The sequence below is a fragment of the Rhopalosiphum padi genome, chromosome 3, assembly GCF_020882245.1.
Source record: "Rhopalosiphum padi isolate XX-2018 chromosome 3, ASM2088224v1, whole genome shotgun sequence".
NCBI lineage: Eukaryota > Metazoa > Arthropoda > Insecta > Hemiptera > Aphididae > Rhopalosiphum > Rhopalosiphum padi.
The window spans coordinates 43,515,801-43,659,979 of NC_083599.1; the positions used below are offsets into that span (position 1 = coordinate 43,515,801).

A 144,179-nucleotide genomic window follows, 5' to 3' on the forward strand; every position below is an offset into this window, starting at 1 on the left:
ATTATTATTCTATTATATATTTATTTATATCTATTATATATGTTTATTAAAAATGTAAGATGTGTTTTTATTACAAAATAAGTACCTACGTAATTTATAATGCTTACATTAAAATTAATATAGCAGCTGTTTAATATGCTTCGTTGTTTTCCCTTTTCAGCCATTATTTTTTTTTTAAATTTTAAACCTTTATTTTAAAGCCTGTATGTTCTATATATTTTGATTGTAAGTTTAAAGGTAACCGAGACTTGGGCGAGACTCGCGGAGTTATATACTTTATAATAAAAAAGGGCAGAATGATTTTTTCCTACTAATGTACTACCTAATAAATAATACTAATTACGTTAAACCGCAGACAATTTGCAGCTACTTATTATTGACGTACAAGAAAACATAATTTCCGATAACAATTTGATATGCAATATTGCGATAACGATTACGATTTACGATAATGATTACGTCTATCTACTCGATGGTGCGGAAGGAAGCGGTACCCGCATGAACCACACGCACAATAATATTCATTTACGATTTTTTTTATAACACATAGATCCCGGGCGGCGACGCAGAGATTGAAAATTGCCTAAACGTTGCTCCTTAAATATATGCTATATCGACGTTGTACCAGCTAGCGTTCATTTGTTCCATAGATAACGGCGTCGTTTCCAGTCCTGTATATCTTAGTCCGTGATTAAAATATTATGTTAAATTTGTTAATAGTTAGTCGCTATCGGGCCGTACCGTTAAACGCAAATATAAATACATTTACATTTTATTATCGATAGGCGATAGGCCTAATTGAAATAATTTATATTGTCAATTACATAGTATTTGACACTAATATGCCGTTAACAACGAAAAATTTGAAAAATATACGAATAAATAAAATCCTTGAAAAATTTAATTATGTACAAAATAAAATGTTGTATTCGAGTTTGTATAGGTACCAATCAATAATTCTTAAATATAGCTATAGGCGTGCACAGACTCTAAAAGCGGGTAGTGTCCATATTTATCATCGGCCTTCTGATGTCTATCAACCATTTTATAACGCCCTTTCTTACATAGTTCAATATAATTTTAAGTATATTATTTTACATACTTTATACTAAACAGGTACTAGTTAATTAAAATAAAGTATAATTATCCAACAAATATAATAATTATGAATTACATAACTAGAAATCATAAATGTATTTTATGTACTTGGAGACATTCATATATTACTGCATTTAAATCTTACCTTTGATGCCATATCTTGTTCTATGAAAAGCAATAATAACTCAAAATGTTCATTACCCATTATACTGCATAATTTATTTTTTATTATGGTTAATTTTGAAAAAACGCGTTCATACATACAGCTAGTTACAGGTATGATTGTAAACGTTTTTAAAGTTTTAAAAACACAGGTATTATAGAACTGTGGAATTTTTAGTTTCTTCAACCAATGAATCCATTCATAAACAAATTCACTAGTAGCACCATTTAGCAGCATAACATTTTGATAATTTTTTAGATTTTCAGTTCAGTAAATAGATCTTCCTCTGAAACCTTGGAAAATGTTAACATTTTTGTAGTATTTTGAGTTGTATTCAAATATATTTAACATGCATGCCATAGTATCAACTAAGACAAATTTATCCTGCTTAAATCTAAATTAATTATAATGGAATATTCAATTTTTTTTTTTAAATTCGCTTTTAAAAAATTATCTAAAATTGAATGTATTTAATTATTTAGGTAGACTGAGGCATAGGAACCATAAAAAATCACAGGATGGCCCTGTGCACACACATAGCCAATCATCTCACAATTATTTGTTCCATTCAATAAAAACATGCAAATGCATAAACTTAGGGAAGCTACTAATGCTTATAACAAATTTTGCATTGCTTAAATTCATTACTTCAAGTAATATTATTCATATTCATCATTTTTATTTAATTTATGTTTGTCATACAACCATACATACAAGCTAGACAATACAAACTTACAGGAGTTACACTATGCTATAGGACATAGGTACAATGTATATCTAATACACAAATATATGACTATTTAAAATTTGTTCATTCCAGAAATTTAAAACTAGTTAGTTTAATTCTTAATTTGAATAAATCATATATTTAGCTATATTATTTTAAATTAATAAAAAGTACCTTGTTAAGCGTGAAAAAGTAAATTAAAAAAATTATTGATATACTGTAGTAGTACAGTATTGACCAAATAATGCAGTATAAGTTATAGGTACTTGCCTATAATCACAATAATCACAGGATTATGAATTAAATTAGAATATAATTACATGATATAATATAATATGTGATTAATATTAATAATTTAATTTTGATAGCACATAAAATGATTTATATTATAGTGTTAAATACTCTAAAATCAACAGAAACTTAAATATATACTAGGTATTGCTAACTTGAAATTTTATAAAATTCAAATGTCAAAAGCTTCATTAACTATTAACCTATAAATGACCCGTCAAAATTCATTAAAAAATAAAACTGTGCATATTTTAAAAATATAATTTTCCGATTAAATTTTAAAAACCCTTTAATTAATAAATGAAAAAAATATATTACAATTACTATAATTTATTTATAAATAAAAAATTCATCTAAATAATACAATTTAAAATCATTTTCACATAAGTCATTTTTTCCTAATTGAAATATTTTATAGTGAAATTTATCATCATATAAAGTTTGGAAGACTAAAGAATAAAAAAAAAATGGTTGGAGAAAATATAAAACATGTTATGATTGATCAACTTTTAAATGTAAAAATAAGAATTGAAATTAGTGTAGTTTTTAAATTGATTTAAAGTGACCAATTAGGTGGATTAAACCTTAAAAAGAGCTTAGGGTACTGGATATAAAATTCAAATGTTACTTTATATAATTTTATTTTAGCAATCACAATAATAATAAAATAAATAAATCATTTCAATAAAATAAAATTTAAAAAAAACGTATAAACAATAAAATACCAAAAAATTAAAGAAAATTAACCTTAGCATTTTAAGTACACATTTATTTATGTTAGTAATAATTAATAAACTATAAAATATAAAAATAAATTAAATTAAAATAATAATTTTAAGTTGTAATACAAAATAAATACATATTATGACAATAATATTTGAATTTTGAAGTAATTATTATTAACCACCCATTAAAAATATTTTTTATTGTTATGTACTTATTTGCAAATATATAAATATTAATTGGTAAGTCAGTCTTCTACAACTAATTTCAGCTTTAATAAACTTGTTTTAATATTTAATAGCCGAAATAAGAATGATTGAAGACTAAAAGTTATTATCTTATGTTATATTAGTAATCAAAATATAAAAAGTTGGTAACAAATGTTGCCAAGTGTTCGTTTTTAGCAAATATACAAAATATTTGGAAAATAAAAGTTGATTTAAACATACTTAATACCTATTACAAAAATTTAAATATATTTATAAAAATTGTATTGTACATCAAACTTATCGACAGCCAACATATTATGTTTAAATGCTGTCAATTTCCAAAATTAAAAAAAATATTTTTCAATATAAAATAATTTACAAATATTTATGTATAAATAAATAAAGTATATAGAACTGTAAATGTTGATAATTTCTAAGAATAATATTAATACATAATTTGGTTACGAGTCTGATTTTCCAGTAACGTCCATGTAAGGAACATAATCAATAGCCATAAGACACGCAAAGAGTGTCATTACCATTTTAGGTTTTACTTCCGTAATATCTTCTGGTAAAGCATACACTCTAGCACCTGTCTTTCTTGCCATTGATATTGCATACTTAGCATTTGCTAAATTATCCTAAAATAATAATTTAATTTAGTAATAATCAGATATTGAAATGTCCAAGAAGCAATTGTTTGATAATTATTTTTATTAGAAATATTACCTCAGCATCGCCACCTTCTTTAACTATATCATAATTAATAGTGCCTGGTTTTATTGCATCAATTAAATCAATAACAATTCGGCCATCAGATAATGCATGATCTTGAAATCCTTTCAAAGTTGAAGATTTATTGGCATTTTGTAACTTATTGTTAACCCAGGTAACAATTTCTTTTTCAATCATAGGACTTCCAGTTTTGGCAAGTTGAGTTAAGACAGATAAAGTATATGCTCTCATTAGTTGCCAAATTAAAGCTATAATAAAAAACAAATGTAATTTTCTATCATAATATATCATAGTATATCATTTTACTAAACTATTACAATTTAATACTTTTTACTTATAATACAACAGAAATCAAAAATAGACAACAATCAAATTTGGTTTCTAATTGTATTGTCCTTGGCAGATATGATTATTGAACTAAAAATTTTAAATTATGACATATTGGCTAAAGTAATTAAATAAGTCATAATATTGATGACATTGGCTCATTTCTACTATACCAAAATTAATTGATTGATTTAACTAACCTAATGTAAGAGTTGCATTTCCATCATTTAAATCTTGTCCTGCAATGCCAACTAACGAAAACTTAAGTTGACGACCCAACTCAACAGCATAATTGCAATTTTCCAACTTTTCCATGAATTTTCGTAGCTTAGAAAATTTCCTATAATGTAAACATAATATAAAAGATTTTAATTTTTATATTATATTCTAATTATACAAAAATAAATTAAAAGGATTTTATAGTGCATTATTTATTTTAGAATCAACCTTGTACTGTTAGCATTAGAATTAGAGTAAATTGATTTATCATCAAATGATTAATACACATTGATTTATTCATTGATTTTATAAAATATTAAAATTTTTCAGCAATATATGAACATTTTTTTATAATCTTTTGTAAATTAAAACTTGCATCAAAATTGGAATATCATAAAATAACCAATGTTCTAATACAAACTATGTTCTAAACTTAAAGTTGAATAATAGATGAATAACATTAATTTTATTTTAAGATTTAAAGATAAGTTTTACCTGTGTACTTTAGACCAATTTACAATTCCTGGTTTAATAATATCATACAATTGAAAAATGATGAGACCATCTGCTAAATCTGAATAAAGCCAATTAACATGAGGTGCAACGCCCATAGAATTCATCCAATTTCTGTAAGCTATAATAAAAATTAGAAAAATCAATACATAATATTAAAATGAAATATAAAAACTAACTTTTTTCTTCTCTTGTTTCTTCAATTGATTCTAATCCTGCTATTTCTCCTTCAGGTTTATCTAATCCTGGATGATTGTTAAACAAATTAGCAACAAATGCAAGATTTAATTTGTATACACCATTCACGACATCAACGGGTGTTACAAAACTACGACACCCTAACTTAGCTGCTTGCTGTAACATTATATCTGCTCTTTTGTTCAAATCCGGTTCCTTAATAGACAATACATTTAATTAAATTATGTTTATCAACAAATCCAAATAGTCAATAAAAATGTTAGTAAATTAATTAAAAATAAAACATGGTTAAAAACACATTTATAAAGCCAAAATAAATATTTATTGAACAAAGGGCTAATTACTTAAATTAATAAGAAATATTCTAATTAAAATTATATTTAATTAGTCAGAACTATGACATAATGACATAACTGCACTCAATTTTGATTTTAAAAACTTATGGTTAGTATTTTTTCATTTTAAATGTTGTTCAATAAAAAAACATATTTCTTAAACACTTTTATTCATTCCTAAATTCTCAGGAGATGAAATAATTATATTATTGGTAATTACCATAAGTGCAGACATATCAACATCAGAATCAAGTGGTGCAATTTGCTTCATAAGGTATGTGTATATTTCTGAATCAGTTATATCATTTTGGAAGTTATGGCATTGTCTAGAATTAACAGAACATTTCAAAATAATTAATTCTTCACAAAACTAAATATTATATTATACCTTGAAACTCCAGCACGATTCAAGTGGTAGTTAACCCATCGGAGAAGTATAGCTTCTGGTGATAGTTTAATAAGCTCTTCAATTTTTTCTCCATCTTGTAACAGTGTAGCTAACCCAGGACAGTTTTCAAGAGTAATTTGATTAAACAATCCTATCTAAATAATTTAAATAGAATTATTAAATTACATTTATTGTTTTAAATTGTTATATTGCCAAAAATATATTTACCCTAATAATTTGCCAAAGTAAACCAAGGACTAAATGTGGTTTTCCTTTAGCAAGATCATGAGCATCAATATTGACAATATTACAGCCAATAGATTGACTGGAAACTAGTGCTAATGTTAAATTTTCTAATTTTTTGTAAACAGTAAGGTTGCTTTTGGTTGTTTCTTTATTAATTGCTCTTTCGTCAATTGTATCAGGACAAGAATGATTGATAACTTTGCTAAAAAAAACGAAATATTAAATAATTATTTATATAATATTTTTATAAAATTTATCGTAATATATGTATAGAACCATTATTAAAAATGATATAATATTATTAGTATTAAGTCTAAGATAAACATATGCTTACCAGAGTAATATTCCATCTATGACTTTTTCATACAAATTTTTCCCTTCACATTCTATCGGAAGCAAATGCTTCAAGTCAGGATCATTACTCAAGTTACTATTGATCCAATCAGAAAATGCAAGCTGTTCTTCTAATCGTACAGAATGTGTTGTTCCTTCACTTGATGCATCAGACATTCCACCTAATGTTTCTAAGTTTTCCTTTTTAGAAACAACTTGTTTAAATGAGCTAGCAACTTCTCCTGCTTTTAAGTCTGAACATAACTAAAAAAATATATATATGTCTAATGTTAATAAATTATTTTATTTAATAATTAAATTCGTAAGTAATATACTCAACCTTTTTAAATTCTGAAAACACAAGTTTTCCTTTTGTTTCCGTTCTTTTGCCATCATAATCTTCAATCATTTTTCGAACTTTCCATGCAGGTAGCTTAAAACCACATAAATCTAAAGCCTCTTGTAATTCTGAAAGATCAATTGTACCATCTCCATTTTTATCAATCTAAAAAAAAAAAAAAAAAAATGTTTTATTTATTCAAGATAAATTTTTTTTTTAATTAAAAAGTTAAGAATTTTATAATACTTAATTTTCCTAGAAATTTTAAAATTATAAATAATAAATTTAGAATGATTATAAAATTGTTCCAATATTTAAAATTAATATAAAATGTAATCTTAAATGTAATACTTGTACTACTTGGTTCTAACAATATCTATATTTTTTTTCAAACAAAACCAGAATTTAAATAAAAATATTTTTGTTTAAATTTGTATTGTATTTCAAAACAGATTCTAGATTTGTAATAAGTTATTATAATTCTAAAATCCTAAAAATCACTTAATATTGTGCAATGCAAAGATGTATGTACAAAGTGGCGGTCCAAGACAAGCGTGAACCAGGCGGTTGAAACAAATTCGAAGGTGCTCAAAAAATTATAAAAACTCGTGACTTTTTGTATAATTAAAATTTTTTTTAAATAATAACAGTGTGTAATAATAATACATTTATCAACAATCATAAATTGTATAGAATAATAAAAATATTAAATAAGCTATATTTGTAAGGGTGCTTTTTAAAAATTTGCAATGGCATTATAATATCTTCGGCCAGCACTGTGTGTAAAAGTAAGAAAAAAATAAATCCCATATTTTTCAATCAATTATTCTTAACTTAGGTCTATCCTAAGAAGTTTTTGGGAATTGAATGCACCACTCAAAGCAGCAACTCAAATTTTAATAGATTTTTTTTATTATTTAATACTTTAAACACATTTTTATCTATGTTTATATAAATAATTATAATTAAAATTTTGAATATCAAATATAAAAAAAGTACTGTTAAAAGATTCTTTGATGTTTTGTTGAAATATTACAGTATAATTTTATAATAAAAGAAAAATGTTTATTTATAATTTTCAAAATATATCTGACCTTGGCAATAAAATAATTAAAATGATTATTGTTGGTTTGATCATTTTTTAAATGGTTATATAAAATATATGTATCAGATTATTAATTAAACTTAACAATTAAATTACTATTGTATTATTCTTAATTTTAAATAAGTATATCCCTAGTAATTAATTATTTTTACCATGTAAAAAAAAAATACTAGCTTAATGTTAAAAATTGTGGAAAATATTATAAATGATTTAGTAAATTAAGTCTTAAATTTGTAAAAATAAAAATCAGTATTCTTAAAGACAGATTAACAGATGCTAGGATTTCAAGATTAAGCCGATTATATGGGTTATACCAGTTCGTAACAAGTACGAAACACTAACTAATTTTATACTTGTATATGATTTTTAAATTTCAAAATAAAACATTACAATTGTTTAAACAATTAATGACTGCTATCAAACCAGTTGGCTACTTTCTTAGGCTTCTAAGGTTCTCATACATGCCATTGGTAAATAGAATGGCATTGACATACTATACAATTTAAAGGTTAGACATTTACAAAAATGTTCAATCATTATTTACTTTAAAATTAAAATACCAAAAAAAATTAAAATACTGAATAGGGACCTGGGTAATATTTTTATATTTAAATTTGAATATAGTTTAATTAACTCTAATGATTAAAAATATAGTAAAATAAATTCTTTTAAACATAAAATTTTAATAAAATGGTAATAAACACATGTGAGGAACATTTCAATAATTAAAGAATATAAATTTATAATACCCATGACAAGGTATTAATAATAAGTTTTATGAATATCAGTAATTGAGTTATTTTTTAATTTAATGTTAAATACTAGCAGTTTAGTAGTATAATATAACATACGATAAAAAATGTATTTTTTCAAACTCTAAAAAATTCAATTGCTAGGGGTTAAAATTCCCTTAAAACAACCAACAACTGCATTAAAAATAGCCAAAAAAATGTTTTGGCTAAATTAATGTACATAAAAAATAATAACGAAAAAATTAGAAATAACTTATTGACAAAAAATATAAATTTCACTATTGTAGTAACTATTGAGGTAATAAATAAAAAAGATGTGAAAAGTCTACAAATGAAAAAAAATCCCAAATAATTAAATACACCCTGGTAAAAAAAGTCTCATGCAGGAAATATAGAATAATATAATACTGTACTATAGTCTATAACAGGGATGGGCAACTGAAAGTTATTAGAGGGCCAATTTTTAGAAAATTAAAATTTTAGAGCAAAAAAAAAAAAGGTCATTCAAAATATGCATTTTAATTTAGCATAGACGTAGCATAAAGTATAGACGATTGACTTTGAAATTGTATGATATATTTGAAAATGTAGTGCAGGCCGCCAGTTGCCCACCCCTGGTCTATAATATAATGCTAAATAAATTATAAATTTTGTAATTGTTTTCATTTATGAACTCTATTATCACTATATTATCTATTGATTATTGTTATCTCTCTTACCATAATTTAATGTAATCAAATTCTCTATTTAATACAATCATGGCTTTTAAAGAAGGAAAACAAAAACATTTAATATTTAAAGTTAAAAAGTTTTTCATAAGTTAATATGTACAAATAACCACTATAACATAATGGACCATCACATTTATTTAAAATCTCTTATACTATGATTAATTAAATAATATTAAGAGGACATTATGCCCGCATGTGTTGGTTCTGTCTTACTAACGTATATCATAGCAAATTTGCATTCAGCAGAACACATTTTGTGATGTTAGCTTTAATATTAAAGTAAATTTACCTATCATTAAATTTAAATGTAATAATATTGTAAATTATCATATACTTTTATTGCTAATATAATTTTAAAGTTATGGCTATGTAAAATATTACAACTTTAAAATGATAATATTAATAAAAACATATGCCATTTCCTAGATAATATTCTTACCTTTAAATTTAATAATACCTAGGTAAATATACTGTAATATTAAAACTAACGTCACAAAATGAATTCTGCTGAATGAAAATGGTCAATATTGTATGTATGTAAGATAGAGGCACATGTGTAGGGATAGTGTCCTCTTAAATAAATATTTAAAAAGTAAAAAAATGGTTATACAAACTTTTAAAACTTCATAATTTAAATAAAACACTAAGTACCGGAGTACACTAATATATAGACTATAGAACCTAGAATTATATGAAGTTGTGTATTTGTTATAAATTATAATGTATTATGTACGTGATTCAAAAATGTCAACTATTTTTTTTTTCTAAAGTAGAATTTATTTATCATAAGAAGAGGGCTGTAAGTGCTCTATTTTTTCTCTACAACCCACACATGACATAATAGTTTTGTGTTTACCAGAACCAATCTTTCCTATGTGTATTTTATTCTTTGGGTTTTTGCTATGATTTATATATCATAATAATTAAATTGTATTATTAGAATGCATTGTCTTAGAGCAAGAGCACCCATAAAAATTGCATTTTGCATTGAAATGAAAGCTCTAGTTCATTAGTCATTTTTATAATAGGACAAGAATGTTTTACTTTGGCTCATAAATCAATTATTAATACTTATTTCATGTGTTGATGTACTATTTATTTGAATGACTCATACAAAAGAAAGATAACATATACTATTATGATAATTCTACAGTGAGCACTTACATATATACTATATATTAAATAATTATTCTTAATAGAACTTAATTAAATTTTATTTTATCAATTTATAGCTTATATAATTAAATATGAATACCCCATTAATCTTGAGTAATGTAATTTAAACAAAATTAATTTATATCTACATGTAAATATAAAGCAAGTCATAATTAATTGCAAATTACATTTCACAAAATAATAATATTCATGTCAACTTTACCATTACAATATTTTAAATTTGAGTGTCAATATTGTAGCATAATATGAAATATTATATGGTGCCTAATCTATCCTTGTGTATAAAATATATATTTAGGGGTCACTAAAAATTTTTATTTGAGCAATTGTTATTGTAAAAATGTTAAGAAACACTGGTAAACAATATATATCAATTAATACCTATTATCAATTTATAAAACTATAAAATTATTCTTTATCAGAAACACAAAAAATACTTATCAGCATATTATTGACTAATGGTCAGTGTACTGCCCACTCAGTTGTAACATTTGCATTTAGACCTACCATTAGCATATAATGTCAAATAGAACCATAAAAGTATTAATATTTATTGCTATTGATAGTATTTAATAGTAAAACACCAATGAATATATAGCGCCAAATGAAATATTAAACAAAATTATAATCAATAATTACTTGACAATTATAATAATCAGAAACCAGAAGCAAGTAGTAACCAATAACAATATACCACCTAAAATAAAATGCACATAATAAACTGTCGATAAATGTGGAGCCCCCACGGATAATATATCAGTAGGTGCATCAACGGGTGACAAATAAAATTATTATAGTTTGAGCACCACATCGTCGGGCGCAATATAAATAATGATATTGAATAAAATATAATGTATGGGATTCGAGCAGAGAAACAAGTATAATAGGTAGATAGATATAGGTCGTTTGCCAGTTACCTTGGAAAATTGTTCCTTAAGCTCATCGTCGGCGGCGGTGACGTTCGCACCGCCGTTGAGCGCCTTGACGTAGTTGGAGACCTTAGACATTTTTCGGCACTAACCGTACACACGGGGGCGGGTGGAGGACGTCCAACACGGATTTACTGCGGTCAAAAACGACTGACGATTTCGGCAATAACGACGATGATGATGGTGCGACGGTTCACGATTAGAGCCCGAACGGCATAACGATTTTTCGCTAATTGGTACTGCACGTCGAACCAGCCAAGACGATAACTGTTATGGTAGTTACCGCGCAGTTGTTGACGACGATCGAGTGACGACAAGGCGGAAATGAGGCGCGCCTCCGTACTGCTGGTGACGAGTGACGACGTGTACTAGGCGCGACGGCGGTCAGAGTGCTCACTGCTCGACTGTGCGGGTCCGACGTCCGTGGTATGTGATCGTGTGTGCGTGCGTGTACCGCCAGTCGGGAGAGACGGACACGATTCCGGTGCGGTGCGGCGGGGCAGAGGAGTAGTCGCCGCCGCCGCCTTGTGGACTATGCGCACACTTTAACGTCGCGACTAAAGCGATGTATGCCGAGATGATGATGATATGCCGTCTCCGTCTAATGCATATGATGCGTAATACGACGTATAATAATAATATTATAATACGAATTTATTGTGGTTGGACGTGTTCTATTTCCAACACGCCGACGACCGAACGATCTATCGGCCGATAATGATTCTGAAAACACGTTTTGGATTTGTCGTGAAGTTTACCTGCACATGAGGTTGACTAACTCACGTTTTCGATTTTATCGCCTCGAGCTTACCAAAAATAATTGCATATGACAAATTGTTACGTTCCGATTTTTCCAATTCTCTTCGACGGTGTTCAAAGAGATCGACGACGTAGGCGAGTCGATCAGAAACAGACTTTGCTACGTATTCAAATCTGTTTTCAGAAATCAGAATATTATCTCAAAAAATGAGCCAGGTTTAAACGGTATTGGTATAATATTGCCTGCCACGCGTGTGACCGACAGAGACGGAAAATCACCGCTTCCAATCCCCTTAATATTAATAATAATAATAATAATAATACTAATAGTATGTGCATGAGTCATCACGTGTCTGATTCATGGTGAACCACACGGCACACACGTTTTATCGTGCTCGACGGCGGCGGGCGCTACGTCATCTCGATGGTTTTCAAAACCCGGCATGGCCTGAATACACGGCACGGATGACGATACGAAAATATCGTCATTGCAATGTTATACCTACCTGCCTACGCGTATGCTGTTTTATAAGAAATAATAAATAATATGATAATCATCGCGGTGATGTGTGCGTGATTCCCGGAGTTTCACCGTATTACACTGTAGCCCGTAGGTCTCCGGTATTTATTATTTAATTATTAATAATATAGTACCTATAACATCTTGCTAAGCTCATTTCCGTGTAGGTTTGCCACATTTCATTTTACTCAAACGTTTTTTGTACAATTTTTATGAGACAAATCATAGCATTCTTTCACGGTCAACCACCACAGTTTTAACGCAATACGTATTTTTTTACCATACTAAAAAAACAATGGTCACTGGTCAGCATTCTACGACATACGTTTTTAAGGCAAACACTAACTAATAAATTTTATAATTCGAAATGAGTGACCGACAAAATTATCAATTAGAGATAAATGATATCAAATTTTGTTGCAAGGGAACAATAAACGTATTAGTCAATTAATAATAAATTATCGTCATCGGGCCGGAAAAACAATTTTAAAATAAATTTCGTTAGAAAATCAAATAATCATCTTGATTATTTTATTATTTATTAAAACAATATTGTTTTTTCACGAGAAATGTAAAAAAGACAAAATGTTAACAATGACGTATATGGCAAGTCTAGTCATCGGCCGTTACATTATTGTCGACCACATCCCGTTTAGGCCGGATTAATAGGATGCCGTACACGCACTTCGTTTTCTCTCTCTAACATATTAAATCTACGCACATAATACATTTGCGGATATGGAAATCTAGTACAATTATTGATGGAGGGTTAGGTAATATTTTAAAATACCCAAGTGGCGAGTAAAAAAAATCTCTACTTTGAAATAACAACAATAATTTCATAATAGATAAGATATAACATTACGAATGTACCTACATTTTTGATTTCAATCCCAAACCAAAATCTCTCAGTTTCAGCACCTTTGCTGTATGGCATATTTCGAATTACCGCTACTGCTGATAAATGATAATGGATGTGTTAAAATTAAATTCAATGATTTCAGGCCAGAAACTAGATGGCATTCTGATTCTATATTTCTAAGAATAATTTATAAATTCTTTATATTATTATCACTAGTCTATCAGACATTTATTTCTCTAATACATGTAGGTAAAGTAGGTATATTAAAATCATTTTTGCATAAAACGGTAATCATTCAAAAAGTCCGTTTTATAAAAAATTGGACAAAAAGTACAAAATATTCTGTATCTATATAATTAATATTTATTTTAAAAATTTGAAAATTTAAAAATGTTTGTAGGTAAGTGAAGTATGTATTGATTTTAGTGATTTTACAATGATGTATGTTTTTTTACAGCTTAGTAAAATAATAACAATAACTAGATCATTGCTAGACATGATATAGGTAATGTCAAATAATTTTAGCTCTTTTTGACTTTTTGTAATATTTATGAATAATTGACATTTTTTTTTTTATAGATACATTTCATCATACATGAATATTTTTGTTCGTGAGTAAAAAAAGTATTATAATTTAATACTACGTTCCATTATAATTATCTTGCAATAATCAAAGAACATTGAAAATATACACTCCCAATTTTTTTAAATTTACAATATTTGTCCAAATCATAAAAAATTATATATTTTTTTAGTAATTGAGAATTTATACATTTTAAATTTCAATTTAATTTTTAATTCTTTTTGGGTTATTTCTGGTTTCAATTCGTGCTTTTTAATGTTTGTATGTACAACAAATTTTATCATTTTTTGCAATTATCGTTATTGTAATATGAGTACGATAATTATATTTTCGGAATATTTATACTCAAAACAAATCAAAATTACAAATTTTTTTCATAAATAATAAATACATCATACATCTTTTATAATTTTTTATTAATATGTAATTACATTTTTTTTCCCACTTCGCCTATAAGATTTATTCGGTTATAAGACTCACTATGTGCCGGTCCCAAAGTAAGTCTTATAAGCGGCGTCCACTGTAATAGAATAAAAATAAGTTTCCCAACTGCGGTCCCAATTAACCAAATCATGCATACATGATAATTCGGCATTAAATAGCTATATATCGTGTTGATATGTATTACCTACCTATTATATTTTACTGTTATATTGGTGTATTGGAAATTTGACGATGCCACGATAACAGTCATCATTGTGGAATTCGTGTTTCGGCGGTAGCGCTTGATATATCTATTAGGTATATATATGACTACATAAATAACGTATTATATTACTTGTACAGTTGTACAAGTACATTTTACACATGAAGCGTGCGTGTCTCATTCACTTGTCTGTTTTCGTTTGTTTCTCTATTAGGTAGGTAAGTATATCGTATATAGTATGTTTTGTTCATATAATATTAAACAATTATTTAAAGGTACATCCCGGTATTGAGACCACATGGCCGCTGGCGTTTTATGACTGCTTTCTGTCTGTATAATTTATAAACGCTCTCATAATATAATGTAGGCATATTCTCGGAAGCGTCTTGAAGACTTTCGCATTCTTAAGTCTAGTCATTTTTCGTTATTGTGTTACCCACGACGATTTTTTTTTACGTTAGCGTCGAAACGTACGTGCAATGCGCACGTGGCCCGTGGATACCTATACTATACAGCATGCGTTATGAGTTATGACTATATATTATATTATACGCACTAAGAAACTAAGGCTAGTTAAAAAAAAGTATGAACTACTCTAGCTACAACTGTATTTTTAATAATCTCGACTTAACTAGCTTAATTATTTTTTTATAATAATACGTTTAAAGTCTGAGACGTTAGACAGAAAAGTGATGTATTATTAAAAATAATTTAAAGTTATTTCTTTAAAGGAAGTAGACTTCAATATTGTATGCTATTTGTTTACTATTATTATTAACATTCTTAAGATTTATAGTTGACTTTATTTAAGTAACTCTAGTAAATTATTTTCCATTACCCGTGTAATAATATACATTCAGCATGTAGATAGGTACGTTAAGATAATATGATATACCATTAGAAAACATGATATTATTATAGCAATATAATTAACATTTTTTTTTTAGCACGAAACTAACCGACAGCAAATATGGAGTTAAAAAATATGGAGCCAATGAGTTATTTAAACTCGTGTAGGTACCTATGTCCTATACTCCTATATGCTTGCATACCGTTTGACTATTTTATTATTATATTGTGTATAAATAAAAATTATAACAGCGTTACAAGAACCCTGACAGAGTGAGATTTGTTTTTAAATAACAATCTATTTACTAAACACTAGCAATTATATTTATAAACAAGTAAAGGATCCTTTTATAAGTTACATGTTTACGCCATGTGTTTATTTATTGTTGTTTCGTTTCTCCTGGAGTGTATATAGTATATAGCTTCCAAGTGTCCTGACCACTGCAGGAGGGACAAAATATTTCATTGCATGTGATGACCTCCCGCTGCAGTGGTCCATACACTCGTAATCAAGACCAGGCTTCATCCATATAGTAGTAAACGGGTTTTACTTTCGAAATCTGAAAGTGGTTTGACATCGACAAATTTGGTATTGTTCATTTTATAATAGGTAATAAAACCAGCAAAATAATAATTTCCAACATTTCAAAAAATATAAAACTATAATATTATATTATCAATTAACTAACGATTTTTTAAGACATTATTAATAATTATGTCACTAAATTATTTTACTCTAGAGTCAAGACAGTAGACACTAACCCAGGAGTTACCAAATGTCGGACTTGAAACAAAGTTTATCTGATCCACCAACACGAAATTTATTTTTTTAATTATTTTTGTTTCTCGTGGTAAGTTAAATGAGGTTTTCACTTTTTCAGTTATATTTATTTTATTGTTTTGATTACACTTTTACTTTTTTGGATAAGTGTGTACTTATATTAAATTTCGATGCTCCTGAAAACTTCCTGACTCCTGTATTTTAAAGTGGTACTTTAAATATGATTCCAGATCCCTGTACTTCCCCGATATCGGTTAGTTTATAGAAATATAAATTTTTAAATAAACGAAATCATCAAAATTATTGAAAATTATTTTTGCAATACATTTCTTTATAAAAGAAAAAATAAGGTACATATAGCTTATAACTACTACCAATAATGTACTATCAGTTCAACCTGATCACCAGTGTAACTCTATATAATGGTACTAATACGCTATTCACGTAATATTTTAAGTATCTATATGATATATTATATATCTATCGCATGTATAGTATATTAAAACGAAGAGGTAAATTACGTTGGAATAATAAATTGAATAGTTTACAATTTAGAATTTAGAATTAAACAATGATATATTTCTATTATGTGTAATATTAAAATAATAAGCATAAAAAAAAAGCAATTAGTAAACACAAATTATGATATTGTTTTTTTTTATTATTGAATTCGGTTTACCTCTGGGCTCTGGGTAAAAATTACCTCAGACAAACAACATTCAGCAAAAGTATAACAATAAATAGTTTATAGCTTATTAGTTATATTGTTGTCATGACTAATAGCTAGTATTCAATATGCATTAACTGAGACTTGGTTAACGTCATTCACATGATTATAAATAAAATAGAAGTATACAAAATAGCTTTTTCATTTATTAATATTTATTTTTAATACATATATTATCAATATTCTATTAATTTGGATGTTATAACATATATAATATATAATATATTCTTCTAGATAATTTTTTAATTATTTATAATTAGCCAAATGCTTAAGTGTATTATTTGTCACTGTCATATATTTTCATTCAATAGTAAAATAATAATTTGAATAGCAAGCAGCAAGCTGATAATGTTTATTGATACTTGATACTATGTTTTAATTATACATAATAATTAAAAAGTGAGACATAAAAGTTATATTACATATATCATATATGTCTAAAAGATTCAGTTTTTATAAAATAATTTCTAGTACTATTTTGTATTTTATATTATACTAGCTGAATAACCCAGCTTCGCTCGTGTATTAAATAACCGATTCGTATATAAATTGGTTTTTTATTATAATTAAACTTTATAAAGCCTAGTCAGTAGTCACGTAATACATAATATTTTTTATAATTTAACTTAATTCATAATATTTATAACTGAAATGACAAATAAAATTAATAAGAGTGATTTACTCATAGATTCATTTAGTACACACCCTTGTGAAAAAATCGTTAAATTATTTAAATAACACTCTAAAAAACCGTAACCTTTAAATATAAACCCCCTATCCCCTCGGACAAAAAGAAAAATGAAAAATCGAGCGATATGGTGACACTCAGAAGAGTATTTTAAACATCTCTGTGAAAAAAAAATTGGAAAAAAGTTAAATATTGTCGTCACAAAATTGGAACATAAAGAACGCCAGTTCTTCTTACATATTATATAATACAAGGATTTAATAACCAAAAATACAGATTTGAGATTTCATTAAATGATGTCAAAAATTGTACTACAATTAAATTAAAATGATCAAAATAAAAATTAATCATTCCAATTTATAGATATTGATTGTGAGTGATTTGAGAGTAGAAATAATGTTTTCTAAGTTCATATAACTAATCAAATTTATGAACTAATTATATAGAACCTTTAATCAATCAATAAATAAAAACATTAACAAATCCAAAACTTAAATAATAACGATAAAACAATGATTAAATATTTATTATTACAATATTAATATTTAAAGGAAAATATAATTGACCTTTTTATTTTTGAGGTCAGAAACCTTCTAGAGAAATGACCATGATTTATATGAGTCACAAATCATAAACTCTGAATATCTATAAATTATAATAATGTTATAACTTATATTATCTAAATTACAGTACGTTCTTTTATTTTAATTTAAATGATTTTAAATTTATAATATATTGTTTTTGCATTTTGCACACAAATTAGAATAACAAAAAAAAAATATATTAAAATAATGCTTTTGAAATAAAATTGCTTATTTAAAATTAATTTCGCATCGTGCAAAAGTAATATCTAGGCAATTCATACCTTTTTATGGGATTTTTAAGGACGAATTCGAATCCAGTTCAATATTAGCGAATTGTTATAGACATCATCATAATATATAATGGTATTATAGGTTAATAACTAATAAGTAATAACTCTTACATTTTATTGATTCTAAAGATATTATATTGGTTTATAGTCGGTACTAGGTAGTTTAGTAGTTCTACCGTGACCTAAAACCCCATATCCAAATGTTTAGGATTCTAAGCGGAGTTATGATTTTATTCATTTTTCAATGCAGTTTACAAAGAAAAACAAAAATGTTTTACGATCATTACTAGGGAACAGATTTATATGCAAGTGGTATTAATATTTTAAAATAATAAGCTTTTTGAAATCTGATGAAAATGATCTCAGATTTAGATCATTCTTATTAAAATAATACTAATTGTATTTTGCATATTTCAAAGTCTTTACCTTATTTAGAATATTTAATGCGTATTAATAGTTTTATAGTGCATATTTTTATCTATAACACATATAAATATTTGATTCATCTTACATTTTCACATCCACAGCCACATAATATCGATACAATTACAATCGGTTCACGGTTGTAAATGTATATATAAATTAAAGAGAAAGAATGTTATTGATAAAAAAAAAAAACTTAGTGAAGACGACAATCGCGAAATATCTTTTTAAAATTAATTTAATATAATATTTTATGATAAAATTTTAATTGCATATTTTGAGGATTTTTCGTGCATATAAATACATTCTTTGGTTATCGCCTTTTAAAACAGAAAAATTCCTGAATTTTCAACATTGAAGGTGGTTCCTGGTACAACATTTTGATACTGCGAAGAATCAAAAGTAAAAAAAAATATAAACTTAAAAATACTAGTAAAAATAAAATGAATTGTCAACAATTCAAAAAAAAAATAACCAAAAAGATTTGAAATTTAATTTATATAAACATATATTTTTAATATTTTTATTTATGAGTAGAAATACGAGTACCAAGCTCGTATTTTTTTTTTTGGATGGGGGGCACGGGTAGACAGATGCCCGGGGGCGGCAAAATATTTTAGCGAAATTAATTTTAAAAATATAATAGAAAAAAAATAATCGCATTTTATTGAATAATCGGTAAAAATTAGATTAAAAAAAGAAGAAATTTGTATGTTTTATTATATATTATAATTTGTTAATTAAAAAAAGATTTAAATTTTTTTTTAATTGTTAAACAATTTTCATTTATTAATTAATAAGTTAGATTTTAATATTAAAGAATCCTGATCGTGGACGAAATATAAAAAATATTGTAAATATATAGTTTCTTTTAGTAAAATTTATAGAAATTTAACAAATTCAACTCTTTTAGTTATTTTCAGATATGTGTGATCAATTGATAATATTTTTAATTGTAAATAAAAAAATTAAACATTTAGCATAATAAGGATACTCATAACTCATAAGTGTCATTTAAAGCAATTTAAAAAAATCGAAAGTCCTTTATGAATTTTTTAAATTGTTTAAACTTTAAATTTTAATGAAATTTTCCAAACTATAACACATTTAAAGTCACATCAAGTACCTTCATGAACGTTTGTAGTTCAAATTTTGATGACGATGTGTAATAAAATAAGTAATAACAATGTATCTTCAAACCATTTTTACGATTTAATTTTTATTCAAAAAATACTATTACTTGAATATTATAATTCTTTACGTATTACAAATTTTCAAAATATTAAATAGACTAGGTAGTTTTAAGTTATATAAAGATATTTTAAAATTTTGAATTTTGTTTCTATAACTGTTGATAAAAAAGCTTAAAAATTTGTTAAAAAAATAAATGTAATACAAAATATTTATGCAAAATTTTAATTGATAGACATTTAAACTTTAAATTTAAAATGAAAATGAAAATTTAAACAAAACATAACGATTGTTATTTTGTTGCCATTTAACAAAAAGTATTAATCATCATCTCGAACCTTTTTTTTTTTTTGTATTATATTCTATGTATAGTGTAGTCTATACACAATACATAATGTAATTTTCAAAATATTTAGACTAATTTTATGTTATTTATATACCACTAATTTATTCCTGTTGTTCTATAACTCTTTGTACGCAGTATCAACTTTGACTTAAGCTAATACAATTAATATATGCATATAATTATAATATTAAAATAATTAACAATGTAGGTAGGTAGTTAAAAGTTAAAACATAATAAAATTAGTATAACATTCCGTATAATATACTAATAAATTAATTAATTGTAATAGTAATATAAATAAATTATAAAATATCCTTAAAATGGATTTCGTATGCAGTGGTTTATCATTGAGTTCAAATTAATAAATTGTATATTATAATAATATTATAATATATTTATAACAGTGACCTACACAATGGCGTGGGCACTTAATATCTTTTATTTATCCAAGAATGACTTGCTATATATTTTTTTCATATAATCATGTTATACATATACTGATATACTATAATCAGCTTTCACTAAATACTATAATGAGTATAATCATTGTAGTCGGATAAATATTGTTTTTTTTTTATTTATTCAGAATTTTAAAATTGTATTGATATTTATTTTATTATTTTAATATTGAATTAAAAAAATACAATAGAAACTTCATGACAAGATAAAATATATTTTTAGAAATTTTATCGGATAATTATGTTATAATATAATTGGCAATATATTGATACTTTTAGACAAAATAAAAAGCAACAGTATCTAGGTAAAATTAATATTCCTGAAGCGTATTTATTTATTAACAAGTATAAATACGTATGAATTACATGGATGCATTTTGTATAGGCAACAAAGTACACGCGGCGTTAGCTAGTACTACTTTAAATGATCACTTACTACAACGCATACTTTTACACCACCCATTCGTAAGAACTTAGAAAAATTGCCTATATTAAACTCCTTAAAACGGTCATTATTGAACCCAATGAGATTTCTGAAATTATACATTTTTATAATATAATATAGTACAACTAGCTGGCCTATTGAATTTTTTTCGTGAAGAACCGATAGCGCGTGATGGAATTTACTGTTATTATACTTTGAGAATACTTAGTCACCTGCTAATACAAATCAAGATAATAAAACATGTTTATGAAAATTGACACAGTGTAAGAAGTTTCGGAATGCCGCCGACACCACGATCGACTAAGATAATGTCGACTGTCAATCCATCTGGATGTACGTATCCAAATATCGAATTATAAACTTTATATGTACCTATACTATACATGATATAATATATGCATACCATGTGTATACTGCTGTTTATGTTTACGTAAAATAATAGATAATACTAATAATTTAAATTGAAGATCGATGAACAATCATCCATGAATACTAAGCACTGATCAGTCACGAACTGCAGAGGACTGTTGTTTGTATATCTATAATATCTTAACATTTTCATTAAGTCTTGTTTGTTCTATTTTTGCATATTTCGTACATTAAAGTTTATGTTAAGTGAAGAAAATAAAAACAAGTTGCTGCTTATTGAAAATTAAAAGTTGGCCCTCCAAAAGGACCTTGCAAAATAATGAAGGTACATAGACTGATAGGTAATAAAGGTATGTTCGAATAACTTAACTATAATTTATAAAGCATATACGTAAAACTAAGTAAAAAATTATTTACTTTATTACTTATGTGAGTTAAGAAGTTTCAACACATATTAATGATATTATAATCACTTTGGGGTGGTTATGGTACTTTTATGCGACAATAATTGACGAATTTTTAAAAAGGAAATGTGATGAACTTATCTCAGACTCAGAGCATGTGAGAGTTCAACTAAAATTATATTCAAGGAGATAGGTTCTTTGTCGATAAAAGTGAGTCAGTTATATTAGTTAAATTAAAATTTAATTCTGCTAAATTAAGAACAATTCTTAAATAACTTACTAAATTATTCTAATCTTTTAAAACTATAAAAAAATACAATGACTTTATATATAAATAATATCATTACAAATACATTATATATAAAGGATTACTCTAGGCCCTAGGCCACCAGGCCACCGGGATATTTCTCAGTAGGCCGCTATGAAAATTAGCCTATGGGAGCTGCAGTAGACTATTTGGGGCCGGTAATAAGCAGTGCAGGGGCCTTTGTTTATGTAAAACTATAATAATAATAAGAGCAGGGGCTGGCCAAAAAATTATTTCCCGAACCATTTGTATGAGCTAGTCCAATCCTGCATAGATACATGCACGCAGTGCTTAGAACTCAAGAAAGCTAATATCATTTTTTATTTTTCGAACATTCAAGTTTTCCAAAACAATTCTATCAATAATTTTTTATGAAGATAAATCAAGATACAAAAATTGTACGTTTTTATTGTAGAAAATAAACGATACTTGGAAAATTGTATGACTAATACATTTATGGGGCACATACACAAAAAAACAATTTGAAGAAAGTTTGTTTCAAATTTATACCGACAATTAAATTCTAAGTTTTAACTTTCTAATGATATTTGACCGGTTGCCTTCCATTTCAACTATAATATATATGTAACACTAAAATATTTAATTACCTAATGGTTTATTAATAGACAAATGTTTTATTTTCCCAATATTTTGATTTGGAACAATTTTTTGAATATATATACATATGACTACTTACGGTAACAGTAAAACAGTAAAAATAAGTTCATAGTATAAAATAGATATTAAATATTTAAATGATTATTTATATATTAAATATTTTAAAATGAATTAAAAATGTCGTGCATACAGTAAAATTCGTAATAATTACACACAATTTTAAGTCACCATGAATAATTTTTTTCATATACAAATAAACATTGATATATCATATTGAAATCAAATTTCAATTTACCTAAAACCTCTATAATTATTAATTGCTTATAACAATTATTGTAATTATTGCGTAATACAGTTGAAATTCACATCTCGGCAAAAATAAATTTAAAGTACAGAACTTGTTATACAATTTGTTCAAATTAGAATATAACTGAAGACAATTTTAGAAAACATGGCATCAGTATACAGGTACGTTATACAGGAGGGTTTGAGTCTAGTACCTAATTTATTTAACTTTCAGACTTCAGTATTACCTACTTATACCTACAGTAACAGTAAAAAGTAAAACAGTATATAAATAGCTTGAAAGTATAAAATAGATATAAAATATTTTAAAATGAATTAAAAATGTCATTTCGTATAGTAAAATTCATAATAATATAATACACACAATTTTAAGTCGTCATGAATAATTTTTTTCATACCATACAAATAATACATAATGATAAATATTGTCTTTTATAAAATCACTTAATTCATAGAAAATGTATGAGGCACTTTGTATTACATTTTTAACACAAACAATAATTGTATAAAAGAATAAAAAAAAATTTACGAGAAAAAAATAAAATTGGTCACCCATCCAATTGCGTAGCAAAAAACCACTGGCTGACATCTTTAGTCACAATTTTTGTTTATAAGCATTAAAAGTTCAAATGTTATCAAAATATATTAAAATCACGAATATTTGCAAAGAATTTTGAAGTTGAAAATTCATAAAATTTTTGTGATTTATACTTAAGGTTCAAAAATTCAATACAAGGTTATCCATAAGTTTTACTTTAAGTAATTGTAAAAAAAAATTCCAGCGTCAATATAGAAAACATTTTATGAGCGTATGAAATTTTATTTTTTACGAAATCGCGTAAAATAACGATATATTACAATTTAAATATAAGTAATAATAATATAATATATATTATAACTAATATATTTTAACTAATTATCATTGACTGACAAATCATCTCCGTTCAGAATCGTTTTTCGTATACAATGATACCCGCGGTCATTGCATTCAAATTTAACACATCCACACGACCAGTGACCTACTCTCCATCTCTACTATACAGCAGAGCGATACCCACTTGCCCACTTATTATAATTTTGACATATTTTTTTATACTGATTTTGCTTATTTTTACGATTAATAATAACATTTTCAAAGTAGGTATGTTGATTCATTTTAAGATATTAACTGTGGCAACTGTGCAAAGTTTGTTACTATTATACTATTAATTATCGCCGTTATATAAAAATTAGGTTGCAAATGAAATATTGCAAAACTATGTAAATAAAACATTAACGTACCTATTATTACTTAAAAAAAAAATTTACGAGTAAAAAATAAAATTGGTCACCCATCCAATTGCGTAGACCAAAGGAAACTTGATAGAATCCCACGACCGCCAGAGGTTATCCGAAAGGTGATGACAATAAGAAGAAATGTGTTATTTAAATAAATACATTTTATATTGGTGTAATAATTTGTATATTTTTATAATTTTAACATATTTTATATTATATTTTTTGATACCGTTTTTGTTTATTTTTACGATGAATAATAACATTTTCAAAATGGGTTTGTTGATTTATTTTAAGATATTATGTAATTATAATATAAATATTGTTTTACAGTTGTAGGCACTTACAGTAAGGTGTATTAATCCAGAAGTTAAAAACAATAATAGTTTATTTTTATTACTTTGTTTATATCGTTTCAAAAGCCATTTGGCGCTTAATCTAATAAAATAAATAAATAATATATTAAGGTATAAATATTAATATATGTATCATTATAATAACTAAATACCAATAATATAACAAAATTAATGTTTTGGCAAAAAATTACATCAACCTATCTATTCGTAATAAAATCAATATTCAATAATAATATGAAAAAATATAAAATTCCCTTTAATAATATTAATATAAATATAACTTGATAAACTTGATAGAATCCCACGACCGCCAGAGGTTGTCCAAAAGGTATATTTTAATAACTATGTCATCAGTGTAAGAGTAAATCTTACCGTTGATCTTGAGGTTACTTAATGCAGCTACATACATTATATATAAAATCGGTGATAGAACTGTACCTTGAAGGACTCCATTATTAATTACACCTATTTAACTTACTGTGTTATATATTTTATCTTTGTGTTATTTGTTCTAAGTATGATTTAAAAATTTGAAAAGCTGTCCCAATAATGCCAAATGATTGTAAACTATTTAGTAAAATAGAATGAGATATATTGTCAAAGGCTTTACTTGGGTCCAAAATAATTCCAATAGTCTTTTTAGTTTAAGTTATTATATATTTCACATTTTCACTATTCACTAGCAAAATGTGCCAATACATCAGTATTACCTCCTAATCTCTTCCTGAAACCATATTGTGAAGCAGGTAGTGCCTAGTGCCTAAGTTGGTTTTTTCTAAGTAATTTAAAAGTTTGGGTTTGATTGCATTTTCAAATATCTTGGAAAATACATTTAGTAAGCTGATTGGTCTGTAGTTAATTAAATTTGTTTTTAACCCATTACCTTTATAATATTTTGTAAATTATCACCATAAGTAATCACTACACAGCTGTATCACATAACAATTCATATTAGAATTTTTCACTCGAATTTTTGGTGAAAATAATTTTTATTTATCATCAAAACTTGTTCAATAATAAATTATAATTTATAATCAAATTAATTTTTAAAATCAATCAATTATTTGATGTAAAGCAAACATAATTTTTAAAATAGAATTTACAAAGCATGTATATTGACTATCTTACTGTGAATAGCGGAAACCAACATGACCAGAGTAGCATTTCAAATTCAAGCGCGCTAACCAAATCAATAAAATATCTAATTCTATACAGTATACGAGAACCAATATGGAAACAGTACTATCTCAGTCTAACATTTAGTAGTACTGAATTACTGAAACAGAGGTTAGTATAGTAGGTACTATAATACATTTAAGTAAATAGTAAATACTAAATAGGTAATTAAAATATAAACAAAAAAACATTTAAATTGATTTTAATTGAAAAATCCTTCTTCCTTGAATCATATAAATACTTTTATTACCTAATAGATATCTGAAGTTGTGACAAAATTATTAAAATTAGTAAATAAAAAATGATAATACAAAAAAAAAAATGATGATAATGACATTTGGTTGAATAAAAACAAAATCAACTTTGTAAAAAATTAGTTTTCCGTGAAAATTCCCGTTTTTCCTTAATGTTAATTATTTTAAAGCTATTTAAAGGTATGAGGCCTTTTTAATGCTATCAGCGTATATGTATTATACGTAATGTGTTTGCCATCAACCGAGAGGCGTTTCAAATAGTGCATCAGAATTACAGAAAATAATAAATTTTGAAAAGTTAGCAAGGGACTACCATAATATTTGAAAAATGTAAATCAAACTCTAGTCTAAAAAATTTTGACTATAACCATTTAATGGTTAATCATTTTGAACATTTCGTGAATCCTGTAAATAAGGCTAATACATAATCAATAGAGTGTTTATGGCCAATAATAAAATTTAAGATCTTAAGAAAAATGTATTGGATTAAAACCACTAAATAAAAAATCACAACAATTCGTGCATATATATTTTAGACGATAAAAAAAAAGTTTATGTTTAATAAGTGTAATAAGGTATTATAGATAATTAATAATTATAATTTTATTTTGTAGTTTTGCACACAATTTTTTTTTTAAATTTCATTTAATAAATTTTAGAGTGTTTTTTGTTTATTTAATTACAATTATATTATAATATTTTAATACCTAATATTGAATTATGTTTTAATTGTTTTGTTTATAAAAAAAATTGTGATCAATATTAATGTTATAGATAATTATTTATTTATAAATTTAAATTATAGTTTTTTTTATCTATACTTAACTATAATTATTATTTATTATTAATATTTTCCGGTAGGTTACTCATTAAATAGTAAATTACATATTTTATCAATGCCTAATTTTCATCTGGATACACAGGACTTATTCTAGTGACATTATTTTATTATATGTACTTACTACTTAGAATATTTTATTTGATCATTAGAACTAAATTTTATTTTATGCCTACTGAAGTGATTTTTTATTTTTAAATATAATTATTAATAATAAACTATTTGTTTACTGCAATATACAATATGCTCTTCCAACTTGTTATTAAGTATTTTTTAATAAGTACTATTTAATTGATTGAGTACTAAGCGGCTTGCAACAATGGTACTGCAAATACAATAGACTAAAATAAATAAAATACATATATAGTAGCCCAATTTATTGAAAAATTGAACAATACATAAATTCTTTATTAAAAATATAATAAATAAAAGTATGAGATTACAATGTTGGACGGGATGTACATAATACAAAATATAGTAAACTAATTAAATTTGTTTTATTCCATAAATAGTACTTTTTTAACAATATATAAAGGTACGTTACTACATAAATTAATAGGTGGGTATGCCTTATGGTTGCAGTTATTACCCACCTATCATAATACTTATAATGGTATGATATGTCATAAAACTATAGTCTACAATATTATTACATATTAAATCAGTGAAGATAATGTCTAATGCAAATAATACATAAAAATATTTAATATTTTATTGCTACACTTGAAGATTGCACAATATTTATATTACACTATTTAAATTGATATAATGCGTGTAAGTTTATGAGTAAAACATTACACTAGTGAAAAAAAATATAGAAATCATTACATTTATAACACTCAATAAGAAATAGCAATAGTGCAAAACTGAGTTAAATGGCAAATTTTCAATGTACATGTACATGTGTTTGTTAATATAAAAAAAATAATTTAATTACTAAATAAAATTGATGGAATATATACACATTATCATAACAATACAATATACAAATATTATTAGTAATTATACTTTTTAATGAACACAATATTCAGTTCTAATATTTTCTTTAAAAAATAATAATAATAATAATAAAAATAATAAAATAATAAATTGTTTTAATTATTTGCAACCTACAAGAAAAAATAAATAGGTTTATTGGTAATATAATTAATCCTTAAATTATAATTTAGTTTGATATGAAAAATAAAAAAATTGAATTCTTTTCTATTAAATAGGTCATCAGATGTTTATTTTTGATTTATACTGATATCTATTACCAGAAATACCTAATTGCTATTAAGACATCACAAAATTAGAAATAATTCCATGTTTAAACTATAAGAAATCACTAACTAAATTTAGAATTATTGAACTGAAAAAGTTATCATGAAACATTTTTTTTCTATCCTAATCATTATCCACTTTATACTTCCTAACTTATAAGCTTATACAATTTTAAAAAAAATGATAACCAATTTTTTTTTACTAAATCAGATATGTGCATAATTTAAAATGTATAGTAAATTAAATATATTATTTTAAACTAATATTGGCTTTTAAATTAAACTTATAAGATATTTTGTAAATAGTGAAATATAATATTTTATATATTGCTAATTAGTTACCAATTTAATTATTATAATAACCATGCAAAAGTGAATTGTACAATTGATTAAATTAAAATATATGATGAATTTAACTTATTGCATGTGTATGTTATTAATTTATTATAAATATTCTCAAGATATATATAAAAAAAAAATTGTCAACAATAATAAGTAAAAAAAAAAAGGACGGAGTACATATTCACAATAATAATAAATTTATGTTATTTATGTTATTATTATTTGCAGGAACTGAAAAATAACCAAGTAAGCAAATTAATTGGTAAATCCAATTTTATACATAGTTTATAATAAAAACTTAATTAACATAGATCCTATTATAATCTTTATATTATAGTCTAAAAGTTATATATTTTTTAAAACTTATAATTGTATGGTGTTTTGTGATAAAAGTATGAAAAAGGCTAATTATTTAAGATGTATTCTACCAACTAGTTTAAAAGTAACGGGGATTAAATCTTTTTTAATCTTAATATACCCAATTTACAGGTACCCATTGATGTTCGTTAGATATAATTTCCAAGGCTTCAACAACTTTACGGAATGTCATATCAAAATCTTCGTTAACTATAACTAGGTCTATGTATTTTTCATACATACGTTGTAAACAAGCACTTTCTTCCAATGATTTCTTTACGTCATCCTCCTAAAAATTTTTAAAAAAAATTAATTTTTTATTTAATAAATATTTTTTTTAACACTAATGTTTATTATTTTTTCAGTGAATTTGTTTTAAATATTTAATTATTTCAACACATGTCCCAAGCAAGTACTTTGGTGAATCATTGGGAGTTTCATAGACTAAATATAACACTAGGAATAAGGTATTCAAATTTTAGCTAACAATGAAGCAAAATACGTTTTAGTATTGAATGTATAAAATGTATAGTACATATTTAATTATATCAATATTTGTCTATGATTTAAACTATATACTATCAAGCTATTTAAATTAATGAGGTTATGGTAATATTCAGTTGATAAATCAAATAATTGACCAATAAAATGTATTACTGTATTAGTACCTCCAAATATGATAAAATATAATATTACATAAATGTACCTATGAAAGTTCAAAAGTTTGGCGCACACAATTATTTAAATAATAAACAGTACTATAATTGGATAGCTTAAGTCTGTAGGAATAATTATATTATTAAATTATTAAATTTTTATTTATGGATAGTGTTCAGATAATCCAAATATCATAGAAAAAGACAAAAGTGAATTTTAAAATATATAAATAATACTATTATTGTTATTATTATTATTATTATCTGTATTTAACAAATTGTATTAGAATTTACAATCAACAATATTAAGTGTTTAATTTTAGATCATGGGGTAGTGTTACACTAACAATGCCGGGTGTCCGGATCTAGCATATTTTTTACCCATGGCAAAGTATAAAATTAGCACCTTCTCGTAATTTAGCCCCCCTCTAATATGCCACTGTTATTTGGTAATTTGACTTCCCCGTCCAAGACTTCCGAGGTAAGTGCTCCAGTTTACCACCTAAATCTGGCCCTGTATAGTGTATACTAAAACTAAATATAATTCAGTTCATTTCAAACTAAAGTATAAAATAGTTTTTTTTTAAATGCTACACTTTAGCATAACTACAAAATAATAAAACATTAAAAACAACTTTATTAAAAGAAGATTTGACTAGTTTACCTTAAAATTATTCTTTAATCTAATTTAATTCTGGTTGTTTATTGATTTAAATAATAGTTACCTCATAAATCGATGCAAGCGATTCTAATGTACGGGCTCTTCTAGAACTATATCTAATGGAACTTTGGCGATCAAACTAAATTAATAAAATAAAAATAATATATAGGTACTACATACAATATTGATGTATTCTAATTTTCTACTTACTGTCAATGTACGACTAGAATACCCCAAGTTCCTCGAATAATCATACAAGCTTTTCATTACTTCAACACCAGGTGCTGCTATGAAAATTACGTAAGGCATAAATTCTGAAGAATTGTGAAGCATTTTTAAAGCCTATAACATTGTTTCAATAAAAATTAAGTATAATTAAAACTATAAATTACTTAAATTTCATTAATTTTAAGTTACATTAAGTAAATTAAGAATATATTATACTATGCATACCACTGGACTGCAGTCCAAAACACACATTTTCCCTTGATTGATGACATCACGGATAGAATCCAAGTTTGTGCCATATAAATTGCCACCATTTTCACCATATTCCAGAAATTTATGCTCTCTAATATCATGTTCCATCTGATCACGATCAATAAACCAATAATTTTGACCATTTTCTTCCAATTCTCTTTGAGGCCGTGTTGTATCTACAAATATGATAAAAATATAGACATACAACTAATATGAAACCATTTCAACAACTTTTATAGTTAAATGATACTAAATTGATCAAATCATAGGTAGAGGATAAATTTGTTTAAAAACTGTATTTACATGGTATAACTCCTGCAAATCTTTGAGGATCACTGTTTATTAGTCGACCTTTAAGTGTCCGTCTTCCCACACCAGTTGTACCGATTATTGCCAAAGTACGTCTCTTAAAAGGAGGCATTTTTGTAACTTCTTCATACAATATCAATTCTGCTTTATCAAATTCACCATTCCATTTTGATTGATACATTTTCTTACACTTTTTTTTTGAAATCTAAAATAATTTTTTTAATTTTAATTACAAGACAAATTATTATTATTATTTGAACATAACTATGATGAACCTATTATGAAAATTCAAAAACCATATTATGCAATAATAGATATCTATTAAAACGTAGATTACAGTTTGGCATTTTGTTGATTTTTGTATTGTCTTGAATCAGACATAGGTAAGTATATAGACCAAAAAAATATAATATACTTTATACTTTATCTCTACACTATTGAAATTAAAATGTATGTACCCTAGTTCCACAAATACTAGTTTTATGAACATAGTCTGCTTCCGGAGCTACAAAAGCTTTTCTTCTTTCCTCCAATTCTTGGGATGGTATTAACCCAGGAAGTTCATTATCGCCCACTTTTTTTGCTTGCCACCAGTTGGGATCTTTCTGATCCAGAACCTGTATGTATGCATAAAAAATATAACAACCATTTAGATTTCTAAAAAGAATTATTACATAACATATATTAAATATTATAGAGTTTTTATAAATATACATGTTAAGAACTAACCTGGAGAATATCTCCATGTTTAAATGTTAAACCAATTTCTTTGCAAGGAATTAAAGTGTCTTCCATAGGGTCATAATCAAACAATGCTCGCATATAACACTGAACAGTTATACAAAACAATTAGTAATCAGTACAAACAAATAATGTGAATCATTATTAAACTCACTTGTTGTGTTTGAATTGTATTTTTATGGAAAAATCCTGGAGCGATTCGAAATTGCAACGTATCTTTGCTACGGCTAACTTCATTTAATAAATCTTCAGGGCTTTCAACTCTTTCACCATTTACTTCTAGTATGACATCTCCTTTTTTCAACAACCCTTGTTTATCAATTGTACCTCCAGCTAATATTCTTGCTACTATGAGATTTCCATTTTCGTCTTGTTCAACAGTTAAACCCTGTACAAAGAGATTTGCATTTTTTTTTTTTCTATTGTATAAAATGTATAAATTATTTTTAATAACATTTGTCAATATAAAATAAGTTTATAACTAAGAAGAAGTAACAAATTAAGTTACAAATTTGCTCCTCCTACTTGTATCTCACTTATTCGATTATAAACATAAAATGTAAAACCAAAACTGTGGGCTTTAGAGGTATATATTAGTACCTTATTCTTATTCTTAACTCCTATTAAAGCTATAATGAGAATTGCATAGTTATATTTTTTTATCTGTGTGGTATATAGGTAATAAAGAATATTAAAAACATCTATTTATTTACAGGATTTACATGGATTGAAGTGAAAACATTTAGGCATATAAGTATCTATTTTAAGCCAATAATTAATAAATAACAAACAATAATATTTTTAAATTTGACTAAGTGAATCAAATTAAATTTAACATTTTCAATTTATTACTATGAATGTTGAATTTGTTAATCTACTTATACATTTTGTATATGACACACTGATAAAACAATTACATGTGGCTTAAGGCTTAATACTTACCAATGGTTCGTCTGGTTTTTTTCGCAATCCAATTACTTTGTATGTTTGGGTAGACATTTTAGTTCCGTTCTGTTGTTGTGGCGGTGAGGGAGGAGTTGGAGGTAAATCAGAGGTATCTAATGTTTTCTTCAGTCTCTTTATTGCTATTTTATCATGTACTTCTAAAAGGGCCTAAACATAAAATTAAATTACCTATTAAAAAAAAAAAATTGACACAAATTTTTGTTACAAACAAAACTGACCTTAAAATGTAATTTGGTAATTATTGATAGTAAATCTTTGGCCACTGGATGTTTTGATGACGTACAGTGATGGCACAATTCGATCAAAGTTTGCTTTGAATTGTTGGCTACTGGTACACACGTTTCGTATTCCTCCAAAGAGTTATGAACCTGTACAACAAAACGAGTAGTGACATTAATTTTCCACATGGTTTTCAAGAATAATAATTATTATGTTTTATATTTCAACAATAATGAAATAATTTGAAGAAAGAACGATAATATTTTTTATTATCTTATTATAGTAGATAGATAAGTATTTTATATAGTATTTTCTTCGAAGTAAATTATCAATTATACAATAATATGACGTTAGTGTTTCCATGGTAATATGAATGGAATTTATATATCCACAAAACATGTAAAAGAAGTTTTTGGCATACTTTATATAATATTCACATTAGGTATATGAAATCAATACAACGAAATTAAATAGCACATAAACAACTCAAAAATTGTAAACATAGAATACTATACGAGCATACTGTACTGACTGCACGCATGACGAATGACTATATGAGTCATAAGCTATAATTCATAACATATTGTCATGTTGATATAATCACTGCAAGTAGAACAACAACATACAATTATAATTATTAATTAGCGGCCAGAGATGATATGGTCTGTTCTCATTTATCATCAATTTTCAAATTATCAATAGGTAACTGCAATTATTATATACGCTAAATACCAAACATATATACCGTATAAACGGTATAGAAGTACCTACTGTAGTTATTAGTTGTAATAATAGGTAGTTCAAATTTCAAAACACAATTTTTCATATTGTATCAAATATAAATATATATTATATTAGTACGTGCTTAGCTAGTATTTATTTCTATAGACTTATTTGTATAGGCTGTGATTCAAACTATATTTGCTTGTAGTTCCATATAATTTGTTCCGAACATCCAAACATTCCAAACACAATATTGTATAATTTGTTTTTAGAATATTGACAAAGAATCGATACTGAATTTGTAATTGCAACTTTGTAATCATTGTATAGTTTTTCATACGACCTTTAAGAGTAATAATTATTGTCTATTGATATAAATGGGTGTTTACGAAAAAGTGGCCTAGTAAAATTAATGTACATTATTATTTATTAACCTATGTCTGGTAAGTAACGGTGGACCGCGATCTCGGAGTTAATATATTATTATATAGACGACACACCCATGTACATAATGAACAAAATAATTCGATGAGTTAATTTCGATCCATGAAACAAGTGGGAGGCAAAATGGAACGCAACTGCGTGACAATTTCGCAGAACCTTGTAAAACGTCGTGTTTGAAGAAAACATATCAAACTGAGACTATATAAATGTCATAATAATAGATGTATAAATTGTATCACTAATTCACTTTATTATAATATACATGATGGTATATGATCGAATGACTCACGTGTATTCATATTAATATGAAAAACATAAAATTAATTCGTTAAAAAAAAGATAACAAGGACTATTATGTTTAAGAACACGAGCACACGAATATACTGTCTTGTTAATAATACATTGAAATAATAACATTTAAATGTACGAGCCTTTAAAATATTGTTGTCTTGAGATCGTTAGTTTATAATATAATGATTAGTCATCGAATAATCACATACGAGTAACAGGTGACATTGAATAATAAACGTATACCTGTATCAGTAGTAAAAAACCTAGAATTTACTCTTAAATTATAATAATTTTTAGTCGGTTTTTATTACCAAAAATACAAGATCAAATTTGTATTATTCTTATCTTAAATTAGACTACCATTACAATCAATAATCTATTATAGAAATTACTAGTAAGAAGTCTTTTTTTCTCCAAAAATTTGTGATTTGTTGCTTGTTAATATAATTTTACTCCACGTTTCATTTTATATTTCACATTATTTTACACTAAGAAGACGTCGTATTCATAGGTGTTAATTGCTATTATATACTAAAGCATAAAATAGAAAATTTTACTAAAAAGAATCTATTTTATTCTGTTATTTTACTAGAGTGATTTCTCGGATTTAAAGGTAAGAGTATTATCTAGGGCATTTATATATTTAAAAATGCTATAATTTGCTTAAAAAAATGTGTTCAATAGAACACTTACTTGATTACTACTACAAGTACCTACTACTAACTATACTTGATTTAAATTTGATAATAGATTAGGTCAATTCACTTTAGTATCAAAAACAATAGAGTATAATTGATATTTTATTTATTATTTTATATATATTATGAGTTAGTAAGACGCAGTCGATACATGCAGATACGACGTCCTTTTAAAGCAGTCACAACAGCCAACGACAAAATGCAGTCAAACGATGCGTTTAGGTCTCCGTAAACAATAAAAAAACTATTGCTGGACATGGCGATGTCTAGCCTTACCGCACCTTGTCTAAAAGTAAGCAGGTGCTCACTCTGAAAGAGAGGCATTACTTCGAGTTTGCGCGTAGTGACGTCGACGATTTTTGATGTAAACAAAACCAAAAATTGTCTACAAGTTTACAACATTGATAATATAGTATAGCAACGAAGGCGCTGGTGACGAACAGGTGTAAACCAAGCACTGACTACAGATAAATAGGTATATGATATATACTTGTTAAGTATTTATTATGCTACCCACAAAACATGTTAATGCCACCAATTTTTTTTAATTCATAAGTTTATCACATTAACTTGGTCGGTTTTTAAAAGTTTAGAACGATTAATTAAAAAAATTAAAAGGGTATTTCTGATTGGTCAGAGCTTCATCGGTGCGAGGGCAGTGTTACGCATGAAAATCAAATTCGACATATTTCCTAATACTATATAATATACTTGTAGGTGCTTAATCTAGTATATCCATATACTTAAGAAGTTAAGACTTAAAAGTTCATAAGTATACCAATAGAAATTATAATAGTACCTATTAGGCATATGCTATATACAACTCATGTGCATAGTGCATACTAATTTTGTAGGCGTTAGGCAATATACTCTAGGTCACGTATACGTGGTTTCGTAGAGATTTCAACGTTTTTCAAGGCGATATAATGTTATCAAATGTTTAATGATCATGCATCTATTGAATACAAGATGCGTATAACTACTAAAACGAGTTTCACGCAAAGAAAATTGCATAGGTAGAAATTGTTTGGTGATTTGTTGTGGATCATATGGACAATAGATAACTGGCAATAATATTGTATTCACTACTTCGCCAGAATCGCTGACATTTTGGGCGCCACTGTTATTGTTTTTGCAGCTCGATAACGTAATATAATATTAATTGTTTACGATCAGTTATAATAAGAAAATGAAATAAAGTCTTGTCGATGTACCTAATTGTACCGGGTAAATGAAGCGAGCGTAGCGGGGTGGGGTCATGTGGATGAGAGGGGAGAGGAACCTAAAAAATGACTACGCTGTTGGCTTGTCTTAAGTATAATAACATGAAAATCTTGTTATCGGATACTACAAAATGAAATAAACTCGAACGACAGGGAAGAAACAGAATCAACCGAATACAATATAATAATATAATATACAATCATTACCCGTTTACGGACTCTCTCCAAATTCCATCAGCAGAGGACGAAAAAGACTCGTTGAAGGCGTATTACACACCTGCTTCGTACACGTACGCGGCACACACTGCCCAAGCACAACGGTCGTCGGCGACGACTCGTAACACTACGCGTTCCGTTGACGGGCGTGCACTGACACGCGCACGCGCACTAGGTAGGACAGCCGAGAGCGTATAATATAGTAATATTATAATAATATAATATGCTGCCCGCGTGTACCTCTCTTCCCCGATGACCAACGTCACAATTTACGTGACTAATGAGTAATGACAATATCGCGAATACGATAACGTAAATATATATATTATTATATTATAAATAAATAATAATTGTCATTATTTTTGTAATTCCGTCCTTGGGTCAATGCAAAAAAATGATGTTAATGATTGTTTTAATAATTGACGATCAACTAAATTAGTATCTAATTAGTAATTACTATCCAACAAAATTACAATCAAGCGATTCGCGGTTATAAATTTTTTTGTTTTTTTTTGCCCAAGAGTGAAAAACTACACAAAATATTGGTTCACTGTAATTTGTAGTTAGCGGGAACGCGTATAGACGATCGTGCGAACCATTGATACACTGACTGCCGTCTGCATTTCAGAATACCGCATTATGAGTTACGTCGATTTACGACAGAGAAAACAATAAATAAAACGAATGAGCGGAGAGACGGGCCGAGTTTCGGAGGCGGGAGTAGTGGTAGACGACGGTGGTGCGTGCCTCCTACCTAAATGCTATTTATTTTTTTATCTCAAACACGACCTACACGTTCATATACGCTTGCCGAGACGACCGCGCGCATACAGGTGGTTTTTCGTTTCTTAACGGATTCCAGTTGAAAACATGAAGAATTATTCTCAACTACAGGTTCGCCGCCCGCCCTTCCTATCCACACCTGTTGTATACTTGTATGTGATCGTGTATAATAATAATAGGTATGTGTACAGGTAGTTGTAATAATAATAACGTGATTAAAATATTATTCAGGGTCTCCAAACGGAGATTCTTTTACTTCGGTCGTTCACGTTTCGAACCCAACAGCATACAAGTCACAACTGAAGCCTGTAGGTACGCGTCGTCAAATTTTCTTTTTGTCTTTTCATTCTTAGTATGATCATCATTTTTTACGCATTGTGTACGTGCTCACTGCTCTGACAACAATAGGTGTACCATAATATTACAATAATTCCATATCGACGAACGACAACCATGTTATACAGCAAATTACGTGTGTATAACATATTCAAACATTAAACTCATACACCTTGTACATATATTAGGTATTAGGTACCTACATATCATAAACTAATCATACTATATCCATATTTCATATTCATTTAATCGTGGACTGATAGAGAGAGTAAAATGTTCTCTTGAACTTCTCAGTTAAACTTTATACGCGAGTGTACTTACACCTAATATCTATGTATTATACGAGTTGTAGGTATTATATATGTCGTATAATACTTCTAAAACGCTTTTCAATGTTTACACTTGAACACACCTTCTTTAACTTTCGTTTCTCATTCTCCCAACAGCAGTATAATAGCCCAGTAAATACTAAACAATTATACATAAATAAATATACGAATGAACGTTTAATATTCATATGTTTTTAGTTAAAATATAGTATATATTGGACTCTCGGCCCCACATTCACGAATTAAAAAGAGTTCGCGGGCCGAACAAAAATAAAATTGTTATATTTTTAAATTATTTACTATGGAAAAAAATACTGCCTAAAACTTTAAAATAATTAAATTTATAAAAAAAAATGTCACCGTTCTAAAAATTTAAAGCGGACCGCCAGTTGCCGACCACTGTTCTAAATGTAATATCACTAATATCTAATATGCCTATACCACATTTAACCGGCTTATAGATAGGTACATACCTATAATTTAGAGTAAATATTCAACTGTTACGTTCAATTCCGGCGATTGTACCTATTACCATTGATTTTAAAATCAATGCTATAACCTACATAGTATAATGATAGCTACAAATTATTAAATATTATAGTAAGTAGTTATATTCAGATTTTTAATAATCAAATTTTAAAATATTATACCTATGTCCTATAACTTCATATAATATAATACAAATCTATATATGATCTACGTTAAAAAACATAATTTTAACATTATCACCAAAAATATACGAATACTGCAGACATATGTATATACATTTATCGTAAATATAAAATATGTAGCTAATCATCAATGTGAGATCAACCAACTAATTATCAACGTAGTTTTATAACGAAAAGTTAACATATGTCGCATCCACTTAATGTAATCGTTTTTTTTTTAACTGTGATCATATCGTGTAAGTCAAATTTTAGTTCATGAAATGGACATATATTTTATCCATTTCATGAAATGGAAATTCTTATTTTACAATCTGTGTAATATTTTTAATTAATTACATCAATAGGTAACTTTTTGTGAAATCGAAATAATAACTTTTCGTGTTATGAAAAAATACAATCAGTTTAAATTAAGTTTAATTTTTAATCTATTACATTTATTCATGATTATTATAATTATTTATAATAATAATAAATAATAATAATAATAATAATAATAATAAATAATAATAATAAATAATAATAATAATAATAATATTACTTATATTTTTACAAATATTAGAGTTATGGCAACGACTGTTACACTTTACAGAAGCTTTAAAACAAGCACATCGTTTTGATTCACATTGGCGTATACAAATACAACTTAAAAAACTTTGTACCTCAGAAATATGGAATATTTTAACAATTACTTACATTTTTATTTTGGCAGCTAAGATTTCTTCAATTATAATTGAACCTCATTTTTAGTTGGTGGTTTTTTCCCAGGTTTGTCTACGTAATAGGCATTTAATTTTTCAGAAAATTCAGAAAATGAATCAAATTCCATTTTATATAAAATAATTATTTTGTAATAAACGGTAATATACGGCTCGCATCAAGTCAGAGAACGTACTGGCATCATAAAAAAATAAAAATAATATAATACAAAACTTTTCTAGAATTCCATAGTCATAGTACACTCATTGACTCATACAATTGATATGATTATTTATCAATAACAGGTGTTGATAACATATTAGTAGTACAGTAAGTTCTACAATACCTATATTTAGTATCTTAATTCTTAATGCCTACAATTTAAAGATACTAGATTCATGTTATCGTATCAATGTTATTATTTAACAAAAAGTTACCTATTGATGTAATTAATTTAAAATATTATACAAAGTGTAAAATAAGAGTTTCCATTTCATGAAAAATACGATTATATTAAGTGGATGCAACACATATTATATTATATTATATATAGGTATACAAAGGTACGTATCGTAAACGTAAAATAAGCCTATTTTAACGTAAATTATACATTTATACCATTACGATATAAATATATAAATAACAAAATTATCCATATTATAAACACAGATTAAAAAACTAATAAAAATCTCCGTTTATGTATAGTTTTATTTTATTATAGAGTTTAATTTATTTAATTAAATTATAATTTACAAGTAGTAATTACCTATTTAGGTTTTATGTAAAACGATATTTACGTTTTATGTAATAAGATGTTTATACAGTATAATATATAATCAACTGTAAAATATTGAATAATAACAGCCTATACAAATTATGTTGATAAAAAAGTGTGCATATGATGGATATATTATATGGTGGTATACTGGAATGAGAATATATTATTATGTTAATATAAGTACAGTGTAGTCTTGTATGGGGCGTATTTACCATTTTGCAACCATTTGTAGCATTGAAAGTAAGATAATAATATACTATTTTTATTTATATTAGTTGATACTAGATATTTATCCAATAAATGACGTTTCGTGCGTGTTATCCGAATTTCAGTCCTGATGTAGGGTAATTGCTTGTTTTTTTTATCGATATTCAAAAAAATTATCAAAATAACAAGAAATCGCTAAAAAAAAAAATACTTTAAGTAACTACGTAAAAATAAATTTAATACACTGAAATACTCATTAACTAATGGAAAATGATTGTCAATAAACTTTTAACGAAAATAATTAACACGATCTTAATGATATTATTATAAGTTATTGAATAACTCGGCTTCGCTCACGTGTTAAATAATCAATTTGTATATAAGTAAATACATTGGTTTTTTTTATTATAATTAAACCATTTAAAACATAACCATGATATAAAATAATTTTTATAATTTAACTTTATTTATGATATTTACAAATGATTCTATACTGAGTTACTCAATTCTAAAATGACTGAAGTCAAAACTTCATGGTATACCACATTCAGAGTTTTATTTTAGATCCAAGACAAAATCTTTATCAGACAAAAATAAAAATAAAAAATAGGGTGACGTGGTGACATTCAGGAGAGTATTGGAAAAAATTTATGAAACCAAAATTGGAAAAAAGCTAATTAGTGTTGTCACAGAATTGGAACATACAAAATTTCCTGTTCTTTTATATATTTATATATATATAAAGATAACTTAAATAATATTTTATATTTGTTCCTTATCGCTTATTGGCGTACGTATTGTATAAAGGTATAACACGCGTAATACTAATATTCATATTATAGCATACAATAGTACTTAAATAAATTATTACAAGAATACATATGTACCTATATGTATGTATAAATTAAAAATTATTAATTTTAATACTTTTGTTTCATAATTCACTTAAATAATTGGTAACAGGTAAATTATATATCAATGTTAAACCTCGATATAAAGATATCGCGATATATTTTCGGGTAAATAAAAATTATGTCGATAATTATAAATTTATAAATATATCGTTGGTTAACACTAATTGAGTAGATAATCGGAAAAAATCGAAAATATAGGTAGCATCTACCATCTACGTTGATATATATCTCTGCTGTGGTTAACCGCTAACATAATAGTTCATAAATTATAATTATAATAAAATAAATTTAAAACAATTTTTTCAGTCAATATACACGGATACACACAAAATATAAAACCGTATAGAAAGTAAAATTCTCGAATTTTCGGATGCTATAGTACCTACTACACCTATAAGTAAATAATAAATTCATCACAAACAGTAATATATAGTATATATTATTACACCTTTCATAGTTCATCCGTAGGAAAACAGAAAACACCTATAAAACAGTATTTCAGCCAGTGGCGCAACTAGAAAAACATTTCGGGCGGGGGGTTACATTATTACAATATATATACATAAGATAAGTATATAGGTTATTATACTAGGCCTCGGAGAAATTTCAGGGGGGTAAACCCCTTAACCCCCTCCCCCTGATTGTTCCACTGATTTCAGCTAGCATAATAGCTACCTCCGTATGAAACACGTTTTGAAGTTTGAAAAATCACTTTTAGAATATTTCATATTACCAAGTAGGTAAGTCAATAATTTTACTGCCTTAAGACAAAATATAGTTTAAAAAACTATCTTTATAACATCTGATTCGGTGTTCTTTCATTTATGATTAAATTAATTTTAATATTGAGATCGCAACTTTTTAAAAAGTATGCATATTAAATAAAAAATATATAAGGTAATGTTTTTGTTTATAAAAATCTTATTTAAGTATCTGGTATTCTGGTAGGTACATCTTACATATATTAATACACCAACGTTTGAAGTAAACAAAATACTAAAAGTTTTTAATAAGAAACTGATACTAGGTTTTTATTGGCAACAACCGCACTGCTGCTATATGCTCAAACATCAAACTTATTTTTACAAAATCAAATTATCCGTGACCTTGTGGATAGGAACGTAGATAAATTCGTTGAAAAATAAAATGTTAATAGTTTTTAGTACACTATGATTATTAGTAAAAAAGTGGTACTAACAAAACTCTTACCAGTTATATAAATTATTATTAATCATGTACAAACATTAATTGTACGTTTTTAAAATAATCTATTCTAATATTGTAGAACCTATAAGGACGCGCTGTTATATGGGTTTTAATTTTATGGCTATATTAAGCAAAAATAATTAAAACGGGGTGGCTAGTGGCTACTGGCTATCGAGTAGGTATCGGTACTAAAGCATATACATTTTTTTCTAATTAATTTCCTCCAGGCACATTTTAGATGGAGTATTTATGTCCAAGTATATTATTGATCGTGTTACTAACAAAACAAATTACTCTATATACATTAACGAAAAATGTCTAAGCTCATTTAATAGGAATAATAAAAAAATTGAATAAATGTACTTATGTACGAGGAATATTGTGTTGATTTTCCAAACATTTTATTTATATATAGGTTTTAACATTAAAATGTTGATGAATTTTTAAATGGGTACTAAATACTAAATACCTAGTTCACATATTCTCGTGATCTTGTGGAATCTCGTAAAATTTAGTATAAAGAAATTTTTTACATTTGATCTTTCAAAATTCCTGCAACTGGATCCAATTTAATACCAACTGAAACCTGAAACTACCCTTTGAAGTTAAAAATCAAAGACATTTTTCTACTAAAAAAAGAGTCTTCAAACACAAATAATAATTTTTAGAAATAGTAAATACATTGCATATTTGCATGTAACATTAACACATTACATTATGTACAGCGTACACTATACATTTTACAGTTAACAAACAATGTGTTGTTGCATGAGCGAACATTATACCTAAGATATTTATCCAAGAAAAACTTTCACCGCCACTTAGAGTTTAAAAATATTAACTTATGTATAATATGCAAGTATGTCATCACATATATATATAAATAAAATCGAATGAAAATACGAACTTTCATATGCCTACTTACTAAATATCATTTTACTTTTAATTCACATTTGAATAAAGAGAATCTTTAATATTATTATTAAATAACTCATACATTATTAAATACAATATACTACCATATAAACTATACAGTAAAATATATGCGTACATATTAAGAAAATAAGAATTTATACCCACATTATAACTAATAAAACCTATCATTAAGTTATTAATCGTCTATTAAAGCATTATATACCTAACAGTTAACACGGCAATATCAGATTTGTGAAAAAAAGAAACTCGTCTATTGAATGATTTAAATGTGAATAAATATTTAAGTCAAATCGTAGAAAAACATGATAACTGAAACAACTGCAGACTATATAATATATTTCATAGTAGGTATGAAACAAGTTCAAGAAGTCACATATATTGTGTATCCTATTCTCGCAACTACGTTTTTCTTGTTTTATTATTTATGCATATGGTTTCTTTGTATATTATATTTCAATTGCTAGTTTTGAAAGTAGATACTTTATGTACATAGTAAATACATGTGACATGCATTTTCAAAAACACGCGTGGGGACAAGTATAGATCATCAATACAACGAAGACTCTTATAGATTAACTATTTTAAAGAAAAAATCCTAATAACAAAATATGAAATCATGATTATATTATTTGACTTGTTTGAAAAATATTAATGTTAAAATAAATGTTTTCTAATTACTTATTTATGTGAAAATATTAATGACATAAACAATAGAAAATATTTTACAGATAGGTCAAAGTTAATTACAATAGGTATATAAAATCGGTTGTTCAAATCTACGCACAACAATTATAATAATTCTTTTAAAATGGCCAAAATGGGTATTGATATTGAAACTGTATAAGTTGTTATCCCGAATTATATAAGGTGAACATAATATCTAATAGTTAGGTCCCGGATTAATAGATTCAGATCAGATAGAGGAATGTATTGTTTTAACAGAAATGTTTTTGGATTGAGTACAATTTTTTTTTCTGACTGATTTCGTGTTACAGTTTCTCATTACAACCTTGTTAACCTAATTTAGTTGTATTAGAACTCATCTTTATAAATAAAATCAGTATATATGTATTCTAAGGACCCGTAAAAACATCATATTCTTGATTCAGTATTTTCCGTGATGCAGCGGATAGCAAATAGTCAAATAGACAATAGTATACGTATGGATTGTAGATTGGGGAAGAGGTCTGAAACGACTGAAACATCTACCTTACAGTATAGGTACTATCAATATAAATTATGATTTTCATCTATTCTTAAAATGAAAAAATGCTTTGGCCGTAATAAATCAAACAAACCGTTGAAATTACATCGAAAAATAACTGTATAAAAAATTCTATATAACTTAAAGCTAAAAAAAAAATCTAGATTTGTAACTTTTTGAATTATCCTTTTAAATATACAATGAAAAATGCTTAAAATATAGGCTGCCTGTATGGGAATGAATGTCTCTCTGCTCGAAATGATTTTTCGTATACCATTTATCATTGAATTAAAATTGCTAAGTTGTATTCAAACTGTAGTGTTCTTATACTATACATATAAATATATACTTTGGATATTTTCTAACTGATACGAGTAATTTATTTATTTTTAGAAATTACCTATATTTTATACTAAAAAAATTATTGTACAAAATAATACTCATACTTAGCTTTGCCTTAAACAAAATAATTCAAATTTCTAAAAATATTTTTTACATAATGCTTTTTGTTTCGATTACACAGTATCAAACGAATCAATATTTAGTACTCTTTCCATTTTTATTTTATTGTGTAAACGTACCTATATTTCGTACAGAGATAAATATATTACGCGCGAGAACCGTTTCAAATGAATATTGTTTTTTTTTAATTACGTCAAAAATTATTTTCTGAGCAAATATTTTAAGCTGTTTTAAAATTTGTAGAAAAAAAAATCGAAAATATGCATTAATATGCACAATAAATTATAAATTTTCAAACTTCAAAATTGTTTTTTATGTCAGTTTATTATTAATAATTTAAATTTAGCCTCTCCTCCTATATAATGTATTCCCACAACGCCTAGTACCTTAATAAAAGCCGATGAGGAATACATTGTTATAAATAATAAATATTTGAAATTCAGTGAGTGCTGCCTCAGATTGGTATCTGCTAATGTAAAATAGGACGCATTCAAAAAATTACAAAAATGGCAAGTATGATTAGTTTTAAAAGAAACGAAAATAGAAAGTTTTTTGTTTATGTAATGGAAATACATTTTAAATTATGAGTGGAGCGATGAATGTATTGATTTTACAATGATGTGTGTGTTTTTTTATGATGGTCAGCAAATTGGATCTAGCTTGTAATTTTTAGAGGTTAAAATTAAATATGTCCATTATTTTACAAAGTAGTCAAAAAATATACAAAATAGTTAAGAAAAAACGAAAATTTTTACGCAAAACTAGTAAGCATGATTAATGCTTATATTATACTTAAAACTCGACTTAGAATAATTAAGAATGGGACAATGGGTATATCGTAAATGTAACGGTTTATTTTTTAAATGAGTTTTTGCTTGGCTAGTATGATATTGGAAATCAAACAATCTTTTTCTAAAAGCATCTTAATACATTCAATAAAAAATGATAAAAATCTTTGTAGAGTTTCTAGCCAATTAATTAACTCCAAGATTGTAATTTTTGGTCAAATTGTACTGCAAAAAATTAACTTATATATTATTCATCCACTATCTAAGTATATTATTTTAATTTTAATTTGCAAGACATTGTGTTTATAATATTTCGTTCAAGACATTTTTTTTTTTGAACATAGACATGTTGACATGTACGTAGGTACTAATAATTGTTAAAAAAATATGTGAAATCTTATAAGCGCATGTGTAATTTGATTAAAATCACATGGATGATTACCTACGATTACCTAATATAAAAGTATTTTATACATTTTCTTTTATTACAAATGAAAATGTGTGCTAAAAGTTTTAATTTTAGACATTTTAGGAATTCTAATTTTAAAAATTGAAATTTGGGGAGTGAGAATATGTACGTTGGATATAATCACTTATGTAAACTGTAAGCACATATATAAATAATATATTAAATGGTTTATTTTACATAAAAAATATGCCTAATTGTGTTTAGGTATTTAAAATAATTATGATGATTATATATACATTTTGCTACCTATATTGTTTTTAATTTAAATATGAATATAATAACAAAAAAAACTCAATTTCTATTATTAGATATAAGTTAAAACCAATAAGTCATAACACGTATACATATTATTATCTTTATATATTGGCTATTATTAATGTAGATTGTAGTAAACTATCAAGAAGTAACGAAGTTACTTCTTCGTGAACAATCTATGAGATAACAAAAAAAAAATATTTAGAACATTCATGAATAATTAAAATATTATTTAAATTATATCAGTATCTACCTATCAATGTTTCGTAATATATGTACATGAAATCCAGATTGGTCATAAATATTATTACTCACACGATTTTAATCATTATAGTTACCTATACAAAATTACAATATGACATAAATATGCAATGTTAATAAGAAATAATTATAACTATAAATAACTATATAGAATGTAATTTTAGTCACGCTTTTATAATATTAATAAATAAAACAAATGACCTTTAAAGTTTCTCAAGACAAATAAATACAATATGATACCCATATTTATATGCAGTACGGTCCACAAACAAAATAAAATCACTACTAAATTATATTGTTTGGTATAAAAAAAAACAGAGAAGTTGCTATATAGTAGATTTTGAGAGCAACTTGTTATTAAGTAGATTAATCGATTAGTTAGTAAGTTAAAATGAATAGTTTATTTTGGATTTTTAACAAAATGAGGAATATAATGTTATAGTTTTACAATAATGAATTGTATTTACCTAGTTTATTATATTATTTACTTAGTTATTTGTTATTGGATCTGCCACAGTGGCGTAACTCAAAATTTGGGTCTGGGATCAAAAATTTCAAAGTCTGGGGAGGAAAAGTTTTTATCGGTATTCATCCATTTTTTAAAATTATTTTATACACTTTTTAATGTTATTACATGTTTTATTATATACAATATAATATAACGTGTTATGAAAACTAACAAGTAGGCAGTATAATATAACAGTATATAATATGTAATATGTATACATTTATCATTTTGAGTGAAAATGTATTATTAAAAATTCTAAATTTCTAGTAAGTATACTAAACTAAATACCCTATATAGGTACATGAAAATTTAATTGGTAACATACCTTTTATACATACTCATTACTAAAAGTTCATATAATTATAATCATAAAAATAAATTTAAAACTGTATATTAATACAAGAAAAACATTCTACGTATATTTTACCTATAAATTGTAATATGCAGATAATACTCTACGTAATAATAGGTACAAGATACTCTTGTTATTTCTATCACCATTTAACTCCCGTCATCTAAGTATTATCATATAATATTTTTTTTTTATAGAATCAATAAATTAAACTTACCTTAATTAATGACTCAACGGTAGGATTATCCATTAATGTTTTCAAAAATATTATATCAGTCTCTTTAGCCTTTACATGGTAATTTATTTCGTCCATGTTATCACGAACATGTTGAAATGCAGCTATATCAAACAAAATACAAACATTTTAAAATTAATAATTACATATTATGTATCCATGAATTATTGTAAATGATAGTATACTTATATGCATATAATATTATAATGGTGAATTGTGAAATAATGTCACGAGTATACGTCTTTTTTACGTACATGATAACTGTCAATAATAATAATAATCTTTCATAAAGTCAAAAAAAATGTTTTATTGTTACAGTCGATAGTCGATATCAATATTTTTCTAAGCCCTAATTAGGAACGCAAATTAAGTATATTAACTAATAGGTGGGGCAGTGAAATGACTGATTTAAAAATTAGATTTTTTTGATAAAATGGTTTAAGATAATAATGTTTACTAAATATTAGTTCAAAAAAAGAAAAATACTTCAATTAGTAAACACGTTATGGACTTATGGTAAACAACGTACTTTTGCAATAAATAATAGTTTTACAAAAATAACTACTTTCATTAATACATGCATATCTTTTTATTAATCTTGTAAACCATGTTCTAAAATATTTAAAATATTGTACCTAGTTAAAATTTAAATTCTAGTAGACTATAATGTCTACTGTGTATAGTGTAGGTACTCATAATCTTATAATCTTATGTTAACTTTAAATTATAAACAATTCCAGAAAGCTATATATAGCTATATAGGACCATTAACTTAGATAAATAAATAAATATATAAATATTAGTTCATGGTTGATATATTTTATCTTAAATTAAACACCACTCTTAAATATTATTTTTACTGTTTTTAATACATATATGAATAATATTGATTTTATAAATAATTTAGTAATAACTAATAGCTACTAAACAGTTTCAATTCTGTCTCTTCAGTTATTTATCGTTTAATGCAATTTTAAAAAACGTAAAATGTCCTTAAAACAATACTTAAAAAAGTTTCTTTTCATAATTATTATGTACATGTTATATTGTTATTTGTTACTGTATTTTAAGATAAATTTATCAAAACTACGAAAAAAAAAATGAACGGAAATGATTTATAAAAATTAAAAAAATACTAAATCTGTAATCACTAATCTGTAATTACAAAACACACTACTAACAATAGTGCCTATAACTTTATATTATAAACTTAATTTATAGTGACATATAACACCCGAGTTAAACGCACATAGAAACACTTAAGTTATACTCATATCTGTATTCTGTATTGTGTAAGTAATTGTTGTCATTTGAAAATAATGTTTGTACAAGAATAATAAGTAATAACCGTAATTATATGACGTTACGAAACAATATTTGTATTTAGATAAGTTCTACCTTCTACTATATCTGTAAAGTGTATAACATGGTTAATAGTTATATTCGTTTATGTATAAGTATAAAGCTTACGTAAATGGAATAACATGAAGATTGTAATTTGTGGATAGAAAATTAAGTGACAGTTAACCCAAGTAGTCAACAAAATATGATAATTTATTCCACTATAAACGAATATACAAATTCGGCGATTTCTAAACTATATATAATAATTATATAGTACGAATTAGTATGATGTATTCGTTAAGATGTTGGTAATGATTTGACGGCCTTTTGTAGTAGGGATCAAAAAAAATATTAATTTTTATCATTGCATGTTTTAAGATTATGGACGTTTAAAACCGACACATACAGGACATACAAGACTAAAATAAATATTGTCATATTCTCGTATAGTCGTATGTATTACTTGTATTTTATTGATGATAATTAGGAAAGAATTATATACCGTATAAAAACAGTGAGATAATATTATGTGTTAAAATAAGAAATAAAAATATTATACAAAAACTAACAACGAATTTGCAAATTAAAATACAATGATTAGATTATAAAAAAGGTTATTTTAATTTTGTACCTGAGAAAAAAATAATGTTCAATACGACTATATAATATAATATATAGTCGTCCGTCATAGTAATACATAAGATTATAATAAATTTTAAACACCCGCGTTTAATAGATTTTGTACGTTATATGATACATTTTTGACTTTCTTTGAAGAAATAATATAATTTTTTTTATACATTTCAGTATGTTTATGGTTGGACGATGCCTCAAAAGTTTCTATCATAAAAATTTTAATTTTCCCGAATAGGTGAAAATAAAAATAAGTTTATCATACCTACAATTCATTTAAAAAATACACATTGATCTACATACAGACCCGGTTTGTAACGGTATGGTGTGATGAAAAAAACGTACCTATCTGAATATCAACCTACCCCCCGGGATCTAGAAAACAATTGGAAATCATGAAACTTTAAAAATATTATAATTTTCTAAATGTAATTTGCATGGAGCTGCTGTAAGGATCCTATAGCCCTCTAAACGCCGCTACTTATTTATGAGACGACGGATACAAATATCTGTACATATTTTTCCGTTTAAAAACAATACCGTTGTCGTGGACCTTGTGCGACGAGACGTGATCGACGCTGGCCATACTGGCCAACAATTCGCGTCGGTCCGACTTGTTCCTGACGAAGAACACCATTATATCGCACACGACGTCACTACGACTGCGCACAAATATTTATAAATAATATCGAACCGGGACGCGCCGAAACGTCGGTCGGTCGATCCAAGTTGTAGTACGACACTCGAAGACAGACAACACTTGTAGCGGCGTATACGACATGCACGCCACGGCGAACGTGCACCGACTACCTTCTGGTTTCTACCTACGATCGGACTTGCGCCCGAACACGGCGGCGGCGGCGTTGAATAATAACCCAACCGAAAAGCGACCGTGCGCGTACCGGGGTGCGTGCGTGTGCACACCACGTAGACGTAGTCGAGTCGTCGTCACCGGTTGTGCGTGTGCGTGTGTGTGCTTTGCGCTCCGGTGGTGACCGCGTGTGGGACGGGGCGGCAAAGGAAAAAACCGGTGAAAACGAGCGCGGCAGACGAGCACCGCACCGCTCCCCGCCGCGTCCGAACAGGACTTGTCCGTACAGTTGACCGACGCAGCCGGTTTGGCGGGATCCGCGCGGTCCGCCACTGAATGCTGATCGTTTCTCTCTGGGCTCTGAACGCGCGATGCGCACGCGGGTTTTGGTCTCGCGCGCCCGCAGCCGAGAGAAAGGATTGAGGTGGGTCTACCGCGTATAGTTGTTAGACGACTATATTATTATTACACTTTGAACGGTTTGAACGGGCTTTTAACGGTTCACAAACATATTCTTCGATAAAATTCGTACTATTTTAAAGCTAGTTCGGTACAATTTCGTTTATTATTCCTATTTGGCCTATTCAATATAATATGCTATTGGGTTGTCACATGCGTAAACGAACGAAAACAATTTATTTTTACGTATATTTATAAATTAGAACTAGTGTAGTAGTGTACTAGTTTGGACATTTTGGTCTTTAATAGAATTCAACGTAACGGAATCGAATAGAATTAACATCTGAGATCTGACATATTAACGATTTCCGAATCGCTCCTACACATACATTTTATACACGTCGCGTGATATATAGAATTTAGTAATTGTCTGTTGTTTACAGTATCATACTGTAATACATCGCCCATTACCTATATGAAATTAATTGTAATTGTAGAATATTTTTAATTTTTAAAAAATACATCAACTAATTTTTTTTTACCTAAAATTTTCAATTTTGTTCGTTTTGAATTATTTATTGATTTACGTCAAAACATTTTTGTCTATCATAAAGCTTGACAACTGACAAAGTTTCTCACTAAAACAATTTAAAAGTTACTCAAGTCAAATTGTATTTTAAAGTGTTTGAGGTTTCAATTTTAACTATATCAATTAAAATGAAAATAAATAGTCTATATTCTGCAGACGGTATCGTTGTCATTTTATACTAAGCCCAATATCGTACCGGTGTTCTCGCTTCTCTAATTTTAAATTGTCAGTTAGTTTTTTTAAAACCATAAACGTACATAGCACGAATATAATATTAAACAATATGTATGTGTGGCACTGTGACAATGTGACATCAATATTACAGTAGAAAATCAAGACATTATATTTATATATTATTTACGAATATATGATAATTGCAGGTCTTATGAGTTCGAACAGAGAGTATCTTTATGGATTAAATTTTTATTTCTTTAATAATCTTTAAAAAACTAATTGGTTTATCATTCGATTTTGTCAAAAATTAATTTCACGTTAATATCTACACGATCTTCTGTAATTTTTTTTTTTTGTTGCTTTTTTGAATATTTTCTTCATATATTTGTTATATTCACTTAATCATTACATTAATTTTAAATTCTGAGCGGAGTGATGATATATGTATTGATTATACAGTATTTGTGTTTTTTGTGAATGTATACAAGATAATAGACGAAAAAATAATTAGTTTTTCAATTTTAAGGGTGGTCTCTGCTGAAAATTAGATCTAGTTTGAACATTATTTACGGAAAAATTAAAAATGCCCGTTGACCAGTATTTTTCATAGTAATTAAAATGGAAAAACAAAATAAAAAAATGTAGAAAAACGGTAATTTATAACGAAATTCCAGTTTTCAGCAAAATCTATTTTATTTTTTTAAACTCGAAAAGGAATAACCGAAGATACTTTAAATTTTTATCAAATGTGTTATATGATAATTATATATACAACTCTTTTAGAATTATTTATAGATATTTGAAAATTGTTTTAGTTTTATTTGTATAAATATCGTTAAAAATATTTCTTGCTCGGTTAAACTTGCAGGTACAAGATCCCACATGGGTTTTTTTCATAAGTGTTTTGTAAAAAATTTAAAATATACAGGCATAATTTATTTTTATTACCAATGTATATTTGTGAAATAAAATTGAAATACATTTATTATTATTAAGTGGATACCGCTTTGCTATACATTAAGAGTTGAGTGGGACACTACTATAGATATGTTAGACTTGAAATTAATGATATATTATTGTATATGAATAACGATTCTGAGCGGAAACCGCCTATATCTCCAAATGATATCTTTATTTGATAGCTTAAAGTTATTGATTTTATTTTTAGTATTATAAAAAGATGATATAATTTTTCCGAAAATATTACCTAGTAAAATTCCTGATAATATAAAATACATAAAAAAATTTAAGTTTTTACTAATAATGTTTTTAAATTATAACAAAATAATTATCATATATTTATATATTGTTTAAATAATTAATTTCATCTAAATTGAACGTAGAAATGTCTACAAAAAATAATTGTCATTGTACATTTTTTAGATTTTATAGTTTTAATATGAACCATTTATGAAAAATCTTATATTACATTTTAAAAACTTAGATACAAAAACAAAGGTTCCATGAATTGTTAACTACAAAATAATTTTCAATTTTTTATAACTGACAAATTTCATCAAAATACATATAAAAAAAAATTTTGCCTATGTATCTTTAATATTTTTATACGTAATATCTAAGAATAACTATTGTGATATATTGTAATAAATTTTCATGAAATTCAACCCAGCAAATAATTTTTGATCGACATTTATAACAAAAAACTTAAATTTCTCATACCTATTATATAATAACTCAAAATAAGAGTTTAACAATTTTGAAAATTATATCGTATAAAAGAAAACAATAATATAAACATTTGATAATAATTCCAAGTATCTATAAGTGATTATTATTGTTTTTGAAATACAATTATAAATATCAAAAATTGTTCGAAGAGAAATAATTATTTTGCGAGTAAATATCAAATGATGTTATAAGCATTTGAACAAATGCTCATAAAAAATTAATTCGACTTTCCGGAAGAATTTTTTTTTTACGTTTAGGTTAAAAAACTAATAAAGTTTTTTTATTATATTCTCATTAGGTAATTATGCTATGTTTATTTTATTAATGTAACTTACTCTTATTCTGTAATTAATATATATACAAAAAAAAATATATGTTCTATTGTCTTAAAATCAAAAAATTATTGTTTATTAGTTTATTACACATTATTTCAATATTTAAAAGCGAATTTTAGAAACTTCATTCGTGACTATTATTTTAAAAATGTACATAAAATGCAAATAGGTTGTATTTAAATAAACATATTTTTATAAATAATAATTTACATATTACAGCTTTAATAAAATAGTAATCAACCTACATATGAACATATTCAGTGGTTCACAAAAATCGCTGAGAATTTTCGGCGGAAACATTTAAAAGGGTATATGATGTGTAACAAGTTGGCGGAAATGAATGGATTACATATTAAACTATACTATACCAGCAATATGTGTAAATGTATTTCATATCTATGAGGTTAGATAATATGCATTAATCACAACTAGGCCGACAATTATATGTCGTAAAAACCTATTAAATATATATGTAGTTATGTCTAAAAATTACCAAAATAAGTGTTCCTTTAAAATATGATCTAAAAAAAAAACAACAAAAATAGATTTTAATATTGTATTTTAAATTAAGAAATGATTTATATAATATTATATACTACAAAATACAAATGAATTTATTATTGATAAACAAAGGGTATGATATTTCGGTGTATATGAATTTCTTTTCATCTAAAAACCAAATAAAAGTATTTGATGTATTTTATAAATAATGATGAAAAAAACACATTTGAATGATAATCAACGACATTTTAATTTTTACTCAATGCTATTTTGCATTGAATAATTAAACTAAACAACTTGTAATAGTCTTGTATGAAATATGAGTGAAACGATTACATTTTTTGTCTAAAATACGAGTGTACTACCTAGTATTCGAATTATCAGCTGACCTACTGAATCCTGATATTTATACTCGTAAATCTTGAACAATGATTTTGTGATTCCCGATTCATTAAATTAAAGATGTCTTAAAAATTGTACAAAATCATAATTAAATTCTAAAAAATTAGAAAATCCTAAACTTAAAATATGCTCTGGAAATACAAAAATTTAAAAATATGCAAATTTAAATATTTTGTTAACAGAATCGTTAGATTATGAAACAGATGTTCGTATAAACTAAATATTTTTTTGACTAACCAATAACAATATGTAAATGCAAACAAATGTCAACTCTAATCATTACACTATTTACTCATACGAGTATTATGAATGTATAATAATTATTTGAAAATGCATTTTATTAATGAAATCAATTTATATTACAATAATAGTTATATTGATGTTAAAAAATAAATATATAATAATATTTTTAATTATTAATTTGTTGTTATATTTTTATAAATATATTTTCAATAAAAATTAATTTAACCTAGGTACTGTATTACCAACGGTAAAATAAATACTTATTAACATTATAGTCCGCATAATCTCCGCTCTGAATCATGCTTTGTATATACTTATAATTGGAAATTTATGATTTAAAATTTAACACATTTATCACAGTGATATTCCACTGTAAAAGTGTAAAGCAGATTGAAACCCATCTTTTTTGTATTAAATACATATAAATCGGCACTTGATTAAACATTAAACAATAAACATGAATAACTAATGTGTGTTTTCCAATATAATTATATTATATTATAACGGCTTATATAATAATTATAATTTTAATATAATATATCTAACTGTGCATGGTGAGAGAGAGAAACAAAATATTTTTACTTTTCAAAAAACACTAAATTAGTAATCAACATTTACAGTATATCTGTAAGATTTTACAAGTATAATACGTAAAATTGGTTGTCCTGGACGAATTGTATTTATCATATTAAACTACATATTAATAATTAATAAATTTGATACCTTGTTATTATTATTAAAAAAATAATTATTAATATTTTATCGCTTATTAATTTTATTTTTTAAACAAATTTTGTTTAAAACATTGTGCTTATTATTGTATATAGTTAATATATTAATCATCTAGAGAGCGCTATGTGTTGGTATAAAAGTCTGCAATACGTTGGTGCTTCACGATTCGTTTTTAATATTATTATTATCTATAGTAGTGACTCTGGACTTAAACAGCCAAACGAATCACCGAGCATAATATTTTATATTAAATATTTGGAAATTTATTCTCGGCAGTCGGCTAATTGGTTCATACAGTTAATTCTTTATAAAGTTTATTTACTTGAGACATAAAATTAGGCTCTGGTGGATTTCTATGTTCGAAAAAATTGGAAATATTTTAATGCTTATTTAAAAAAAATCTACTAATATGCTTCTGGTATTTTATTTTTTTGAAAATATTCAAAAATATTCAATTATCATAAAAGAATACAAATTTAAAATGTTGTTCTTTAATAAAATGATATCTCAGAAAAATAACACTGCAAATCGATAGTACTATTATTGTGAATTTAAAATATATTAAGCGCGCAGATAAAGAAATAAACTTAAAACAAGATTATAATTAAAATAAGATGGACAAGCGGATGCCATTCTGTTGTACAGTATAGGTGTCGACATCGAGAGGGGAGTGAGTCACTGTGATTATGGATGTGTTAAATTTGAATTCAATATTTTAATGATATATCAATATATACGAATAGCTATAGTCTGTCATTCTGAGTAGAGACGATCTGTCAACATAATTATAATAGTATTAATTTTATTTCATGATGTGTTTTTTATATTGATTTTAAATAAGGTACCTCTTTTTACAATTAGCATTAATTTTAATAAAAATCAAAGAAACCATCATGTATTCAGTATTTAAATCTTAGATATAAAAAGAAAAATCTTATAAATTTCCAACTATAAAAAATATTTGCATCATTTTTTGATTTTGACGAAATTTTTCTAGATAAAAATATTAAATAAAGTTATCTAAATAATTTTTTTTTTCACAATTCAAAAAAATATTCCAATGATATATCTTGTGAAACTAAATATTCTGTAACTCCTGAAATATTTATAAATATGTAATAAAAACTCTTAATATTTTAATAATAAATAAAAAAATTATTATTAATTTGTCTTAATGTTTTTATCACATCACTTAATAAAGTTCATATTCAAAAACATAAAAATCAAGATAACGTATTATAATAAAATTAATAAAATAATTTTTAATTGCTCTATCGTTGGATTATCGATTTACAATAATGTTCCAATCATTTTTCCTTTAAATCTTATTTTAAAATATATGAACTTTTAGTATTTCTTTATTTATATTTTTGTAAACTAAATTATAAAAATAATACTTAGTTTCTCAAGTTATTTTAGTAGTAATTATATAATATCAAAATCTATTTTACAAAATGTTTGTAAGCGTACCTACAAAATTCATATTTTGACAAAATTTGATAATTAAAATATAACAATTTTTTGTGGAATTAAAAAAATATTAACTGTAAAAACTTGAAACGTTTTACTTTTAATTTATTTTATACGATGAATTTTTCATAATATTTAATTAATTTTAAGCCATTTAATTTAAAAATATTAAATATTTTAGTTCTTTTTTAAGTGTTGATAAAAATGTTTAAGCTTGATCAATAAACCTTTATCATTTTATATAATATGGTACTATACTACTATATATATTATATACTATATACACATCATTCTTATAGCAATTTAAAAATAAAGAAAATACACAGTATAGGCACAATTTTTTTTTTATAAACATATGAGTAATAAGTGTTGACATAATTCGCAATTTTAATGCAATTTTATTGTTATTATTAATATTATTATTATATATTTGTATATTTGTAAATAACACAACTGTAACTTATGTTTGTAAAAGCCGAGTTTTTTTTTCATAAAAATCGAAAATTAAAAAAAAAAAATCGTCATTTGCAAATAATTTTATTTTTAAAAATGTATACAATTTTTATGACTATAAGGTTTGAAAATGAAATACAAAATTTCTTATACGTTTTTCTTCTTAAAACAAAAACATCTCATATAAACACCTATGCAAATTTTTTATAAACATTTCAAATTCAATTTTTTTGTCATATTAAAACCAAAAATGAAATCTGTAGAGAATTGAAACTGTTTACCATATAATGTACCTACCTATAATCTATATGCTATTATTTACCATACACAAAGAAATTGTTTCAAAATATTTTTATTTATTTTAAGTTGGTAGATGAATAAATTATTAATAATAATATAAATACCTCAAATTTAAAATATCCTTATAAATAGTTCCAGGTTTCTCAGATTTGTACTTCATTGTAATATTTTATATAATATTATTATAACATTTTTAATCATAAAATTCAAATTTAACAAAATCATTATAATGACCCAAATCTAATGATCGGGTACTCGGGTAAACTCACATCTATACTACTATATAGCAGGTTGATTTCCTAGGTTTTTTTAGAGCTTTTTCTAAGACTTTTTTTTCTTTTTAATTTGGGATATAACGCCATCAAAGTGTTTTTCTGTGTGTTGATTTGCTTCTTTAGCAATAAAACTCTTAAATTTAATAATGCAAATACTTTAGTAATTAAAATACACCTTTCAATACTTTTAAAGTCTTAATATATTTTAAAAATAACTTAAAGCAGAAACGGTGCTCCGTATAGTCGGTACTCGTACATTTAAAATCACAACCAAAGGAACGCTTATAAAATGTTAACCGGTGCTGGGAGTTGGAATAATAAATATTAAAAAGTCAGCATGACAGGTTAAACGTGTTAAATATTGTAAATACTACTATAATTAATCACGAATTTCAATAATAAATGATTTATAATTTCAATGAATTTCGAACTCTATAAACCTATTCATTCATGACATACTATTCTATTTTTTATACCCCTATTAAAATAGGTTGATCCACTGGATCATTTGCATGTTATAATAGCAATGGTATATTATATCTATTTTAAATTCAATTTTGGATAGAGTTCTGTAGCTCACTAGCCTAAATATGGCTGATTTTATTGTAAACGTATTTATTTGTTTTTAGATTTATAGGTAATATTAGGTATATATTTTCATAGGATTTCAAATGCTTTATTTTAAATTATTATTGAATGAAAAAAAAAAGAAACCATCGATAAATCTTTATGGATATATTTATATCTTTATATCCAATATTTATAACACCTTTTCAGCTTTTTACTGCTCCAATGAGTAGTATTGTGGTATGGCTTCACCTAATCCCATAAGGTATATAAACGTTAAATAATATTATAATCTATATAAGTAAATGTTTGAGAACACACGTCACGCTTTGTTATAAACATAGCTACGGTTGAATGACCGTATTCATGTAACGTGTTTTGTGTGTTGAATTGCAATTTTTGTAAATTATATTGATATCTAATTCAGATTAGAACATTCACAAGAAAATAATTTTTCTAATTTATACAATTCATCAAATCAAAGTATGGCAAAAATCATTGAAAATTGAGGTATACGCGCGAGTGTATAATATTGGGTATATTATTGGAAAATATAATATCATCATTTCGTTAGTTATACATTTAGTCATCATTTATACACAGTTTTAAGTTAGAACATAGTAATAATTACATTAGCTTCGTAATTAAACACAATTCAATAATTTTCAAAATTACTCGTATTCAAAGATTACAGTATCATCGCCCTTATAGTATTTCCACGGAAAATCAATGTATTTAAATGTGTTTTTTTACAGTAATTGATGGTATGTTTAAAATTTTTTTTCAAATATTTATATATGATAATCTTCTTTATCATATTCTTTAAATTAGTTTAAAAAAAATGTATATCAAAATTTAATGAAAACCACGTAGATATTATAGTTAGCATATTATGATTTAGTAGCGTAGTATTAAGAATTATAAAAAAATATTATTAAAAACTTATTTTTTTTAAATAACACAGAGGTCGCTTTTTTCAAAAATTGAATACATTATTCTCTTTTTTACGTATTAACATTTTTTTTAGTTAACAATAAAGATTACTAATATTATTTTGAATTGTAATTATTAATAGTTAATCTTTAATTAAAGCTCCTTAAATAATTAGGAATGGTATTTAAACAATGTTACGAAAAAACCGACATCTATATTCCAATAAATGGCTTTCAATCTAAAATACACTACACATAGTATATTATATAACATTATTTTGTTTATACTTGATTTCAATTTTCTTTAGAGATTGAAAATCAAAAATACTATAAGTATATTTTTTTATATAAATAGTATATATGTATACCTGTTACACTGATTAAAGTTTAAAAATTATAAAAAGTATAAAACAGTAAATTAGCCCAAAAAAAATAAAATAAAATGATGTTACATTTATTTTACAAAATATTAATCACAGTTATAGCTGATAAAGCTTCGTATTTTGAATTGGTAGAAAAAAACAAACTATCCATCAAAAACTGTATTATTATTCTAAATTAAAACTTAACACTTCTATTTCAGTAAACTATTTTAACATTCAACACCATTATACAACAGAACGACTTCCCCGTCTCCCCGGTCATTTTTTAATCGAATAGTTTCTATTTTGTCAGTGGCTCTGATCATAGTTGATTATTATTGGTTATTTTTTTTTTCCACTCACACTAGATCCTGAAATGACACTCATGATATCTACCAAAGTATCTATTTATTAATGTTTAATAATAAAATAATGTATTATTGTCTTATGTCGCAATAACACATCATTTAAATCTAATTAATAATATTATAGTTTGTTTATGCCTACTTACCCAGCTTATTCCTGCAATAGTGACGTGGGGACGATGCGACTACTTGGGGAAAGACCATTACGTTCGTGGCAGAAAACGATTTTAATATTTACCCGGTGGCGGTGTCTTCAGTTAGGAAAACGAATTTAAATAATAACAATGGTAATAACGACGATAAAAAAGCGAATCACACACACGGTGGTAGCCCGTGGTTGCGCTGTTGTATGGATTCCGCACGACGACGACTAAAACATTAATAAAATGTAATGATAATATAATATTACTGCGATGGCGTCACCTGACACTTTTCCGTTGTATTCGTCGTCGCCAACCCTCTGCGAGAGAATAAAAATATATTATTCATAAGTTATAACCGTATCACTATCGTGCGCGTGTAGTACGATCTGTTACTATACTACTACTAGCACTACTAGCACTAAGTTAGGTACCATTATATCTTTATAATATTATTATAACACTTCTTCTTCTTTTTATTATTTCTAAGCATTTTTTTTACGCGTTTAGAAAAACGACGATCCGAACGCGTGGCTACGGCTATTGCCTACCGACACTAATAGGAAAATAAGTCTGACAACTACGCGTTGTACCTATATATAAATACGAGTGATATACCGAGTGTACCGAGTGATCCATAGGTTACACTTGTCTTATTTTACAAGTCGATTTTTATTTATTTATTGAAATTACGGACTGGTAGCCCAATGGTTACATTACAAGAAACATTTAAGTTCATGAAATATTAACATAGAAATATATGTGATAATTAATAAGAAACAAAAAATAGAAAAAATATATAATAAGATGAAGTAAATTAATTAGAAGAGTGAAACAGTTCAGTGTTAGCAATTCTCATAATTTTTACAAGTGACTAATTTTTGTAGTTTATATGTAATGTGTAATAAATTTTTTTTTTTTAATTGATTTTTAATGACATTCGTATTTTTTAATTTCAAAAGTAGACTACTTTTCTTTCGTTTTTTTCTATAATTTTAATTTATAGAATATTGGATGAATAAGATTATAAACGTATTCTGCTTCTGATTATGCTATTAAACTATAGTTTGTCATTAACAATAATTTAAAAACCTACTTAAGGCACTGCGATAAAAAATAGTTTTTATAAAATTGTAGTTATAATTTATTATCTATACATAATATCTACTTTAAACTGTACCAAAATACAACTATTTACATGACAAATTTATTTTGTTACCTATATATACAATTAACAAATCGCTCTGTAATCGATGTAGGTAAATGTAAGTTATAATATCATCGTCCCGTGTGCTATATAATAATAATATTACGTCGGCTATATTTTACACTTGCGAACACAGACGCATACAAATTTGAAACTGCATTGTACATATTATAGTTCCTATCTATTGAATTTAATGCATTATGCGTGACTCGTGGGCATACAGAGTGGGCCATGATTTTCGATAGCCTAATACGACACTGTCGTATAAGAAAACGGGAAAGCGTCATAGCTGCCCCTCCCGTATACACAATATATATATATTGTGTACTATATGTATGACAATGTAACACGTGTACCTATATTCGTAGTCGCCATAAGTAAGATCGATGTCGATGGTGGATGATACCTAATAAGGCAAACCGTTTCCGTGACGAATGGATTTCCGACCCCGTTTTGTAATACATAGGTAGGTACCCCGCACTGCACTCTATCTGACATAGGCCGTGATAATGGTGGAAGAGTTAGAAGTAGTTGTGACGATGTGAGGAAGTGTTTTCCATGGTTAATATTATTGTAGTAGGAAATAAATAATAATAATAATACACAGCACACACTTAATGAGCTAATATGGTGAGCATAGTAAACCCGTAGAATACATGAATTCATAATGTGTAAATTACTCTCGTATTTCAGAAAATCAAAAAATGTTTATGCCAATATTTTCTTTACGTAAACGTAACTTATGTTGTAAACTATAACTTATAGTTATAACTATTAATTATTATACAACAATGAAGAATAAATTCACTCTTCTTGGTCATAACCTATTGACCGAAAAAATCTCCGTGGAAGCTGGTAGCTCTACACAATTGTTCATGTGTAGCATATTATATATTATATAGATACCGCCACTATGGCATTTCCAATTCAAAAATTATGTATTACCGAGCATATTTTTCAATAATTAATATGTCTTCCTAAAAATTATTATAAATTAGAAAAATATAAAAGTTTTATTTTCTTTCGCCTTCAAAAAATTGTTATCAGAGACAATATTGACATAACATTAACTAAAGGAATAAGATATTATTGTAAATCACTTTTTTCTTACTATCTAAATTTATCTTATCTAGTAAATTTTTTCGTTTTAAATTAATAAGATTAAGAATTTTTTGATTTATAAATAAATTTAAATACCTATAAAAAATGTAATTATTTATTTAGAAATTATAAAGCAATAAAAATAAATTAAAAATAATGCAGTTATATCACAATTAGGGAGACATAGATCTATTATATAGGTATATCGAAAACGGTTAAATGAAAAAAAAGGGGAAAGTAAGTAACCGTTCTGCATAGGCCATTAGTTATAATTAATTAAATAATAGATAACAATTAGTTGTAGTATTTACAATTGATTACATTATAATTTAATGTGTTTATACTACCGTGTTTTCGTGTCTACATAATATTTTAAATTTTCACATAATTTATTTGACATATTACATTTTGCAATTAAGACTGGTAGTATGAATATTAATATTTAACCTGTCATAAGATTTAAAGGTAAAATTATTATTTGTATTCTCTTGTTGGTTCTTTTACGATATTTTAATTTTTAAAGGAGTTATGACTTATGATATGATTATGTACAATATAAACAATTAAAAATTATAATAACTCGCTTAATATTTAAAACATTATGAAATCTATCAAAAAGAACAGATTATATTCTTACCGTTATGAGAATGCCAACACTTGCTATTTAAGGAGTTTAATACATGAAATTTGTATACGTATTTGAGAAGAATTAAAATTTTTAATCTTATATACATATATGTATATATGAATACTAATTCTAAATATTTTAAAAATGGCTCCATGTTAGTAACAATAATAGTTGATGAGCAACAAGAAAATTATATAGAAAAGTCGTTTCGCGTGGGACAAAATCGTCAAAATCTCAAGTACATTATTATTTATAGTAGACTTTCTAAATGTTCACATTAAATAGAAGAGAACTATATCTATGTCATGGCGTTTTTATTATTTTGATATAAATAGGTATTTAATAATGTTTAATTTTTTATGAGCACAAAATATAAAAACAAAAAAAAATTAATCTGTACAAATGAATAAATAGGATTCTCTTTAAGTTATCAACAAAATAAGTATGATACATACATGACATACATTTCTCTTATATGTATGGTAAAAATTTGTTATGGCTATATTGAATACCGTCTTTGTAAGTTTGTCCCGATCTATTTTGAGCACTAGTTATAGCGTATTATCAGATCTGATTTATTTTTCAGTCAAATAACGTAGAGTACTTATAAATTAAGAACTGTATTTGAGTGTCTAGTTATTAGTCATTACTCATTAGTTACCATCGGTGTAAATCAAATCAGGTTGCAGGGCACCTGGGCACTTACAGTATAACTAAGTCTAAGTGGAACTCGGTTTAAGTGCAATTTGGTTGTGGTGTAAACTCGCATGAGGTCAAATTTAATCTTAGTGGCTAAAATGTTTTTGTTAGTTTTAAACACACTGCACACTTCACCAATATCCTATGCATAGGGCAAAAGAGTAGTGAAGCTAAAATGTTTAACATACATGTAAGTCGTAAGATGTAGAGACCACGCTCCCTAAGCTTTGATCTACTACAAAAAGTAATATAATTTTGTATTAAGTAGGTATATTAATTTATTTCTACTTATTAAATTATATCATAACATTGTAACAGATGCGTTTAATCTAATTAATTAAATAGATACATATTTATAATTACACGTATATCAATATAATATATATTATACCTATTATATTTTTAATTTGTTGACTTGTAGTCATAGTATTAAAAATATCACAAAACAATTAAAATAAGATAATTCTTCTCTATTCTTTTAAGTAAATTTTCCATTTATACTTTTTGATATTCTCAATATTCAGAGTAGACAGAGGAATTGTAACGTTTTTGAACTATCTATTGATATTCTGTCATGTTTTTATACATCACATTAAATTTATTATACCACAAGCCACAAGGTATAAATATTTGTATATTTTTTACTATATTAACACTTAGGTAATAGCTAATCAACAGCTATAAAAAAAAAAAATATTACTTAAAACAAAATACATTAACATTTGGTGAACTTATAAAGCTCCTAAGCACTTCCTTTCCATTTCCATTCATGAGAGTTAGGTTAGGTACATATATTTTAGGTCTTTCTTCGCCAATTTTAAATTAATTTGGCATCATAATACTATGCGTGTATAATGGGTATAATGTGTATAGGGCCAAGTTACTTAAAAAAATGATTCATTTAATGGTTTTCTAAAATTTAATAAACAAATCATGGCTGAAAGTCCATAGTAAATCATGTTTAAACTTATTATTGATTAATTATAATATTATATGTTTAGTGATTGGTCATTATATGCCACTCCGTATTAGTGTTTTTGTATTATACATATAGATAGGTGTTGTTAATACATTTAAACATGCGGCAAATATCGTCGCCTTCGTATCCATGGAAACAGTATATAAGGCAGAGGAGACGTCTCGGGCAATATTAAACTGTCGACACGTTATTTTTTTATTTCAGTATCGTGAAAATCTAAGTAAAAGTATAGAAACTAGTGGTCTGTGTTCGCATCACTTTTAATGTTATAAGTTCCTGTTATTATTTCAATAATTTACAGTAAGTATTAATCATTATTTATACATAGTAACTACTAAACATATAGGTACAATATAATTATATAACCACCCAGTATTGTTTTCGGTGACGTGTAAATTATAGGTTGTGTAGGGCGTAGGCTATATCTTCTCAATACTAATATTATACCCTCTACCACGTGTAAAGAAATAATGTGAAAATTACGAATTTTAATCTATCGTCGACAACGGTGCGAAGCATTACATATATGTATAGTAAAAAAACGTTGTTCATGCAGACATCACTTTGTATAGGATAATTATATTAAATATGCGAGTATCACGTTCTGAGATAACATTCTGGAAGTTTTTGCTACTAATTATCGTAACAATAGTAAACAAATAACTATCTCGACGAGTAGGTACTTCATTAATTCCATAGACATAAATAGCCAATAGGGTACTCAATTACATTGGACTGAGGTTTGAGGGTTCTAGTTAGGTCATTCGGCTAACGAGTAAAAAATACGCAGGAAAACCTATCCAGGAAAATGGACGTACAAATATATTGTCAAGGATTGGCGGAAAAATTTTTAGAAACATAAATATAATAATTTTTATTGCATTAAATTTAACATAGCCAAATAGTAAGTTATTATAGCCGTCGTCAGATAACATGGCATTAGTACACCGACTAGCGCCTGGGCGGCGCGATAACGTCAGAACAGTGGTTCTCAACATCTTACCCGAAATGTTAAGGCTAATTACCATAATTTTATTATCATACATTTTTAAATTTCTCATTGAGCAATTGATATTAATACCATGCGAGTTAAAGATCGTATGTAGTGCGTTTTAAAAATAGTTTGCATGTTAGTACAGCTAAATAGCTGATTATTATAACAATAATAATAAAAAAATTTCTAGGTAGTGTGTTTATAAATTATTATTATTTTCTATTTACTATAAAATATTTGTTATAGAATATTATAGTATATATTATAGTATTATCTTAGTTTCTTTGATTTAGGGCTAGGATTTATAAATAATAAAAAATAGAAAAATATACAATAAATATTATATTTTATAATAAGTTTTGAAAAATTTGCTAGGAATTTCTTCAAAAAATTGTCATAATTTACCTCTTTCACTTTTAACCTCAGATATTCATCAATATAAATGTTACGCACAAAATATAAAATTTTATATCTACTCGGTAAACATGCGTCGTACTAACAATTAATTAGTAATAACCATAATCCACAAGTCTAAGATAATATAATATTATCTATTTGACTGACCATACTATAGCATAATATAAATTGTTTATATATGAAAATAAAGGAATAATTATAGATCTCCATTAGATAAATACGATTTTACATAAGTTTTTTCAAATACATTTTTAGACTAAAGAAAAAAAATATGCTAATGCAAAGAAATCATAGCTATAGTAATGAATATTTCTATGATTAGCGTGTGCTCGTGCAATTCTTTATATTTGCTGACTAATTAGTGATGCACGAATGTGTGTATACGTGTTCGCTGTTTATCAGTCAAAAATTGCATCATTTTCGCATTACTATCTATATAATTAATAAATTTTAATTCATTGCCGTATATGCATATCGCAGTATACGCTGAAAAGTTGATTTTGAAAATATGTAATCTACACATACCGCGAGGTACCTAACGCGTGCTGCTTTAGCGCCAATCTGCCAAATTAGAAACATCATTCATCCATTCGTCCACTTCTCTAAACGAAATTACTATTATTTGTCTTAAAATTAAGTAAAATTGGCTTAAACGTTACACGTTTAGTATGTTCTATATATATATATATATATATGGTATAGTTACATCAAATAATCGAAATACTGTAGTAGTACTACGTAAATAAACCAAAGCATTGTATGACTGTATGAGTAATAACTTATTTACTTGTCTCGTCCTAGCATCACTCGATAAGCTCAACCAAGAATAATTAACTAGCCTAAAACTGGAATTTATAACTCGTCACACCGCTCATACATACAAATATACAATACTTTGGTTTATTTACATAGTACTACTACAGTATTTCGATTATTTGATGTAGCTATATATCGTGCAAATGGTTTTTTAACATATATTTAGTGTATTGCTCAATTGCGCAAAACAAAAATGAAATTATTTCAAGTACAACTTGTTTGTTCCGAATTCATCTGCATTGTACAGCTATTTAATATGAATAATCAATAAAAATATTTAAATAGTTATGAGTTTATAAGTCTGACAGCTTCCATATCCTACTCTCATACGGTAGTACGAAAAATCCAGCCCAGTTAATCTGGTTAATCCTCAACGGTACCGTATTTCGATTAATAGCCATTATATGAAACGTACAGTCTATACTGTGTCTATAGACTCCAATATTTGGTAATACGTGCCTCGTGCCTACTACTTTGAAAAATACCAATTATTAGCTAAGGTGTATAATATATAATTATAATACACAAATACTTATGCCAAAATTGGAGGGTATTATTCTTATTTGTTTAAAACCGAAGTAAAATATTATACTGTTGAAAATGCTTCCAAAAACGGTATGTAAATTGATGAAAATGTTAAACATACTATTATATTATTTAAATTATAATATCTTAGGTATGTCAATACTCAATACTTGGTATCAACTATCAACAACATTTTTTTTAAATATATTTTATTTTAAATAATGAAATGAAGTTATAACAATAATAATATTTATTATGAGACAGGTTTATATTATAATATAAATAATATACAAATATATCTGATGGAAATTGTATACATTTTAGTATGATATTTTTTAAACTGTCTAATTTAAAAAAAATTACATTAAATGTATTTATTACAGTATTGATTTTTTATAAACAACTATATAATATTTTAAAAAACTAAATTAAAATAATTTACACTATTCATTAATTATATCCAAATAAATTTTAATTTAATTTATGGCGTTCATAAATAATTTAACAAAACAATGAATTAAATCATTCTAATTAACCATAATTAACCATAAAGTTTAACCTTATAATACTATGTAAACATAACATAAAATATTATAAATTATAATACGCTACCATGTAGTTGACTATTTTATAGCTGAATGTACCATTTAAATTATTGTAGTACCTACGTCTTATAGGTAGTGATGATATATTTTGGGATAAAGGAAATTTCTAGAAAAAAATTGAATTATTATAATATAATCTTTTAATAATTCTTTATGTTTATTGTTTTTATAGTTAAAAATATAGTTTATTTAGAAAAAATTAAAATATCAAAACAAATATTGTTTATTGATATTAAGTTTATATTATTTATGATTAAGAAAATCAAACTAATAAAATATATTTCCAAATTTACAAGAAGTAATATCTGTGAGGATCGATTCCTCATATAATTAAATGTAATAGAATATAGATACTTATATGAAGTGATGAAATTATTATTATTATTTATATATAATAGTAAATAGACGTATTATATGAATAGAACGAATTGAATCATGTTTAAAAAATAAAATTACTAAATGTTAATTTAATTGCATATTTATTGCACATTTTTTAATTTAAAATGTATATAAATATCAGTGAAACATTTAAATGTTAATTTTAAATACAAAAATAATCGTAATAATGAAAATCTAACTAAAAAATGCAAATAAGCTTTGGTAAGTATGTAAAGTATATATAGTATAATAAGTATAATTTATACACATGAAAACCTTAGTAGATATCTTACATAGGTAAATTAAAAATGTATATTAGTGTATAAAAACTAGAAAATAAGCAAAGCAAAATGTTATTATTAATGTTTTAATTGAAAATTTATTCACTCGATTTAAATAGCTTTTAGTTTAAACTTTTAACCTAATATATTTTGAAATACTAAAATGTAATACACAGAATAATCAAAATAAGAGATTCCAACGAATGGCTAAAAGAGGTGCGTTAGCAGTTCTTCAAGAAGAAATCAATAATAATGATGATTGGGCAAGAGTTATGGGAAAACCGGGAATTTTAGGTAAAAAAAAATCACATTAGTATAAAAATAATAAAATAATAAAATAGTTTATATTTATTAGTGATTCATTATTAATTATTTGTTAATTTAGTCATTGACGTTTATGCAGAATGGTGCGGACCTTGTGTAGCAATGATTTCATATTTAAGAAAAATCAAATTGGAATCAGGAAACGAAAATCTAAATTACGCCATAGTAAATATTGCATACCTCTAATCATGATCAATTTTGTATTAACTCTACGAACAATTGAAATATACCTATATCAAAAGTCAAAACATAATTTAAATTGAATAAAACGATGATTTCTATAGATAACTCAATAAGTTAAGCGTTTTGAATTTTGATTCTAAATAGGTACATATTATCTTATAAAAATGTTATGTTGGTTAACACCAATCGAAGGTAAAGTATATCTTAAACCATTGTTTATTGGTAATATTGTTTCTATCATTTTTATATCTAGATATAAGTATGTATGCATATTAAATGTATACTTAATTGAAAATATTTGTTTAGATACATTTCTTATTAAAATCTAAGATTTACTTACAATAAGTACAATTAGTAAATTAAATATAAAATACCTATATTAAAATTTTATAAATATCCAATCATCAACTTTGAGGCAAGTTTCTGGTAGCAAATTAGATCTGGTTTGAACTTAGTATTCAATAAAATCAATTTTGTCTTTTTGGCGTAACTCAAAAGCGAACAACCGTATAGACATTTACAATTTCCAACAAATTATATTTTACCAGAATCTCCCACATATGGTGTAATATTCTGAGTATTTTAACTCTTTTTGAGCCATTTATAGAAATATATACATTTTAATTTGTTTATCTTATTTATTTATTTATTTTTTTTTTTTTTTTTTGGGGGGGGGGGGGGGGTGTAAAATTCTTTCATAATTTCTCATAAAATGTCTATTAAAAATAATTAAAAATACATAGTAACCAAATTTTTTTATAAAAATTTGAGTGAATTTTTTATAAAATTCGTAAAATCTCAAAAATTTGTAAATTATTTTGTAGTTAGAAATTCATAACATTTTTCTTTTTATATATAAGGTTTGAAAATTATATAAATATTATATAATAAATAATATTATCATTATATGGTTGATTATTTAGGGCTATACTTAAAAACTTTAAATTTTTCGATTATTTTTGTAATTGTTATTGATGTATAATTATTGTAAGCACAATTTTTTTTATAGATATTTGAAATTCAAATTTTATCGAAATTTTATATTTAACCTATATATAAATTAATAATAATGGTTTTTCTTTTTTGTAAAAACATTATTCGCGAGGCCCTCGCGGCGAGGGTATGATACTTTACGTTTTTCATGAATTTTACTATACACAATACAATTGTAAAACTGTGTAGATTAATTTGTAGATAGCACTATAGTAGTATAACATCAATTTATATCATGAACCTATTCACACTGTTTTAATATTAGTTAGTAATTAGTATTGACTAAAAAGTTAATATCAGTAATATAATATGATATAAATATATATTATAATAATTAAATACTAATAATATAATTTATATACAGTTTTCGGAAAAAATGAAATAAACTTACCGTATTACTATACTAATAAGTAATAATAAAATAAATTATTTTAATAATAATACCATGTAATATAGGTCGACAGACAGTCTTCTCTAATAATCGTTTTTCTTATACAGTGATATTGTATCATTAAATTCAAATTTAATACATCTATTAACAGTGACTCAATCGACATTTAGTCTTAGTGTACAGCAGAACGGTATTCACTAGCCCACCCTTTTTATTATACTTATTATAAATAAGTAACTCATAGTAAATAAAGACTTGGTTTAATTGTAAATATACAATTCTAGGCAAAATCTGACGACATAAATGTGTTAAAAAGGTTTCGACAGAGAAGTGAACCCCATTGGATGTTTTTTTTTGTAAGTATCTATATTAATTATTAATAATGAATAAAATATATTTTATTATTAATATACTAACGTTAACTGTAAATATTTATTTTTCATTAATTGTAAAAAAGGACGGGAAATTGGTTAATGTTGTTATCGGTATTGATGCTCCCAGATTAATACGATTAATATTGGAAGAGTTGGAACAGTATACTAAATACAAGAATGGAGAAATTCAAAAAGAGTTTGTGAGTATTCATTATGGAATTCATATTTTTGTGCATAGATACCATCATAAGCGTTGAAAAATATCCAAATATTAAATTGTTATAAATTAAGATACCAATGAGTAGAGTAACTGATGAGGAACAAAAAAAATTAATTGAAATTGAAAACTACCAAAAACAGAGAACAAGGAAAGAAAAAAAACTTAGAGGTTTGTATGTTTTGACTTTTGATAATGGATACATAACTTTTTTTTTTGTTAGATTTTAAGCATAATTAATGTCTTTCAAAATGCCTTTACTTGCCATAATATTCAGTAGTAGTGTAAGTTAAACATAATATTGCAACCTACTAAGCTTGTCTGTATGTAGTCATCATAATGAGTTATAAATAATGTTTATCCATATATAATTTATTTATAGTATAGGTTCAAGTATTATATAATAATATATTATTAGTTTAATTCGTTAGTCGTAGGTTTAATATAAATTATCATACATTTCTCCTTACATCGTGAAATTGGCATACAAATGGGCTTAGCAGTTTTACAGAACTTATAAATTCGTATTTCATGGTTTCAGATAAAAGAATGATGAAAGTGAGAGAACGAGCTTTGAATGAATTTTCGTATAACATCCAAATGCAAACGTGTGTTATGTTTTTCCCTCACACAGTTCAATACATTATGGTAGAAAAACCATTGGAAGATGACGCCGAAGAACTCGATGAACCCCCTGAACCTGTGATGATAAAAAAAAGGGTTTGTGAAGTGGCCAATTCGTGTGCTAGTAAGTATGAGGAACTTATCGTTATTGAAGCAAAAGAAGTGAAATTGACAGAAGACAGTTTGTACGAGGTAATTATTAATATATTTTGAATTTGATTAATTGGGACAGTAGTCTGTAAAAATAATCGATAACGTTGAAAAATCATTAGGTTTAATAAAAAAAAGTAAATATCCTAGGAATAACTAGGAGAAAAAAAATCTGATAAAATAATAGTCAAAAATATCCCTCAATACATTAAATATTTCAATCAAATAATAATAAAAATGCTAAGGATATTCTTCCAAACATTCATTCTTCTAAATATTTTTTACATAATACAACCAAATGTGTTGTACTCAATGACTCGTGTAGATAATTTACATTGATATTTACATGATTAATGTAAATGTTGAATTATATAATAATTATTAGTATATTTATTGATTATATTATAAATTTCGAAAAATGCCGTAATTTAATATTAAAAACCAACTTAGGCGCAGGGACGGATCCAAGGAAGGGTGATCGCACCTCGCCCCGTTCCCGTCTTAGGCTTAAGTTTTTAACGTAATTACTTCATGGTTGATTATTCGTACGTATTTCGTAAGATATCATAGATATCATGTTTGTCCTTTAAAAATTGTTCCCTCCCCGTTATCTTGGGCTAGATCCGCCCCTGCTTAGCTGAGTACCACATGGTAGATAAATCTATTTTTTTTATCTACACTTATAAAGATAAATGTGTCACTCTCGTGCTCGAATAGTTTGAATTGGAAACCTGAAACATCCCACGGCTTTCAATAATCTTAAGTTGATATTTAGCAGTTAAAGTCCTCAAGTTATTTTTATAGTATAAGACAACCAACGTCCAACATGTTATTGGATTATGATTTATGACTCATAATAAGATAACTAACTACTTTATACATTATTGTTAACTACAAAACTAAAAGGTTTTAAAAAAATTGTTGTAATATTATTAATGACTAAATAAATAAATTATTAAATAGTTAAAAATTTAGTTATTTAGAAAAATTTGTTATTAGCATATTATACTATTATACTATTAGCTTATTTAAATTTTCGAATAAACTGATAGGTACCTACGCTATAAATAAAGTATAGAGTGTACTATTAACATGTTGTATGAACTTACAATTTACAGATTGAAAGTTCTAATTTTTGTACATAACTGAGAACTTACTACTTACATATCTAGATAGATCGATTAAAAATTTGGCAATGATATATAAATAATTACATTATATTCTTCCATTTTAGTTGTTTTTTACGGAAAAAGAGTTTTTGGAAAGTTTTCCGCTAGAATTGATCGATGAACTATTAAATAAAAATGTGTATTCTGTAATGTTGTCAATGCCTACTGTCAAACACGATACTGCTACCGAAGAACCGGCCACAGGTGACGAAAAACCTGTACCCATCGACATAATGGGAGAAATAGAGCTGAAGTTGAGTAAGATAATTTATGGTGGTGGAAGCCCATTAAACCCTGGTCCAAAGTCGTAAGTTCTTAAACTAAGTAGGTACCTCTATCTAAATAGAGCCCGATTTAATAAAATTAGGGCCAAGTGCACAATTTTTTTCGGGGCCCCCCAAGTCAAAAAAATATTCTAGAAAAAATCTACATAGAGAAGGAGGAAATGTTAATAATAAAAAAATATATTTATACGTTAAAAGTGTTAAATACCTATCTCAAAACTCATAAAATATTTGTACATTATTTCATATACTATAAATACAATTTAGTAACTTGATCTAATAAATTAAGAGAACGTTATAAAATTATAATATCAATAAAAGCATATGACATTTTCTAGATAATATTCTTACCTTTAAATTTGATAATAGGTAAATTTACTCTAATATTAAAACTACCATCACAAAATGTGTTCTGCTGAACGAAAATTTGCTATGATCTACATTAATAAATAAGACAGAGACAGCACATGCAGGTATGACGTCCTCTTAAGGATAATGAAAAGATAATACTAATTAAATAATATAACAAAATTATACTTTATTAAAATATTAAAAATACTTAAGGATTTTATTATATGAATTTAAATTAAAATAATTAATTTTCAATCTTCCGTAAAATTAAAAAAATTGAAAAAAAATTATTAATTTAACAATTTATTTAATTTAATTAAAGTGAAATAAAAAATGATCAATTTCTATCATTTCTATTTTTATAACCTTTTATTATAAAATATTTTAAATTAGTAATTACTTTATTAGGTATCAAATATCTCTGATGTTCAAACAATTTTCGATTATTATTATTTTAATATTTTGTGATGGTAACTGATTAACATTGGGATGCGGAATGACAAAATAACCAAAAGTCAACTTACAATTTAATGATAAAAATATACTGAACTCTAAACATTGACAGTTGGTATTATATTTTACAAAATAAATTTTTGTCGAATTAATTTAAAAAAACAATTTTTTACAACTTACGAACCAAGGGGGGCCCCAATAAATTGGGGGGTCAAGTGCAAGTGTTCCATCAGCACTTGAGTAAATCAGGGCCTGTATCTAAGTATGTATACCTATCTAACACGTATGTGTGTGGTGATATAACGTGTTAACACTGTTAACGTAGAATTTATACAAGATTAAAATTACATAAATATAATTATAAACATTAAATTTAAATAATATAAAATTATTAAACATTCAATTTAAATTTACTAATTTACAAAACTTGAATTAAAAAAAACAAAATATTTATAACTTTAAAGACCAAAATGGCAATATGTGTAAAAATCGTGTATTATGTGTGTTTTAAGTTAACATAGTTTTGCAATTCATATAATATTTCATAGACACTTTATAACAGATAATGTTTACACTACAACCCATATTAGATGTATAATATGAATAATTTGTGTTTATTATGTTACTGTTATTGACAATTATGATAATCCGAAAAATATCCAAAATTTTAATTTTACTAGGGCAGTGTTTCCCGACCTCTTCTATTCTACGCCCCCTTTGTAGATTTTCAAAAATTTCGCGCCCCCTCCTATAAATTAAAATAAATCGATCACCATTTTATGTGCACTTTAAAAATAAACTATACAATATTCGGAATGACTATTTTTTTATTGATGATGATAATTATAAAATATAAATGATAGTAAATAATAAAATGTAACAATCAATTAAGACGAAATATTATAGTAATAAATTAGTATAAAATATTAATAATAGTAAATAAAAAAATACATAATGAAATTAATAATTAATGATAATGCTGACAAAACTTTTTTTTCTACAGTTTCGTAATAACTGCTTGCGCCTCTCCAGCAACGTATACACGCCCCCCAGTTTGAGAACCAGTATACTAGGGAATGTTTAAAATGCTTCGAATTGATAACATGCAATGATTATAATTATTGTTTATTAGACCATTACCATAAACTATAAAGTTTAATAGAAATCGCAATAAGTAATTATAAACATTGCCTAGGAGTTATATAAATATATCGTTTTAACTATCGTAGATAATATTGTATTTTGTATAGTAAGTCTTATGAACGATTCAAATTTCAATACAATTTGTATACAAATATAATTTTCGATTTTGTAAAATAAGGACTCAACTGTATCGTCCTGTGTCTATATTTACATGTATTATTAATTTGGTTAGGTAAAAATATTATACTATATAAATACATAACTCTTTGCAAAAGTAACGGTTATAGGCTTAAAGGTTTGGTTTAGTAGTATCGCTGGATCACGATCCGTGGCGTGGCAAGTATAATTCGAGCCCTAAGCAAAGTAAACTATGACCCACCCATTATACCTCCTACAACTTTTTATATAATCTAAAACTGTATGGTAATTTATAATTTTCATTAAAGGACATAAACCATCAACAATTTAATACAAAAAATGTCTATGTTAATTAACTATCATTTATCCACACAAATTTTAATTTTGAAGCTCAATATAAATATCTAGGCCCTATTGCATTAGACAAACGTCGTTCACCACGCCACTGAGTCCACGAGGAGTTTAAAAGTGTCATTGTAAAATTAAATTTAAAGCCAGTCGAGCTAGTAATAAAACATTTAACTCAAAATGTCATAGTATAGTTTGCTACTTACGTGGAGATAATTTTAAATAATAATTATGAACTAATTTATAGTTATATAAATTAAGTAAGGTTATTATACCTATAACCATTTAATTACATTGTCTAACGAACATCATAACGCTTAGTTAATATTAGAAATCTTATTAGTATCACGGCGGTCGGTGACACGGCACCATGATATCACGATTTACAAAAAGTCTATCTTTCTCACGTAAATATTAGACATTATATCGAAAATAACTGGGAGATAATAACAATTCAGAATTGTTATCCATAAAACAGTACATTTTATTATTGCCTAGTCATTTTTGATAGTTATTAATTAAAATCATTGCAGATAGGCGATAACATATAATACTATTATATACAATATCCATCATAGGCGCAAATTAAGTTTTAAATTATTTGGAAGGAGAGCTGCAAATTTTTTCAATAAAAGTTGTAAATTGTATTTCTATATAATCACAAATATTTTTTGTAAAATATATGTTCAGAATCGTTTTAGAATAATTTAAATATATATTATATCCCTTGTCTTGTAAATATTTTAATAATTTAATTCTTTGAGATTTTTACATTCTGAACATAAATTGAAAAAGTTAAATGATCGTTTGATAAATAGAGTCACTAACTGAGATAACATATCAAACAACATTTTTGGTACACTTGTTAAAAAAATATAAAAACAAGTGACGTATCTTACAAACAATTTACAATTTCTGTACATACAGACATACAGTACTTATTTATTATAAATTTATAACAAATATTATTTATTATTATTATTATTCAAATTTCAAGTATAATATATTATAAGCAAAAAACAATAATTAATTATTCTTCCGTTAATATTTTAATGTCCATGAAAAATAGCTTGAATATTGATATTTTTGATTTTAAAAATATGAAGTAAATTAAGTTTAAAATAATTAAATTCTAAATAACTATTTTTTCATTCTTCTTATTATTATTATTATTATTATTACTACTAGGGTTAGAATGTTTATGCACTAAATAACAATAACAGCTAAATATGCATGAAAATTTTGAAAAATATGCATTAAAAAATAAAGATATGTAGAGACAAATTTAATTATCAATAGAATATGAACAAATTGGGTCGGTACTACTTTTATGTGCTCGTTTTATTAACTATTGTCTATAAATCTTTGTCTATTTGGTGCTAATACTACGTATATATATATATATATAAGTAGATACTTTTACTCATAAAACCATAAAACCATAATTAATTCTCAACAATAAATAAATGATAATTTGAAAAATACAGATAATTAAACTTGTTACAGATTCGATAAATAAAATATAAAATTAGGATATTTTCAGCATTTTGTATCAAAAACCGTCAAATATACACCTAAAAACAGAAAAAACACAAATAATGCACTCATAAATAAAAAATAGTAAAATATGCAATTATATGCAAAATAAAATATTGATGTTTTAAATATAGATATCATGAAATACATTTCTATTTAAAAATGGAAGCTATTGGACAATCAAAAAAAAATATGTAAAATCATAAACATCCTAACCCTAATTATTACTATTGTTATTATTTATTATCAATATTAAATTATTGTAATTAATGTTTTGTAAATTCATAAATTTGTAAAATCAAATACTATTATAGGTACCCATAAATCTGTTACTTATTATTTATATTATGTAAAATTAAATTTTATCTCTGTAAATAAATTATTATTATTGTAGGCTTGCAGATATACATTCGATAGTAAATCAAAACGGACAAAAAATACCATCAGTATACACCCCCAGAAATCCGTTGAGTAAAGCTTCAGCGCTTACCATTTTATTCCACAAATTTTGCCAAAATAATGGATACGTCGCTCCTCAGCCACCTTTACCACAGGTTAGAGATTTAGTTTAATTACACATGACAGAATCATTTTTATTTATTATTAAATAATAATAATAAATATTTTTATTTTTTGCAGTACCTTGTCATGTTCGATATCAACAAATCTAATATTGTGTTACAAATCATCGAAGATCTGGAAAAAACAGTCGTGTACTACGGGTTTTTCCGTAGCGCTGATCCCGAAAATCCCATACTATTGTGTAAAACCTACGACTTGTTGGCTACATATGGTGCGGACAAGGTTGGGTAGGTAACTTATATTATTATTTTATAATATACTACTATTAAATATGTATATCAATTAAAATTGAAACAATACGAGCCTATAGTATTATAAATTAATTCTATAAAAATGTTTAATCACTATCGAAATTTTGCCCAGGTCCTGAAATCTAATGGCGTATTTAGGCCACTAATAAGCACACTTATAGGCACTTTTTAATTTTCCGATTTTTTCTCCTATCTCTCCTCAAATTTTTATAAAATATATCTGAGTATACAATTTGTTATATTATCTTATATACAAAAAAAAAAAATACATTTTACTGAAAATAAAATTGTTTTTAATATAAAAATTGGCAAAATTTAAATTCATCAAATAAAAATTACCTTTAGTAGTTTTGTAAAAAAAAATAATTAAATTAGCCTCCTCCAAATGTCATGGCTCTTGGCACCACTATCTTTTTAATCTTTTTCTGGGATTACCGGAAATATTTTTTGACTTTAAATATATTAGCAAATATATTAATAGCTGTAGCTAAGAGTGTTTTCGATTATAAGTGCGTATCTATTGTTTGAATTTTTGCAAATGTCGTGCATTGAGATAATTAGACACAAATATATTATTTTATCCAGAAGTGTCTAGTATGGTATCATGTGGTTGGACTCTCGGGCCACATTCACGAATTAAAAAGAGTTTGCAGGTCGGACAAAAATAGAAATTTTGTATTCTTAAATTATTTACTATGAAAAAAAAAATACTGTCTAAAATTTTAAAATAATGAAATGTATAAAAAAAATGTCTCCGTTTAAAATTTAAAGTGGACCCTTTACAATAGCGGTGCGGATCCCCGGGTTGCCGACCACTACACTAGAGGAACAGGAGGAAGCTTTTGTTATATTCTATAAAGTTTATATCATATATTAATTGCTGTGTGTGACATTAATACATTATTATATAGATTTGATATTATTGCGTATGTATGTAGTTTGAAACTTTGAAATAACATGGCATCATGTTTACCTGCACTTTGATTTAAATTTTAAAACTTACCTATAAGGTATTTGATTGTTTAATGGACACAAGTAATTAAACTTAAAAAATATTATATTTACATGAGTAAATAAATAAATCTATAAATTAGCTATCTCGATTCTCGAATGTATATGATACACAATAATAAATAAATATCATCTTATCAAAAACTACTTTGAATTATAATAATGGTTGATCCTTATAATATAAAATTCAAATTTAAAAACATTAATTGGAAAAAGTTGGTGATGTGATTAAACGAGGAGAGATACATACTAATTCTTATCACATTATTAAATTAATTTTTAATTAAACATATTTTTTTTATAGCGCGTGCACCAATGGTTTAATAGTTTTTTTAACGATTTTTTTTAAATTTTTTACTGTAAATATAGTTATAATTAGTACATACATGATATTTTTTATACAGCAAAGACGCCAAATTAGTGTTGTCTGTGCTCGTGGACGACAAAGAAAAGAGCCTGTTGCGGTTAGTTGACTTAGGGCCGATATATGTAAGCCCAGATCAGGAAGTAGGCATTGACGATGCTATTAAGTTTTTCCCGTATAACTTCGATGAGATGGACGGAGAAATAAAAATGTGGCTAGCCGAACAGGAAATGAAGAATGAGGAAATGGTCGAAGAATATGAATTTGGCGAAGATGAAGAGGGAATCATAGAAGAATATTCCTCGCAGGATCAGTAATAGGACCCAACAGAGTAGATTATCGGACATCGGTTAATATTGTGTTTGCCCGCGGATGCTGACATCAACAATTATTTAAATCATTGGCATGGATTCCAAATTATTTTTGTTTCAATCTTTTACTATTATAATAATATGTGTATATTTAATTATATATAAATATACGGGGTGTCTCACGAAGATCTGATAAATGAAATAACTTTTGTTCTAACCAATATTTAAAAAAAAAATTTTTAAATATAATTCATAGACACTTGCGCTACATTTTTAGTATACATTTTTTATTTTTTATTACTGAAAATAAAAAACTAAAAAATTGATAAAAAAATTTCCAAAATATTTGAAAATAGCCAGTTTGTAAATCTAATTAAAAAAAAATTTAGATGGTAAAAACATTTACTTAAGTCCAGTGGTTGATTTTATAGTTTATGTAAAACAATAAAAAAAATAGTTAGATTTTACCATGCCCCTTTTTTAAAAATAATTATATAAAATATTTAAAAAAAAAATTAAATTTTTTGAAATTATAATGTTTGAAAATTGAATACATGTATGAGAAACCGTACATTTTTCATATATCAAATTAAAAATGTCAAATATATATAATATATAGTCACGATTTTTTTAAGCATTTATAGTTTAAATTATTACAAAATTCATAAAAATTACAAAAATTTACAAATTATCTAGTAGTACCTATACAATTTTATCACCTGACCCAAACTGAGGATTGAAAATTTGAAAGAAGATAGTATAGAAGGCCCGGAATTTATAACACTAAAATTGTTTAGTGCTTTAATATGCATTTAAAAATTGTATTGAATTATGTGCTTTAAATAGCGTTAAAAAATAGTCAATTTAAAAATTTAATTTATATTAATATATAAATAGCTGTCATCTAAATTTTAAATCTATTATTTATATTTAACAGGTTTTTACAACTATTGTCTATTTTTATTTATTTTTATAATAATATGAAAGACCTGTCACCTACTATTACATCCACTCTTCAATATTATAATAAATAAAAATACATGATAGATTTTTATTGTATAATATAATATAATTCAACAAACTACTTGACTATTCTATATTAAATTCTTAAAAAAAAATCTAGTACAATCATTTTTCATGTATCTATATATTATATTATATTATATTATATTAATAAATAATAATATATTATATTAAAATCTTAACATTACGCACAAAATAAATAATTAACATTTTATGAAATATGATCTTAATCCAAGATATATATGTATTTGTTAGTGTTAATGTATGAAATTCCGTAATTCTATAAAATAACTACTAGTTATTATATAGAATTACGGGTACTTTCAGTTAATATATTGAATGAATTCATAAATACATACTTCAACAAGTTATTCTACGTACTAAGTACTAACTAGATATTTTATAAACTAACAATAAGGGTTTAGTTAATGTATTTAAAACTATTATTGAATAAACATTTTAATCAAATTACAAAAAAAAAAATCAAATGTTAGTATAAGTCAAACGTCTTACATTATTATATAAAATATAAATATAAATTTATTTCACGTCAATTTATTAGAATAATTATTAAAATGTTAAACAAATTACAAATTAAAATAAAAAATCTATTATTATAATTATGATTATTAAATTATTAATTATTTTACAATTTACAATTTATTTATTAGTACAGAAACTTTTTGGATGGCATTTAGAGTTACAAAGTAAATTATTTTTTAAACATATGCACCGTTTTTAGTGCACTTTCTTGGCATGTGCATTTGAAAAACCCTTGACCATTACCAAGTGATTAGGATTTGGATGCCTTTCGAAGACAAATATCTACATCTGGGACGTTAGGTTACGTTATTATTTTTATGAATAAAACGACAACGGTAACAAATCTTGTATGTTATCTAATCCAGTCCCAGTCATCTACATAATTATATATAAATTTCATACATTAGCAAAAATCCAATCGGTGTTTTATATATTAACTAGTAAAACAGTGTAATTTATATATTAACGAGTATATTTAGGAATTTTATAGAATAACTAGTTATTTAATAAAATAACGTATTACATACATTACCGCTAACATATATTCATGTATAATTTTTCATAATTTTATCTATAAAAAGGTTGGGAAATGAACAGCACTCTGCTGAATATTAGATGTCAGGTGGGTTGTTGTAACTTGTAATGGATGTATTAAATTTGAATTCAATGATGTATCATTGTATATGATAAAAGGTTCTGAGCAGAAACGATCTGTTAGCCTAGGTTTATTTTACTATGAATATTACGGTAAGTTGATTTAATTTTTTCCGAAAACATTGCATTTATTATATTATCAGTATTTATTTAGTACGGTAATATATATTCCAATATATATTATATATATTAATATATTATATCAAGTTCCAACAATCATAAAAAATACATGATCAATGATCATTCTAGTAATTTTTTTTATTTTTGTTATATAAACACTAAAACTAATGAAGAATCTACTATTAGTTGTATTACATTTAATCTTAGATACAAAAAGAAAAATGTAAATAAATTTCTTACTACAATAAATTGTAAATTTTCAAGATTTTGACAAATTTTGTCAAAATTATTAACTTTAAACGCTTATAAAAAAATATAATGACTATACCTAATCAAAAACAAGAATCTATTTACTATCCCAAACCACCATAAAGTTGGAAATCAAAGCATTCTATTGACTTCTTAATTCTTATCGTGTAAACATACACATAACCAAACAAATCATTGTAAAATCAACACATTTATCCTCTACATAGAATTTAAAACCAAAAATTAGTTGTTTTTTGGCTAAAATCTGGCTATAAAGAAAATGTAGAAAAAAGTAAAATTAATAATATTTAATAATTAATAGCTAAGTCAGTCGCGAAACCATTTGGTTTAGTTCGAGTGCTCGCGATATGGAAACACTGAAAACAATATACACATTATTATTATATTAACATTAAACATTAGACGTTAGGTTAGGTTAATATTATTAAAAAAATTATAAGTATTTGAAATAATCAGAATGATTTATGTAACAGGAACGCATACTGCGATTAAGAATTGTGATTGCTGTATTTACTAACTACTACTCTATACTGAGTCTATAGTGCCTACTGCCACAGCTGCCGCCGTGCTGTCGCTATAACCATGACACCGCCCTAACCTAAACTGAGAATGATGAGTGACTATAGTCCGTGCGCCCCTGGTACTCTAAACTCCGTTTGGCGGAGTCCTCGGTTTATGAAATCAGATCGATTTTTTTAACTAAATTATAATATACTATTACTATTACTTTATTTATTTTATTATATACTATTTTTTTTACCTAGACTTCTTAGACTAAAACCTAAAGTAATCGCCACACAATCGTATTTTTAAGAGGTTTGATTGACAAATTAATAATAACTTTTATACTATATCTAAAATAATAACTTATATTCTAAATCACATAAAATAAATAATATACTAAATAATACTAAACCAACAACTAAAACCTATAGAAGTATAGACTCAGATTTGGGTAGTATTCCGAATACTTTTTTTTGAAAGTATTCAATACAGTATTTTGAATACTTTTTACAAATATTCTTAATATAGTATTTGAAATAATTTTTACCGTCCAATCACACTAAAAATAATTTAATTACTTCTTCTGTCATATAAGTTGCTTTTGCACTTGTATATAACCATATAAGCACCTATAATCTGTGTATATTTCTATTCAAAATATTTTATAGTAATATATTATTTTGTTTTATACTATTTTTAGTGGGTAATGTTATTTCCAATTTAAAACGTTGAATTTGTAACTATTATTGTTATTTAAGCCACAGCAACTTGCTTTTGCCTTAAAGTAATTGATTATTGTACTACTTTTTATAATAATAATAATTATTAATTAATAGTTTTTTTTTTGTGAGTATAATGTTCCTTTATTAGGTTTTACTAAAAAAGTTACCCACTGTATTACTTAAATGAATCACATAATATTATAATTTGAATATAATTTATAAAGAACAGATTGGACAATGTTCACTTATAAACACTGAATTGAAAAAAAAATAAATTTTTGCTATTAAAAACTAAATCTACTAAAAAAAATTATTTGAAAAATATTTGGAATACTTTTTATGAAGTATTCCAAATACTTGGGAATACTATTATCATAAAGTATTCAAATACATATTCTAAATACTTTTTTTGAAGTATTCAGAATATGTATTCGAAATATTTTTAAAAAGTATTTTACCCAAGTCTGCCGATAGTATTAAAAAAAACATGAAATTGAATAGAATGAATATAATGATACACATATGATAATCTATTTGAATTATAAACGACGGCATTAGGGAGCAAGTTCTTTAATAGCCTCTGCTATATAGGTATATCTTTATAGATATTCATTAATTCTAAGCCATACAGCATGTTTTCTCTAACGGTATTTCTTAAATAACTTTTAAGTCTACGGTGAGTTGAAAAGGAGCGTTCACTCTTAGATGTAGTGACAATGATCGTTGTCAATATGACCAAACAGACTGTGAATTGTAGAAAAAATAATATAACTACAATTATGAATGATTATTTCTTGTGCTTTGTGAACAAGTATGGAATTTGGTCAAATAAAACAAAATACGGACAATGACCCCCCCCCCCCACGAGTGTTCTAACACCCATATCACCCCCCCCCCTAAATACGCCCTTATTATTAGTTATTACTTAGTAATATAGACGGTCTCCGCCCCTAAGCATAATTTTTCGTACACATTGATTTATTGATTTATCATTGAATAAAAATTTAAGTTTAATACTTTCATTATAGGTACAGTGACATAGAAATATAGAATGCGATGAGGTAGGTAGGTTCTCTACACCTATTGTACAGCAGATCTATTACCGTAATACTTTCCTTGATTGGCTTGATTACAGATGATAATTAAATATACTCATAATCGTACGGAGCGCTAACTGGTCGTCAGATTGTCCATAAGAAAAAAACTCGCACACGCTTCAAATAATTTTTTTTTGTCTATGAGCCATTAAGGCCTTTTGTAGCTTTAAAAAAACTTAAAACATTTAAGCTTTTAACTTTTCCTTTACCTTTAAATAAATACTGAAAAATAATGAATTCACACAATAGCGATTTGCGCACAGTAGAAAACAGAAATAATATAAATATGAATAGACTAGGTAATAGACACAGTGGCAATTCGTGTACACTCATTATATTATCATAATTACCTAAAAAAATAGTGTTGATTCACACACATGTAATATTACTTAACTTATCACAGCAATTATTTCACACAATGCAGTATAACATTGTAAAAAAAATAAAAATACAAAGTTTATGCTGTACAATTTTTAAATGTGAATGTGATTTTTAAGTACAAAAGTACATTATTACCTACCTCATGTTTTCAGTAAGTCGTGTACAACTCGATTTTTACGCTGAAAATTTCTTTTTCAATGTACAGTTGTTATACATTCCTGGTATTAAACCTGTAATCAAAATGGGAAATTAAATTAGTTATTTAAATATTATAGGAAAACATGAATAATAAAGTAATAATTGGTAAAATGGTAACTATTTTATTGGTAAGGGGTAAGCTTTTTGATTATTTAATGATTTTAACTTAAAAAAAATGTAAGTAATAAGTATATATAGTTATAGTTTTTATAATAATATTATTATTCGCCGTACGCTGATAATTACGCATAATACCAATTCTTTGATATGTTCATATGATGTGGTCCGTAGCAGTCAAAAGTACGAGCATTGAAGCACATCACTATATCGCTCGTTCCTATTAACCGCCACTTTGAACAAACAACGAGACTCTTTCGACTCTCACGCCTTATCCGTTCACGGGAGAAGTGGGATGGGTGACCGACCCATTTGTACGCGTACGTACGTACGACCAGCAGAAAAGGCCACGATTAACCACGTCCGTGACGACGACCACCGAATTTATAAGTGATAGAGTGCGTAATTAGTATAAGTATCTCGATCTAATAAAATCTAACATATTATACACTCAATTTTATGTTTGGCACTTTATCTACATCAGTTCTCAATTCTTATACACAACACCAATTTTAGCGGACAACAACAAACAATGATTGAATTCATTGCAGTTCACATCACATATGCATCGCTCTACCTACTGCTCAGAATCTAATAAATTAATAAACAATTTAAATTTAAATACTCAAGTTATGAACAAAAAAAAACTTTACGTTGGTTTTTTTAAATATTTCACTATCTAGGTGAATAGTGAAAAAAAAGTTAGGTAACGGCCCTACAGGACAAACAATTTTATAACCACTGATTTAAATGGTAATATAACAAATACTGGCGATATCAATAGAATTTAATAAACTACAGTAAATGGAATAATTTAGTAACTATGACGTTATACAAAAACAATGATGATGTGGTTATATTATATACATAAAAAAACAGTCAGACTTTATCAATTTAATTTTTATTCAATGTGCTTATTATTCAGCAAAACCCAAGAAAATACGCATGATAACTATCATGTTAGTGGAAGAAGATTAACAACACTAAAATGAATGATCACACTTGTATAATTAAATGGCATATGGACTAAAGTCTAACAGTATAACGTGTATTAATGTATTATATAATTTCGTTCTCCAATGAGATATCGGTAGACGCACACTGACGCCTGCTAATACAAAATCTTGGGTGTATGAATTATGGACCGAATTGACAGATTTAAAGCTATAGGTTATCATATATGATATATAAAAATAATAATGTTTATGTGTAACCATTTTTGGTGTAGTAGTTTTTCACTAATAATAAATGGCAATTGGTTTTTTTTTTTATATGCCCGTAACTAAAACACCAATTTATCATTATTTTTACTTTTTTATTTAAACATTTTAAACTAATGAATATACCCGTTATGTAGTGAGACAGTATTGTGCATTTTAAAATATTATCGAGTTAAAAAATTTAGAAATAAGTCTTGAGAAAAAGTTGGCTACAGTCGTTTCCAAAATGCTTATTCGTTTTGTCATTTTTAATTATAAAACTAAATAATTTACTTTGTCTGAATTTAAAAATGTGTATTATACTATTGTAAATACTGTACATTATCGGAGTATACAATATTACGTACTCGCATCCAAATTACTCATAACCCTAAAAAATAGATAAACTGTAAAATCTATAAGATTAATATATCTAAGTGCAGTGGCGCTAAACTCGGACTTATTTTATAAAGTGAAATATAAAAGTTTTGTTTATTTGACTTCCACTTCTATGTTTCACGCATTAGGCATCAATTATAATATATGTGTATATATAACACCTTATTTAACTTTATTAACCCATTAACGGCATTAACGCATTAACACCTAGAACTCACCTATATCCATCACTTACACATTTAAGAAGTGAAACGATTGCTTCACAAGACATATGAGTTCGGCGCAACTATCTAAGTATATAAAAAAATAAAGAAATTAAACTGTCACTATCATAATAATTATGATACATAAAAAAAATTCCCAAAAACTAATAATTTTTGAAAATACGACTGTTATTCTGAGAATCAATTTATAATTCACAGAATAATCAGAATACAAAATAATTTGTGGGTCACTATTATAACCTATGTGCGTGTTAAATTTTAATTCAATGATACATCATTGTACCTATACGACAAACGATTTTGAGCGGAGACACCCGAGACAGTCCATCAGACTATATGACTATAAGTATATTTCACGATATGTTTTTTTTATAAAGTTATAATAAAGTAGTTTATTTTACTATTATTGTGTTACTATGCTTGATCCATTTTTTTCCGAAAATATTGCATTGTTTAATGTTTATATTATTAATATTTAACTGTTATACTTAATATAAATAATATAATAGGTACATAATATTTATACCATATTACCATATCATATTAATGTTATTACATTTTGAGTCTGTACAACGAAAATACCATTTTACCATAAAACAGTATGAATTATAGTTTAAAATTAATCTATATATTTTGAAAATTAACAAACGAAAATATCATAATATTATAATTATAATAATAACATAAAATAATATTTTTAAATTATAACAAAATAATTAACATTATTATTCATCAGTTAATTATGTACCTAATTTAGACCAAATTTGAATTTCAAATGTCTATAAAATAATTGTGTTCATATACATTTTTAAATTTTTTGGTTCTAGTATGAACTACTTATGAGCAACATTGTATTATATTTTTGAACTTGAGCTATAAAATTAAACATTTTTCAACTAAACTTTCGTGACTGATATCGTTGAAGAGTTTTTTAGAAATTTAAACTTCAAACGCATATATAATAGATATTGTGTTTTGTATTTTTAATAATTTTACACAGTTATAAAAATACAACTTATATAGGATCTCGTATATTTTTAAGCGCAACATTTTTATGTGCCATAATTGAATAGCTAAAAAAGAGTCGACGCATTTAGAAAATTATACCATGTGTAGGAAATATGATATTATAAACATTTGATGAAAATTCAACACACACAATCGAAGTCTCTGCGGTTAATTGTTTTTGAATTACAATGTGTAATCTCGTCAAATGTCCATAAAAAAAATTGTAGTATTATATTTTAATAGTCTTAGGTTTCAGTATTAATTATTACTTATATTAGCAACATTATATTACATTTTAAAGTCTTATCAAAAAAAAATAATTTGTAAATTTTCGTGATTTTTACAAATATTATCAATATTTGAATTTTAAATATTTAAAAAAAATTGTACTTTTATACTTTTAAATAGTAATAATAATTTTTTTTAAGAAACCTTGTATTACATTTTCAAGTTCCTTAATTAATAATTAAAAAATGACAGGCTTATAATTTTAAAATGTTATCAATTTATCATATTATATAGAAAACAATAATATAAATACTTAGTGAAAATTGCAAGTATCTGCGATTTTTCATTTAGGAATTTCAATAAAATATCTATAATCGCGCGTTTTAAGAAAAATAAGTTATTAAAGATCTGAAAATCCAATATCGGCAATATTATAAAACGAATATTTTAACTTCAAATAGTTACCTATAAAAAATGTACGATATTCAAGTTAACTTTTTTGTTTGTTGTAGCAGCTGTAGCCTTGTCGGTAGAAATATTATAATGAAGCGTGTTGTATTACATTCTCAAGAATTTTTACCAGCATTTAAAAAAAAAATTCAAATATTATATATAAATAGGCGTAGTTCAAAAAGTGTCAAAATATTTAAAATTTATTTAAAATTTTAATCATGTAGGTATCTATTTATTAGATTATATTACAAATTGAAATCGGTTCAGTTAAAAACTGGTTTTACGTAAAATTGTCCTATTAAAGTTTCCTTTATTATTACACAATAATAAAAAAATAGAAACACATTTATCATTGTAAAATTAATGTATTAATTACTCCGGTTAGAATTAAAAAAAAAATGTATAAAATCAGAATTTAATAAAACTAAATCTTAAATAGTGCCATACTGATCGTTATTTTAACTTCCTTTTAAAAGTAGTTTCAAATGGGAAAATCAAATGAGAATTATGATGCAATTATTATACAAAGATATTTTTTCATGAATTTAAACGCATAAAAACATTAAAAACCATATATTTTAAATTTTAATGCAATCTTTCTCCCCAGTAAATTTAAAGTTTTTATACATTGCATTGCAACCACCCGCATAAGTATGCTGTAAAGTTTTTGTGTTGTACAACATTTTGTTTTGCGAATGTAGTTTATAAGTATAAAATTAATATTGACAGTAATATTATTACAATATTACCTACTTCATGTCTTCAGTAAGTCGTCTACAGCCCGAATTGTACGCTGATAATTACTCATTCGATATGCAGCAGGTATACATTCCCGGTATTAAACTAGTAACCAAGATGATGAATTAAACTTATTAATTATTTAAATTTTATAGGAACAAATGAATAATAATATTGGTTAAATGATAAATATTTGATTGGTAAGCAATTTGATTATTTAAATTAAACACAATGCAAGTATAATATACCTATAGGTTTAGTTTTTCACAATAATAATATTGTTAACTGACATTTTATCAATGAGTACCTACCTAGTACTGTATAAATGAATTTGTAGCCATCAACATTTAAAATGACAAACCCTTGCGCATCTATACAGGAATCTGAGTAATCTTATTTTTAACTTTTTAAGTGATGTTATGATGAGTTATGATCGCATTTTTATAAATCTGAATATTATCTGATCTAAAAAAAAAAAAAACCCGGTAATATTCGCTAATCGAACCACATCACCTACACAAACTGTCTCAAACTCTCAAAGGCGATGATTGAAGTTCGCTTGAAACCTACTTTGTTTATACACCGACCTCGCGTATTGAGCTTGTTCTGGTCACACTGTTGGACGCCCGTGTCCATATTATAATCAAAAAAAAAAAGAAAGAAAGGCGATCTGAACTCGACCCTTATGTCTGAGTGCACTTGCATTTGCAAAATGTACGTCCCGCCCGTCTAGCGTGAGCTCAACCGTGCCTGAAATGGCTGAAATACGGTCAATCCAACAGCGGCAACCGGCACTATATATATGTACACGATAATATAATAACAATATGGTATATATTTGCGATTGCAGTGTGCGGTGCGATTGTATAAAAACCACCGTTGCCCGTCGCGCCGACGCAGTTACCTCGGTCCGCGGCATCGTCGGCGATGGCGTTGATACTTGATAAACTGATAAGCTATCGTCGTAAACACTGCGGCGGTGTACGACGGTGTTTGTAACTATAATAATAATATTATAATATTATATGAACGGTATAATATTATTTGTCTACGATTAAACACTTCTACGTTCGCCAGCGATTACTACTGCATGGCCATTGGCCCCGTAAATCGTAAATAACAGTAGTAATAATAAATATTAAATAGTAATAGTTATAAGCGCGCGTCGCCCGGTTTCCTTGATGCATCAGATTGCCGACCCGTCGTCATCGTCGTCTGCGCTGCGCGGACCGCGTCGTGTGTCGTACGACTACTGCAATAGGAATAATGACGTGCTCGCCCGCGCCGTGCCTTCAGTCGGTCGTTAATCGGCGGATGCGATGAACGCGCCACCGTTACTAAAATCAAAAAGGCAGTGCAACAACGACGGTGCCATCGTGACGGTACGCCACGCCGCGTCGTGAACGCCCGCACATATCGTACACACATACCGTCCGGGAGATGTGGATAGCAACATGGTGTCTGGGCTTCGTCTTGTTCTCGTGTCCCAATTGCCTGTACGTTTGCGTCGGACGCGCAGCCGCCCAAAACATCACCAGCTGCGATCCACAGGGTAAGTCCACGACTGTCTGTATTCTACACCAACATCCACTTTCGACTTTATTGCCCTTTATAATTTATGTGAACAGTGTTCTGTTACACTCACAACTGGTGGCTCATACGCTTTGTCTGTTTGATATTAACCAGGCTACAATAACAGTTTATTGATTTTGCTAAGTAATTCTGTGGAAGTGTATGGACTCGTATGAGTTATGAGTACTTTTATCTGACTGAACTCTCTTAGAATACCAATGTACTTTACTTAACAAAGCAACATGTATATGCATCATTTTGATGAGGATTGCTGCATCAGTTTAAGTATTAAATTGTAACTATGGCAACTTAAGATGGTGATTACTTATTGTAGTATTAGGAGGGACCTCCTGTATCAATAAACAATTAAAGGCCAATTAACGAATACTAATATTTTCTGAAGCTTAAAAAAAGTTATTCACGCCATCTTAAATAACATAATATAATATAGTACCTACCTTATTTTCAAATATTTAGTTATAATAATACATGTTTACTTTATTTTAGTGAGCAATAGAATTATAGCCAACTCATATTTAGTACATATTTTTTAAATATTTTTTTTTTTAGTTCATATGACATATACCACTGACTTACTTATTTAAAAATTGCTTGATATAAGTCTATTAAGTTTTAAATATTAATTCATCCATATAACATGTTAAAAAAGTATTTGTGCATGATCATGACACATAATTATATACTGTAGTTAAAATGTTAATGTAACTGGATTGCCCTAGGCTAGGGGTCTTTAACCTTTTTATGCAGCGGGCCATGTATTATTTTTTAAAAATATTGTGGGCCGCATTTGTAGTAAAAACATATATATTATAAAAAAATTCCGTTTTTATTATTACAATTTTTATGATTTCATTTTTAATCACAAACTATTATTATTATTAAAACATGTATAGATAAACATTTTTTTTTTATTTTAGATTTTTTTTACTTATTGAAATTTAAAAGATTCATGCTAAATTTCAAATTATGACAAGGCAAGCCACGGGTCGAAGACCCCTGTCCTAGGCCCTATAGTAGGTGAGGTTCCCTTAAAAACAGAAATTAAATTGAAATGCTAGAAAGAGTCTGATGCTATAGAACTGTTTTTGTATTTTAAATATAATTATCAAATAATTTTTATCATAAATATAATTTAAATCTAAAAAAAAAAAATATTCAATGTAATAATATAGGTCCTGTAGTCCGTCAACTAGGAAATACCTTAGAATTCCTATAGCCTAGTCCCTGACCTAAATATGTCACTTTAAATAGGTACTATATGAGTATAGTAAGTATTTTTATTGCTAGTTAAAAGATTTCTATTTAATGTTACAATTGATACCTACACATAACATACCATTATTCATTAATATATTAAATTATTTAACTTAAGTCATCGTTTGTGATGGAATTAGAGACTAATACTAAAACATAAAATAGACATGATATATATTATGTAATAAAAATTATTAAATTATTATTTGGTAAAATAATATAGTATATTTATAATAGTAATTATTATAATGAATTAAAAACATTTTTGTTTTTACAAAAAAATAAAAAATATTAAAACATTTTAATATTGTTTAAAATATTTTCACATTGTATATTTTTTCATTAATTTGGCATTGCATTAAAATAAGTTGGATCCAAATAAAGTCTAACCAAACAACTGATTTATTTCCTTATTTTACTAGAATATCATATGCTCTATTTTCTCCTCGATTTTCTATTTTAAAAATCAAAACTTTACAATATTATTGTCCATATTAAATCTAAATACTAAAATCAATTTTTTAAGTTATATTGTGATGATCCTTTTAAGTACTTACATTTTTAAAAAAATTCTTATTTTTTGTTCTCGTTAACTAAGTGTTATTCTTATGTTATTGTATAGGATACAGTTCCGCAACTTATTTTTGGTCGGCTTTACATATAACAAAATTATGGCTCCCAATTATGTTACTAATGTTAAGTGCATTATATTTTTAACCCTCTTTTTCAACCACATATGAACAGAGAAGATTATAAATTAAATAATTTATGACAGTATGTTAATTTTTTCCAATCTTGACACAATATTACATTAATATATATTATACAGCAGTTTTATTTTAAAAAGTTTTTCTTTCTATATTTCATATTTGCAAAGTTATTTTTTAATTTGTCAAGATCTAGTTCATTTGATCTTGATCTTTAATAGGTATTAAGTTCACTTATATCAGTTAATTTTCCTTGTAAACTAATCTTTCGTAGACAGTTTTAATTAATTTCAATTTGGAGGATGGCCTTTTGGTAGTGGCGACAGTAAATAAGTCAAATATATAATACATACTCTTAGAATTTCACCATAAAGTAAAAATAAATCATTTTTATAAACAAAAAAATGACAATTCTTGAATTGTTCTCATTCTTGTCTGTTTATGACATCTAATTATCAGTAGATTTGTATTTATTAACCATTTAAAATTAATATGCACATATACATAATATGTTTTATTTATATGTGTTTTATAAATTTTATTTTTTTCTCATCCAATTTGTTATTATATTGTACAATAAAATATAAATTCTAATTCATCTAGGTCCACGAATGACTATTAAAAAATCTTAATTCATTTAACGCATCTGTACTAATAATAAATAAATAAATGCAAATTCAATCTATATGAAGCTTTAGCTTATTTTTTAAATTTAATTACTAGATTTGTAATAATATTAATAATAAAATAGTAAATGGTACATTTGAATTAAGCATGTGTCAGAAATTAGAACCACCTCTGCTTACATTTTTAGCGAGATTTTTAATTTTAAAAAAATGATTAATATTAATATTTTATAATATACTTACATAATAATACTTAAATATTTAATACATCATTGATTATTATTATAAATATTCATGTAGAAAATACTTGTATGTATAACTCCACATTAACAAAAAAAAATGTTAGTGGCATCTAAATATAGACTTAATTTTTGATAGTACAACTTGCATCAGCCCTTTTGCTTGGTAGGCCAGTATGAGTGGATATTTAGATAGTAGGTAGTACCAACTATATATTCGATTATTATAATTCAAATTATAATAATTATAAATATTGATTTGGTTTGAATAATTGTATATTCAATTATTCATTAAATCTAATACAAATGATAATTTTCAGATTAAAAAATCAATATTTAATAAGTTTATATCTAATTTAAAATAATAGAAAGATATTAAGCGCTCATGTTGAGTTTAATTGATTATGTCTATTACCTATATACTTTTGTTATATAAAAATTATAAATTATTACTTGTTATTAGGTACTGTTATATTAGTATATACTAGTATATTTAATACTTATATTTTTTGTATCTTTTATGATTAGTTATAAATTTCTTAATTATAATTTTATCAATGAAAATATTGTATTCGTATTTTTAAAATCTATTATTAAATACTTGATTATTTACTCAATAGCTTATAATCAACTATAATTGTATATATATTTTATTATTTTAGTAACCAAAAGCAAACCACAAAATTTAACTGTTACTAATGTAACCAGTCGATCAATAACAGTAACATGGCTCGCACCAAAAGATGGTGAGGATGGAATAACCAATTACAATCTTTATTATTCATATGACAATAACACATATGCAAAATTATTGACATATACACACATATACACAATTGTAGATCTCAGTAAGTATAAATCATATTTTGTAATATTTTGAACACATTATTTTTTATTTATAATTGAAAATGTTAATTTTATATTCTTCTAAAATTCAATTAATTAGTTAAACTTACTACTTTTTGAATATTATTCAATCTTCAGCATTTTATGTTATTTAGTTCTGAAATATCTTTCATTACTTTCATTCCCATCTTTCATTTCCTTTCATTTCTTTAGTTTATAATAAACTAAAATCATTGATGCATAATGTATTTATCAAAATTAAAGTATAAATTATTATTCATTTTTATTAAAATCAACAATTATTTAAAGTAATAGTGATAGTAATATAATAACATATCTTATTGTAAAATTAATTTAGCTGACTTAATATAGGAATTAATAATTATTATTATATTTTAGTCTTACAACGTGTTTTATAACGAATATATTATTTGCTACCTCATATTTCTAGTTTTTTATTTGTGTCAAGCAAAAATCCATAATTAAGTACAATACACATTAGATAATTTTGTATCAATATAATTTCAAAGAGATTTAGTCATTTTCAAACATTGAAATTTGTACAATAGTATTTTAAGGCATAAATTTATGTATCTCAATATATGGTTACTGATATTAGGATACTCTTCTTTTAAAATTGTAATTCTCTCACGATATTTTAAAAACACCTTATTCATTTCAGATTTTTACCAGTCTACATTTTTATAGTTTATTTACTTCTTCACAGATGTTATGACATGCAGGAACTAAACAATTTAAATCGAAAATATTAGCCTACAAATTATTAATTAATTGTCCTTCATTTTATAAAATATTTATCGATAAGAGGATCAAAATATCTTAATTTAAATTAAGATTAACAATAGAATTTTGATAAATGAAAGTCTTACTTTTTTATTCTTTTTAATTTTTAATAAAGCATTTTTATGTTGATGGATTCTGACTTGTTACTGTGTTTGGAATTTTTTGTCAATTGATACTTTGATGTCATAAATTTTACAATATAAAATCAATCCATTGATTTAAAATATATTTTCCATGAATTCTGTAACATATTTTTAACTTTTGGCATATTAAAATAATAGAATATTCAACAAAAAAATAAGTGAAAAAACGACAGTTGATACAAAATTTATAAAAAAATTTGATCTATGATCAATGGTTGGCAATTTTCTTGGACTTTCAGGCCACATTTACGAATTAAAAAGTTCTCGAGCCGGACAAAAATAAAAATTTTATATTCTTAAATTATTTACTATGAAAAAAAATACTGCTTAAAACTTTAAAATAATGAATTATAGAAAAGAAAAATTTTGTCATTTTAAAATTTAAAGCGAGCTGTTTATGATAGCGGCGGCCCGCGGGTTTCCGACCACTGCTATAGATAGTATAGGTTTTTTAATAAATGCTTAAGAGACTGTTATACCCGCATGTGTTGTCTCTGTCTTACTAATGTAGATCATCGCAAATTTTCGAGTAAATTTACCTATTATCAAATTTAAAGATAAGAATATTATCTAGAGCATCTCATTCACTTTTATTGATATCTTAATTTTTAAGTGAGTTATGGTTATGTAAAATATTAAAACTTTAAAATGCTCGTAACTCGCTTAAAAATTAAAATACCAAAAAAAGCCTAAGAGATGGCCTAGATAACATTATTACCTTTAAGTTTGATAACAGGTAAATTGACTCTAATATTAAAGCTAACATCACAAAATGTGTTCTGCAGAACAAAAATTTGCTATGATCTACATTAGTAAGACAGAGACAACACATGTGGTTATAACGTCCTTATAAAAGGATGTTATACACATCTAGTTTGTCTCTGTCTTATATTAACATAAAACGGTGAATTTGTATTCAATAGAACCAATTATGTGTTGTTAGCTTTAATATTAGAGTTACCTATCAATATTATCAATATTAAAGGTTAAAATATTATCTGTGGCATTAGCTTTATTTGATATTTTAATTTTAAAACTAGATCTGAGCATTTTTAATTTAAAATATTTATTATACTTTTAAAAGTTAAATTATCAAAATAATCAAATACTTTATCACAGATAATTTTCTTACCTTTAACTATGATAATAGAATAATTCATTCAAATATTTAAGCTAATACCACAAAAACAGAGACAGCTCATGCACATTGCATCCTTTTAATTATTTTATTCCTGACAAACATTTAATTTATATATCTATCAGCGTTAATGCAGTATACCTATTATAGGCAATATAATTTAAAACAAAATATAAAAAAAAAACATTTATGAGTAAAAAAGGCCAAAATTTAGCCATTAGCTTAGAAATTAAATGAAATATATTATTAAGTAAAAATTATTTTCCTATTGTTATTCAAAAAATAAAACATTAGTTTATTATTACAATCTTTTAATTTAAGACAAGTCCCTAGTTTAATACTTGTTTATTATTATTATTAACTAAATTTCCATTTTGATTATAAAGTTTAACATATTGTTAGTGCTTTAATTAAATTTCTTAATTTTTATGGTTATCTTCTAAAATATAATATAATAATGGTACTACAATACATTTTAAATAATATATATTTTTACTGTTACTTATTTCTATTTTTTTTTTTATTTACTTGGATTTTTACTTATATATTTCTAGAACCTTTCACTGAGTACCAAGTACACGTTGTGGCCAAATGTGGAAATCATATAAAAAGTGAATCTTCAGATACAATAATGCAATATACTGATGTTGATGGTCCAGGTCCACCAATTATTATAAATGCTACATGTGTACCAGGAACTAACGGCACATCTATTTTCTTACAATGGACTAAACCTCAACTATTTTATAGATCAGTAGATGAATATATTATATATGTTTCTTATGACACTGATTTTGTTAAAAAATTAAACTATTCTTTACCAAAAGACAGTAACAATTTAAATGTATGTAAAGTATTAAGAATAGTGTCGTAACATAATACTTGATTTGACTAACTGTGGATTATTATAATTTTTTAGCATTTTCAGTATGTTGTTCAAAACTTAACAGGTAATACCATGTATGAATTAAAAATAAATGGAGTAACAAATAGTTACCTTGGAAAAGATGTAATTGAAGGTAAAGCTTCAGAGCCTCGTTCAGTCTATTTACATAAAGATTGTGATAATGACAGTACTTTGAAAAATAATCATAATTTAATTGAAAATACAAAATCTCTTTTAATTGGCTTATGTTGCGTATTGGGATTACTTTTCATTGTGGCTGTTGTATTATTTTGGCAGTAAGTATTTTTTTGTTTTATATATAAATATATATGTATAAACATTACAATATAATATCTTACACTTTATCCTTTTTATCACCATAGCTAACAATATGTGTGATTCTTTACATGTAACACATAAAATAAATGTTTTGTACTATAGATGCCATCCTGTGTGTAGGGTATACTTTCATGCTGCTTATTATTATCTGGAGGATCCACCATTTGTGTCACATACTGTACCAACATTACCAAATTCTGATTGGTGGAAGCACAAACAAGAATCTCATGTTGTGACAGTGGATGGTTTTGCTAAGCATGTAGCTAATTTGCATGTTGATGGAGATATTGGTTTTAGCAAAGAATATGAAATAATTCAAGAAGAGTCCATGAATTTTGATTTTTCAACTGAGTCATCACAATTACCAGAAAATAAAACAAAAAACCGATATCTTAACATAGTTCCTTGTAAGTTAATAAATTATAATTCATCATGCTATTGTTATTTATGAATATATTTTGTACTGAAAGTTTAAAAATATTGATAAGAGAGTGCATAGTTGGTCTAAGACAGTAGGCCAACACATAAATTCTAATTATTCTTGTACAGAAATGTATAATATTACCAGATTAAAGAATTAAAAATATTTTATAGTTTTATTCAAAATATATTATTTTGATTATAATAAGTATAAAATGTTAACATAGCCATGCATTTTAGCTAGTGTGATTGTGTAGCCTTGGTTTTAATATTATCTGGTTAATGTTAGCATAGTGAAAATATTACATTTTTAATTCTGTGCCTCTCTATTTACAATAAAGACACAACATCAAATTACATTAGTATTTCATTATTTTTTAAGAAGATAATGAGCCTTTTTAAACAAGTTTAATTTTCAATTATAATACATTTTATCCTAGTAGTATATGGGTCAAATAGATGGGCATAGTATATAGATCTTAATTGAGTAGAATTTTAATTTTTGAACACTAGGCTAGCTCTGGAAGACTTATTTAGTTAGTAATTTAACTTAATTTTGTCAGGAGTGCCCTTGATTTAGGATTACACCTAAATATAAGTATACATAGTAAATATGTATAATATTATACAAAATGGATTTTAATTAAAAATCAACTAATACAAATTTATGCTAATTTTACTAACGTATGTTCATTTTTTTTTTTTTACTTTAAATATTATAATCAATAACTTCTATAACATTGTTATTTACAGATGATCATAGCAGAGTTAAACTTCATATTAATAATATGCCTGGAAGTCATTCTGATTATATAAATGCTAACTATATTGATGGTTTTGAAAAAGCTAATGCATACATTGGCACACAAGGACCATTACCATCAACAATTATTGATTTTTGGCAAATGATGTGGGAACAACATGTTCACGTTATTGTAATGATAACAAATTTAGTAGAACGTGGTCGGGTAATATATTTCAAGAATCATTATTATTAAAATTTGCAAATAAAATTATTTTTCATTTTTACAAATACTTAATTATTTTAATTATTAACTTAATTTATTACTTTACATGTTTTTTCTTTGTATTCTACAAGTGTTCTTTAACCAAAGTCAACTTATATATTGTAATAGACATTTCTTGAAGTTTGTTCCTTTATAAATAACTAGAACCTCCAAATTTAATTTCTACTTATTAAAAATATTATGTAATTATTTAACTTTAATTTTTATATCAGTTTTAAATAGATCAATTGAGGTTGTCAGTAAAGCTCTCTAAATTCTTAAGTTCAACTTCTAATCATACTTAAAAATGAATAATTCTTTTAATAATTTGTAATCTTAAAATCAAATCAAAATTGTATTCTGTATTACCCTCTTGCTATAATACTTCATATTTTACATTAGAAATTTTATACATTAGATTTTGATTACTGTAAAGAATGTGTACTATGTAATAATTTCTACTTTCTATATTCACATTGGGAAATATATTCTATATTTTATAAAATACCCTTTTATTTTATAATTTAAACAAACTTTTTTGCTCATGTGTCTTGCTTAAAAATTTCTTAAAGAAAACATGATTTTATATTGAAAAAATATAGTATATTATTTAATGTGTTATTTTGCATATTTACTTCTAAATAACTAATGTAGCTCTTGCATCATAAAATAAATTTACTAGTCAAGTTACCAAACATTATTTAAAAAGTAATTATTAACATGCTTAACATTACTAAACAGTGCCCAGTATTGCAAATTATATTTAAAAAAAAACAATAAAACAATTTATCACTATAAATTAATTAATAAATTTAATTGGTGTTTAATAAAGATTTATGTGAAGCTTTATTTTATATGTTTTCCAATTGTAAGTTTTGAATTTTTTTAGAAAAATACACAAGTAGGTAATATACTATTTAAATCTAAACTTTGTAAAGATATAAATAAATATATTAATATTAGCAAGATGAATAATAACTGTTGTTTAAATAGGAATTCAGTTTATTCAATTTATATCAAGATCGTCACTAAAATATTTTATTCTATATAATGCAATGTAAAGTGTAGAGGGTGCTATTACAAAAAAATAATTAATTAATAAATATATAAATTAACTTATATTTTTTTCATTAACAATAGCATGTTGTCTATAAATTCTTTATTATTTCATATTGTAATAGTTAGTAGTTTTATAGTACATAGATAATAGTATAATATATTAGTATATAGATAATTAAACAAGATTATTTCATTTTAATTCTTGATTAAATATCTTTTGACTAAAATACTTTTAATTCGTCAAAAAAGTCAAAAAAATTTAATAGACCTACTGTTTGTTTATTTTTTAATAGAGAAAGTGTGATTTATACTGGCCAAATGAAGGTATAGAAACATATGGATTTATTCAAGTTAAATTATTAAAAGAAGAACTTATGGCTATGTATACTGTTCGTACATTTCAAGTGCATCATACACGAGTAATATATTATGATAAGTATTTTCAAAATAAAAGATGTTTTAAAATGAAATGTTTTTAGGCTAAAAAGAAAAAAAATATGCCACTAGGTAGAACTATATATCAATATCATTATACTAACTGGCCTGATCATGGTACGCCAGATCATCCTTTGCCAATTTTAAGTTTTGTGGATAAATCAGCTGGAGCTAATCCACCTGACGCTGGTCCTATTGTTGTTCATTGCAGGTATGTTATTAAATAAATATTTTTTAAATTTAATTTCTAGTTAAAGTATTGATATACAATGATAATATAATTTGTTTTGTAGTGCTGGTGTTGGTAGAACTGGTACATATATTGTATTAGATACTATGTTAAAGCAAATTAAAAGTGAAAAAGAAGTGAATATATTTGATTTCTTAAAGCACATTAGACAGCAAAGGAATTTTTTAGTCCAAACTGAAGAACAATATATATTTATCCATGACGCTTTATTAGAAGCAATAAATTGTATGTATTCTAGTATTAATAGAAAAACCCTAGCAAGTTATCTTCAAACAGACTTAAACGATTGTAAAATTACATCATTTGCTTCAGATTTTGAAAAACATTATAAGGTATGAATAACATAAAATATATTTTTTTCTAATTATATTCAATAAATATTATTTATTATGTTTTAGATGATAACGTCATTTGTCCCACAAGAATATTTGTTACTTTCTGCAAATAAACCCTTTAATCGAAATAAAAATAGATCTCAAGAATTTGTTCCTGTAGAAAATTCTCGAGTACACTTGACACCAAAACCCGGAATTGAGGGAAGTGATTACATTAATGCATCATGGATAATTGGTAAGTATTTTACATGATACTAAAATAATTAAACATTGAATAAATCTGATTTTTAAATTGAGTATATTAATGTTAACTACTTTGGTTGGCATTCATTTTTATAAGCTTACAAAAATATTTAATGTATTATGTTATGTTAGTTTTCTCTGTTTATGTGTATAAACCCTAAATTTTATTAAAATTAACTCAAAAACTACTAAAAAAATAGTTTAAAAACTATTTCTAGATATATGTTTATAGGCATATGTTTGACTTTTACCATGATAGTTTATAAAGGTATAATTAATAATTCGTAGTAGTCAAATTAAATTTTTTTATTATTTAAATATTTATTTCTGATATGAATTATAATTTATAAAGATCGTTTTTGATGGTGTTTCTCTCTTATAGTGTTAAAAAAAAAGACAGTTTATCTCTAAACTAGGCATGGTAGAAACATACAGGTGTATAAAACCAAATTCTAAACTAATGACCTAACTAAGCCTTTGGGCTACTCACAGTCACATGTATAAAAAAATGTGCAAAAAAATTATAAATTTCAATATAAATTATGATCATAACAAATATTTCTAATATAAAATTGTACAACCTAAATATGACATTATATATATTTTCAGGGTTTAAACGTCTAGGAGAATTTATTGTCACACAACATCCTCTTCAAAATACAGTTTTAGATTTTTGGCAAATGCTCTGGGATCACAATGCACAGACTGTAGTAATATTAACTGATATGAGTGAAGACACGGTTTGTTATATTTACTTTAATAATTTAAAACTAACTAAAAAATATAATTTTATTTTTAACATATAGGAATCACTTGTTAAATTTTGGCCTGTGGACTCGGATACAACATTAGATAGTGATAATTTTAAAGTTAAAAGTGTTCAAGAAGACAAAATAGGAGATGATTATGAAACAAGAGATCTTGTCATTCAATCTGTACAAGATGATTTTATGCTTCCAGTTAGATTAATTCACAGTAAATATTCTGTCAGAGAATTATCTTCATTGATTAAATTATTAGAAATTGTGCAAATGTGGCATTTAGAATACCAAAATGGCCCTATTGTTGTAGTAGATAAGTGAGTATTTCTTTGTCTTAAATTTATAAAAATATAAAATAGTAGTAATACAAAATACCATTAAAAATTTAGATGTATGATTATATTTTATATTTTCAGTTGTATAAAAATTTATAAGTAAATAGCAGCATGCTATTGATAGCAACATTTATAAAAGTATTTTTTCTAATGTTACTCTAAAACATACTAATTTACAGTACATAATAATATACTATAAAAAGTATCATAAAAAATATTAATAATATACAGATTATATTGGCTTACTTTCAATGATACTTAAAATAATTAAGTGTTAAATAAAAATTTAATCATATTGTTAACTCTTAATATTTAAAGGTTATATTTAAGTTATATTATATTTGGGTTATATTTTAAGGTAATATTTTACAATTCAAGATAATTATTTAAATTTTTTAAATTTTGGAATTAAAAATATTTATTTGATACCGTAATTAATAAGTAAAATTTTTAAATGTAATTAGCTAATTTAAGATTAACTTTATTGTAGATTTGGTGGAACAGAAGCAGCAATATTTTGTTGTTTAACAACTATTGGTAAACAACTACAACATGAAAATGTAGGCGATATTTCATTATATGCTAAACTTTATCATAATCAAAGACCAGGCATTTGGAAGGATATAGTAAGTTAAATTTTAAAAGCCATTATATTTAAGTATACTTTTAATTTATTTATTTTTAACAGGAAAATTATTTATTATTATATCGAGCTTTAGAACTTATGTCTGGAGGAAGTTGTTTTAATGTATTACCATCAAGTTCAATTACCAGTATAAATAATGTGGCAAATGGTAGTCACAATTCACTAACTTTACCTAATGGAAATGCTCTTTCACCAAATAAACAAAATGGAGTATTAATTTCTCAATCGTAATTTATGAACCAGTATGTAGTAGTATAAAAGTAGCTGTTAAGTAGTTTGACTAATTACTCAATAACCGTTTTGGTACATTATCTAAGTCTATTAGTATCCTCAATTTTTTTTAAATTGTATGTTTAAATTGATTAGTACATTTATGTTATAACTAACCTTCTGTTAATTTATCTGAATTTAAAATACAAACAATTTTAGTAATATAAGAAATGAAGAAAATATTTATTAAAATTCACATAAATTAATAATTATAATAGTAAATTATAAAAATTAATTATCATCAACATTTTTTTAGTTTACAATTTTTAAAAATAACATACTATTTTTAGTTTATAATTGCAATATATTTAATAAGGCACTTAACTACTGATTTACCTGTATATTTGCAAGCTTCTTGATACAAACTACACCAAAAATATTAATATTAATGACTATTCTTACACTATAATTTAACACAAAGTATCTATAAAACATTTCACAAATACCTTCTTCATTAAAAATATTGATCATCTCATTATTACTGTAAATTTTGTTTTTATGTTGATTAAATTTATCTTCTGATGTGTAGGTTATTTTTCCATTAAAATCTTTCAACTATTAAAATACCCTTTTCTGTCATTGCTGTTACTGTTTTGAATCGTCAATATTATTGGATTGTTATACAAGGTTTCAATAAATTTAAGTAATATTATGCATTTGACAGATAAATAATTTTTTTTTTTTATGTAATACTATTTATAATAATAATACTGTTCTAACGGTTCATTATTGAATTTTCATATTATTTTATTAATCTTCAAACACTTGGTACTTGAAATCCGAGATAGTTATTGTAATATATCTTATTCACACATCTTGGGCTTGAAAAAAAATAGTCTTGTCAATTAACTATTTCATTTAAATCTTGTTTGTTTAATGCTTAGTAGATTATATTATCGATCCAATTAACTTCCAAATCTTTTTTTATTTTATTATTTGTATGACAGAATTATACTATTAAATGTTTGTGATCAATTTGGTATTATTGTATATGTTCTTATAAATAATATTTGTGTTTGTAAATAAATTATTTATTTTTATGTTTTTGTTGAGCTAAACCTGATAATTGTATAGACTAATATAATTATATGTGTAAACAATTTATACCTCAATATACTATATAGGAAAACATTTTTCTGTGGCGGCCTTTTTCATGAATTTGTCTTAAATTTTTATGTATAAAGGTGCATACATTTAACTCAAGTCACTATTAAGTTTTTGAAAATGATTTTTACTTACAAAGTTTTAAGTTGTTAAAAAACAATATTTTTCTATTTGTTTGTTATCTTCTTTTAATGTTATACTTATTATAATACAACATGGGCTGTTAATTTTTTAATCTAAAATAGAGTATTTTTTGAAGTAATTCAATGTATAAAAATTGAATATTTGACAAGTTGTTTATGAGATCTATATTTAAATTTAGGTGAGCGAGGCAGGATGGTATCAGAGGTACCCAACAAAGGTTCTTTGTTCATCTAAACTTTAAATACTTAAAAGTATTATAAATAATAAACTACTGATCTGAAATTTGATTTTTGTAGATGGAAATTCTCCAAATAATGCTTTAAAATAAAAAAAGCCTAGAATTGATAATGATAAAAAAAAATAGTAAAAAATATAATTGTTTCCAAAAATATAGTTTCTTAACAACTTAAAATTATGTAAAAGAATTATTTTCAAAACATTTTTTTTTTAAATAATAAATTTTGCGTTAAATGAATCAGCCTATATCTTAACAAAAATGTTGATATGGTGGCTTATATATTTTTTTAAATTTTTCTATTTATACTAAAATTTATAATACCTAATTATTATAATATTTTATTTGAAATATTTAGATTAGGTAAGAATATAGTTGGATAAACATAATAACACTCAAGAATCTTATTGTTACCTTCTGTAGTTGCCAATGTATAATTGATTATCAAAAGCAAATATTTCTTATATTTCTATATTATGTAAATTTTACTATGAATTCAATATTACAAGTGCAAATTCACAATCGTATATACAATTTTACCCATTCAGTTAATTAATATTGACACTTAGTATGTTTTAATAATTTATATAAATTGTGGTCATTATTCCAATTTCTTAAGTAATCTAACCAATTATTTTGATTAAATTATTGCACAATTAATTAATTAAATTATTATTATTTGATGAGACCATATATTAATATAATATTATGTCTACACTAAAGTTTAATTATTACTGTTTTCCACGTATAACCCCTATCAATAGCCTATTTAAATTAAAATTTATTATTTTTCCTCTGTAAATATTTTAAACAATTAAAAACTATTATTGTAAACTAGACATATCTAATTATTCTTAATAATAAAAATAATATTGTAAGACAATTGGGTATTTATAAAAAACATTATTTAATTCAGTTTTCAAATATTTCTTTACTAGTTATAAAAAGCCATTATTACTACTTAAGTATATACATTTAAAACAAAAAATATACAATTGTTTTGCACAGTTAAATTAAAATTATTAAGTGTATTTAATATTCATAAGTTGCATTTCAGTTACTATTAATTTATGTAAAATGTACCTTGGACTTGAAAAATTTTCAAATATTTTCATATGGTATACATTTATATGTAATATTATAATTCTTCCAAGACTTAAAAGCACTAATAAAGGCCGCCTGAAAGCATTTATTATTTTTCCATACTGCTATTACATTTTAATTTATTTGATGTTCTAACTTCTAAAAATATTGTACATATACTATCATTCTATTAGCAAAATACAATTTTCTTTTTAATAGGAAAATAAATATTTTTCATACATTATTTTACTTTTTGACGTTTATAACCTACTTAATTTTAATAAACAATAACATATAACACACCAACATATTTCTCTTAATCGTTTTTAAATACTCAATTTGAAATGATTTAATCTACCTACTTCTTTAATATACATCAACCAATTAATTATCATAACATTTCAGTTGTTTTTAATATGAGACAAACTCTGATTTAACCAATTATTATTAAAAAAATTTTATCAATTGTATTTATTATTAGTATATCAGTGTTATTGTACATATTACATTGCAATAATAAAACTAAAAGAATACCTATAAAATATTTATTCTATATATTTATATATAATATAGTTTAAATAGTATCAATAGTTATAAAATATAATAATGATATTTGTTTATTCTAACTTGTTTTAAATTCTTCAATAGTATACTATTTTTTCAGTATGTTATTTAAATAATAAATGATAAAATAATCATCAGCATATTATTTTCCTTTGTTAAATTATAGACCCAATGAATATTTAATCAAAATACACGACTATACAATTTTTTTAATTTTTTAAAATAAAGTAACTAAATCTATTAAAATAATTACATATTTCTGTATGATGATACTTAATTTTTTTATATCAATGATAAAAAATCGCTCAATCGTTTCAAATATTATTATTATTTTTTTTTTTTACTTCAAATTTTCAGTCAGATTAAATTTTTTATCAATTTGTTTAAATAATAATTATATAGTTATATTTTAATTTTGTAATAAGCTTAAAATTGTCAAAATAATTATTTCAAATTGATCAACCCATTTTTAATTGTTTCCATTAAATCCTAACATTATGTTTATTATTTTAAAATGATCAAATCTTGTACGAATTGTTGTTTTTATTTTTTAATTAGTTTCTTGACAATTATCAAAAGTGAAAAATTTATCTTGACAATTATTTTGCATAGAATTTAAATTTTATTTTCAAAATTCAAATTAGATCCAGTTCATTTTTTATTCAGTCAGAGAAATGTAGTTAAATATTATAGAAATTAATGTGCTTATCATTTTTAAAAATATTAAATAACATATAAATTAAAATCAATTAAATTTACAGTTAATTAATATTGATCATTAGTTCATACATAGATTAAATAAAATTATAAATACACAACCTTAATACAATAATTTATTGCTCATTATTTTAATTTAGGTTTTACTCAATAGTAATGCATGGTGGCAGGCGTCAGTGAGAAATAAGTATTTAATCATCTCTTGTCTCCATGCGCCACTAGTGAGTCAAATCCAAATTAAAATAATAAGCATTCAATTATTGCATTGACGTTGCGTGTCTATAGTATTATTTAGTCTATGGTTCATATAACTAAAATCTTAAAATATTAAGTTGTTATTCTTACAATATCAACTATAATTTTTTTTAAATAAAAAAAAACATTGCATGTATGAACCATAATATATTTATTGTAATTACAGTTTTATATTTAGATTTTTTAGTTTTATTATTATTACGGTTCAAAATTGTATGTTTAGACCCTCGAGGTTCCTATATTATACAACATTTATAGATTGAAATACAAATCAGAAATTGTAGTGCCATAATTTAACATTTTCATGTATATTAATCCTGTCAATTTATAATGTTAATGGATAAAAAAATTATTTATTTAATTTACATTTGCAATGAACAAACAACAATAAATAATTAAATACTTAAACAAACATTATGGCAACATCAAAACACACTTAATTGATCCTTAAAGCTTATGTATTTTAGTACTTTTAATTACTGCACAATCTAGATTTAGTTTTATGCTGCACCATATTTATACACCCATTTATGTCTAACACTACTGATTTATTATGTAACATCTTAGAATTATAATAACATTATACATTAATGTGTATTTTAGTTTAATACTAGTCAATAATTAAAAAAAAATGTAGTTGAGAATTGTATTAGATGTTTTAAATGTTAATAAATATTTATTAAGACTGTTTTATACCATGTATTAAAACAAATTTTTTTTTAATTTAATATTCATATTAAAAAAAATGCATGATAAACACATATTTGGTTTATGATACACATAGTAGAAATTAACTTAATACGTTTTCTAAATTAGAGATAGAAGACTGGAGACACTTAGAGAATGGCTACAAATATTAAGAGTTAAAAGGTTTTTTCAGATGAATAAAGCATTAAAAAAATATATATTAAATTGATAAAACCTTATTAAATTAAAGTAAACTAAAATTAAATCAAAGAATTTAATGACTGGTTTATTATGCATTTTAGTTGTTTATGATAATGACCTTAATATAACAACATTTGTAAAAGAAATATTATATATTTATTATTATTTATTGTATAGAGGTCTTAACCGAAGGCTTCTATTTCTTTTTAGAACGTATCAATGTATGGCATTCTTGCATAATGTTTAAATATTTAAAAAAAAAATGTATATATGTATAGTTTTTTCAGAATATTTGATAACCTCTCATATTTACAAACTCTACGTATAATATTTAAAAACTTCCAATCTACGCTATACACATTTACATCTAAATCGGTAAAACTTAATTTTAATTTCACTACCTATTTATAATTGTTCCCTAACGGTCCATTGTATAAATTTACCATTATGTTTAATGTCTTTATTTACTAGTCTTATATGTATGGCCTAATTTATATTTATTATTATTATTTTCCTATTTATCGGGGTGATTTGAAAAATCCTTCAAGTTCCATATAATTAATTTATACTTATTTTAGAGTAAGTAAATATATTTAAGTATAACAGTGCCTTTTTATATTGTTTATTGATTTTTCAATGCTTAAAATTTCTAACCATTTTCATCTAAACTTCAGGTGTATATAGTCAAGCTAATTACAGCTGCATATTTTAGTTTCATAGAATTACCTATGTCTATTCTAAACATTTATTAAATTGTTGGTTTTCAAGTTTACCGTTTAAACAATTATTTAATAAACTGTGTATTACTATTTGGAGTTTTGTAAGTTTAAATTTTTTAAATAATGATTGGCAAATCATTGAGTAAGAAACATTAAAATGTTGATTTTGCTCAATCAAATTTTGTATTTTTTTATATTTTCTATCCCTTACCTACTCTTTGTCAGTAAATTGTGCCAAAATTTAATTATTGTATGTCAGTGTTGACTGTCTTATAAAAAACGAATTTTGTTTTAATGTTTTGAAGTCTGATTAAATAGTATAGATGTAGTTATGTAGACGCTATATATGAATAATATTATTTTTGGTCATTTTTCTGACTATTTCAATTGTAAAAGTTAACAAAGTATTACTTTCTGGTTTATTGTGATTATTTTCCACTCCATGTTTTAAGGAGAATTACATTTTTTTTTTTGTAACTATTTGAATTAAATTCAGTCCCCCTTGAATCAATATTATTTTTATAGAATAAAATACTTAATAATTATTGTTTATTTATTAGTTACCTAATTTATTGTATACACATTTTAGTAAATAAAATACACATAATTTTGTTCATTCTAATTATTGAGAAAAAATTAGTATGTATAGAAAACTAGTCAAAATTAAAAAAAAAAAAATGCTTTGTTTTCTACTGGTTTTTTTTTTAAGTTATTTTTGTTGTAAAATTTGTCTAAAATACCGAAAAATAATATAATAATCTTAATTCTTTTCATTTTTATAAATATAAACTGAATTGTATAGCTGTCATTAAATAAATTGTATTATTAATATAAATTTACCATGAAATATACTTGTTAACTCTATAAACTAAATTATTATCTTATAAAACAACATCACATATTGATAACTTAGTAAAGTATATGGAAAAGCTAAAAAAACCTTTGTGAAGAAATTTTTGACCTGTTGATTAAAGCTTTTCATTCGTATTATAGAATTATTGTTACACACACACACACACACACACACACACACACACACACACACACACACACACACACACACACACACACACTCATACTCACAATTTATTAATAATTTATAAGTTTACAAATGTTCATAATGGAATAAATGTCCACTTTGAAAACCAAATTGCATTGGTATGATTAATGCTATAGTATTTTTCATGTACCAATATTTTTATTGTCCAAAAATATACTTACCACATCTGCATGTTTTCTTTAATACAATTTTTTTATTTAATATTTATGTTATTTACCTGTACCTATTTTGAACAAAATTATTATTATATGTACTTGTGAAGATGTACTATAGACAATATAATATAATAGTTTAATACTATAATAAACCATAGGATAGTTTAAATAGTTAAAATAAAATATGTAATTCATTTGTATACAATACATTTCTAAGTTACATCATAAATTGTAATAACAACTTTATTTTATTCACACAATAACAAATGAAAAATAAATTTTATATTTGTACGCCTTATTTATTGTTCAAAAATTTATTTTAAATTGTGTATATTCTAAGTACTGGCATCACGTAAGTAGGAAGTGGCAGGATGTTTTTCCTTGATATAGTGTAAGTGAACCTAAACAAATGTGAATAATAAGCTCACAGTGATCATTGATCAGATTTATAATCTCTTCAAAAAAACATTATTTAAAGCAGTATAAAAACTTGTCAAATGTCATTTTTATGGATTGGAAATTAAATATAGTTGTGGTTCAAAAAATACTTTGCCAAAAAAAAAAAGATAAAAAGCTAGTATCAATTATATAAATTACGAAAAACAATAAAAAAAATATATTATTAGGTAGTCCACTAATAAAAAAAATTTAGGTAACATTTTTTAATATGTACATGTAGTTCTTAACTATGTTACCATAAAGACCAAATTAATATTGTTTATGTCATCAATTTCAAAACCGCATTCAAACTACATTTAGAATGTTGAATAAGCATATATAAATTTTATTTTTATACATTATACGACAGGCTTAAATTATTTGAACGGCGTTGCACTCTACTGAACATAAATTGATAAAATTTTACAAACAAACAAAGCAGATCAAAGAATCTCTAAGTACCTACTAGACGTCTATACAATGGTGTCGGTAATATTTGTCCTATACAAACCAAGTTCAATCAAATGATCAATGGCGAAACTGCTTTACTCGTTTTTTTCGCTCTCCATTGAGTGACTTACAGTTTGAAGCTATTATTTGAAAAATCTAATGAAATTACATTAATTACCTATTGAAATTTCCATAATTTTTGGTGGAGATAACAGGTATATATTTAGATTTGAAATCAACTCATCGGTTCAAAAAGAAAATACCTACCTAACCATTTTCTACGCATTGCATCCAATGACCGACTTGTTATTGTAGTGGACGATACACAGTGTTATCCGATGAAACTGGTCGGTGGTCTGGGTAATCTCTTTAGAACGGATAATTTTTGGGAATTTCAACTCGCTTTGTTTACAACAAAACAATTTTAGTAGGTATTACAATTGAGCACGTTCTTTTAAATTATGTATTGGCAGTGGCACAGTGATGTATTGATTTTAAATAGATGTTTTTATATGTTTTTACATTTATATGTAGAAAAAATGATTTAATTTTCAACTTTGGCAATGTTTTCTAGTAGGAAATTGGATTTAGCTGGTAGTTTAGAGAGGTCGAAGTGTCTAGTTTTTTTCAAAATAATCAAAAAAAAAACTATAGATAAGCTAGAACATTGGAATTTATTTTTTTTATGCCACTCAAAAACAAATGACCATGTTATAGATATTTGAATTTTTCATCAATTGTTTTTATTAAAATTTTCTATGTATGATAAAAATAAATAATAAAAAAAGATAAAAATGCAAACAAAAATAAATCTTATGCTCACGTTTTGCAGGTAATACAATTGAATTTCAACAATTTTTTAAAAAACAAACAAAGGTAATTTAAAGATATTTTTTAAATTTAAATTATTATTTTTTAAACCATTAATGCAAATACTGTAAATAGAAAAAACACTTCTAATGTTCATGAATTCAGTTTAAAATGTTCTCCAGACTCCAGAGACTTTCTAGATATTTTTTTTATGGTAATTTTTCTTTGACTTAATTTCCCACTACCTTGTGTAGCAACTATCAAGAAATATTATTAAAACATAAATTAGTTATACAAATGATAAATCATAATAAATTAAGTGTTGATTCGATATTTTCAATTTAAACTATCAAGGTAGTATTATAGGTAAGTACTTCAAAATACATAAAAAATATAATAATTAAAAATAAACATAATATAAATATTTTTTGTTTCCCAAATGAAGTGACTGTATAGGAAGTTAGGAATAAAATAATTAAACATTTTGTTTATAAAAAGTAAAAACATACAAATTGGCAAAAAATATAAAAAAATAAAATATGGGGTTTATATTTGTAAGCAATTTTTTATTGTACATACAATATTTATATGTTATATGTTATCTATGAGTACGCCGAGTATACATTTAAATAGAACTTTAAGAAATTGTTTATACAGGAGACCAGAACAATTAATTGACAAGTTGTAACTTTAAAGTTATACCTAAAAAAATTAAGTTCTCATCTGTCTTAATAATATAGATACGTATTATTGTGTTAAGAATACCAAGTAACAGGGAAGTGATGAAGTAATGACACATGTAAAAGAAATCTAATAAATAATAAGAAGACCATGACATTTATTACTTCATTGTACAAGTTATATTAATCTCTTTGGTATTTTTTATATAAAAAAAAAAACAATATTGAATTATTTTCATTTGATTGGTTCAATAAACGTAAATGACAAAATAAAAGTTTCAATATTTTTTTCATGCAATGTTAAAAATGCTTAATTTTCTAATTTTACATAATGTTTGTTATAACCATGACCTACATATAATATAAAATACACATTTAATATATAGGTTACCTGTTGATATATTTTGAAGTATATATAGTATTTAAATTAAAAATAATATAAAAAGTTTATATATATAACATACGTATACATAACAAAAATAAAACATTTGAATTTGTTCTAATAACAATATTATGTATATAATTCACTATGATAAAGTTAAGTAGGTACAATTGGATGCTAAAATAATAATTATATTTATTTATTTATTTTATACATTTTTAATGTTAAATATTAAAAGAATATATTTAATATTTTGTAGGCATATTAATAATAAAATAATTCGCTAACATATTGATGCCTACATTGCATGTTTACAGTTGTAAATATTATATAATACTATTATATATTAAGTTATAATAATGAAATATTATTAATTTACGTGCTTTCTTTAACAACTTAATTAGACTTAAAATCGTATTTAAATATATATAAAAGAAGTATTTAAATACCCAAAACTAAATGACAAAAGTAGTTATATAAAATATGTCAGAAATAAATGTAAAAAATCATATTATACAAAATATAATAACTTTATTGGAAAATAATATTGTTTTTAAGTAATTGAATGGTTTTCAATCAATTTTAATTGGTAAAATTAGTAAAAAATGATTAAATTATATTTAAATATATTATTGTTAAAGGTAATAATTTTAAATTTTTGAATAATAATATTGTTTAATGAATTAATTAAATATGTTATAATACGTTATAGACTATGTTTAAAAAAAATGTACGTTATTTATTTACATTAAATGTTGTAGGACAATAAAATGATATACATAATGCTTTTTACATTTTCAATACTAAAATAATTTTTCCTATTACAATATAATAAAGTCAATAAATATATTATTTTTTTATGTATTTCCAAGATTAAAAAGAAAATCAAACCCCTATAATGCTATGATACAATTTTTGTATTTAAAATGTAAAGTACCAAAAAAATGAAAATGATTTAATGGATTAATTATTAAGAATAGTATAAATGTATACAAGACAACAAAATTGATTAAAAACATAAACTCAACAATTTTAAAAATCATCAAAATGTCTTAACAACTAGAATTTGCAATATGATATATTCACAAAACAAATTTGATAACAAATAAAAACAAAAAAAATGATCCTTCAAAATAAAAATATAATATAGATTATGTCAATCAAGGTTTATTGATGTAAATATTTTTCTTTTTATTAAAAATAACGGAATTCTCCCTTTTTACCAATTCGTTCTTTTCGTACCCAATCAGCCGGTGCTGGAACTGGTGGTTGTACAGAAGTACTTCTGGATGGATCAGAACTCATGCTTTGATCAACAAATTCACTCTTTATAGACTCCTATAAAGAAATATTAATTATATAGTTACAACAAATAATTTAGTAATATAAAGTATCTTATATTTATAATATTTCAAACAATTCAAACTATGAAATTCCTAAACCAAGAAGCTCTAAACAGACAAATTTCAAAAACTAATTAAATCTGGAAATTATTATTGTTGTACAGAAATTGTACAATGTTGGTAAATAATACTGCCAATTAAAACAAATTTAAAGAAAATCAATAAAAGATGATTAGTATACCAATTTAAGAACCATGATATATCTATCTATTACATAAAGATATCTCTATAGACTAAATATAAAAACTTTAATTATAGATTATGAACCAAAATTATAAATCATAATTGATTGTAAATTAATATAACTGAACTTTTTTATAAATAATGTGTACTTACTTAAATTTTAATAAGTACATATTTTGGGTTATATTTATGAACAGGTATCGGAACTTAATGCATTTGCATATTTCTTAGAAAACTGCATATTAAAAATCTGATTCAATACATATTAGTTTCATTTAGTACATGCAATTTAAATACAACAATATTGATGTTGCATATTTTTGCATATTTGGCCAAGCTTTCATGAATTTGTATATTTAAAGATTTTAAGCATATTAATACATATTATATTAGTAAATCATTAATATAAAGAATTTTAAAATAAAGAGCTGCCATACATCATTGAATCGTCCATATTTTGAATTACGCTATACTGATAATTTATTGCAATTTAACAGTATAGTATATGTGTAGGGGACTCTTTATTTTATAGCTGTGTATACGACAAATGGTTGTAGAACTAATTAATTGAAAAATGTTTCAAGATCTACAAATGAAAAAAAAATTATACCTACATTTTTTTAATTTTTTTTCTTCTTTAGTCAAAATCAATGTCATATTTTGAGGCCTCTACCCTTAAATCCAGGATTGAATACAATACTTACTTTAAAATGTGTCAATAAACTAATACAAACATTAAATATATACTAAGTCAGCTTAACAAAGCTCAAAGATTAATTATACAATTTAGCGTGAAAAATATAAATGAATCTTTTTTTTATATAATTGATTAATTTGGACATTGCAAGTAACTAAGTAAGTAATGTAATATCTAGTACCAAGTGTATTATATAGAATGATCATTGTGTCATTTAATTTTTTTTCATAAACAAATTAATTTAATATAAATATTACGAGTTATGGCTGAACAGTGTTTAGTAACCAGATTCATTAAATTAAACTATCCAATAAAACAGAAAGATTTAGAAATAAATTAGTACATAATAAATACAACAAATTAATTTCAAAATGTCAATGTAAGTTTGTAAAATTATTAATCAGAACAATTATTACATGTGTAACTGGAATTAGTCATATATATTTTTTTTTTAATAATTAGTCATTTTTTAAGTTTATTCCTGTATAAATACATGTTTTTAAAAAAAAATAACTGCATATTGTACTACATTATAATATTACATATTTAAGCTTTTTTTTTATTATATATGCATATATTTCATTATTTTTTAGCGCATTAAGTTCCGACCTTGTTTATGAACAAATAATACCTATACCTACCAAGATATAAACCAAATGTTAACAAGTTATCATGAATCATAGCGATATGCAATTGTAATTTATGCAAACCTAATATTCATAAGGTATTATAACAGGTATTTATAACATTTTTGAGCAGCAAAAGTTACTTACTTGTGTGTAATTTTGTGATTGCGAAGCTGATCTTTTATCATACCCTTTAGCATACACTGGATTTGTAAATATATCGTTTGAGTCCAGCATTGGATTAAATGGTGTAACAATGGTATGAGGTACATGAGCCACTTGTGAACGGTTATTTCGAGCTTTCCACCATTTTCTACTATCGTCCAAAATCTAAAGTTAATGAAAAAGTAAAACTTACATGAATATTTAATACAATCAACATCAGATAAAAGGAAATTGTTTTAAATAGAAAATACATTTTTAACATATTCATATTCTTAAAACGTAAAAAGAATGCTACACACTTTTAAATTTTTTGTAAAAATTGTTTCACGTGAACAATATTTTCTGTGCAGAATCCATATTGATTAATTTTTTCATACTTACATAACTTTTTTTGTATTAATAATATGATACAAACTACAATACAGAAAATTTTGCTTATTTTTTAAAAACAATTTTTTGGTTAATATTGTGCTATTGTAATATTATACTTAACTAAATGTTTAAATGTTAATAAGTTAATATTTATTATATTGAACTTACTTCTAACAATTCACCGCGTACAACAGATAATTCCTTATCATTATTTGCTGTTCTAGGATAAGTTACTTGGACTATTTTCACACCTCGAGCCCGCATGTCTTCTAACCATCTAGCTTGAGCTCTTTCAAATCTCTCACTTCCCGGTCCACTTGCATTATTACGCTCAATCGAATCAGCAGATATGTCACTGCGTGCCGCCATATTATCTGCACGTTCTTTATCCATTCTTGGTGGACTATGAAGTGACAGTGTATTAAAATCAGGTTCAGACTCGCCTTCCAAACTGTGTGAATCATCTCTGAAAAAATAACTTATTTCAATAGTGACAGATACAAAGCATTTATTGAAGGAATAGACCTAAATGCATTTAATAGTTATTAACTATTATCCAGCAGTAAATTTTTCTCTTTTTTAAGAGGATATCAGTGTAGTATTTGTTTTCTCTCTTTGACCCACACGCAACATAGAAAATTTTACGTTCACAATAATGACTAACCATATTCATTCTCAAATTAGAGTGAAATTACCTCGTATAAAATTTTAAGTTAAGAACATTATCTAGGGCATCTCTTATGTATTTTATTATATTTTAATTTTTAAGCGAGTTATGAGTATTTTAAAATTGTAAATTGTTTATACATCTTAAAATACTCATAACTTGCTTTAAAATTAAAATATAATAAAGCGCTTATGAGATGTCCTAAATAGTAATCTTATCTTTAAATTTTTTAAGAGGTCATTTCACTCTAATATAAGAAATTAATATGGTTATAATCAATTAGCATTATTCTGAATGTGAAATTTGTTATGTTGCTCGTGGGTTAGAGAGATAATAATTACTACGCTGACATACTCGTGTAGGGGAACAATCATTAAAAATAATTAACTATAATTTACTTTAATCAATTTTACTATGAACCTACCTATTTATTTTAAGTATTTCGATTTCTTGAATTTTAGATAAATAAATAGTGAACTCTCGGCTATAGGCACAAATAGATTTGTTTTGTAACATTTTTTGGGGGGAGGGGACATTCTTTTTTTTTTATTAATCATATTCTTTCTGTGTGAACATTTTTGGTATATCCTTTTGCCTTATACCATACATTTGTATATTATTTATAAGTGGCTTATACTAAATATGAATGTACATTTTATTTTACATATATATTTATATATATTTAATCAATAAATTAAAATTGTATTTTAATAAAAATTGTGTCTTAAATTATGTACAGTAAATTCCCGTTACAACGAATACCAATACAACGAAAAATCCTGTTACAACGAAAGTCATAGAAGTCCCCTGAAAATCAGGGCTTATAAAGAGCTTATTTGAATTTTCGTTACAACAAAATTTCCGTTATAACGAAAAAAAATTCAGCCCCCTAGAGTTCGTTGTAACGGGATTTTACTGTATTTCCAATTTATTGTGATTCTTGAATAAATAACAAAATCACTTATTTTATTATATTGATAATAATCAAATTTAAAAAACAGCCTTACAGCATACTTTTTTTTAGCCAATATGTTTCATAAAAAAAAAAAATTTTGACTTATTATTGTTATTCAACATATATTTAGGGGAGGGAGTTATAGAATTATCAGTTGGGGCCTAGCCTTAACCTAGTTGCGCCAATATAATATGACCCCATCAAAAACTACTGACTTTCCTTGAATAATCAACTACTGTTAATTGAATATTATTTAACAATTAAAATTTCTCTAAAAATTAACAATCTAACTTACCTATCATCTGGTCCAAATTGCTCTTGATGATGACCAGAATAATTACCACTAGTGTTAAACGTATACTGTGGTCTAATGCCCATCATAGCTGACTGTTCGTGTTCATATTCAAAATAATCACTACTATCATCACCAACCCCAGCATGTTCTCGATCACGATGGTGATATAAAGTGTCACGTAATTCTCCCTAAAAATATCATAGTTTGAATATAAATAAACAATAATTAAATTAAAATTTATTTTCTTAAATAATTTGATATAAGTTTACCTCAGGATTTGAATTTTTAATTTCTTCTCTTGATTTCTTTGATTCAATTGCACCGGTAGTTGGAACATTAGTTAAATGATCATCAGAAACTGGAATTGGATATTCTGGTGACCACCCATCCATAAAAATTGGATGGTAAGGAGCCGCATAGCCTTTCCATTGTTCTCTGTCAAAAATGATTTTTATGATTAATTATAAGATTGTAAAATATTTTAATAATGTCACAATAAAATAATTATTATAATATGACAACATAATATAATAGGTATTTTAAAATGTTAAAAATACCTTGGTATAAGCCAAGCATCGCCTAAAGAATGCCATAGTTCTGTTTCTTTACTGGTTACACAGTTCATCAAAAGATTAATTGCGTCCCTTGTGAGTAAAGGTGATACAACTCTAGATGGAATGTTTGGTTTATATTGAGTGTCGTGAGAAGCATCAACAATCAATGCCAATGGAGTGAACAAGAAATGTACAAGTTCTGGAGCATTTGGATCATGAATATGAGCTTTTAGTTTAGCCTAAAAAGTAACAATTACTAATAATAGTTGATTTTCAAATATATAGATACAAGATTTTTTTCATCTTTATTATTATCATGCATTTACCAAAAGATTAAACGACAGTTTGAATTTTTGAAAGATATCAATAAACTCAATTTCTGGAGGTGGTTTAGCTCTCATTGTAAGCATTCCGTCACCTATGTCCTTCTTTTTAGATTTACGGTTCCTTTTATAAAATAGAACTATAATTAGTAAGATTACAAATCGAACAATATCGATAAATATTAATAATAAAATTACCTTCTCCGGCGTTCTAGTTCTCGAGATGCAGCAGCAGCATGTTGTAACCTTGCAATGAATTTCTCAATATCATCGAAGCAGTGATTCAGTACTATAACATCTCTCTCATATTTTTCACTAGAAGTCGAACTTGTTTCATCATCAACTCGAGTGATATTATCAGAATCTAAAATATTAAATAATTATATCTCAAAGTATTATACATATATTTAATTATCACTAATCATTAATCAAACAGGGAACATTTAATAATAATACATACATTTTACTAGATGATAAAATACTATCTTAAATTCATTAAGTTATATAGCAGTATGTAAATTAATTAGAAAGTCAATGGCTGTAATTCGAAAAATAATACAGATATTGTAGTGCAGTTTTTTCAATGTAATATAAAATTACCATAAGTCTATAACCCACCTTTTATAATGATCTAAAACAACATAAGTTTTTTTTTGAAAATAACCATTTTATAGAGTTATTTATTTGCATTATGGAGAAAAAAACAATTTTGAAATAGTTTGAATTTTGAATAAACGAAAGATACTTTTGATTTTTTCTTATTTTAGACCATTGTAAAAATAGGCTATTAGTTGTGTATTACATTTACACTGTAATTTCTGAATTATTTTTTGAATTACAGCTACTGACTTCAATTCATTTACATAGTATAAAAATATTTAAAAACAAAAAAACTAACGATGAGCAACAGCATTAAAAACAGACACTTGTTCTCGTACACTGACACCGTTTGATGGTGGATTTGGTGGCGGTGTTGGGGGAGGCGGTGGTACATGTCTTGTCTTTCTATTAATTCCTTTTCCAGACCTCAGAAGCTTTAGATCGTCAACTAATTCTTGAGCTGGTACACTTTGACTCTAAAACATACCATGGTCAAAAATTGAAAAAATAAACCTGATATTGTATGATATGATGAATTTATCACAAGCCTATACACTTATAAATGTATATAGGTAATAAATTATATATAAATCATAAGATGAAATGTGAATAGTTGAATTTGAATTGGCCAATATTTCAATATTTAAATTTAAATTTTTTCTCATGATTATTCTTTTTTCTAGGCATTGCCATATGTGTTAACCCTCAACAGGCAAGGCCAGTCGCTCATGACCAAAACTCTTTTTAAAGTACTCCTCACCATAAAATATTATTGATAATCAGTTCTCCAGGGGCTATACCCTTTTTTTTTTTATTTAAAACAAATAGTTTCTTAATTTTTTTTTATTATCAAAATTAAATAGTTTATAAATAATTTTAAAACTCTTTTTGTACATAAGTGTTTGTATTATGGATATACCTGTGTGAAAAAATTTTTAAGGTGAAATATTAAATAATCAAAACTTTTTAAATAGTTGTAAAAATGAATTAAAAGTACTTGGGTCACCTTTGACCAGCGTTGTCTTTTTATCTGTCAAAGGTTAGTTTATTTTCAACCCCAATAATATAACCTTATAGGTAATCATTTTCCAAATAAAAACAATGATATATTGGTAATGGTCTATTGACCATTTGGTATTACGTACTTAATTAACTTGTAATTGCAAGAATGAAAGTCTTATGTTTGTTATTTTTAATTTTAATTTTTGATACATGTATGAACAAATTAAAAACTATTAGTTATTATTAAAAACTAATTAACTAATTAAACTAAAAAAAAACTAATTAAAAATTAAAAACTATTAGTTATTATTATTTATTTTCAGTTTAAAAATATAAGTTTAAATTTTAAACAATAATAGTTGAAGAACAATAAATATTCTTTTGATAGAATTTTAGTACAAATTACTTCCAATAATTTCATTTCTAGTGTTATACATAACATAGAACATTATTCTTAAAAAAAAACTATTGTTATAATGTTATATATATTATGGATAGTATAATAAGTATCACCTAAATAGTAATATTTATTTTCTATAAAATTGCTATGAAATATGTAAAATTTATTAAATCCATAATTTATTATTTCTTACTTGAAATATGTGCATCTCTGATCGTGAATCAACTTGACCAACTACAAATACTAGAATATTATTATAAATTTCCATTGGATCGTTACTCGTAAAAGCAGTTGGTTCTTTTACTAATGAAATTGGAAATCGTTCCATTACAACCTAAACAGAAATAGAGTGATTTATTTAAACAAAATAATATAAATATATTTGGTAGACATCAATGTGTTTTTACTTACACCTGTTTCAAAATCCATTATCAAAACCCAAGATTGATCAAGACGCAGTTGCATTTTTTGTGACCAAATACCGTTTGATTTTTCAAGGTGCAATAGTCTCCTCATGCCATCAGCTGGATAAACTATACCAGTACTTTTCGAAACCGTAAATGTGGCTAAATGTTCGATTACATAAGTTGGAGCTGAATTATTTTCATCGCCATTCCTCTCCTCACCAGCCATACTTTGTTGGCCTCCATCTTAAAAATTTAAACAAAAATGATTAACTCAAGTGGGCTAAATACTTAATTTTTAAATGACTAATATGATTGTTTATTACCTGTTGAGTACCCATTTGAATTGACGCTGTTTCGATGGTAAGGCATTATTGGTTTTTCGTTTAGTTCTCTGTAAAATAAATATAATTAAATTTTGATATTTTTTAGAATTACATATTACAACATTTTAAAATATACCTTTTACTATTATTTCCTGGTTGTTGCATCGACATATCTTTCAATCCAGGCATTTCTTAAAGCAGTAAATTGAGGCAACATCTAAGCCTAAAATAAAAACATACAAATTAAATATTTATTTATTACAATATAACTAAAAAAAATTAAATTATTATGTTTAAATTAGTTATAATAATATTATTTATATACTGTTGGCAAAATGTAATATTATAATTTTATAAACATAATCTAGATTATAATATTTTTACAATTTCTTAAATATAATACAGGGAAAAAATATTTTTAGAAAATGTCTCTTTTACTTTTTTATCTATAAGAATCAATATATTGTAAATCTTAACTAAATATTTTGTATTTTGTAATGTTTTAAATCACTTTTTAAATAATTCATTGTAGCCTGTAGGCAACTGTACACAAATATAAATAGTCTACATAAGTACAATTATACAAATTATAAATTATTAGGTTGTACTTATATGGCTAAGTGCTATATTTTTTTTTTACATATGTTTTTAAAATGCTTAGAAGTATCTACTTAATTATAATTTATAACAACTGATAACAAATTAACATGTATATTGTACACAAATATATATATATATATATATATGTATATGTAAAATTTCTTAATATATATTTTGTTATTGTTATGAATTTAGGCTCAATACAAATTAACAAATCTATTTAACTATTATTTTTAGTTTAAAGTTAAAATCATAAACGACTTATAAATATAATTATTATTCAAACTTAAGATTTTAATTGCTGAATAATATAAATAATATAATATTCCCTTTATCATTTAATCTACAATTTGCAAAACTTAAAGAAGTAAAACTAAATTGGGAAGCAATTTTAAACATGAAATACAATTGATAAGTTTGACTATTTGAGTAAAATTTGATGGGTAGTAAAGGTAGGAAGATTGTGCATCAAATATGATACTCAAAGTAGCCAATTTTTTCATTGTAACTACTAACTACAGTTCAGATTTATGCAAGTGAAATCATACTACAGGCTCCTATAATGTACGGTTATAAAGATTTTCTTATATAAAATAAAACAATCTAATTATGGTGGCTATCATGATAATAACTAACAAAGATCAAACAAATAAGATCAGCCTATTATCACGATTACAAATATATAAGTATGCACTACAATAGTAACATACTTAAATTACTAGGTATGTAATAAAATATCAAATTTAATCTTTACAAAAAAAATTCGTTCTTCCTAGGTACTTAAAAGAGTATAATAAAGACTTTATGGTAGGTACCTATTATATTATAATATAATTTACAATAACATAGAATCCACATCATATTATATTATTGTGTTATCCCGGACTTAAAATACTTCCAAATCCCGATATTTATCCTCCTGCAATTTAGAACAGGAGAATGTTATTTCGATTTTCGAGTTGAAGTAATGCGGAAAAAATTATATTACCTTCACTATAAATTCGATAATACTAAATACCAATGTATAAAGAAAAAATTATTTTTTTCTTTAATAGATTAATATTATTCTAATCGGCTGTTTATGAAAAAAAAAGTTCAATAAACAAAGTTTATAATATATTTTAGATTTATAAATAAATAATAATCGTTTACATGGTTATTAAAAATATTAATAAATAAAATATCTTAGACTGGTTTAAAAACAAAATTGTATCTACAAATTCGAATCAAATAAAATGTTTGTGGAAACTACATAAATGTTATAAGGTATAATTATTTAATAACCAATATAGATCCTTCCATCTTTTAAATAAAATTATCAGCTATACCTTATATAGGTAGTTCTATACTTCTATATAATACTTTATATTATTTATTTTCTTTTTCGTAAGACACCGACACTTGAGGAAACTAATTTCGCATAATTCAGACTGCTGGCCTTGTTTATTGTTTAAAACAATTCGTTACATTAACTATTAACAATTATACATTTAACTGCAACTACAATAATAGTTCTTTAATACCTACGATAGTATCTGATTCTTTCACTTTCTTTAAGATTGTAGTACTCGTAGGTTTCTTTGAATACTGAATTATAGGTTTTATACAATATACATCCATTAACTATTTCGGCACAAACGTTTATAAATTCAGTGTTTTAAAATTAAAATACCCGGTACAGACGTATCGGTATATAGATACGTTTTTCATTAATAAAAACGTTCATTTTTTTCTTCAATTGCATATGTAGGTATTTACTATTTAGTATTCCAACGCCCATTAATGCTATTATACCTAACTATCGTAATCGTATATCTAAGAGAATGTGTAATTGGCATGCCGTTTACTATCGTCACCCATCCGGAATGTAGCTATGCTTGACACGGTTCAACTCTAGACCTGGAATACATATTATTATATCTGAAGTATATAACCAGTTGGCCGCTGTGCCATGCAGGTTGTCTACGTATTATACGTCTGCATACCTACCTACTAGTTTATGATAATATTTTGAAATGCTATTTTCTTTCTAAATCTCAGGTACAAAACATGTAAATAATATATTTTCTGTAAAATAGTCAATGATATATAAAGCTTATTTTAAAATACAAATCATAGTAAACAAAATAATAATACAATAATTATTATTTTATATTCATATAAAAATGTATGTATGTTTTGGATAATGATGACATATTTTACACCTATGCAATACCTAATTATTTTATTATATTTTATTATATTATATTATTATTTATTACAAATAAAAAAATACTAACATCAAAATATAATACTTATCACACGCGTTATGATTTAAATTAAATTGGTTAAATATTTTTCATTCATTAATTATTCATTATGTTTTCATTTATATAAACAAAAATTAAACAACGAACGAGCATGTAATCATTGTAAACAACATTTTTAATAATTATTTGTACTCTACGTCGTTATAATAGACTTATGCAGTTGTTCTGGGTTGATGGAAATTTAGTGAACAGAAAATAAAAACAGATACTAATAAATGTTCTTCACGGATTAGTTCGCATTTGTCACGTACAGATTTAAAACAGGCATGCAACTGAATATTGATTGATAAAATATAAAATAACGGTAGTCACAATATTTTGTTAAATGACAGTGTTATGAATAAAATTTAAAAAGTATGCGACGTTCACAGACGTCACCTACTATATAATAATAGTATAAGTGTATTGGCATTATTGGTATATATAATGAAATATAAGTAGTTGTACTTCAAGAGGTGAATATAAAAGCTAAATTATACATATAGGTATAAAAACATGCTTTATTTTAAAATAACATAAATATTTAAAAATTACACCAATTATAAATTATATGTAAAAAATTAGATATTTATTTAAAACATATGGCTGCATGTGCTTACATAAATTAGTTTTCTTAACATTCGTATATAATTAGATGTATTTAATATGAACATGAGGATAAAATCTGTCTGTTTGATTTTTTCATAGAATTAGGTATTAATTACATCAATATTCAACAAATAGATAAGGTATACGGTATACGTTTGTTTTTTTCATTACTTTATTACAAATATAGGCACATACTTAGTTATTATTTTTTTTTTTTTGTTAATGACGTTTTTATTTTCAAGAATTTTCGTTACTACATATGGACTTATAGGCATATAACTGCAGGTATAGAAATTTCAAAGTGAATCCGTTGAAACAAATTAACGTGCAAAGTTTTTTTTTAACTCACTGGTATATTATGCAACATAATAGTTTAACTGTTTGTTGGAATATATTAAAACTCTCTTGTATTCTTATGCAGTGTTGTGCCATTATAATATTTTTTTCTGAATGCGTTGCCAACAGATTCCTGTGCGGTCGTAGTATTAAATCAGAGGTCATTATCATTTCATTGCATTTAATCGAGTAGGTACAGCTACCAACTAAAGTACGATTTACTCAACCTTTAGTTTAGGTTAAATTTACAGAAATTAATAATAATACATACCTACTTGTGAAAGATTATTTTATAACAATTAACAATTAATAATATAAGGTATAATAAAATGTGTCATCGTTTTTTAAATGTATAGTATGAGTTGTAACATGTAAGTTACACTTACAATTTATCAATGTTATTTGTAGTATTTGCATATGATTTGTATTCAGTTACATATATTTTTTTAATATTTAGATACGTATTGTTCTTCAAATGATACATAGAATATTACACATGTAGTAGTAACATTTTAACATATTTCATGATACAATAACATAACTATATATAGTACATAGCTTATCTAATAGTTTAACCCTCTGCAGTATTCAATTAGTATGAAATTAGTTGAAAGTTGTGGAAGAACGATATTGACAAAAACGGAAGATTCGAGTCTACAGTAAATCATAAAGAGAAATCGTTATCGTAAAAGTGTTTTTTTTTTATCAGAATTTATTAATCTTCCCACCCAACAACTTTTCGGCTCTTGGGTTTTGTTTTTGAATAAGTATTTATTGATTAAAAATTAATAAAAATATACTATATTATACATTTTGAAAAATTAACTTTAATTTTCAATTGTATTTAATTGATTAATTTTTGAGGGCCTAAATATATTTTAAAATTGTTAAATGTATTTTACTGAAACCAATCAATGAAAAAAATAGTTATTACTTTAAATCATCAACCGTTTAACTAAAATATTAAATAATTTATCATGCTGCAGAAGTATGACGTAGGAAGTAAATTTTTTGTGTTTATTTTCTTATCTTAACAATCAATTATTATTATTTTTTATCTTAAATAACTTATATTTAAAAAAATTATTTAATCAAAATAATTAACAACTCATTCATCTCATTTTTTTTTATCTAATTATGTACCCTCCTATATTTGTAATTAAAATTAAATTTCTTATGTTTTCACTTCACATTTTAAATTACAAGTTAATTATGATTTTATATTATATCATAATAGTTAGTTATCTAAAAATGCAATAATAGCAATTATAATAGTGATTAGTGAATAATAATCGTAAATCAAATTGCCTTTAAAATAATATACCTACTAAAAATCGTTGAAAATAATGTAATAAATCGCGAATAAGAAAGTTTGAAAATTAAGAATATAGGAACTATATATACTTATGAATTATGACTTTATAAGTTATTATTCATTAGTGTGAAATATTGAGAGTAAAATATGTATAAATACGATAGGTAAATTTCGATTTTTGATAGAATTTCTTTTATTAGTTTACACGTTATGTGATTAAAGTAGGCTTTATACATGAGTGAAATACCCGTGTTAATGTTAGTATACAGTTAAGGTCATACAATTTAAAACTGATTAAATTCAGCTAATATCTATTAGATATAAATACATATTGATTTAAATAAGTTTTCAGTTAATACTACATGTATCTGCAATAAGTGCAACATATATAAGCCTTTATATGTATCACTTTTTATAACCAGTATAATCAGTTGCTTAGCCTTATATTTATAATTGTTGTATTATTAAATTTAACTTATATGGAATCATTGAAATGAGTGAAAAGGGTAGCTTCTCCAGAAATAATATATTATAATAATACCCGCTTTAGTTTAATTATAAAACAATATATACCTATATAGATATTATTTTATCAAACATGAATTTATATTAACCTATCTAACCTACATTGTTTTTAATAAAGATTCTTACTTAATGAATAAGTAACACTAAAACTATGATATTGACTACCAGATTGGTACCTACTGAAAATTTTTATTGATACAATTCCATTAAATTATATAGTGGAATGGAGCAAGCCACATTATTACAATATCGTTATTTGCAATTCACATCCCTTAATTGTTAATAAATGTATATAGTCGGGTATAAATACTGTAATATAATACTAATTAATCATATAAATCGAAATTTTTGTTTTAATTAGTATTTGTAGCTATTAGTCCCTAACACGAAATTTCTAAAAATGTCTTGCGTGTTATGTCTATTTTATAGGTACAGGCACACTTTTGTAAAATATAACGCAATTTAATAATTTAATTAATCAACTCATTAATTCAATAATCCAAACCTAGCTCTCGTCAATAAGGCGCGAGAACGAAGTGAACATCATAATAATATAGAATTCTTCACGCTTTACCATATATACCAATAATATATTATGTGCAGCTTGGTAAACATTTCCATTTTATCCTCGACATACTGTGGGATAATATGATAATGAACTCATACAGCATAAAAATACATTCACATTCACCCGGCCGAGTAGGATATTTATTTATCTACATCCTAGGGCTATTTGGACCGATTAGTGTATATTATCATACATTTAAATTAAAACATACCTATATACTTTAACATATTATAATAAATATACGGATATGTTATATGTAACATATCGACGAATGGTTATTAAATTTATTGTTATTTCGTGACGAAATTATATTTCGTCATACGCATATGTAACTACGCAAATAATCTTCATACTGTATACCTAATAGTATAATATAGTACCCAAAACAACTCAGGTCTCAGATCCACAAAAAAAAAATTTTTTAATAATATATTAAAACTAAAATTGGACAAATAATTATCTAAAAGAATTCTTTGCTAGATCATATAAGTTTAATTTACCTATGTACATTTAAACTAGTTATTGTTTTGGAACTGCATGTATTTAAATTATATTTGTCAGAACCTTTCTACCGAAGAAACTAGAAAACAAAATGTTTTTAAAAATAATAGGTAGTTTTATGATTACTTTAATAAAACTATTTTATAATTATTATATACTTTTAGTACCTATATTTATTTATATTTTATATATAATAGTTACAGCTGTTCTTGTGATATACTGTATATAGGTACACACCTCTTATATCGGCTGTACCCACAATGGATAAATATTATACATTGCAACGAAAGCCTACCTATGTAACAGACTTAAGATACGTACCTAAATACATAATATCGAACAATAAATATTAAATATTGTGGCGTATTATTAAAATTATTATTACTATGCCGCGAAATGACTAAATAACAACATAATAATGGATACCGAAGGTCATCAAAATGCCACACCTATATGTGCGCGGATCGTTTTGACATTCCAGAACGTTTTTCACCACCACATAATGCATACCTATATAATATATACATCGCAACCTGAATGCGTGAATACAATATTACATTGTACGGCCATATGGGTATATACATCAACATTCAGTTGGATTATAATACAATATATACATATATATATATTTAGAACATATAGTATTAATTAATGATAACTGCAATAAAATGCGTATTAGGTATAGGCGTATAGTTACGATTATATATTTACTATGCAATGCGTGTCATTAGGTCCTATGTCACGTTTTCGCATAAATAATCGCAATGTGTACGTTAAATATATAATATATTTATTATAGTTGGTTCTTTGTTTATATGCAAGTACCTATATAATATATCGCGTACACCCAAATTAATTTTGATCATTCCACATAGATAAAAATCGATTATTGACTAGTGCAGCACGTCAACAGCGGTTAAGTAACGTATTACATATAAGTAAATAATATGCTTACATTAAATCTGGGACACCATAATATACAATATTCAATAACCTCTCTTGAACTAGAATCGAATAGCCGAATCGTTGAAATTTCAAAGTGACGCCGAGCAGACACGCATATTAAATAATAATAACTCCGTTGAAGTCTCCGGGCAGGTTTTCGCGATCAATAGTATACGGAAAACGAGCATATATCGTACGCATATTCGATTGCACATTTTTATTATTTTTATATTATAAAATGAACACAATATTTTTTACTTATCTCGATTTTGCGGGTAATACAAGTGATAAGCGATTTTGATTTAGCTCAAAGGAGTTTTCATCACATACGTGTATAGTACCAATATTAATAGGTAATATGGCTAGTATGTACCTATAATACTACCTACCAGATTAATAATAATGAGTTTTACACCTGTTACATTGTAGTTACGTCTAATCTCAGCGAATATAGATACATATATATATAAAATACATGATCGTGTACTGGCATAATCCAGTGAAAGGAATACTGCTGCGATACTGTTGTTGCAGAAATTTCCGTGGTACAGCATACGCATTCTATCGAAACGAATATTATACCTATGGTTTCTATCTAGTCCCTATCTGTATATTTGTCCAACTGTCCCTATAATATTATATTTATAAATTATTTTATTGATTATACTTTGCATACCTAATTTAAATAATAATTATACGATTTCCGTTGGAAGAAATAACACAGAAATCCATATGAATTGTAATACGTCGAAATACGTTGGCTACACCCGCAATTACAATACACCTTTAACCGATTTGCGCACATGATTTATATTACAATACCCATCACAACAGAAACGAATCTAACATTTTTATTTGCTATTTGGAATTTATTTAAGTACCTATAACGACTTATATAGTTATATAATAGTTATAATAATTTCGCCTGCAACCTATTATAAACGAGTGCTTATAAAACCATTAAATCTACACTGACGAATTCGACGGAATCGCGAGTTTTACGTACCTCGATAGCAACGACCAGCAGCGGCGATGAGACAAACATGTGTGAACTGATAGAAATATCTATAAATCTGGATCTATAGATCTACTGCAAAGACACACGCCTCGAAAGTAGCAGACAGTTGCTACTATTACACATGTATTTTTGCAGTGGCAATTCGTTGTCGTCGTTACGCCGTTGACGATGATGATGATGTGCGATGTCGCCTCAAGTCTTTTCGGTCCACGAATTTCCCCGACGACTGCGGTATACAATTTGCAACACTATAATTTAGTATATCGTTTGCGATGAGGATACTCGGGATATTATTTTTAATTATTTTTCATCGTCTGTCATCCCCGAGCAGACGGACGGCGCGAATGGGCGAAAGAGATAGACGGAGAGAGAGTGCGGGCAGCCGTATTGTTTATGGTAACTATAATATAATGCCTACCTGACTGGCTCTACCTACAATATAATGTGTACGCAATGAATAATATTATTACGATATTACATCGACCGTCGACGAATAATAGCGCGGAACTCTCTTCGTATATTATATGATACTGGTAAGACAAATTGTTACCTACAAACTATCGGCAACGAAGACGAATGCACAGAGTACCTATACGGATGGCGTACAACGCGAGAGATTCCGACGGATTCGGCGACTGTACTGGCACGGGAAAAGAGAAACACGCACGGCGGCGGCGGAGAAAACACAAAAACGCGAAACGCGAAACGTCGACCGTCGGCGTGTGCGTGCGCGTGTGCGCGCTGTTGCAGCGGTTGTGAAAGCCGCTCGCGACCGTCGTCGTCGAAGTGTGTGTGTTCAGTATATACCTACACCTGTACGGCTCCCCCGAGTAAGTACGGCGACGATGATGATGACGATGACGATGGAGGTAATGATTAATGACGATGATGATGATGGTGATGACGACGATGACGATGACGATAATAATAACACGTACCAACAGCAATACGCGATACGCGGCCGGCGAGAACAGGTGCCCGTCCGCCCTACCTTATTGCTGCAGCGTTGTTGTATTGTTGTCGTTGCGTAGCACGCTCGACTCCGGTTACTGGTTATAGGTACTCTATCTACCTGACGGCGAACGGCCGCGTCACGATACTAAATATTATGTTATATGCGTTTCATACATATCTATATACACACTTAGAGGTACCTAATCCAGCGTGCACCTGCAGCTGCAGCTGGCTCTATTATCGTACTTACCTACCGACCTACCATACGTAATTTTTGTTTTTTTTTTTTTTTTTTATTATTATTCATTAATTTCGTGTTCTATTTGGGTGATAGTACTGTCGCCGTCACAGTGTGACGTACCGACGTGTGTGGCACATTATATGTATACGGTCACACGGGTAGGTACATTGAATTTTAGGAAACGATGAACCAAAAGATAATTAGACTGTATTATAAGAACACGTTTTACCGGAAGCTTCTTTTTTATCAGTTAATTTTGACAATAATTAAAACATATTTTAGATACTGAGCGAAGCGATAAATATATAGGTATGTCAATAATAGCCATGTACATATATTATGTATATAGGTACACTTGTATCAATTGTCTTTTTAAAACGAATAAAATGCTTTAATCATTAATACCTATTGAAAGTGGCTTGTGGAAACAAATCTAATATAAAATTACTTTGTACTTCGGGATAGGGCCAAACGTATAAAAATTTCAAATAATTTTTAAAATAATCAAGAAAACGAAAAAATAAAAGAATTATTGAAAAATGGAAATATTTACAAAACCCCTTTTTGTACTTATAATAATTAAAAAATGAGTACTAACTATACTAAGTAACTACTTGAAATGTTCACGAATTTTCTAGACATGATAAAATTTTCCGATTTTAACGAGACTAGGGTTGGTTACTTTAAAACTGTAGAATTTTTTTAAATTTATTTTATACCATAGTTCAATAAAAATAAATATATTAATTAAAACAAATAAAACTTAACCTACTTTTTATTTCTATACAATTTTGGCGATTATTCATTCAAAAAAATGTATTTATTTGAGTTTTTACTTTAAAAAAATCAACTAACGTCTTACATTCTATTAAATATCATATACCTAAATATTTACTGTTTTAAGTAGGTAATCAAATAATATCATTTTTTATACATATTATTAATACATTTGATTTTTGTCACTTCCCAAACGTGGATTCAATTTACGAGGCGAGGCATCTTGGTTAAAATTTCAGCTAAAGTTTGATAAATATGCGTGTAAATAAACTAATAAATAAATATTATCAGTAAAATTAGTTTAGTAAAATAAATACTTAATAAGGATACATGAATTGAACATGATATATAATAATTAATAATAAAATATAAAACCTATGATAGATACAAAAAAAAATTACCGAACAAATTCAATAAAATCATTTTGTCTTTTTGATTTTTCAAATACAAAACAACCACACACGTTTAACGTTGATGATCGTCAGTCATCCAGGCGACCAGTGGGCAGTGAACGACCGTATGCGTATCGTATCGTATGTCAACTAAATTAATATTTTTATAAATAAATTTATTTTAATTAATAAAATACCTACAATATTTTATAAATTTGTGATTGGTCAGAATAAACAGACTAGCATTTTGATGACAACCGATAAAAACGTAAACGACCGTAACACAAATCAACAAGATAATGTGTTTTTTAATTTATATATTAATTTTGTTTCCGATAACAGACATCCAAAATTCGCCAATCTCCGGGGGGAGGGGCTATTATCCTTTGCCCCCCTTGGATCCGCGACTGTCAATTCATAAATACGCATTATATAATATAATTTAATTAGACAATTAAATAAATCTATACAATTTATAAAATAATATCAATATTAATCTATAATAATGCTGACTAAGAAAATTCAACAAATTCTATTGGAGCACAAGAAAATTAAGTTTTTAACATATCATAATATAGGACTATTATAGCCATTAGGACTCCATGATTATAACAAAATTCACGATTCAAGAAGCTATAGGTATCTTTATAAAGGACGCCACACCCAAGACCCAAACACACAACACAGCTAATTTTCATTCAATAAATCCAATCATTATACGTTTTTAGCTTTAATATTAAATTTAATTGATATATTATTGAAGTTAAGGTAAGAATGTTATTTTATTACCTATGAGTGATTGAGCTTTGGCGTTTATTTCGATATTTTAATTTTGAGACTAGATAAAAGCATTTTCAATTTGTAATATTTTACATATTTGTATTTTACTTAAAAATTAAAATCATTGATAATATTTTTACTTTAAACTTTGATAATAGATCAATTCACTCCAAAGCTTATGCAAACGGGTAGTTCTAAATTAAAATCGCGGCAGTTCTAAAAACCAATTAGGTCAGTACCTAAAAACCGTAAATTTTCCGTATTGTTGGCATATTTATTATTGTTTTATTTAATTTTATATTCCGTTACGCTCAAATACGAATGTCGAGATAGAAAACCTATGAAACTTATTTATAAATTATAATATGCCGCCACTACACGGTTGTAATCCTAGGGACTGTTGGATGTTGGATGCGTGTAAAAAGAAACATCATAGAGTTCTTAAAATATCAAAAGGAAAGAAACAGTAATTTTTATATAGGTTTTCTTTGAAGTTTGAAGCGTCTGTTAAAAACAATATAATCGAATGTAAAGATAGTCACTGAAGATTAAAAATAAAATATTTTTTTTATCTGTTACTAATAGTTTGCTGTAAATTAACTTCTTAACGCAAAAATTACCTATTAAGGATATTCATATTCATAGACATTTGCTTATGGACTGGTTTGTAGAAACGAAACTTTAAAAAATGAATAAATTTTGGCTAACTTGTATTACTCAATAAATATTTATATTGAAATTTTAGAGATTTATCCTAATTTTTTTTGTTCAATTTGTGAATGATATAATTTTTATTTGTAAGTAAAACAGTTTGAAAATGTAGTAGGTACAAAGTTCTATTAAGTTGTGCTTATAGAAATTTAAAACGTTTTTTATTAAAATGGTTAGGATTTAGATGCATTTACACCTTTTTTCTGGAATGCTTAACATGATACTTCCCAAGATACAAATGTGTTTCAAGTACTACAATTTTAACGATGAATTCTTTTGGAAATTATTATCATTTTATTTTTTTTAGGTCATTTTAATTTCTGAGCGAAGTGATAAATAGTTGGTTTTATAATGATATGTATTTTTTATTTGAATCTGTATACACGAAAAGTAACCGAAAAAATACTTAGATTTTAAACTTTGAGACTGGTTTTGGGTAGAAAATTAGATCTAGTAAGTACGTTAAAGAGATTAGAGTTAAAAATTCCCAATATTTTTCAAAATAATTAAGAAAACAAACAAAAAACTAAGACAGGAATTTTTATTTTTTTTTATAAATATTGATAAAAAATTATGAATGGGTCAAGATACTTGAAAATTTAATACAAGGTTTTTTGGGTTCTTAATAAGTATTACGTTTCCAAATCCAAATTATAAAAAATGTATGGTCATAATCTTTATTTATAAGCATTTTTAGAAATTTACAAAATCTCAAAAATACGAATTATTTTATAGTTAGAAATTCATAAAAATGTTCTGTTTATGCCCTATATTTGAAAATTTAATCCGAGTTTTTAAGCTTTGTCACCTTTACAAAAAAAAGTCGAATTAATTTTTCATGATTGTTTGAAATTCAAATTTTTACTACAACAGATTTTCACCAACATAATAACTATTTCTTCAGCTATAATACTGTATGCTAGATTACTAATATTAGCTAAAACAATTTAGTATAATAATTTAATATAACTTAGTATAATTTTTAAAACATTTTGACTTATTGTATTATTTATAGACGTGAGAAATTTATGATTCTTGTTTTATAAATATTAATAAAAAAATATTTTAGGCATTTTAAGTTTATAATACTTAACTTTAATTTATTTGATTAAACAAATGGCTGTCATGAAAATAGAACAAATTACAACAGACATTTAACAAACACATGATATGTATGTTAACTTATCAAATTTACTATTTACCATGTGGATTTTGAAAAATATTAAATTTATATTGATTTTTAATACTTTCAAAGTTATAATTTTCCATTTTAACAGCAGACCTTAGTATAAACTAAACATTATAGTTCATAAGAAACAATTTTTGAGGTATTGATTATTTAAATATTTTAATTGGTTTTATTGAATTTTCTAAATGTATCACTGTATTTTGTATAATGATATCTTCAAAATAAATAATTTAAAAACAATTGTAATTATATTGAGAAACATTAACTTAAATCAGATAAAGCAATTATTATAATACTTCTTAAATAGTCAGTGGCATAATTTGGAGTTGGTTCTGGGGTGGGATTGGGATAAAAGTTTATACTACCGTTCTAGTGGGGCCATGCCCTCCCCCACACCACCCTTGAACATTAAATCTCATAGATCACAATATTATACTAATTTATTATTATTAATTAAATTAGGTAAATGTATAATAATGGTTATCAAAGATAATAAAGTAAACAATTAAATTAAATTAAATTAAATATATTTTTCTTAAATTATAATATCAAGTCAATTTTCCTTTTTGTTTTTTTCAAAAAAAATATCCAGTACGTAACGGGGTTCAACTTAATGTTCCTGATGCTATAATCATCATAAGTCCATTCAAGCTTTCCTATTAAGTATTTAAGTTATTAAAAGTTCATAATTATTACTCGTTTTATTATAGTAATTATAATAGATATTGGTGTTGTACTGTTGCTCAAGGTTTACAGCACAGATTAAGATATCTTAGTCTGTGGTTTATAGTAATATAATATTCGAAAAATAGTTAATACTTTATACTACAGAATAAATAATATTATGTTTTCATTCATTACTAGTCTATACTACGTTCATATGATTTATTTTTGTAAAAAGTTTTAGTTAAAAATAATAACAAGTTGTACGTTGTAGATTTTATCAGTGTTATCTTTTAACTAAGAGCTATACAATTTTCTTATCATATACATATTGTAATTGTTGAGCTATCGTAGTTTTAAATTAGTAAAATAAAAAAAAATCTCAACTTTGATAATATCCATATTCTTATTTCTTATTTTAAAATCTTTTAAAGCTAAGTGCTTATGGTAATTTAATTATGGTTATTCTTTAAAACAAAGCGTCTGGGGTGGGATATATCCCCCCTATAATTACGCCACTGGAATTAGTAAACTTTAGTGTTATGTGTTAGGAAAATAACTATAGTAATAATTAATAATTTTTATAAAAAGAAAAATTTTAATGATTTGCACTTAATATATATAGGGAATTTGATTATTTTTGAAAATACTAATATTAAAATATAAATGAAAGATCATTCAGCAATAAATTTATATAATCATTAAAAATAAAATATTTCTATTCTTATATCTTATCAATTCATAAGAATTAAAGAGATCATAATAATAATATAAATTTAAATACAGTAGTTAATACATTATTTTATAGCTTTAGAAGAATAAAAGAAATCAATTTTTTTCATTTTTTTTTTTTATTAAATTCAAAAAAAAAAACTATTTTTTTTGTTTCTTGATATAAGTTTCATGTCCTCTTATAAATTTGACAGGAATTTTATATTGATCTGAAAAAAATATAAAATTAATTAAAAGAGATAATTAAATGTATTAAATAAAATATTATTAAACAATTATCAGATAAACTCAACAACAGATAGTTCTATATTTTTAAAAACTTAGAACATACATATATTTATAATTACACTTTTTATGAAATAAAAATTGAATACATAAGGTACTTTAAATGTGTAACTTTTATATTTTTTAAATCTTTTGCAAATTATTTTAATGACCTCACAAATATAGTTTAAATTTTTATTTCAAAGAAGTGTATTATTATTTTATGAACCAAATTGTTTATTTATTAGTCTATAATTCATAGATTTATTGTTTTTTGGTATTGATTTTCAATAATATCTTAATGATTGCTCTTACAGTATTTTCTATGGAGGTTTCTAAATTATTTAAATCATCTACAGATCCAGATACATGCTTATGATTTTGGCCAATCTCTACTCCAGCTGTTTCCAAATGCATTTATTTTTTTTTTTTTTAAGAAAATGGAATAAAGGACTACCAGAAGAAATGGAAATAACCTAAGTCATCATCTTCAACTTCATTAAAGGATAAAGTATAGAACCACTTGGACATATAATGTGGAAATGAGAGGATGATATTAGTATAGCAATCCTAAATTGAACCTAATAGGTAAAAGACCTAAAAGCTGCCCTAGAAAAAGGTGTTAAGATGTAGTCGAAAAAGATCTTGATAAAATAGGAGTATAAGAATGGAGAAAATTATTTCAAGATTGAGAGAAGTAGAGTGAGATAGTGATAGCAGCAAAAATTCTTAGATACTACTAAGAATGTTAGATGAAGAAAAAGAATTCAAAGTTTTTATCTTTTTATTTTTTTTTGCTTACTTATACCTATAACTAATATATATATATAAGTTATAACTAATGGATTAAACTTATAGTATTAAAAATGATAAATACGTAAAAAATATTATAATAATTTTAATGTGCCAAAATTGTAGCTGTTATTAACTTAGCAATAAATGTATAACTGTCTTCTCATTATTTTGCAGCAGAATTAATGGTTCCAGAGAAGTATGAATAAACTCAAAAGTGCATTGAGCCATTTAAAAGAGAAGTAGAAAAATGAAAGGTTTACATTTGAACTGCGAGAAGCAAGTGTGAGATGCTCATTTTAATATATCATATATTATATAATGTTTTGATAACAAAAAAATTTATAAATTTTATTTATGTTATTATATGTGATTTAAAAAATATATAAATAATTAATTACAGTAAAACCCTATTAATCCAGATATCGCAGGAAAATAATCAGAAATAATATTTCATGAAGACAATTAGTGCTGTAGACTAACATAAACATAAAAATAAATTCCATAGAAATGGAACCCTTTAACTATAAATGCATATAATATTTAGTATTTTAAGGGCCTAATATTGTGTTTTATGATATCTTATATCAATAACCTTTGTATTTCTTAAATCATATTTTTTTTACTAAATAAAATATTTAAATATGTACCTTGGCTCATTTTTTAATTTGAATTTTTATTAATTCGAATAACCCAGAACACTAATAAGTTTGGATTAAGGAGTTTCTAATGTACTTATTTAAGTTAAACACTTGAATTTTTTTTTATGCGCAAATGGCTAATTGTTACTATTATATATTTTATACAGTTAAAATATATACTTGCCTGTTAATAATTTATACACAAAAGGAACTTGGGAGCCTTGAATTTGGACTTGTCTATTTTGTGCATTTGGAATATCATTGATAGTTGTACTGGCAGCTACACCATGTTGACATTCTTTACTAAATTTTAAAACATCGACACCATATAGCTCTAAATTATTAACTAGAGTTACCTGAAATAATTATGTAAGTTATAAAATGAAAATTTTTAATGAATCACAGTTTAATTTTATTATTCTGATAAACAAACCTTTTTGTTTCCACTTCGATTATTGACAGTCATTTCGATATTATTAATTTTTTTCTTTAAATTTTTTTTGGTATCTGTATTTAAGACTGATATTTCAGTCCGATGCATTAGTTTTGTCACTTCTTCAATTAAGTCTTTAAAGGTTATTGAAGATTTATCTTTTCTTTGTGATAGTATTTTTTTTAAGACATCATTTGTATTCACTATCCTAAAACAAAACAAGTTATAAGAATCACCTTTTAATCTGAATAAGCTGAATCTGAAAAAAAAACAAGAAGGGCATTGAAAATAAGGAAATACATCTTTGAATTATTTAAATATTATATCAGTAGCATAATATATATTATAAGATAGAGGATTTTTATAAAACAATAAAAATAATATCCGCTATATCGAATTGATTTACATAAAATACTCGAGTTCATGTACTCGTACTATTAAAAATTATTTGATTACTAGATATGAAAACAACACCTACATACCTATTACATGGGAATAAGAATACTATACACTCTGAACACTTATAATTTAAACGACTATACAATTTATATTTATACATCAATATATTTAAAACTTCATAGCTTATAGCCTGTAAGTATTATCTAAAACTATGCATTAGAAAAGAAAATTTCATTGGGTCCTAAGAATACTGTCAGCAGTAAGTGGCATATCTGACTTAAACTATCACTATTGTATTTATAAAATAATAAAGTTCAATGAGCTTTAATCTAATTCATTAGTGTTGGTACTATTAATTACATTACATGTTTGTATTTTTAATTCTATATTTAAAAATAAAATTCAAATTTACAAAACAAACCTATGTATTTAATTATTTAAATGTAATATATATGTATTATGTATATACAGTCAACTTGAAGTATAATGAAGCTCAATAAAATGAACAAAATTGTAATTTTCTTTAAAATATCATGATATATAATATTATGAATTCTGATGTAACTAACTCTCAATATAAACATTATTATAACATAATTTAAATATACTGCAAATTGATTGTAGTCTTATTAGTCTTATATTTAAGAATATATATATATATATATATATAGGCTAGAATATTATATTATTATTAACTAAATGTATTAAAATAATTAATAAAAAACACTTAAAATTTAGGAAAACAATTACTTAAATTATCTTCAACTTAAGTAATAAAAATGAAAGAAATACATACGAAGGATCCGCTTTATCTTGCAATTCATATTTTTTAATATACTCTGTAACATATCTTCGAATAGATGATAATGGTAACTCATCTCCTTTCCTATAAAAATGTTATATTTAAGTTCATTAATAATATTATTAATTGATAGTTTTAAAGTAAATTAACAAACCGACAAAGAAATTCAGAGAATATAGGTTGTAATCCTGGTGTCACTATATAAATTTCTTTTACTGGAGTTGTATATTGATCATTATTTTCTTTCAATTCAGGATTTTCTTCCATATTTATTTCTTGAAATTTGCTATTACTATGATTTACCTGGGTTATTTCAGCAATACCATTACTACCAACATTAAATTTGATTATATGTTCTACATCCAATAACTGTAAAAATGTCGATAACTTTTTGAAACTAGTTTTTTTAATATCAAGTTCTATTCCTTCAGGACAAAATGACATAACATATTTCTTATAAAATGTACTAGCTAAAATTGGCAACATTTCTTTTTTAATACAATATTTTAATGCTTTTAAAGAACACGTCATTAGCAATTCATCCATTTTTTCAATAACAGTTTGGTTTTCTTCTAACTGATTAGGTAAATCATCTTTTACTTCAGGAGCATTTTTAAAAGAACGCTCCATCATCAAAATTACATCAGGGATAATGTTTATCATGTTGGATTTGAAAAGTTCATCTTTGTGGAAATGTAATACTTTCAAACATATATCTTTGTTTTTTTCATGGTCTTTTATAGTATTGCCATCAATGATCAAGTATCCAATAGCAATAATTTTTTCACAAGAGTTGGTACATATACTCACACACTGATCAACAGGCAACTGAATTAGTAGATGATCATTATTTATAGAAGTTATATCTTTTATACTTAGTTGGGCTGAATCATTGATTTTGGATTTCAAATCCTCGTGTAATATTAATCTGGGGACAATGTGAGGAAATGACCAAACCATAAATAATGTAGGATAATATTTTCCTTTATGATCGAAAACTAACGCAACTTCTTGAGCACAATAAATTTTGATTATGTCATTAGTATAGGTAATAACTTTCAACAGTGACAATTGCTTATGATTTAAAAATTCATCCAGCGTTTCATTGGTTAAGTTAAAACATTTGCAAATTGTTGATTTCAGTTTCTTTCTAAAATCATAATACAAATATTAATTATAATAATAACAAAACAATTTTATTTTCAGTAAAAATAAGAGCATTTACTGATCGGCGCCTTTTAGTGGAGTACTCGATTTAATTCGGAACTCTTTTTTGAACATTATTGATGCGATTGATTATAATCAGTTGTGTGTTAACACTTTGTCAAACAGGCAGATTTTGACGTTTAAATAAATCCTTTAAACAACCAGAATTCTTATAATACTACCTTATAAGCATGAACTAAAGGCAATAGTTCATTACCTAACCTGCGAGGTAAACGAGTGTATTATAAAAAAATTAGATGTAGTATACCTATTATATTGTTTACAAGCAATGCATACCTCTTACGAGTGAGCTGTGGATAGCGAGGGATCTAACGACTATTGAGTACTGGATATTCGCAATCGCTATGGACTTAAGTCTTGAAATAGTGTGTGCACAAACCACTACAAATATGTACATTACATAATTTACAAATTTATATCGTGAATATTTATGTCCATCAAAGTATTTTATGTGATTATAAGACGCGCATTGTTGTCAGAGTATCAATTGTCC

General features: G+C 25.4%; 6 protein-coding genes across 15 annotated transcripts; 2 read left to right on the top strand and 4 right to left on the bottom strand.

Annotated features, from left to right (window-relative positions):
- Positions 1-2,903: 2,903 nt before the first annotated feature.
- LOC132924663 (plastin-3) lies at positions 2,904-12,071 on the bottom strand. Its single transcript, XM_060989090.1, has 11 exons — positions 11,527-12,071; positions 6,846-7,010; positions 6,507-6,769; positions 6,155-6,374; positions 5,927-6,081; positions 5,759-5,864; positions 5,185-5,398; positions 4,988-5,126; positions 4,474-4,613; positions 3,941-4,194; positions 2,904-3,852 (listed from the first exon to the last, which is right to left on the bottom strand). Exons 1-11 carry the CDS (start codon positions 11,614-11,616, stop codon positions 3,673-3,675), a joined length of 1,926 nt encoding a protein of 641 aa, XP_060845073.1. The 5' UTR covers positions 11,617-12,071; the 3' UTR covers positions 2,904-3,672.
- Positions 12,072-27,955: 15,884 nt separating this feature from the next.
- LOC132924474 (protein PALS2) lies at positions 27,956-61,311 on the bottom strand. Of its 3 annotated transcripts, none has more exons than XM_060988817.1 (12): positions 61,294-61,311; positions 48,554-48,675; positions 33,586-33,735; positions 33,344-33,514; positions 32,556-32,789; positions 32,390-32,488; positions 32,119-32,277; positions 31,655-31,865; positions 31,325-31,527; positions 31,082-31,213; positions 30,936-31,010; positions 27,956-29,843 (listed from the first exon to the last, which is right to left on the bottom strand). In XM_060988817.1, the coding sequence occupies exons 2-12, from the start codon at positions 48,647-48,649 to the stop codon at positions 29,667-29,669; spliced, it is 1,707 nt and encodes a 568-aa protein (XP_060844800.1). In that variant the 5' UTR covers positions 48,650-48,675; positions 61,294-61,311; the 3' UTR covers positions 27,956-29,666. The 3 variants fall into 3 exon arrangements, with proteins under 3 accessions (XP_060844800.1, XP_060844799.1, XP_060844801.1); XM_060988816.1 differs by lacking the exon at positions 61,294-61,311 and adding an exon at positions 51,089-51,362; XM_060988818.1 differs by lacking the exons at positions 48,554-48,675; positions 61,294-61,311 and adding an exon at positions 37,173-37,780.
- On the top strand, positions 51,491-81,351 carry LOC132924475 (uncharacterized). Of its 3 annotated transcripts, none has more exons than XM_060988819.1 (11): positions 51,491-51,783; positions 70,094-70,211; positions 70,303-70,406; positions 72,093-72,164; positions 72,266-72,382; positions 72,474-72,570; positions 72,941-73,215; positions 74,408-74,649; positions 78,990-79,149; positions 79,235-79,404; positions 80,844-81,350. In XM_060988819.1, exons 2-11 carry the CDS (start codon positions 70,121-70,123, stop codon positions 81,118-81,120), a joined length of 1,605 nt encoding a protein of 534 aa, XP_060844802.1. In that variant the 5' UTR covers positions 51,491-51,783; positions 70,094-70,120; the 3' UTR covers positions 81,121-81,350. The 3 variants fall into 3 exon arrangements, with proteins under 3 accessions (XP_060844802.1, XP_060844803.1, XP_060844804.1); XM_060988820.1 differs by lacking the exon at positions 51,491-51,783 and adding an exon at positions 66,117-66,201; XM_060988821.1 differs by lacking the exon at positions 51,491-51,783 and having other exon boundaries at positions 70,100-70,211; positions 80,844-81,351.
- A 10,580-nt stretch (positions 81,352-91,931) lies between these two features.
- LOC132927939 (tyrosine-protein phosphatase 99A-like) lies at positions 91,932-117,993 on the top strand. Of its 4 annotated transcripts, none has more exons than XM_060992505.1 (15): positions 91,932-92,544; positions 96,074-96,259; positions 98,897-99,186; positions 99,262-99,524; positions 99,670-99,974; positions 100,741-100,955; positions 102,347-102,472; positions 102,533-102,699; positions 102,782-103,070; positions 103,137-103,308; positions 103,926-104,056; positions 104,123-104,394; positions 104,903-105,038; positions 105,101-105,300; positions 117,889-117,993. In XM_060992505.1, the coding sequence occupies exons 1-14, from the start codon at positions 92,433-92,435 to the stop codon at positions 105,287-105,289; spliced, it is 2,853 nt and encodes a 950-aa protein (XP_060848488.1). In that variant the 5' UTR covers positions 91,932-92,432; the 3' UTR covers positions 105,290-105,300; positions 117,889-117,993. The 4 variants fall into 4 exon arrangements, with proteins under 4 accessions (XP_060848488.1, XP_060848487.1, XP_060848486.1 ...); XM_060992504.1 differs by lacking the exon at positions 117,889-117,993 and adding an exon at positions 109,316-112,550; XM_060992503.1 differs by lacking the exon at positions 117,889-117,993 and having other exon boundaries at positions 105,101-112,550.
- On the bottom strand, positions 114,476-133,649 carry LOC132927941 (epidermal growth factor receptor kinase substrate 8-like). The gene is made up of 14 exons (XM_060992507.1): positions 132,678-133,649; positions 124,121-124,207; positions 123,985-124,052; positions 123,666-123,904; positions 123,448-123,588; positions 122,151-122,328; positions 121,451-121,616; positions 121,256-121,376; positions 120,933-121,168; positions 120,645-120,810; positions 120,376-120,563; positions 118,627-118,924; positions 118,069-118,251; positions 114,476-116,350 (listed from the first exon to the last, which is right to left on the bottom strand). Exons 2-14 carry the CDS (start codon positions 124,171-124,173, stop codon positions 116,207-116,209), a joined length of 2,181 nt encoding a protein of 726 aa, XP_060848490.1. The 5' UTR covers positions 124,174-124,207; positions 132,678-133,649; the 3' UTR covers positions 114,476-116,206.
- Positions 133,650-138,243: 4,594 nt separating this feature from the next.
- On the bottom strand, positions 138,244-144,173 carry LOC132923754 (eukaryotic translation initiation factor 2D). Of its 3 annotated transcripts, none has more exons than XM_060987712.1 (7): positions 143,963-144,173; positions 143,685-143,816; positions 142,614-143,609; positions 142,454-142,543; positions 141,259-141,466; positions 141,010-141,181; positions 138,244-139,337 (listed from the first exon to the last, which is right to left on the bottom strand). In XM_060987712.1, exons 2-7 carry the CDS (start codon positions 143,738-143,740, stop codon positions 139,270-139,272), a joined length of 1,590 nt encoding a protein of 529 aa, XP_060843695.1. In that variant the 5' UTR covers positions 143,741-143,816; positions 143,963-144,173; the 3' UTR covers positions 138,244-139,269. The 3 variants fall into 3 exon arrangements, with proteins under 3 accessions (XP_060843695.1, XP_060843693.1, XP_060843696.1); XM_060987710.1 differs by having other exon boundaries at positions 143,685-143,887; XM_060987713.1 differs by lacking the exon at positions 143,685-143,816.
- Between the last annotated feature and the right edge of the window lie 6 nt (positions 144,174-144,179).

Coding starts and splice junctions, on each gene's coding strand:
- LOC132924475 (XM_060988819.1), top strand. CDS start 70,121: ATGGCTAAAAGAGGTGCGTTAGCAGTTCTTCAAGAAGAAATCAATAAT. Junction 70,407..72,092: donor AAAATCTAAATTACGCCATA/GTAAATATTGCA, acceptor ATACAATTCTAG/GCAAAATCTGACGACATAAA. Junction 79,150..79,234: donor CTCAGCCACCTTTACCACAG/GTTAGAGATTTA, acceptor TATTTTTTGCAG/TACCTTGTCATGTTCGATAT.
- LOC132927941 (XM_060992507.1), bottom strand. CDS start 124,173: ATGCCTGGATTGAAAGATATGTCGATGCAACAACCAGGAAATAATAGT. Junction 123,905..123,984: donor TTCAAATGGGTACTCAACAG/GTAATAAACAAT, acceptor TAAATTTTTAAG/ATGGAGGCCAACAAAGTATG. Junction 123,589..123,665: donor TAATGGATTTTGAAACAGGT/GTAAGTAAAAAC, acceptor ATTTCTGTTTAG/GTTGTAATGGAACGATTTCC.
- LOC132927939 (XM_060992505.1), top strand. CDS start 92,433: ATGTGGATAGCAACATGGTGTCTGGGCTTCGTCTTGTTCTCGTGTCCC. Junction 92,545..96,073: donor CACCAGCTGCGATCCACAGG/GTAAGTCCACGA, acceptor TTATTATTTTAG/TAACCAAAAGCAAACCACAA. Junction 105,039..105,100: donor CAGGCATTTGGAAGGATATA/GTAAGTTAAATT, acceptor TATTTTTAACAG/GAAAATTATTTATTATTATA.
- LOC132924474 (XM_060988816.1), bottom strand. CDS start 51,185: ATGGTGTTCTTCGTCAGGAACAAGTCGGACCGACGCGAATTGTTGGCC. Junction 48,676..51,088: donor GCACAAGGTCCACGACAACG/GTATTGTTTTTA, acceptor TGTTTGATATAG/CTGCATTTCAACATGTTCGT. Junction 33,515..33,585: donor TTACCAAATTACATTTTAAG/GTCAGTTTTGTT, acceptor TTTTATGTTTAG/GCCCTTTTAGAAGTACATGA.
- LOC132924663 (XM_060989090.1), bottom strand. CDS start 11,616: ATGTCTAAGGTCTCCAACTACGTCAAGGCGCTCAACGGCGGTGCGAAC. Junction 6,770..6,845: donor TGTTTTCAGAATTTAAAAAG/GTTGAGTATATT, acceptor ATATTTTTTTAG/TTATGTTCAGACTTAAAAGC. Junction 6,082..6,154: donor TACTTTGGCAAATTATTAGG/GTAAATATATTT, acceptor TAAATTATTTAG/ATAGGATTGTTTAATCAAAT.
- LOC132923754 (XM_060987712.1), bottom strand. CDS start 143,740: ATGTTCAAAAAAGAGTTCCGAATTAAATCGAGTACTCCACTAAAAGGC. Junction 142,544..142,613: donor TTCTCTGAATTTCTTTGTCG/GTTTGTTAATTT, acceptor ACATTTTTATAG/GAAAGGAGATGAGTTACCAT. Junction 141,182..141,258: donor ATCGAAGTGGAAACAAAAAG/GTTTGTTTATCA, acceptor TAATTATTTCAG/GTAACTCTAGTTAATAATTT.